Below are 104,613 nucleotides of genomic sequence, written 5' to 3'. Positions count from 1 at the left end.
TACCAAAAGAACAGCAATATGAATTGAAGATCCGACTACAAGACGTTCCGCATGGTTAAACTTCCGACACTGTCAGAAAATTATTCCCCGATATCTCGGTGTCTAAATTAATTTTATTGAAGTTGATCCAATCAGTTGAATGCAGTTTTATCAGCCTCATGCAGATAGTTACTGTTTCGATCTACATTGCAGCGTGCTGTGGTAATGCACCAAACGGCCAGGCAGTGACTATACAATCACCGTCATCTGTTGGACACTAAACTAATGGTAACCATCCGATTGTATGTATAGGTTAAAAATAGCTGATTGTGAATATTACAAGGATAATAAATCTTGTGTGGCGAACTATATTCTACTAGCGAAATAAAATGACGACATGCAACAAAACCCCGTCATTTTGAGTTGAATTCTTCTCAGGCGCTTCATCATTTGATCTGAACGTATAACCAAGCGGAGTCCATCACATATTTCCTGCAGAACTTGATCGTGGGTTAATTTTACACAGGCGCTAAAATGTAAACAAGATTTCACCTTGTAATGCAACCAGAGTTTGGTCGCGACTTATCAATGCAGGGGACAAGTTGGCAAATGTTATGTAGAAGCCAACCTTGCTCGACAGACCGCAATGGAATGTTTCCTTTTTACTCTCGTTTGACTTCCAGTGCTTTGATGCCGAAAGGAAGGTTGGTCTTGCATGGCTGCTCACGTTGCGAGACGTGCCGAAAGAGCTGCAGACAGATTTTGTTTCTCCTGCGACTCGTGCTGACTAATCTTAAATTTGGAAACCCAAGTGTTGCATTTGTGTTTGGTCGCGTGAAGGTCTGTTTGTGCTTCGGGTAAGCTTGCAGCATCTCCAAAATAAATAAAAGAGAAACAATGCTCTTGGTAATAGTAGATGAAAGCCGTTTGCTACATAAGGCGAGAACAAATCTTGTTTTTGCATCGGTGTTGGTCATCCACGAATATACTTTTTATCTTTGGTTATTTGGAGAGCAAGCAAATGAGTAGTTTAGTCAACAGCTAACGTCGTAAACTTTATTGCTTTCAGGGGTGCATTTATCAAGAATAAGTTGGAGATTTGAGATTGCAGTAAACCCAGTGTATATTTAATTATTGCCAACTTCAGTTTGTGAACATGGAGTTGGAAGGACGTCACAAAGACGAGGGGGAGTCCCTGATTGTTGAAAATACTTCCGGAACGAAGCAGGTTACGTTAAAGGTAAAAATCTTGAATATTCATTGCAAAATAGTGACGAAAAAAGACTAGTTTGTGTTAGACTGAAATCTGTTTATTTTCCTACGGCAGCAGGGTTTCATAAATTTTTTTTGCCAAGGGGGAAGTTTGTTCCTAGGGTCGTATGAGGTGAAGTTAATCAATTGTAAGAGCTAAATAAATAGATTATACTACATTTTCGGTGGGGACTTCTAGCCTATAATATATGTCAATGATAAGAATTAAAAAAAAGTTGAAAATCATTTTACTACTGCTGCCACAATTGAGTGAGATAATTAACTGGTTTATAACAATAATAATAAAAATGTTTAGTCGAAGAAGATGAAGTACCCGAAGCACGTGTTCCTGATAATCGGGAATGAGTTCTGCGAGAGATTTTCCTACTATGGAATGAGAAGTAAGTTGAAATATACGAAGTAAACCAGCATCAAGTAGAGAAACAAAAATATATCAATTAAACTTTTGTTAGTTTTTAACTTAAAAGTGTGCCATGTTGCATTCTTAATCCAAACCAACTCATTTGAAATGCGGTTCCACTGGCCAATATTTTGATTCTGTGGACCTTTATATTTCTTTTTAGCGATGAAGTTCATTTTATGCAGGGTCACACTACTAAGGTTATAAAAAATCCTAAAATTTATTAAACTCCATCGCTAAAAACTTCTGAAAGACGTTTGTTTTACCAAGATTGTTTGGCCGTTTGGTCAACAAAGTCGTCTGATAGTCGCACCAGCTGCACTGATGAGACCTTTTAGGTCGAAACAGTGGCCAATATGAATTGTGTAAGTGTCAAACAGAAGGCCACTGTTTCGAACTATGAGTGGCCATCTGTCTGCAGCTTATACACAATTCATATTATAGGCTCCACTTTGCTTATCAAAGATGTTCCTTATACATATATTCCTCCTATGTATGGTCGTTAGAAATGTGGTCGCTGTAAAACGGTGCCATGTTTTTCACAGCGGTGCTCGTCTTGTACGCCCGCAATTTCCTCCAATTCGACGCCGACACTTCGACTGCAATCTTCCACGCGTTCACTTTCTTCGCTTACTTCACCCCGCTGCTGGGAGGCGCCATTGCAGACTCGTATTGGGGGAAGTACCACACCATCCTGTATCTCTCCATTGTCTACGTGTTCGGTCACGTGATCAAGACTCTCGCCGCCATTCCGTACATTCCCACCAACACCGCTCATATGTGAGTGATTCGACGTCTAAAGTCTACAAAGAAAGTTTTAAATACACGGCCAGTTGTGCATCCAAGACGCCACGCTGAATTGTGTTCTGTATAAGTGAACGCAAAACTTTGGTAGACAATTTAAATCGAACTCTTGTCAAGAAACTGTACTCGTTGAATCGGAGCATCGCACACTCTTAGATTGCAAACTTAAAACTTACATTGCTTTTGTGAACAATGCGTTTTTCTAAAGGTTAGGTGTCCACATTCTATAGGGCTACGATGCATGTAATGTACTTACAAATATTAAAGTAAAAAAGTTAAAAGCGACGACGTGTAGAGCAGTTTAAAAGCGACGTGACGTAATCTCCATTTCGCCAATTACTGACTTCTCAAATTTCCAGAGTCCTTTCAATATTAGGTCTCCTGTTTATCGCGATAGGAACGGGCGGAATTAAACCTTGTGTTTCGTCATTCGGAGGAGATCAGTTCCACCCTTCCCAGGTAACGCACACCAAGCAGTTGATCATTTTAACCTTATTGTATAATTGTAATGGATTCGTCGCACCCATGTCTGTGGTCAATCTCTTCAATATGTTTGACAGACAGAGTAAACTGTTGTGTAAGTTACCGGAGGTTCAATCTGTATCTTATTCCTGTTTAAGACCTTGTGGTAATTAATGCGACCAAAGAAAACCACGCTTGATAAATCTGACCATATTTTTTATTGTTAGTTGAAAAAACTTTTTCCAACGCATAGAATTTATCACAAAAAAGTAAAAAAAACATGCTTTCTATGCAGGAAAATCACATCAGCCAGTTCTTCTCCATGTTTTACTTTTCGATAAACGCCGGTGCTTTGCTGTCGAAGTTCATAACTCCGATGTTTCGAGCCGACATGGATTGCTACCCTGGAAAAACCGGTCATCTCTACGACGAATGTTATGCGATGGCCTTCGGTATTCCTGGACTGCTGATGTTGGTGGCTGTTGGTAAGTTTAGGGATGAAGTGTGAGGAAGGTGCTTTTGTTGACAAGCACTTTCAAATAAAACACGCAGCTTTCGCATGACAAGGCGGGGTCGTCCCACTGTACAGGCCCTTTATGTTTGGCGATCTCAGCTCCTGTATTTCGATCATAAGGTTCACTGCGTTGCCCGAGAACCAATTGAAAACACTACACATGTACCTAATAATTTATTTTAGGTGTAGCGCTCAGTTGTGCAAATAATGCTTGTGTTTATCTCGATGTGAAGATGTAGTTTCAAACAATAGGATGTTTGCTTTTGGCTGGTTTCTTCAATGTCTTCGCTTGTTTGTTTTTGTTTTCCCGAGACTTGGTGACATTTGTGTCAAGTGGGATTTCTTTACCGTTCTGCTTTGTTTAAAACTTTTGACAAGAATTAAAATAACAAGAGATGATTTTGTGCGGGAGTGACTGTGCATTCCGTTATTCCTATTTAATAGGTTGAATTATTGGGTCATTTTTTTCAGTGACTGTAACATGGGCGCTTTTGTTATTATCTGAATAACTACGTGAATTAATTTTAATGTAATTTAGACTACTTTTTTTAATATTTTCACTGCGAAACAGTCGCTTACTTGGGCTATTGTTTATGGTAAGCTGTCTATTCGCATAAAAGCCATAATAATTGAGAGCTGCATGGCTGTCTATTCGCAATATTGAAATTTTACAAACAAAACTATTTGACGCGCAAAAATCATTTGTAAACCATCTGAGCCCGGAATAAGTCCGGAGCGACGGTGAAAATAAATTGAAGAATCTGCAGTAATTTTCAGCCGAACTTCATCTCATACGAATTGTTTCTTCCAGTATTTTTCTTGGCCGGGACGAAATACTACACTCGGGTGCCGCTTAGCGGAAGTGTTTTCTGGAAGTTTTGCAAGTGCGTTTGTTCTGCGCTCGCTAACAAGTGGAAAGCTTGGAGAGGGAATGGAGAGAAAAAAGATCACTGGATTGATTACGCAAAAGCTTCGGTAAGTATTATGCTGCTGGTGCTGCCAGGCATAATGCAATTTAAAGTACAGCTGACCTTCTGGAAAAAATAAAGTAGTGTTCGGTAAGTTTCAACAAATGCCGAAACAAAACAAATACGCAGATGAAGAATATACAAACCAATAAAATGACATGGGCAAAACCAAAGGTTGTCGAGTCAGGCGCCCAATCCGACAGTCTGTAGGAAAGACATTGATTCGACAAATTTAATTATAGTCACTGCATGGTCACCACAAAGTGTACTTTGCCTTTAAGATAAAATACAAATAGATAAAAAGAAACTGAAAAAAAAACAATAGTATGATAAATACCAAAGTTAACACGCTGTTATGAAGCTGAAAAACGACAACAAAGGCTTAAAACTGCTTTGTATACTTTGGCATTTATCTCTTGTCTTGCAATAAACGTCCTCTATTGTGTAAAAATTGAAATATTGGGATCTACCCAAATATTGGGATGCCTTTGGGGCGAAATATATATTCCTAATCAAAAGCCAGACTGATCCTGTAGTAAAAAACTATTTGTCCATTCTTGCCTCTGCAAATCATTTTCCGTGATTCAACAGGACACCATGAAGAGAGATTCGAAATACGCCCTCAGAGTTCTGCTTCTCTTCACCCCGCTTCCATTCTTCTGGGCTCTCTTCGATCAACAAGGATCGAGATGGACGCTGCAAGCCCTTGAACTTGACGGTTACTGGGTAGGGGAAACACCTTTTATTAGTTTGACAATGTGATTTAGTAAAAGTGTAAGTTTACTTTGTTATGTTACGTCAGCTGTTTTCATGATTGTCTGAATAAGCAAAAGGTGAAATAGGATACTGAGCAAGCCCACAACAAATCAGCAAACCCAAAAATTTACTTAACTTTGAAGTTTATCTGTTTTACTTAATTGGGCTTTCCTTACTATATAAATTGATGCGATTTTTAATGCAGTTAATTTTCAAAAATAATGCTACAAGGGTCCTTGTGAGAGAGACTTTAGTTAAGTTCATTGTTCTTGACAACCGAGTGAGCAGAGAGTCGAATAACTACTGTACCATCAAAAAGTCTTTCCCTTCTGCTCATGAAGTTGTATGTTTTGTTTCTTCGACTACAGGGAAAGGTTTTAGTGAAGCCGGATCAAATGGATGTCGTGAATCCGCTCCTCATCCTAACTCTCATCCCCATCTGCGAGTTCGGTTTCTACCCATTGTTACGTCACTGCAAAATCAACTTCAACCCGATTCGTCGGATGACCGCAGGGCTTTTCCTCGCCGGGGTTTCGTTTATTTTAACTGCGATCCTCCAGTTCAATATCGACGTGAGTATATTAGGGAAGCGTTGTGTAAAATAGTATCCATCAAATACCCATAGTTCTTGCTGGTCCACTGTTTTGATCAGAGACTGACCGCTAAACATTAATATTAGCACGAGCTTTCGCGAGCTTGATCTCGCTTCATCAGGTGCTGCAAATGACGTGACAAATAATATACGGTAACGGCGATAAAAACACGAAACAAAAAAACGCACGAAGAGGTGAACACCGTTGGTCACTTAGTGCCCGTGGTATCTTAGTGCGTGTACTGACTCATGAAGCCCCAGTCTCTATTAAGACCGTGGTTGATAGAGTCAAACCGTTCGATATAGCGTTGTTCCGACGTCTCTGTGGCTGGTTCTTCTCCTAACCTTCTGTAGCACCAATAAACATTGTTTCTTGAAGTTTTGTAATTTCGGATCGTACCGAAGCGAAACAGTTGGGCCATCGTCACATACACAATAACAAGTGCAATAATGATTTCCCAAGTTTTGAAACCTAAAAAGTTCTATATTCCATCCAATTTAGAGTTCAATGACTTCTCTTCCGGCAAGCAACCAATATTCTGTGCGCGTCATCAACATGGCTCCCTGTGACATCATACTGACGTCATCAAAAATGGAAATTTCGAGCCTTCCCATAAAATCTAAGGAGGTATTCAAATGTTTGTACGACGAAACAGAACTTTGTCCCGAATAATTATTTCTTCACGCAGTGGAGTTCCACAAAAAGTTACCTTTTCGACGGCGAACTTCCTTTGACCTTGAGTTATACCACGTGCTCAGGTCACGTCATCAATCGTACAGTTTCCGGGAGGGGTGAGATGATCGATTTTCTTATTTATGGAAATCAGGGACAACTGGTGTCTCCGGTAAGTCAAGTCCTTGATTAATTTCTCTCCCGTGTCTATAAACAAGGGTATAATGTACAACAGAGGTGAAATCCGTGTATTGTATATGTAAACTCCAAAAGCCTAGAAAGCACCTCGATTGACAAAAAAGTTGTAACATCGTATAAAGATTTTATTTTCATTTAGTCAGAGATTTTAATCACCAAAATCTACCACAAATTTGATTGAAAATTGGCAGAGCTTTATTCCGACTCGTCGTTTGGAAAATGGAAAAGCCACTGTTCGTTTTCTTAACGCGAATGAGGGAACGGAATATTCCATTACTTCTGTCGGGGAAACCGTTTCCGCTTCTCCGGGATTACGTAGCGAAGTAATTCCTGTCCCAAGAGGAACGTAAGTCCAAGTTTTTTATATGTGTACAGAGAAAAACCGAAGCCTCCATATGACACCACTTAGTAACAACAAATACATCATATTCATCATGCGTGCTTTATCACGCCAGTGTCGGAGCCAAAAGGGCTATTTGTTAGTAACGTTTTTGAGGTCGCTTTAGTCACATGTTAGGCCAAGGGGTCAACAGTCCAAAACGTTCAAAGTTCTTTTCTGTATTCGCTCATTGGTTCGACCAACTTGAAGCTGGCTCAATCAGGACAACACCGATCCTACATACCAAAGGCGCAATTTATTAAAGTTTTTAGAGGGAATTGGGAATGCTGGACACCGATTTTTGAACAGTTCTTAATAGTTCAATAAATGTTTTTACAAAAAGTAAGAAATTGGAAATTCACGTCATAATTTGATGACAACATAAATACCATCCTTACATTATCAAATGATTCAAAAGAAAATGTATCCATATTACGCAGATCGTCGTTTTCTGTAACGGACAATTCCACCAATCTAATGGTTCTGAATGCAACATTTGACACCAAACCAGCCGGGGTGTACACAGTTATTCTGGTAAGAAGTTCAACTTTCCAAATCTGTTGGCATTTTATTTGTTGTTATCACGCAATAATTTCAAAAGTGTTTGTTGTAATTGTGAGTTTGTTTGCAACAAATAGGAAATAAGCTGTGTTTTTTTATATAAATGTTTACACCTGACTGACTCGGCAATTGTGTTTATCGGTGCCGTTCCATTTCAATCCCCGGTACTTTTTCTGGTGTATTGTTTCTATGAGCAAAGCAAACTGATTAATTTTAACTATGATTGAATGTGAAAGGACAACGGACGAGTGCATCAAATGACCGACATGAATCCAAATACAATCAACATAGCTTGGATGTTTCCTCAGTATCTCGTGCTGACAATTGCTGAAGTTTTTCTCTCCATTACAGGGTTGGAATTTTCATACACACAGGTAACTTATGTGAAAAGTATTTGCTTTAAAAATGTTGAAATTTGACCTTGATTTGTGTTTTATCAATTAATGTGTCCCAGTGGCACAAGCACACAACCTAATAAACCTTTTTTCCTGTCATACAATGTTGCATGACAATTTATCATTTTTAATGCACACGCAGACATAATAAACACTTTATAGGATATTCATTCCTGGCTCCATTCAAATGCGTTTTTATGTTCAGGCACCCCCCAGCATGAAGGCAGTCATGTCCAGTTTCTGGCTTCTCACTGTTGCTTTCGGCAATCTGATCGTGTTGTTCGTGGCCAAGGTTTCCCTCATTGAACGACAAGCTCACGAGTTCATACTTTTTGCTTGTTTGATTGGAGTCGCTGGGGTCATATTCATGTTTCTAGCAAGAGGGTAAGAGTTTTACAAGCTGTTATCAAGTAGTTTTATATTGGTGTATTTAAGATAAGAGCGTACTGGAATCAGGTCTCTAGCCTTCACATAACCCATTGCTTTGTTATTGAATGTAAGGTTTTGTTAGGCTAGAACGAGATGCGGCAAATCACGTTACCAATAAAGTATGTGACAGATCCCCTCTATCGACTGAGTTACAACTAACACTTACGATTAAGTGTGATGTTACAGAGTTGTAAGTGGACAAGTCCGCACTCCATCATTTTGCGTCGTCATTATACTTTTTTACATATACAAATGTATGTTCTTGCCTTTTATGAAACCGAGTCTTGGTACGTAACACCTGCTTCCAAATTATAAAATTCACACTGAAGCATTTGTTATAGTTTTAATCTTTGGGGTTAGGGCCGAGTCTGGCCTGACTTGCATGGCTCGATTGCAACTCTGTAATGCTAAAAATGCTTTTTGTTTAGTTAAAATAGAGGCTAATTGAAGTGCAGGGCGCGTCCAACTCGTATCGTTAATTCCGACCAGTCACCATTTTCAACTCGCAAATTTTAACAGATACAAAATCGTGAGAGAAGACGAATTTTCTGAAGACAAGGATAAATCGGGAAGGTTGGCTGCAGACACAAACGGAAAAGAGAATCAACCAAACACAGAAATCTAGTTCTCAGTAAACTTTACCGTGATGATGTTGAACAGATGCAACAGCTTACATGCCGAACGTCTACTTGCTTTCTTTGCGTTTTACTCGAAGACAGCATGAAAATTTTACCCTCCACTAAATTTTTGAACCTCTTCGGTTTGCCAAAGCCCCAAAACACTTTGGTTACAAAAATGTTTTTGTCGCGTTTTGAATAACAACTTCGTAATATTTTTTTAACAGAGCGATATAACCTTTTTGAGGATGTGACGGCCTTAATTGCTTATGCCATGTACTAGCAAAATGCTATATTGAAATACCCAAAATTGTGTCAAATATAGTGACATTACTTTAAATAGATCACAGGAAGAGGTATATTTGACAGTCGCCACTTGGCAGTAGGAGCTGATCTCTGTAGTTTTGTGGCATTTTTTGCTGCCAGAAAACGCTAGACGAATTGCGCGGGTTAAAAATTTAAATCAAAATACACACCGATGGTTCCCACACGGCAATTTATTTCTTGGAAGATTCACTTGCCTTTATGTAAGGTTTAAAAATGTGTTCGTGAGCCTATTTGTGTGTCAAATTCTCTTCGTCCCAGCTTGGTCGGTGACCAGCAGCGGCCAAATTCAGACAGAAGACCTATTTCCCAAATTATCTAAGACTAAGTAATGGCACGTTACTGATCGAATCAATTGCATTTAAGAAAAGTGTTATACCTTAAAGAGCAACAATTCCATACCATTCATTGTAAAACAGCCTTACGCTAGTTCCCCAATATAAAAAAAAACACGAAGTTGATTTCTATAGTTATGCTTCATATCGGGGACTTCCCCTAGTAAACTAATGCTTCTAATTTTGTTTTGTACAAAAAAGTATGTGAGAAGCATAACAAGCAGGAAATTGGACAATAACTTTTAATCATTGTTTTACGCATGAACCTTACCTACACTAACCCAAAACGTGATTTGATTAATCCATGAAATATGGAAATTAGCGACGACGAAGCTTCAAAACACCAATCTGGAGTTGTACAATTGCTCAACGAGTTAGTGTTCCAACTTACACAATATTTTTATGTGATATATTCTGCAATGTAATAAATGTGAATAAAATATGTTAATGTTAAAATTTTTGACATCTTTGTGTCCTGCCAGTGTGTGTTTTTACTTCCCTTGTGTTGTGTGCTATATGTTATGATGGCTCAAAATGCAGGGATCGAATTGGAGAACAATTAACTTGTGATTTGACACTGACATCAGAAGAAACAGAATTCAGAGTTCACAAAGCAGTTATGATGGTGACGTGTGAATACTTTAATAGAATGTTCACTGTCGAGGTAAATAAACATTTAATACAGCAAAATGGCCTGTCTATATTTTGATCTCCAATGAAAATAACTTATTAGGTGGGAATAATGCTTTGTTGTTGTGATTTAGATGATAGAGAAACACATGGACAATATTGAAATGAAAAATATTGTGTGTTTTTACTTCCCTTGTGTTGTGTGCTATATGTTATGATGGCTCAAAATGCAGGGATCGAATTGGAGAACAATTAACTTGTGATTTGACACTGACATCAGAAGAAACAGAATTCAGAGTTCACAAAGCAGTTATGATGGTGACGTGTGAATACTTTAATAGAATGTTCACTGTCGAGGTAAATAAACATTTAATACAGCAAAATGGCCTGTCTATATTTTGATCTCCAATGAAAATAACTTATTAGGTGGGAATAATGCTTTGTTGTTGTGATTTAGATGATAGAGAAACACATGGACAATATTGAAATGAAAAATATTATACAAAGTCAACTTTCAAATATTGTGGACTTTATCTACACTGGAAAAATCAAAGTCACTGAAGAAAATGTGATTAGTTTATTGGATGATGCAGAATATCTTCAATTGCCAAGTTAGTCAGCTACAGTATCATTTATTGTTTACTGAGTTTATATGTACAAATTTGGTTATTCGGTATTACCCCAAGTTGCTTTAGAACAGTGGTTTACAACATTCTTAAACTCGCGACCTATGATTTTTGGTGGACCAAAAAAATGACTTTAATTTTAGTAATCTACTGGTTGGGAAACACTGTTCTAGCTTATTGGGTGATAAACAGTCCAAACATGTTAAATTGTAGAATGTTTTTCCGTTCAAAGTAAATTTTTTTTTTGTATTACAGTAAAATTTTACATATTATGTTATAGTAGGTTTCTCACATTTTTTGAAAAAACTACCACTAACATTCCATAAACCAAGTATTCAAAAATTATTACCAAAGCATTGCTTTTGTAATTTATAAATATAAATAACTAAAATTTACTATGTGGACTGATATATGCATGTGTGTGGTAGATTGTGAGTCATCAAGATGTTTTGTTTCTACCAATATTGACATTTCACTATTAATTAAGTTTCTTCAATGTATCTGAATCAGTTCACTTTTGTGATGTATAATTTTTTCTTTCCAGCTTTGAAGGCATGTTGCACAAAATTTTTGTTGCAAACGGTGTCGGCAGAAAATTGTTTGCAGTTCCGTGTTTATGCTCAAAGGTACAATCTTGGTGACGTCTTAGACCGAGTCAATTTGACAATAAGAAACAACTTTGCCAATGTTGTGCAGAGTGATGATTTCTGGCGAATCGACATGAATGATGTCTGTTGCATTTTAAATCAAAGAGACCAAGTATTAAATTAAAGTTAAGCACCTTTTTTATGAATTAAAGAATGTCATTATACAGAGTAGCGAGGAAGCTGCATTTATGGGAATTGTTGAATGGACAAATCATGACTTATGTCATCGTCAAGAAATGTTCCCAATGCTTTTCTCCCAACTTGATTTTATGTTGATGACATCAGATTTTCTCAAACTTGTTGCAAATGAGGTACTTGCTATTTTTTTTCTTCAATGCACCGTGTCGATCTCTGATCTATACCTTTAGTACTTGTTGGTGCACTGTTTTGATGAGAGACAGACTATTAAACAACTTTATTCACATGAGCTATTTTATGAAAGTTAATGATTCACTTTTTAATGATATTTTACCCCACATCTGGTTGTATCTCGCATATCTAAAAAATATAAAAAATGTTCACTGCAGAACTTGGTGAGAACAAACTTGACATGTGCCAATATGCTCATTGACGGCGTTTTGAAAGCTTCGAAAGGTAAGATGTTTTAAAGGCAAATAAATTCAGGCTTTTCATGTATGTTTTGTTTCTTACAGATAACTTTCTCATTATTGGTGGTGATGTCGGTAAAAATATGTGTGTGAACTACAACATAAACGACAGGAAATTCGTTCAAATGCCGGTAAGACGAATATAACTTGAAACTTATCCTTGAGTTTTTAATTTAACTGCTTTCCAAACGATTCGTTTGAATGTTGCTCTTCTATGTGAAGAATCCCATTCGAATTTCCCAAGCTTGTTTAACCAGTTTTTTCTTCCATACCCGATGCTGTGCATGAGGTACAATAATCCGACAAACAATTTAGAATCCTCCGACTCGCCGAGTTGGTGCCACAGCAATAAGAATTAAGAACTTGGTTCATGTAATGGGAGGTGCTGATTCAAGGTTTGCGGGAAATGTTTACAAGTCATGTGAAGTCCTAGATCTCGACCAACCAACAACCAAGTGGAATAAGATGCCTGACATGTTAAAAGCTCGTAAATGGCCAGGATCAGGATTTAATCAAGGTTATTTGATGTGTCAGTTTTATTCATTTGTATCTTGTTCATGTTAACATTGGTCATGTAAATATCAGGGATTAGTTTTGGAGGTGTAAGTTGCATGAACAAACTTGGCAAGTATGACTTGGTTGTGGTTTTCCGTTGTGATTCGTATCAATGGGCCAAAACAAACTAGTTCGTTATTAGTCCTGCGGTTTTCTTGTGCTACATGCAAATGGAGTTAGGCATTCACGTACCGATTTTTCGAGGTTGAATTCGGCAAAACAACTTCTTTCATTGATTGTTACTCACTTGTGCTAAACATTGCCAATTTCTTAATCGGATGCTGTCCATCATTTTAGATATTATTTACGTCACTGGAGGATGGAATGACAAAACTGAAATTAAATCTTCAGAAAAGTTTAACATCCGAAAAAATGCGTGGATGCCAATGAAGGATATGTTGTATGCTAGATGCAGCCATGGAGTTACTGTTTATAATGGTAGAGTTTGGTAAAAATGTTAGTATTTAGCATAAGCGACAGTGTACATTTTAGAAACACCGTTTTAACGGTGATAATACATACGCGCAGTATCCAAAGGAAGGGTGGTTGAATAACGACCGCTACCTTTTAAGGAATATTTTTTCCAGAGGAGTTATTTATTTGAACTTTTTGTCTGGGTGTTTCGCTTAGACTCGCTCTACTGCATTGGAGGATTTATGACCTTCTCGCCGAGCCCCGTTTGTGAACGCTTTGATATGAAAGAGGAAAAGTGGGTGGAGATGGCTTCCCTGAATGAACCAAGATTTGGCCTCGCGTGTGTCGAACTGGGAGGAATGATATATGCTATCGGTGTGTTTTTGTGTTGGACTGACTATCAGCATTTACCACATATGTGTTTACATGCAACAAAACGTTCAGGGATGTTATTTTTCGGCTGTTTCTGTTTTTTGTGTATTCGTAGAGCAAGGTTTTGTACCCCATAGTACAGTAAACGCTTTAACTGTCAAACCTATGTAGGTGGCGAAGCTGGTCGACATGTGTACACGATGAGGACTGTTGAACGATACAGACCCGAAACCCAAAAGTGGAAATATGTTGCACAACTTCAGACAGCGCGGTCCAGACACTCTGCTTGCGTTATTGGAAATAAGATCTACGTAATTGGAGGGTAATACATGACAATATATTTGTTTGGTGTGTAGGTGGCAGGTTTTTCTATAATCAACAATTTAAATATACAGACACGATGGAAAAAAAGATCTTACAACAGTGGAGGTTTACGATCCTGTTTCAGATAAATGGACAGAATGTTTCAAACTGGAGGATCCGGTTTTCGGGGCTTGTGTTGTCGCATTGTAGCGGTTCATGCCAAAGTTAATGTTGAATCAGGGCTTGTATTACGGCAAATTGAGTTACCTTAGCTGAAAGTGCACATAAGTATAGCACGGACCTCAAATGAAGGCAAAAACACCAAGGGCAGATCCGTCAACCTATTTCTTCCTATTGAGGTTGTTAAGGAATAACGTTTTGAACCGTTTGACCTCTTGCATCATGAACTTACCACATATGTTATTTTGGTGGGTTGTATTTTTTGCCGGTTTTTAGGCGTGTCCCTGTTTTCGTGATGGTTAATCTGTACACATCGTGTAAAATAATGCTTACCACCCATGGAAGAACAAGGCAGACTTTTTTTTAAAGTACCTGCCTTACCCCAAAATGTTAATTTGTCGTAAATCAAGACGGACGTCCTACTATGGGGACTATATTTTTTACTATTTTCTATATCATATATATTTTGTATTGTTTTATCATTTTACTGTTTCTTTCGAATATTTTGCGGTGAGAGAGATGTATGTTTAAATAAATTACTTTCAAATCATTTCAAAATAAAGTTGTTGTGCTTTTGGTGTCGGTTCGTTTCATTGATTAATTAAGGAAAATTTGTAAATTGTCGCAAAATGATCTTTTTTTTCTTTCCGAAAGGCATTAGATTTCTATAGAAATACATTGGATTTTATTTCGGGGAATACCCTCAGTAAACAAAAGGATATTTTTAAAACAACTGTAACTGTAATATTTTTTTTAACGTCGAAATTATACTGAAACAAACAAGCTGAAAAGTACGTCTTTCTGAAAACGTTTTCAAAAGCAAGGACCAATGGAGATTAGCGACGAAGATGCCATAAAACATCAAACTGGAGTTACACAATTGTTGAACGAGTTAGTATTCTAATTTATTTCACGTGTTTGTATCCTTTAACTGTAACATTTGTGCTACATTAGATATTTGGTTAAAATTTCAGGGATCGAATCGGTGAAAGAATAGCTTGTGATTTGACATTGACATCAGAAGGAACAGAATTCCGAGTTCACAAATCTGTCATGATGGTGACATGTGAATACTTTAAAAAAATGTTTACTGTTGAGGTAAAGCATTAATTGGAACTTTTGGCCTGTTTGTTTGTTTATCAACCTACATACTTATCTTTCAACTCTAAAGTAAAAACTACGTCGAGTGCAATTTTTTTTATTGTCATCCTCTTAGATAATTTTGTACAATATTATTTAACATTAATCCAGATGGAGGAAAAATACTCTAACACTGTAGAAATAATGAGGATACCACAACTTAGACTTTCAAATGTTGTTGATTTCATCTACACTGGAAAAATTAAAATCACTGAAGAAAATGTAACCAGCCTATTGGATGATGCAGAGTACCTTCAATTACCAAGTTAGTTGTTTTGTATCATAAAATCTACTGACAGGCAATACTAAGAAGCATAAGGTGTTTGGACCATTATATCAATTGTAACCAGGTCACCCTGTTAGTTCATATATATCCTCTGAAAGATTATAATACCCACTGGAAAAGTTTGGCAGCATGTGTTGTAGGCATGAAACCGGCAAATGAATATTTATGCCATTTTCTGTTGTTACTGTTTTATTTTAAATACTTTTTAAGGTTTATTTACAGAACCTATTTACAGACGAAAGGGTAACTATTTTTACCAAATATTGCTGGAACTCACCACACTTACTAGTACTACTCATTACCTTAGATGAGTTTAACATCATTAAAATCAAAGCACTGCTAAAAATATTAGGATTTGACACAAATAGTTGTGTACAGGCCCTTGAAAATATTCAATATGCAGTTAACATCAATCATTGACTTACTATTTATTCAATTCTGTGACTGGAAGTAGCTTTTGACCAAATTTATCTTCATCACATAAATGTTGGCCATTAAGTCTACTTTTGCCCACTGTGTTAAAAAATATCTTTGATAAAGTTATATCTTAAATTAGTCCTGATTCATTTAATTTCAGCATTAAAAACATGCTGCACAACTTTTCTGTTAAACATTGTTTGTGCTGAAAATTTTTTGCAACTACGAGTTTATGGCCAAAGGTACAATCTAGATGCCCTGCTGGTAAAAGTAAACTTGACGATCAAAAGTAAATTTGCCACAGTTGTGCATAGTAATGAATTTAAACAACTTAACCGTGATGAAATGTGTTTCATCTTGAGTCAAAGAGACAAAGTAAGTGAAATTAAATACAGTTTAACTTTGCTAATATTTAAAAGTAACATAAAGTTCAGCGAGGAAGTGGCATTTGAGGGAATCATGGAATGGATTAATTATGATTCTTGTCAGCGTGAAGAATTGTTTGTTGGGCTTTTCTCTTCACTTGACTTCACATTAATGACATCTGACTTTCTCAAGCTTGTTTCAAAAGAGGTAAAAACCATTTTATTCGTGCAAAATTTTATAGTTAAGCCAACAGTTTGTCTGAATTTATTATCTTGAATGTGATGAAGTTTGGTTGCTAATAATTTTAATTTAAACAATTTTCCATTGCAGGATTTGGTGAGAAAAAATGTAACATGTTCAAACATGCTTGTTGATGGAATTTTGAAAACACACTCAACATCAGGTGGTAAGGTTTATATTTTTTACGCTATATGGTCAGCATTTTGTTTCTAGACAAATTTATTGTTGTTGGCGGTGATGGACATTTTGTGTCTAGTGTATATGACATAGTGACAAGAAAGGTCAACCAAGCTCCAGTAAGTGTGCAAAAAACTAATACTGCAAAATGCTATATTGCCAAAAAAAATATTTGTGTTCATGGATTTAAAAATTGATGGTTTAACAATGAAAAACATACCTAGAATCCAATATCTCATCGAATTGGTGCAACGGCAGTAAAAGTTAAGAACATGCTTTATTTGATGGGAGGTGCGGATTCTAGACTTGGAGGAAACGTCTACAAAACCTGCGAGTTTCTTGATATTAATTCTAAAACAAATTGGGAAAGTGCTCCTGACATGATAGAATCTCGTAAATGGTGTGGATCAGGATATTACAAGGGTTCGTTTAATGACATAGGTGTTATGTAAAGGTTTTATGTTTGAATCTGTAGATGCCTAATTCATAAATAAAAATGTGGAATTATTCTTATTATTTACACTTTATCATTCAATGTATAGGATTTATTTATGTTGTGGGTGGATGGGATGGATCTTTTAAAGATTCCTGTGAAAAATTTGACATTAAAAACAACCAGTGGATGCCATTGGGCAGTATGCTGCAAAAGAGATGTTATCATGGAGTTGCAGTGTGTGGTGGTAATTACGTTTTTGATAATGGTGAAGTTTGTACATAAACAATGAATAAATTATTGTTTGAAATAATGTCATTGTTAGTCTTTGTTTTATGTAGGTTTAAATTACCATTGATGTGTTGCAGATTTTCTATATTGTGTTGGTGGCCTAAAGGCCAACAACGTTGGCAAGAGGTCTTCTGAATGCCTGGATTTAAAAGAGGAAAGATGGGTAGAAATTGCTCTCCTTAAACAAGCAAGATGTAGATTTGCATGTGTGGAACTTAATGGGATGATCTATGCAATTGGTATTACTAACTGTTTGTTAAATGTAGGACCTAATCTATTTTTTTTTTATTTGTAACTTTAACTTGCTGTTTTAAAATATTTTTAAGGAAACAATATTATTTCCTGCTATTTTTGCTGCCAGGTATACTAATTAATCAAAATCGTTCTTCTGGCACTTAAGTTTCTGAGGTTATTTATTCGAAACCGACGTTTCACCTACCATCCGGCGAGACTTCCTCAGGGTTATGCCAACATATTGCATCAAGCGCATAAACACTAAAAACGCAAGAAAAAACTTGATTAAATATTAATGATTTTGATTAAATATTATTTCCTCATAGAAAGTAAACTTAAAATGCAAAATAGAAGTTTAAGTTGACTTATATGTACGCGTTTGAAAATGTTCTTGGTTTTTGGATGTTTGCTACGGTAGTTGTATTTAAATTTTATTAAAGGTAGTTTTGCTTTTGAACATTCTAGCTAAAAACCCTGTCCATGAAGTTCATCCTGTTTTTGTATCACAAGTTATTAGAGTGCAACAAATGGCCTTTGATAAAATATTAAATTTGTCAACCTGGCTGTTATAAAATAACTGATTCTGTATGACATGTCACAAAAGACCAAAACTGTTAATAGGTGGCCTCAATAAATCCTCACTGTCAACAGTGGAGAGATACAAACCAGAATGTAATGAATGGAATGATGTTTCTCCTCTCAATGTTCCTCGCTATGGTCATTCTGCCTGTGTTGTGGGAAATAAAATATTTGTTTTGGGCGGGTAAGAAATATTTATAATTTTTACAAAATAAATGTTGTTGCTGTTAAAGAATTGATTTTCTTTCGAAGATAAATAGACCTACAACCCCTAAACCAGTGGCTCTTAATCTTTCTTGCACTTAAAGACATGTCAAGTTTCAAGCAAAGTTTATTGCTCCTTGATGTAATAAAAATGAAATTGTCTGCATCTCATAATCCATTTAATGTGAAAATGATATTTTCGGTTTAAAAAATTCAACAGCAGTAAAGAAATACTGGCTTGATATATTCAAAAAATGGCAGAAGTTATAATAAAAAGGTGTAATTTGTCAGGCATAATCAGAAAAAAGACCTACAGTCCATTGAAGTTTATGATCCAACTTCAGATGTTTGGACACTTTGCTTCGATCTTCAGCAGCCAGTTTTGGGAGCATGTGCCATTGGACTGTAAGTTGCTTTTGTGGTGTGTTTTCTGGCTGTAATTTCAAACAGAAAATTAAGCAAACTACATTAGCCCTGACAACACTAGTTCTATGATGATGGCATTTGTGAAAATTGTTGTAAAAATGCAAAACCGGTGTTATTTGCAGTTTTGCAGCATTTACTTTTTTTCAAATACTGTAGAATATGAATTCAAAAGGTATTTGCAAATGTTCAAGCGTTGTGCATATTTGTGCTTCTTCAATAACAATGCTGCACCCATTTACATGAATTATCAAAAGCGTTTTCCCCTGGCCAGAAAAAGTTAACAACGGGTTGATTTGGTGCAATTTTTTACGCTTGCGTGGCGGAAAATAACACACAATGATACTTTTTTTCACGCTATCTTTGATTATCTGTGTTGTTTATTTCAATCACTTTTTATCACCTATGCCCGCAACGCGCCCAAAAATTTTTTTGTTTTCATCGATTTTCTGCACTCACGTTTTATCCCTGTGTATTTATTTCCACACCGCTGTCTGTTTTCAATATATCCCGTAACGCGCTAGTGGTTTACGTGTTCTTCGTTGACTGGTTAATAGGTCGGTGCGACGGGCTTTGTGCTGTACAGTGGTTGTTAAAGTTTATTTGTACCGATGGGTTTGTTGGTGTGTATTTTTTATCTTAGCTTTTAATGTTAGTACGTTATATTAAAATCAGATGCTCTTTCAGTGCAACCAGTGTGTGGTGTTTTGGCTTAGGGTGGATCGTTAATGCAGGGTCCGAGCAATTTCTGAATCAAACAGGCAGCGTTAGGATAAAAATCTTATTTGAGTCTTTACGGTTGTGTTTGGCGATAAGGGGTCAAGTATGTTACTTCATTAACAGTGATATGAAATCGGCGATAAAAAAAAGTTGAAGCCAATCTCTGTCAAAGGACGTAAAGAAACGCGCCATGATATGAGTGCAGGGCGTTCAAAGGGGGCACTGACCAGGTGCGTACAATTACCCGGTAAGACAGCACGCGAATTCCGTTTCTCCCTAAAGGAACTTGGAAACCTGGCATACAGTAGTGCTTCAGTGGCTGCAGTAAAGAACGAAGTAATGTAGATCACCCTACTGACCGACAACATTGCCACAATAATCAAGTTTCGTTGCACCCGCTGAAGTCGTCCTCGACTCTAACATTCCGGCCACGTTAGAAGTCACCGCAGTACAGTGTAAAAATGCTGGGATGGAAGCGGTGGTGGACGAGCAAAAACACATTGAATTATTATGGACAGAACCTGGCAATGGACTGAGTGCCTTAATAGCAACGATGCATTTCGAAATTAATAAACTCTAACGGAAAAATCTGTCGTTGCGCCAATCAGATTAGATAAACTCTAGTCGCTACGGTTGTGACCGAGTTGGGCATGTACAACGTGTGCGCTCCCTGCGGTGTTGGTAATTATGTCGAGCAGACGTTTAAAGCGCACAGGTTGTAGATTCCGGAGCCGCCATCACTTGCAAGGATTTTGTAAAACGAATTTCCTCTCCAGGGGGCGCTGGGATGACTCCCCAACAGCAGGGGGGTTTTCAAGTTGATCGCCAACCTCGCTGTTCCAAGTTAAAAGGCCTCGTTTCTGCGAAGTGCTTTTCACCAAAAACTGCAATATAGAGGACGCGATTGGTAAAAGACAATCCGTGGAGCGACAGTGACTGGCTTTTACGCAGAAGGCGTAAGGATGCGAACTATTTTGGAAGGTGATACCGCGGATATAGGACTGCCCGCATGTTGTCACGCCAACATGGGAAAAAGGAACAGACCGCCAACCCCACAAGTGTCCTCCAATCAGACGAGCTGTACGAAACGTGGCATCCAAACAGGCGAGGGCAAAAACGTTTGAAGGCGTGGTTTATTCGGGCGACTGAAACGCAGCCAATGCGCAGTGGGACAGTCTTTTAATGTACGTTTGAATAAAAAGCTTTTAAAATCATTTTACGATTAGATGTTGTGTTTTTTCTCGTGCAATGCAAGTATGTTGTAATGACGTTATGCATAAATTATATAAATGAACAGCGACATAATTTTGAGAAACCTTCAAAAATACCATGGTATCAGCCTGTTTACTAACTAAGTATACCAGTGCAACAGAAAAATGAAATAATAATGCAAAGTTACAATTTATACCTATTTCACGAAAATAATTAATCTTGAGTGGCGAACTATATTCTACTAGCGAGATGAAATGGCGACGCGCAATAAAACCGCGTCATTTTGAGTTTTATGCTTTTCAGACGCTTGATCATTTGATTGAACGTTTAACCAAGTGGAGTCCATCACATATTTCCTGAAAAAGTTGATCATGGGTTAATTTTACACAGGCACTAAAATGTAAACAAGATTATTTAAGCTTGTACCGCAACCAGAATTTGGTTGCAAATTATCAATGCAGGGGACAAGTTGGCAAATGTTATGTAGAAGCCAACCTTGCTCAACAGAGAGCAAAGGAATGTCTTTGTTTTACTTTCGTTTGACTTTCAGTGTTTGAAGTGGTTTGATGCCAAAGTGACGCCGAAGTGCAGACAGTTTTTGTTTCTGCTGCGACTCGCGCTGACTGAGCTTAATCTAAAAACCCAGGTGTTGTTTTGCGTTTGGTCGCGTGAACGTCTGTTTGTGCTTTGGGTAAGTTTGCAGCATCTTTAATATAAATAAAAGACAAACAATGCTCTTGGTAATAGTAGATGAATGACGTTTGTTGCATGAGGCGAGAACAAATCTTGTTTTTGCTTCAGCGTTGGTTTTCCACGAATATACTTTTTATCTTTGGTTATTTGGAGAGCAAGCAAATGAGAAGTTTAGGCAATAACACTTTGTGTAATTTGTTACTTTTAGGGGTGTGTTTATCAAGTATAAGTTGGAGATTTGAGATTGCAGTAAACCCAGTGCATATTTAATTATTGCCAACTTCAGTTTGTGAACATGGAGTTGGAAGGACGTCACAAAGAAGAGGGGGAGTCCCTGATTGTTGAAAATACTTCCGGAACGAAGCAGGTTACGTTAAAGTTTGTAACACTGATATTTGTTTATTTTCCTGCGGCAGCAGGGTTTCTTAAAGTAGCAGAATTTACCACTAGAGGCAATTTTTTTGACATTGGGAAATTTTGTTCCAAGGGTCGTATGAGGTTAATCAATTGGAGGACCTAAATAGATTATCTTACATGTTCGGTGGGGGCACTGGCCTAAAATATATCTCAATGATATAGAAATAAAAAGTATAAGAATTATTGTACGACTGCTGCTACAATAAAGTGTTTCAAAATAATAATAATAATAATGATAAAAGTGTCTAAAATTTTAGTCGAAGAAGATCAAGTAACCGAAGCGCGTGTTCCTGATAATAGGGAATGAGTTCTGTGAGAGATTTTCCTTCTATGGAATGAGAAGTGAGTTGAAATATGCGAGGCTTTTGAAGTAAACCAGCATTTAGTAACAAATTAAAAACGTATCTAATAAACTTTTGTTATTTATGTGTTTCACTTTACAATGTGCCATGTTATATTCTTCATCCAAACCAACTCATTTGAAATGCGGTCCCACTGGCCAATTTTTTTGACTCTGTGTACCTTCATATTGCTTTTATTAAACTCCATCGCTAAAAACTTCTGAAAGACGTTTGTTCTACATAAATTACACTTTATATACATATTCCGCCCATGTATGCATGGTCGTTGATTAAAATTGTGGGCGTTATAAAACTGTGCCATGTTTTTCACAGCGGTGCTCGTCTTGTACGCCCGCAATTTCCTCCAATTCGACGCCGACACGTCAACTGCAATCTTCCACGCGTTCACGTTCTTCGCTTACTTCTCCCCATTGGTTGGAGGCGCCATCGCAGACTCGTATTGGGGGAAGTACCACACCATCCTGTATCTCTCCATTGTCTACGTGTTCGGTCACGTGATCAAGACTCTCGCCGCCATTCCGTACATTCCCACCAACACCGCTCATATGTGAGTGATTCGACGTCTAAACTTTATGCTGCTACAAAATTGAATAAAGGCCAGTTGTGCATCCAAGACACCACTTTGAATTGTGTTCTATGTCGTTGAATCGCAGCATCGCGCAATCTTAGATTGCAAACTTAAAACTTATATTGCTTTTGCGAACATTTGGTTTTTCTAAAGGTTATGCATCTATATTCTTTTGGGCTATAATGCATGTCATGTAGTTATAAATATTAAAGTCAAAAAGTTAAAAGCGACGATGTGTAGAGCAGTTTAAAAGCGACGTGACGTAATCTCCATTTCGCCAATTACTGACTTCTCAAATTTCCAGAGTCCTTTCAATATTCGGTCTCCTGTTTATCGCGATAGGAACGGGCGGAATTAAACCTTGTGTTTCGTCATTCGGAGGAGATCAGTTCCACCCTTCCCAGGTAACTCACACCAAGCAGATCATTTTAACATTATTGCGTAATTGTAATGGATTTGTCACACCCAAATCTGACTTGAACTGAACGCGGTTAAAGGTTGTTCGAACTAATATTGTGATCAAAAAATTTTCTTCCATAAGTTTGACAGACAAAGTAAACTATTGCGTAAGTTACCGGGGTTCGGTCTGTATCTTATTCCTGTTTAAGACTTCGTAGCAATTAACGCGACCAAAGGAAACCACGATTGAGGTCTGGCGCTATTTCAAATTACAGTTAAAAAACCTTCTTCCAACGCATAGAATTTATTGCAAAGTAAAGAAACATCCTTTCTTTGCAGGAAAAACACATCAGCCAGTTCTTCGCCATGTTTTATTTTTCGATAAACGCCGGTGCTTTGCTGTCAAAGTTCATAACTCCTATGTTTCGAGCCGACATGGATTGCTACCCTGGAAAAACCGGTCATCTCTACGACGAATGTTACGCGATGGCCTTCGGTATTCCCGGACTGCTGATGTTGTTGGCTGTTGGTAAGTTTACGGTTGAAATGAGAGGCGGGTGCTTTTATTGTGATGCATTTTTAAATAAAACATGAAACCTATATTTAAAAAATGTGTAACTTAGAACTAATTTAATTAAAATTTTACGAACAAAACTATTTGAATCATTTGTAAGCCATCTGAGTCCGAAATAAGTTCGGAGCGACGATGAAAATAAATGGGTTTGGAAGTTGCGAAATCTGCAGTAATTTTCAGCTGAACTTATTCTAACGGTTTCTTCCAGTGTTTTTCTTGGCCGGGACGAAATACTACACTCGGGTGCCACTTAGCGGAAGTGTTTTCTGGAAGTTTTGCATATGTGTTTGTTCTGCGCTCGCAAACAAGTGGAAAGCTTGGAGAGGAAATGGAGAGAAAAAAGATCACTGGATTGATTACGCAAAGGCTTCGGTAAGTATTTTGCTGCTGTCGCTGCCGGGCTAAAGTACAGCTGACCTTCTGGCAAACATAAAGTTTAGTGTTCGGTAAGTTTAAGCGAATGACCGATAGCTGGTAAATAAAAAAACAGCTCACGGTCTTATCTGCAATCCAAATCATATCATGTTTGTTTCGCACAAAAAAACGACTACGCGTATGAAGAACATACAAAGCAATAAAATGACATGGGCAGAACCAAAGGTTATCGAGTCAGGCGCCCAATCGGACAGTCTGTAGGAAAGACATTGATTCGACAAAATTAATTATAGTCACTGCATGGTCACCACAAAGTGTACTTTGCCTTTAGGATAAAATACAAACAGGTACAAAGACATACTGCTATTTTTGCTGCCAGGCATACTTATTAATCAGAATTGTTCTTCTGGCACTCAAGTACAAAGACACTGATGAAAACAATAGTATGATAAATACCAAAGTTAACACGCTGTTACGAAGATAAAAAACACGAAAACAAACGTTTAGAAATTCTTTTGTGCTTTGGAATTTATCTCCCGCCTTGAAATAAACGTCTTCTATTATGTACTATTTATCTATTCTTGCCTCTGCAAATCCCATTCCGTGATTCCACAGGACATCATGAAGAGAGATTCGAAATACGCCCTTAGAGTTTTGCTTCTCTTCACTCCGCTTCCATTCTTCTGGGCTCTCTTCGATCAACAAGGATCGAGATGGACGCTGCAAGCCCTTGAACTTGACGGTTACTGGGTAGGGGAAACACCTTTTATTAGTTTGAAATTATGAATAATATTAAAAGTGTATATTTGCTTTGCAATGTTACGTCAGTTCTATTTGTGATTTTTGGAATAAACAGAAGGTAAAAAAGCCCAAGGCAATCCAGCAAACACAGAAATTTACTTAACTTTTAAGTTTATCTGTTTACTTAATTGGGCCTTCCTTACTATATAAATTGATGCGATTTTTAATGCAGTTAATTTCCAAAAACAATGCTGCATGGGCGCTATAACTACTGTACAATCAAAAAGACGAGTGAGCGGGAACATAAGCCGTACCTGTATACGGTAAACAATTAAAAGTCTTTCTCATTTGCTTATGAAGTTGTATGTTTTGTTTCTTCGACTACAGGGAAACGTTTTAGTGAAGCCGGATCAAATGGATGTCGTGAATCCGCTCCTCATCCTAACTCTCATCCCCATCTGCGAGTTCGGTTTCTACCCATTGTTACGTCACTGCAAAATCAACTTCAACCCGATTCGTCGGATGACCACAGGGCTTTTCCTCGCCGGGGTTTCGTTTATTTTAACTGCGATCCTCCAGTTTAACATCGACGTGAGTATATTTGAAGTGACGTAACAATGGGTAGAAACCGAACTCAAAAAACGTCATGTGGAAATAATATTTTCCGTCAAATAAACAATATTTAAACAAGAGTCATAAGTTCGGATCGTTCCGAAGCGAAATAGTTGGGCCATCGTCACACGCACTAACAAGTGAATCGCAATAATGAATTCCTAAGTTTTAAATTATAAAACGTTCTATATTCCATCCTACTTAGAGTTCAATGACTTCTCTTCCGGCAAGCAACCAATATTCTGTGCGCGTCATCAACATGGCTCCCTGTGACATCATACTGACGTCATCAAAAATGGAAATTTTGAGCCTTCCCATAAAATCTAAGGACGTAATCAAATGTTTGTACCAAGAAACAGAACTTTGTCACGATTAATTATTTTTTCACGCAGTGGAGTTCCACAAAAAGTTACTTTTTCGACGGCGACCTTCCTTTGACCTTGGGTTATACCACGTGCTCAGGTCACGTCATCAATCGTACAGTTTCCGGGAGGGGGGAGATGATCAATTTTCTTATTTATGGAAATCAGGGACAACTGGTGTCTCCGGTAAGTCAAGTCCTTGATTAATTTCTCTCCTGTGTCTAAACAAGGGTATAATGTGCAACAGAGGTAAAATCCGTGTATTGTATGTAAACACCAAAAGACTAGAAAGCACGTCGATTGACAAAAACGTTGTAACATCGTATGAAGAGATTTTATTTTCATTAATTCAGAGATATTAATCACCAAAATCTACCACAAATTTGATTGAAAATTGGTAGAGTTTTATTCCGACTCGTCGTTTGGAAAATGGAAAAGCCACTGTTCGTTTTCTTAACGCGGATGAGGGAACGGAATATTCCATTACTTCTGTCGGGGAATCTGTTTCCGCTTCTCCGGGATTACGTAGCGAAGTAATTCCTGTCCCAAGAGGAAAGTAAGTCCAAGTTTTTATATGTGTACAGAGACAAATCGTTGGTAACGTTTTTGATGTCGCTTTAGTCGTATGTTAGGCCAAGGTGTCAAGAGACCAAAACGTTTAAGTTCTTTTCTGTATTCGCACATTGGTTCGACCAACTTGAAGCTGGCTCAATTTGGGCAACACCGATCCTACATACTAAGGGTGCTTCTTTGTTAGAGTTTTTAGAGGGAATTTGGAATGCTGGACACCGTTTTTAATATTTCAATAAATTTTTCTTTTTTAAAAAAAATGTTTTTACGAAAAGTGAGAAATTGGAAATTCATGTCATAAATTGATGGCAACATAAATACCATCCTTACATTATCAAATGATTTAAAAGAAAATGTATCCATATTACGCAGATCGTCGTTTTCTGTAACGGACAATTCCACCAATCAAATGGTTCTGAATGCAACATTCGACACAAAACCAGCCGGGGTGTACACAGTTATTCTGGTAAGAAGTTCAACTTTCCAAATCTGTTGGCATTTTATTTGTTGTAATCACGCAATGATTTTAAAAATGTTTGCTGGAATCGTGAGTTTTTTTTTAACAAATTAAACTGTGTTTTTTATATAAATGTATATACCTGACTAACTCGCCTATTGTGTTTGTCGTTGCCATTCCATTTCAATTCCCGGTACTTTTTCTGGTGTGTTTCTATGAGCTAAGCAAACGGATTAGTTTTAACTATGATTAAATGTGAAAGGACAACGGGCAAGCGCATCAAATGACCGACATGAATCCAAATACAATCAACATAGCTTGGATGTTTCCTCAGTATCTCGTGCTGACAATTGCTGAAGTTTTTCTCTCCATCACAGGGTTGGAGTTTTCATACACACAGGTAACTTATGTGAAACGTATTTTCATTAAAAATGTTGAAATTTGACCTTGATTTGTGTTTTATCAATTAATGTGTCCCAGTGGCACAAGCACAGAACATTGTAAACTTTTTCCTGTCGTAAAATATTGGATGACGATTTATCATTTTATATGCACACGCACATATTTTCACTTAATAGGATATTTATTCCCAGCTCAATTCAAATGCGTTTTTTGTGTTCAGGCTCCCCCCAGCATGAAGGCAGTCGTGTCCAGTTTCTGGTTCCTCACAGTTGCTTTCGGCTATCTGATCGTGTTGTTCGTGGCCAAGGTTTCCCTCATTGAACGACAAGCTCACGAGTTCATACGTTTTGCTTGTTTGATTGGAGTCGCTGGAGTTATATTCATGTTTCTAGCAAGAGGGTAAGAGTTTTACAAACTGTTATCAGTTCCATGTTGGTGAATTTAAGATAAGAGCGTACAGAAATCAGGTAGCCTTCACATTACCCATTACTTTGTTATTGAAGGTAAGGTTTTGTTAGGCTACAACGAGATGCGGCAAATCACGTTACCAATAAAGTATGCGGCAGATCCCCTCTATCGACTGAGTTACAACTAACACTTTCGATTAGGTGTGATGTTACAGAGTTGTAAGTGGACAAGGCGGGTTCGGACCGAGTTCGCACTTAATCATATTTGCGTCGTTATTATTCTTTCCTAGCACGAATATGTATTTAGTAACGTCTGCAAGGTCATGCCTTCTATTAAAGCCGAGTTTTGGTATCTCAAAATTTTCTAAAAATAAAAAATTGACTTGTGTGCAAAATATCTGGAGTTAATCATTCTGAAAATGAAAACCAAAGCTAAAGGGCCTAACATACAGAACCCGATTACAACTCTGTGATGCTAAAAATGCTTTTTGTTTAGTATATAGGCTAATTGAAGAGCAGGGCGCGTCCAAACCGTATCGTTAGTTCTGGCCTGTCACCATTTTTCAACTAAAAAATTTTCACAGATACAAAATCGTGAAAGAAGACGAATTTTCTGTAGACGAGGATAAAGCGGGAAGGTGGGCTGCAGACACAAACGGAAAAGAGAATCAACCGAACACAGAAATCTAGTTCCCGAAAAACCTTACCTTGATGATGTTGAACGGAAGCAACACCTTGAACTTTACTTTACGTGCCAATACGTCACAAAATATCGTTCTACGCCCATTCATTTGTTACAAACCTCTGAATAAATAATAAAAAAGCGGAGGTGGCCTTGTGTTAACCGAGCAGAAGTTCTCATGCCATTTTAATTTATTTCTGTGGTATTTTTCCGTATTTACTGGCATAATAAATACCAAACATTGCTTGGCTGTTTAGCTGACAAGATCGTTGTAAGACACACCCTAGCCGCTTTAATGAGACACTTTAGGTTGAAACTGAAGGGTCGCATGGACGACGGGTGTAAATGTAAAAGAGTAGAAAGACGGGTGTAAATGTAAAAGAGTAGAAAGCAGTTTCAGAAGACCAAGTTAAAACAAAATATTAAAGTGTTTCGAATCATGACAAGCCGAATTCCCTACAAAACATTGGCTATGTCTGCAACTCACTAAAACATATATTTACTGTATTGGTTGTAGAATGTATAATATAGATGAAAGTTCATGTGTGACGCAAGGGTGAATATGAGACAGAAGTTGAGTCGACGTTGTTTTTTGCCCAGAATATTTTTTCTATGACACCATTTCACACAGCCATTCAGTCTCCAACCAGCTAGCAAACGGGCAACAAAAAACTTTTCCGATAATTGAAAATCCACAGCCTAACATTAAAATAGTTTTTAAATAACATTATGCCGTGGATTTAAAAAATAAATACAATTCTGTTTTTTATCAAATTATGTCACTTGAAACAATTTATAAAACTAACATATTGTGTTGATTGCTGCTTAATTTGCCCCAAAAAGCGTGAGATTTCTATAGCGATACACTTGATTTCCTTTCGGGGAATACCCGTAGTAAACAAATAGGATATTACTGAAACAAATTTCACGTGTAAACTGTATTGACACGAAGAAGCTGAAAAACACGTGTTGTCACAAAAACGTTTTCAAAAGTTAAGAACAGAAATGGAGATTAGCGATGAAGATGCCATAACACATCAAACTGGAGTTACACAATTGCTGAACGAGTTAGTATTCGAACTTATTTCACGTGTTTATTTCCTGTAACATTTGTGCTACATTATGTATTTGCTTTTATTTTTAGGGATCGAATCGGTGAAAGAATAGCTTGTGATTTGATACTGACATCAGAAGGAACAGAATTCCGAGTTCACAAATCTGTTATGATGGTGACATGTGAATACTTCAAAAAAATGTTTACTGTTGAGGTAAAGCATTAATTGGAACTTTTGGCCTGTTTGTTTGTTCATCAACCTACATACTTATATTTCAACTCTAAAGTAAAAATTACGTCGAGAGTAAATGGTTTTATTGTTATTCGTTTAGATAATTTTGTACAATATTATTTAACATTGATCTAGATGGAGGAAAAATACTCTCACACTGTAGAAATAATGAGGATACCACAACTTAGACTTTCAATTGTTATTGATTTCATCTACACTGGAAAAATCAAAATCACTGAAGAAAATGTGGCCGGCCTATTGGATGATGCAGAATACCTTCAATTACCAAGTTAGTTGTTTTGAATCATGAAATCCACTGACAGGTAATACTGAGAAGCATAAGGTGTTTGGACCATTATATCAATTGTAACCAGGTCACCCTGCTAGTTCATATATACCCACTGGAAAAGTTTGGCAGCATGTGTTGTAGGCATAAAACTGGCAAATGAATATTTGTGCCATTTTCTGTTGTAACTGGTTTATTTTAAATACATCTTTAGGTATATATACAGAACCTATTTACAGACGAAAGGGTAACTATTTTTACAAAATATTGCTGGAACTCACCACACTTACTAGTTCTCCTCATTACCTTAGATGAGTTTAACATCATTAAAACTAAAGCATTGCTAAAAATATTAGGATTTGACACAAATAGTTATGTACAGGCCCTTGAAAATATTCAATATGCAGTTAACATCAATCATTGACTTACTATTTATTCAATTCTGTGACTGGAAGTAGCTTTTGACCAAATTAATACTACTGGTCTTCATCACATGAATGTTGGCCATAAAGTCTACTTTTGTCCAATGCGTAAAAAGTATCTTTGATAAAGTTTTATCTTGAATTAGTCCTGATTCGTTTAATTTCAGCATTGAAGAAATGCTGCACAACATTTCTGTTAAACATTGTGTGTGCTGAAAATTGTTTGCAACTACGAGTTTATGCCCAAAGATACAATCTAGATGCCCTACTTACAAAAGTAAACTTGACGGTCAAAAGTAAATTTGCCACAGTTGTGCATAGTAATGAATTTAAACAACTTAAGTATGATGAAATGTGTTTCATTCTGAGTCAAAGGGACAAAGTAAGTGAAATTAAATACAGTTTAACGTTGCTGATATTTAAAAGTAACATAAAGTTTAGCGAGGAAGTGGCATTCGAGGGAATCATGGAATGGATTAATTATGATTCTTGTCAGCGTGAAGAATTGTTTGTTGGGGTTTTCTCCTCACTTGATTTCACATTCATGAGATCTGACTTTCTCAAGCTAGTTTCAAGAGAGGTAAAAACCATTTTATTCGTGCAAAATTTTGTAGTTAAGCCAACAGTTTGTCTGATTTTATTATCTTGAATGTATGATGTTTGGTTGCTAATAATTTTAATTTAAACACTTTTCTATTGCAGGATTTGGTGAGAAAAAATGTAACATGTTTAAACATGCTTGTTGATGGAATTTTGCAAACACACTCAACATCAGGTGGTAATATCTATAATTATTAAGCTTTAAGTTCAACATTTTGTTTCTAGACAAATTTATTGTTGTTGGCGGTGATGGACATGTGTCTAGTATATATGACACAGTGACAAGAAAGGTCAACCAAGCTCCAGTAAGTGTGCAAAATACTAATTTACTAATTTTGAAGCAAAATTTTATGTTGTCTGAAAAAATATTTTGTGGTAATGGATTTTAAAGTTGATGGTTTAACAATAAATAAACCTACTGACTGCCTTGATGGTTTAACTATAAATAATACATACAATAATAAATAACCCTACTGGCTTCCTTGCTTGTGAAAGTTAAAATACTGTTTGAAAGTGAACAACTAGCAATTACTCAGAATCCAATATGTCATCGAATTGGTGCGACGGCAGTAAGAGTGAAGAACATGCTTTATTTGATGGGAGGTGCTAATTCAATAACTGGAGGAAACGTCTACAAAACATGCAAACTACTTGATATTAACTCTAAAACAAATTGGGAAAGTGCACCTGACATGATAGAATCTCGAAAATGGTGTGGATCAGGATATTACAAAGGTTCGTTTAATGAAATAAGTGTTACGTAAATATTTGAATCTGTAGATGCCTTATGTATAAATAAAAATGTGGAATTATTCTTTATTATTTACACATTATCATCCAATGTATAGGATTTATTTATGTTGTGGGGGGATGGGATGGAAATTCTAAAGATTCCTGTGAAAAATTTGACATTAAAAACAACCAGTGGATGGCATTTGGCAATATGCTGCAAAGGAGGTGTTATCATGGAGTTGCAGTGTGTGGTGGTAATTACATTTTTGATGATGATGAAGTTTGTACATAAGCAATGCATGAATTATTGTTTGAAATAATGCCATTATTAATCTTTGCTTGATGGTGGTTCAAAATGCCATTGCTTTGTTGCAGATTTTCTGTATTGTGTTGCGGGGCATATGTCCGACAAAGAGGCCATGAATTCATCTGAACGCCTGGATTTAAAAGTGGAAAAATGGGTAGAAATTGCCCCCCTTAAACAAGCAAGATGTAACGTTGCATGTGTTGAACTGAATGGAATGATCTACGCAATTGGTAATCCTAACTATTTATTCAATTTAGAAACTTATCTATATTTTTATTTTTAGCTTGCTGTTTCAAAATAATTTAAAATAAACAATATTAATTCCTCAGAGAAACTGAATTTAAAATACAAAATAATACAAAATAAGTCAACTTATTTACCCATTTGGAAAAGTTGAGTTCCTGCTTTTTGGGTATTTGCTAGTTGTATTTCAATTTTATTAAAGATAGTCTTGGTTTTGAACAATCTAGCTAAAAGTTCTGTGTATGTTCATTTCATTTTTGTATCACTAGTTATTAAAGTGCAACAAATGGCCTGTTACAAAAAAGTGGTATCATCTTTTTTAAAATAATAAATTTGTCAACCTGCCTGTTATAAACTTACTGTTTCTGTATTACACATCACAAAAGACCAAAACTGTTAACAGGGGGCATCAATGATCACTCACTGTCAACAGTTGAAAGATACAAACCAGAATGGAATGAATGGAATGATGTTTCTCCTCTCAACGTCCCTCGCTCTGGTCATTCTGCCTGTGTTGTGGGAAATAAAATATTTGTTTTGGGCGGGTAAGAAATATTTATATATTTTTTACAAAATAAATGTTTGTGCTATTAAAGAATTGATTTTCTTTGTAAGTTATGTAGGCCTATAGCCCCTAAACCAGGTTCCGAACCTTTCTTGTACTTGAAGACACATAAAGCAAATTTTATGGTCCAGTGTCGTAATAAAAATTTGAGCTGAAATGTAATGAAATTAACATATTAATTTCTGCAATTTAAAATCATTTATAGTGAAAAGGATATTTTTGGATTAAAAAATTCAAGTGCAGTTAAGAAATACTGGCGTGATATATGCAAAAAGCACAGAAGTTATAATATAAAGGTGTAATTTGTTAGGAATAATAAAGGAAAGGACCTAAAGTCCGTTGAAGTTTATGATCCAACTTCAGATGTTTGGACACTTTGCTTTGATATTCAGCAGACAGTTTATGGAGCCTGTGCTGTTGCACTGTAAGTTGCTATTGTGGTGTATTTTCTGACTGTTATATAAAAAAAAGGAAATTAAGCAACAACTTTAAATTAAATTTATTAAAAACCTATATTATCCCTGACATAGTTCTATGATGATGGTGTACTTCAGCCGTTGATAAAGATTGTTGCAGCATTTGCTTTAAAAAGAAATACTATTAAGTATAAAATCAAAAGTTAAGAAGTTGCACATATTTCTTCAATAAGAATACTGCACCCATTTTTTTGATACCTTTATAGCGTTTTCCCTGATCAGCAAAAGTTAACAACGGGTTGATGTGGTGCAATTTTTCCGCTTGTGTAGCAAAAAATGACGCAATGCACTGACCCTTTTTTTCACGCTTTCTTTGATTATCCGTGTTGTTTATTTCAAGCACTTCTTATCACCTATGCCCGCAACGCACCCAACAGTTATTTTATTTTTATCGATTTCCTGCACTCACGTTTCATCCCAGCGAAAGGTAACAAAAAAATTCCCAGTTAACAAAACTTTGGCCGCGTGTAACTCTGCCATCTTATAAGCCAGCGACTTACTTTTTTCACACAAAGACGTGGAAAAGTATGGGGGTATGGTTAATATTCGTCAAATTTGAGAAGCTTTCCGTTTTTTCTCGCGAAAAAGTTTGATATTTTTAGATAGTATGGACGCCAAAGAATATCTAGTTTTAAGGATTTCAGCGGAAATTGATGTTTACTTATGGTTATGACATAGCATACATATCATATTCATATTCGAATATTAATGTATATTTTTTTAAAAATTTTCTATTGTTGGAAAGTTCAGCCTGTGATCTATCTTTGCGTGAAGCGATTTCAGAATCAAACAGGCAGCGTTAGAATAAAAATTGTATTTGAGTCATTTGGGTTTGTGTTTGGCGGTAAGGGGTCAAGTATGTTACTTTATTAACAGTAATATGAAATCGGCCAATCTCTATCAAAGCACTTTAGATCGTCCTCGTGCCTTCGCCTTGATATGAGTACAGGGCGTTCAAAGCGGCGCAGGGCACTGACCAGGTGCGAACAATTACCCGGTAAGACAGCACGCGAATTCCGTTTCTCCCTAAAGGAACTTGGAAACCTGGCATACAGTAGTGCTTCAGTGGCTGCAGTAAAGAACGAGGTAATGTATATTACCCTACTGACCGACAGCATTGCCACAATAATCAAGTTTCGTTGCACCCGCTAAAGTCGTCCTCGACTCTAACATTCCGGCCACTTTAGAAGTCACCGCAGTACAGTGTAAAAATGCTGGGATGGAAGCGGTGGTGGACGAGCAAAAACACATTGAATTATTATGGACAGAACCTGACATTGGACTGAGTGTCTTAATAGCAACGATGCATTTCGAAATTAATAAACTCTAACGGAAAAATCTGTCGTTGCGCCAATCAGATTAGATAAACTCTAGTCGCTACGGTTGTGACCGAGTTGGGCATGTACAACGTGTGCGCCCCCTGCGGTGTTGGTAATTATGTCGAGCAGACGTTTAAAGCGCACGAGCTACAGGTTGTAGATTCCGGAGCCGCCACCTCTTGCAAGGATTTTGTAAAACGAATTCCCTCTCCAGGGGGCGCTGATGACTCCCCAACAGCACGAGACACTTTATTGTGAGATTTTTCAAGTTGATCGCCAACCTCGCTGCTCCAAGTTAAAAGGCCTCGTTTCTGCGAAGTGCTTTTCACCAAAAACTGCAATATAGAGAACGCTATTGGTAAAAGACAATCCGTGGAGCGACAGTGACTGGCTTTTACGCAGAAGGCGTAAGGATGCGAAATGTTTTGGAAGGTGATACTGCGGATATATGACTGCCTGCATGTTGTCACGCCAGCATGAGAAAAAGGAACAGACCGCCAACCCCACAAGTGTCCTCCAATCAGACGAGCTGTATGAAACGTGGCGTCCAAACAGGCCAGGGCGAAAACGTTTGAAGGCGTGGTTTATTCGGGCGACTGAAACGCGGCCAATGCGCAGTGAGACAGTCTTTTAATGTACGTTTGAATAAAAAGCTTTAAAAATCATTTTACGATTAGATGTTGTGTTTTTTCTCGTGCAATGCAAGTATGTTGTAATGACGTCATGCATAATTCACATAAATAAACAGCGACATAATTTTGGGAAACCTTCAAAAATACCATGGTATCAGCCTGTTTACTAACTAAGTATACCAGTGCAACAGAAAAATGAAATAATAATGCAAAGTTACAATTTATACCTATTTCACGAAAATAATTAATCTTGAGTGGCGAACTATATTCTACTAGCGAGATGAAATGGCGACGCGCAATAAAACCGCGTCATTTTATGAGTTTTATGCTTTTCAGACGCTTGATCATTTGATTGAACGTTTAACCAAGGGAAGTCCGTCACATATTTCCTGAAAAAGTTGATCATGGGTTAATTTTAAACAGGCGCTAAAATGTAAACAAGATTATTTAACCTTGTACCGCAGCCAGAGTTTGGTTGCAAATTATCAATGCAGGAGACAACTTGGCAAATGTTATGTAGAAGCCAACCTTGCTCAACAGAGAGCAAAGGAATGTCTTTGTTTTACTTTCGTTTGACTTTCAGTGTTTGAAGTGGTTTGATGCCAAAGTGACGCCGAAGTGCAGACAGTTTTTGTTTCTGCTGCGACTCGCGCTGACTGAGCTTAATCTAAAAACCCAGGTGTTGTTTTGCGTTTGGTCGCGTGAACGTCTGTTTGTGCTTTGGGTAAGTTTGCAGCATCTCTAATATAAATAAAAAACAAACAATGCTCTTGGTAATAGTAGATGAATGACGTTTGTTGCATGAGGCGAGAACAAATCTTGTTTTTGCTTCAGCGTTGGTTTTCCACGAATATACTTTTTATCTTTGGTTATTTGGAGAGCAAGCAAATGAGAAGTTTAGGCAATAACACTTTGTGTACTTTGTTACTTTTAGGGGGGTGTTTATCAAGTATAAGTTGGAGATTTGAGATTGCAGTAAACCCAGTGTATATTTAATTATTGCCAACTTCAGTTTGTGAACATGGAGTTGGAAGGACGTCACAAAGAAGAGGGGGAGTCCCTGATTGTTGAAAATACTTCCGGAACGGAGCAGGTTACGTTAAAGTTTGTAACACTGATATTTGTTTATTTTCCTGCGGCAGCAGGGTTTCTTAAAGTAGCAGAATTTACCACTAGAGGCAATTTTTTTGACATTGGGAAATTTTGTTCCAAGGGTCGTATGAGGTTAATCAATTGGAGGACCGAAATAGATTATACTACATGTTCGGTGGGGGCACTGGCCTAAAATATATCTCAATGATATAGAAATAAAAAGTATAAGAATTACTGTACGACTGCTGCTACAATTAAGTGTTTTACAACAACAATAATAATAAAAGTGTCTAAAATTTTAGTCGAAGAAGATCAAGTACCCGAAACACGTGTTCCTGATAATAGGGAATGAGTTCTGTGAGAGATTTTCCTACTATGGAATGAGAAGTAAGTTGAAATATGCGAGGCTTTTGAAGTAAACCAGCATTAAGTAGCAAATTAAAAACGTATCTAATAAACTTTTGTTATTTATGTGTTTCACTTTACAATGTGCCATGTTATATTCTTCATCCAAACCAACTCATTTGAAATGCGGTCACACTGGCCAATTTTTTTGACTCTGTGAACCTTCATATTGCTTTTATTAAATTCCATCGCTAAAAACTTCTGAAAGACGTTTGTTCTACATAGATTACACTTTATAAATATATTCCGCCCATGTATGCATGGTCGTTGATTAAAATTGTAGTTGTGAAAAACTATGCCATGTTTTTCACAGCGGTGCTCGTCTTGTACGCCCGCAATTTCCTCCAATTCGACGCCGACACTTCGACTACAGTCTTTCACGCATTCACGTTCTTCGCTTACTTCTCCCCATTGGTTGGAGGCGCCATCGCAGACTCGTATTGGGGGAAGTACCACACTATCCTGTATCTCTCCATTGTCTACGTGTTCGGTCACGTGATCAAGACTCTCGCCGCCATTCCGTACATTCCCACCAACACCGCTCATATGTGAGTGATTCGACGTCTAAACTTTATGCTGCTACAAAATTGAATAAAGGTACGGGGCCAGTTGTGCATCCAAGAAACCACGCTGAATTGTGTTTTATGTAAAGTGAAGGCAAAAGTTTGGTAGACAATTTAAATCGAACTCTTGTCAAGAAACTGTACTCGTTGAATCGCAGCATCGCGCACTCCTAGATTGCAAACTTCGAACTTATGTTGCTTTTGCGAACAATGCGTTTTTCTAAAGGTTATGCATCTATATTCTTTTGGGCTACAATGCATGTCATGTAGTTATAAATATTAAAGTCAAAAAGTCAAAAGCGACGACGTGTAGAGCAGTTTAAAAGCGACGTGACGTAATCTCCATTTCGCCAATTACTGACTTCTCAAATTTTCAGAGTCCTTTCAATGTTCGGTCTCCTGTTTATCGCGATAGGAACAGGCGGAATTAAACCTTGTGTTTCGTCATTCGGAGGAGATCAGTTCCACCCTTCCCAGGTAACTCACACCAAGCAGTTGATCATTTTAACATTATTGCGTAATTGTAATGGATTTGTCACACCCAAATCTGACTTGAACTGAACGCGATTAAAGGTTGTTCGAACTAATATTGTGGTCAAAAAATCTCTTCCATAAGTTTGACAGACAAAGTAAACTATTGCGTAAGTTACCGGGGTTCAATCTGTATCTTATTCCTGTTTAAGACTTCGTAGCAATTAACGCGACCAAAGAAAAACACGATTGAGGTCTGGCGCTATTTTAAATTTTTAAACAGTTAAAAAACCTTCTTCCAACGCATGGAATTTATTACAAAGTAAAAAAAAACATCCTTTCTTTGCAGGAAAAACATATCAGCCAATTCTTCGCCATGTTTTACTTTTCGATAAACACCGGTGCTTTGCTGTCAAAGTTCATAACTCCTATGTTTCGAGCCGACATGGATTGCTACCCTGGAAAAACCGGTCATCTCTACGACGAATGTTACGCGATGGCCTTCGGTATTCCCGGACTGCTGATGTTGGTGGCTGTTGGTAAGTTTACGGTTGAAATGAGAGGCGGGTGCTTTTATTGTGACGCATTTTTAAATAAAACATGAAACCTATATTTAAAAAATGTGTAACTTAGAACTAATTTAATTAAAATTTTACGAACAAAACTATTTGAATCATTTGTAAGCCATCTGAGTCCGAAATAAGTTCGGAGCGACGGTGAAAATAAATGGGTTGGAAGTTGCGAAATCTGCAGTAATTTTCAGCTGAACTTATTCTAACGGTTTCTTCCAGTGTTCTTCTTGGCCGGGACGAAATACTACACTCGGGTGCCACTTAGCGGAAGTGTTTTCTGGAAGTTTTGCAAGTGCGTTTGTACTGCGCTCCCAAACAAGTGGAAAGCTTGGAGAGGAAATGGAGAGAAAAAAGATCACTTGATTGATTACGCAAAGGCTTCGGTGAGTATTTTGATGCTGGTGCTGCCGGGCTAAAGTACAGCTGACCTTCCGGCAAACATAACGTATAGTGTTCGGTAAATTTTGGAGAATGCCCGATAGCTGGTAAATAAAAAACAGCTCACGGTCTTATCTGCAATCCAAATCATATCATGTTTGTTTCGCACAAAAAAACGACTACGCGTATGAAGAATATACAAAGAAATAAAATGGCATTGGCACCGATAAAACCATAAAGGTTATCGAGTCAAGTGCCCAATCCGACAGTCTGTAGGAAAGACATTATTTCGACAAAATTAATTATAGTCACCGCATGCTCACCACAAAGTGTACTTTGCATTCAAGATAAAATACAAACAGGTACAAAGACACTGATGAAAACAATAGATATGATAAATACAAAAGTTAACACGCTGTTACGACGCTAAAAACACGAAAACAAACGTTTAGAAATTCGCAGAAGTAATGCCATGCTTACGCATAACAAGGCGGGATCGCCCCACTGCGCAGGCCCTTTATATTTGGCGATCCAGCTTGGCTGCAATGCCTTGGCTGCGAAGCCTGTGAACCTTATGATCAGAATATTAGAGCTGTGATCGCCAAATATAAAGGGCCTGCGCAGTGGGGCGATCCCGCCTTGCTATGCGTAAGCATGGCATTACTTCTGCGTTGTCTGATTACGGTGGTGGAGATCCTCTACGCATGTGAAGGTCGCCTGACAAGTTGTGCGCACCAGTGTACCTTGGCCACAATATACCCCGTGAAGCCACTGAGCTCCTGTAGCTCAGTTGGTAGAGCGTTGGGCCTGGTTAGCCCAGGGTCGTGAGTTCAAACCTCACCGGGAGCTTGATTTTTCCGATCTCGCTCCGACTTGTCAGGAAAAGTGGCTGATCCAGCTTGGCTGCGAAGCCTGTGAACCTTATGTTTAGAAATTCTTTTGTGCTTTGGCATTTATCTCCCGTCTTGCAATAAACGTCTTCTATTATGTACTATTTATCTATTCTTGCCTCTACAAATCCCATTCCGTGATTCAACAGGACATCATGAAGAGAGATTCGAAATACGCCCTTAAAGTTTTGCTTCTCTTCACCCCGCTTCCATTCTTCTGGGCCCTCTTCGATCAACAAGGATCGAGATGGACGCTGCAAGCTCTTGAACTTGATGGTTACTGGGTAGGGGAAACACCTTTTATTAGTTTGAAATTATGAATAATAATAAAAGTGTATATTTGCTTTGCAATGTTACGTCAGTTCTATTTGTGATTTTTGGAATAAACAGAAGGTAAAAAAGCCCAAGGCAATCCAGCAAACACAGAAATTTACTTAACTTTTAAGTTTATCTGTTTACTTAATTGGGCCTTCCTTACTATATAAATGGATGCGATTTTTAATGCAGTTAATTTCCAAAAACAATGCTACATGGGCGCTATAACTACTGTACAATCAAAAAGTCGAGTTAGCGGGAATATAAGCCGTACCTGTATACGGTAAACAATTAAAAGTCTTTCCCTTCTGCTCATGAAGTTGTATGTTTTGTTTCTTCGATCACAGGGCAAGGTTTTAGTGAAGCCGGATCAAATGGATGTCGTGAATCCGCTCCTCATCCTAACTCTCATCCCCATCTGCGAGTTCGGCTTCTACCCATTGTTACGTCACTGCAAAATCAACTTCAACCCGATTCGTCGGATGACCGCAGGGCTTTTCCTCGCCGGGGTTTCGTTTATTTTAACTGCGATCCTCCAGTTTAACATCGACGTGAGTATATTTGAAAACGTCATGTGGAAATAATATTTTCCATTAAATAAACAATATTTAAACAAGAGTCATAAGTTCGGATCGTTCCGAAGCGAAATAGTTGTGCTATCGTCACACGCACTAACAAGTGAATCGCAATGATGAATTAGTGAGTTTTTAATTATAAAACGTTCTATATTCCATCCTACTTAGAGTTCAATGACTTCTCTTCCGGCAAGCAACCAATATTCTGTGCGCGTCATCAACATGGCTCCCTGTGACATCATACTGACGTCATCAAAAATGGAAATTTTGAGCCTTCCCATAAAATCTAAGGAGGTATTCGAATGTTTGTACTAAGAAACAGAACTTTGTCCCGATTAATTATTTCTTCACGCAGTGGAGTTCCACAAAAAGTTACTTTTTCGACGGCGACCTTCCTTTGACCTTGGGTTATACCACGTGCTCAGGTCACGTCATCAATCGTACAGTTTCCGGGAGGGGGGAGATGATCGATTTTCTCATTTATGGAAATCAGGGACGACTGGTGTCTCCGGTAAGACAAGTCCTTGATTAATTTCTCTCCCGTGTCTAAACAAGGGTATAATGTACAACAGAGGTGAAATCCGTGTATTGTATATGTAAACTCTAAAAGCCTAGAAAGCACCTCGATTGACAAAACGTTGTAACATCGTATGAAGAGATTTTATTTTCATTTAGTCAGAGATTTTAATCATCAAAATCTACCACAAATTTGATTGAAAATTGGTAGAGTTTTATACCCACTCGTCGTTTGGAAAATGGAAAAGCCACTGTTCGTTTTCTTAACGCGGATGAGGGAACGGAATATTCCATTACTTCTGTCGGGGAATCTGTTTCCGCTTCTCCGGGATTGCGTAGCGAAGTAATTCCTGTCCCAAGAGGAACGTAAGTTCAAGTTTTTATATGTGTACAGAGTCAAATCGTTGGTAACGTTTTTGAGGTCGCTTTAGTCACATGTTAGGCCAAGGTGTCAAGAGACCAAAACGTTTAAAGTTCTTTTCTGTATTCGCTCATTGGTTCGACCAACTTGAAGCTGGCTCAATTTGGGCAACACCGATCCTACATACCAAGGGTGCTTCTTTGTTAGAGTTTTTAGAGGGAATTTGGAATGCTGTACACCGTTCTTAATATTTCAATAAATTTTTCTTTTTTTAAAAATATGTTTTTACGAAAAGTGAGAAATTGGAAATTCACGTTAAAAATTGATGGAAACATAAATACCATCCCTGCATTATCAAATGATTCAAAAGAAAATGTATCCATATTACGCAGGTCGTCGTTTTCTGTAACGGACAATTCCACCAATCAAATGGTTCTGAATGCAACATTTGACACAAAACCAGCCGGGGTGTACACAGTTATTCTGGTAAGAAGTTCAGCTTTCCAAATCTGTTTGCAATTTACTTGTTGTTATCACGCAATGATTTTGAAAATGTTTGCTGGAATCGTGAGTTTTTTTTAACAAATTAAACTGTGTTTTTTATATAAATGTATATACCTGACTAACTCGCCTATTGTGTTTATCGTTGCCGTTCCATTTCAATCCACGGTACTTTTTCTGGTGTATTGTTTCTATGAGCAAAGCAAACGGATTAGTTTTAACTATGATTAAATGTGAAAGGACAACGGACAAGCGCATCAAATGACCGACATGAATCCAAATACAATCAACATAGCTTGGATGTTTCCTCAGTATCTCGTGTTGACAATTGCTGAAGTTTTTCTCTCCATCACAGGGTTGGAATTTTCATACACACAGGTAACTTATGTGAAACGTATTTGCATTGAAAATGTTGAAATTTGGCCTTGATTTGCGTTTTAGCAATTAATGCGATTCAGTGGCACAAGCACAGAACATTGTAAACTTTTTCCTGTAAAAGATTGGATGACAATTTATCATTTTATATGCACACGCACATATTTTCACTCAATAGGATATTTATTCCCAGCTCAATTCAAATGCGTTTTTTATGTTAAGGCTCCCCGCAGTATGAAGGCAGTCGTGTCCAGTTTCTGGTTCCTCACAGTTGCTTTCGGCAATCTGATCGTGTTGTTCGTGGCCAAGGTTTCCCTCATTGAACGACAAGCTCACGAGTTCATACTGTTTGCTTGTTTGATTGGAGTGGCTGGAGTTATATTCATGTTCCTAGCAAGAGGGTAGGAGTTTTACAAGCTGTTATCAAGTAGTTCCATGTTGGTGAATTTAAGATAAGAGCGTACAGGCATCAGGTCTCTTGTAGCCTTCACATTACCCATTACTTTGTTGTTGAATGTAAGGTTTTGTTAGGCTAGAACGAGATGCGACAAATCACGTCACCAATAAAGTATGCGACAGATCCCCTCTATCGACTGAGTTACAACTAACACTTACGATTGAGTGTGATGTTACAGAGTTGTAAGTGGACAAGGCGGGTTCGGACCGAGTTCGCACTTAATCATATTTGCGTCGTCATTATACTTTCCTAGGACGAATATGTATTTAGTAACGTCTGCAAGGTCATGCCTTTTATTAAAGCCGAATTTTGGTATATCAAAATTTCCTAAAAATAAAAAATTGACTTGGGCGCAAAATAGCTGGAGTTAATCATCCTGAATATGAAAACCAAAGCTAAAGGGCCTAACATACAGGACCCGATTACAACTCTGTGATGCTAAAAATGCTTTTTGTTTAGTATATAGGCTAATTGAAGAGCAGGGCGCGTCCAAACCGTATTGTTAGTTCTGGCCAGTCACCATTTTCAACTCGCAAATTTTAACAGATACAAAATCGTGAGGGAAGACGAATTTTCTGAAGACGAGGATAAATCGGGAAGGTTGGCTGCAGACACAAATGGAAAAGAGAATCAACCGAACACAGAAATCTAGTTCCCATAAAACCTTACCTTGATGATGTTGAACGGAAGCAACACCTTGAACTTTACTTTACGTGCCAATACGTCACAAAATATCGTTCTATGCCCATTTATTTGTTACAAACCTCTGAATAAATAATAAAAAAGCAAGGGTGGCCTTGTGTTATCTGAGCAGAAGTTCTGATGCCATTTTAATTCATTTCTGTGGTATTTTTCCGTATTTACTGGCATAATAAATACCAAACATTGCTTGGCTATTAAGCTGACAAGATTGTTGTAAGACACACCCTTATAGCCGCTTTAATGAGACATTTTAGGTTGAAACAGTGGCTATGTCTGCCACTCACTAAAACATACATTTACTGTATTGGTTGTAGAATGTAAAATATAAATGAAAGTTCATGTGTGACACAAGGGAGAATACAAGACAGAAGTTGAGTCGACGTTGTTTTACCCAGAATATTTTTTCGATGACACCATTTCACACAGCTATTCAGTCTCCAACCAGCTAGAAAACGGGCAACAAAAACTTTTCCGATAATTGAAAATCCACAGCCTAACATTAAAACAGTTTCTAGATAAGATTATGCCGTGGATTTGAAAATAAATACAATTCTGTTTTTATCAAATTCTGTCTCTTGAAACAATTCATAAACTAACATATTGTGTTGTTTGCTGCCTAATTTGCCATATTTATGCGACAAATTAAAAATATGTTGTTTAATTAAGGAAAACTTTCATGTTGTCGTAAAATGATCACGTCAGTTTTTCTTCCTAAAAAGCATGAGATTTCTATAGCGATACACTGGATTTCCGTTCGGGGAATACCCCTAGTAAACAAATAGGATATTTCTATACCATACTGAGCTGACACGAACAAGCTGGGAAATACGTTTTGTCCCAAAAACGTTTTTAAAAGCAAGGAACAATGGAGATTAGCGACAAAGATGCCATAAAACATCAAACTGGAGTTACACAATTGTTGAACGAGTTAGTATTCTGACTTATTTCACGTGTTTGTTTCCTATAACTGTAACATTTGTGCTACATTATATATTTGGTTAAAATTTCAGGGATCGCATTGGTGAAAGAATAGCTTGTGATTTGATACTGACATCAGAAGGAACAGAATTCCGAGTTCACAAATCTGTCATGATGGTGACATGTGAATACTTCAAAAAAATGTTTACTGTTGAGGTAAAGCATTAATTAGAACTTTTGGCCTGTTTGTTTGTTTATCAACCTACATACTTATATTTCAACTCTAAAGTAAAAACTACGTTGAGAGTAAATGTTTTTATTGTTATTCGTTTAGATAATTTTGTACAATATTATTTAACATTGATCTAGATGGAGGAAAAATACTCTCACACTGTAGAAATAATGAGGATACCACAAATTAGACTTTCAAATGTAATTGATTTCATCTACACTGGAAAAATCAAAATCACTGAAGAAAATGTGGCCGGCCTATTGGATGATGCAGAATACCTTCAATTACCAAGTTAGTTGTTTTGAATCATGAAATCCACTGACAGGTAATACTGAGAAGCATAAGGTGTTTGGACCATTATATCAATTGTAACCAGGTCACCCTGCTAGTTCATATATACCCACTGGAAAAGTTTGGCAGCATGTGTTGTAGGCATAAAATTGGCAAATGAATATTTGTGCCATTTTCTGTTGTAACTGGTTTATTTTAAATACATCTTTAGGTATATATACAGAACCTATTTACAGACGAAAGGGTAACTATTTTTACAAAATATTGCTGGAACTCACCACACTTACTAGTTCTCCTCATTACCTTAGATGAGTTTAACATCATTAAAACTAAAGCATTGCTAAAAATATTAGGATTTGACACAAATAGTTATGTACAGGCCCTTGAAAATATTCAATATGCAGTTAACATCAATCATTGACTTACTATTTATTCAATTCTGTGACTGGAAGTAGCTTTTGACCAAATTAATACTACTGGTCTTCATCACATGAATGTTGGCCATAAAGTCTACTTTTGTCCAATGCGTAAAAAGTATCTTTGATAAAGTTTTATCTTAAATTAGTCCTGATTCGTTTAATTTCAGCATTGAAGAAATGCTGCACAACATTTCTGTTAAACATTGTGTGTGCTGAAAATTGTTTGCAACTACGAGTTTATGCCCAAAGATACAATCTAGATGCCCTACTTACAAAAGTAAACTTGACGGTCAAAAGTAAATTTGCCACAGTTGTGCATAGTAATGAATTTAAACAACTTAAGTATGATGAAATGTGTTTCATTCTGAGTCAAAGGGACAAAGTAAGTGAAATTAAATACAGTTTAACGTTGCTGATATTTAAAAGTAACATAAAGTTTAGCGAGGAAGTGGCATTCGAGGGAATCATGGAATGGATTAATTATGATTCTTGTCAGCGTGAAGAATTGTTTGTTGGGGTTTTCTCCTCACTTGATTTCACATTCATGAGATCTGACTTTCTCAAGCTAGTTTCAAGAGAGGTAAAAACCATTTTATTCGTGCAAAATTTTGTAGTTAAGCCAACAGTTTGTCTGATTTTATTATCTTGAATGTATGATGTTTGGTTGCTAATAATTTTAATTTAAACACTTTTCTATTGCAGGATTTGGTGAGAAAAAATGTAACATGTTTAAACATGCTTGTTGATGGAATTTTGCAAACACACTCAACATCAGGTGGTAATATCTATAATTATTAAGCTTTAAGTTCAACATTTTGTTTCTAGACAAATTTATTGTTGTTGGCGGTGATGGACATGTGTCTAGTATATATGACACAGTGACAAGAAAGGTCAACCAAGCTCCAGTAAGTGTGCAAAATACTAATTTACTAATTTTGAAGCAAAATTTTACGTTGTCTGAAAAAATATTTTGTGGTAATGGATTTTAAAGTTGATGGTTTAACAATAAATAAACCTACTGACTGCCTTGATGCTTTAACTATAAATAATACATACAATAATAAATAACCCTACTGGCTTCCTTGCTTGTGAAAGTTAAAATACTGTTTGAAAGTGAACAACTAGCAATTACTCAGAATCCAATATGTCATCGAATTGGTGCGACGGCAGTAAGAGTGAAGAACATGCTTTATTTGATGGGAGGTGCTAATTCAATAACTGGAGGAAACGTCTACAAAACATGCAAACTACTTGATATTAACTCTAAAACAAATTGGGAAAGTGCACCTGACATGATAGAATCTCGAAAATGGTGTGGATCAGGATATTACAAAGGTTCGTTTAATGAAATAAGTGTTACGTAAATATTTGAATCTGTAGATGCCTTATGTATAAATAAAAATGTGGAATTATTCTTTATTATTTACACATTACCATTCAATGTATAGGATTTATTTATGTTGTGGGGGGATGGGATGGAAATTCTAAAGATTCCTGTGAAAAATTTGACATTAAAAACAACCAGTGGATGGCATTTGGCAATATGCTGCAAAGGAGGTGTTATCATGGAGTTGCAGTGTGTGGTGGTAATTACATTTTTGATGATGATGAAGTTTGTACATAAGCAATGCATGAATTATTGTTTGAAATAATGCCATTATTAATCTTTGCTTGATGGTGGTTCAAAATGCCATTGCTTTGTTGCAGATTTTCTGTATTGTGTTGGGGGGCATATGTCCAACAAAGAGGCCATGAATTCATCTGAACGCCTGGATTTAAAAGTGGAAAAATGGGTAGAAATTGCCCCCCTTAAACAAGCAAGATGTAACGTTGCATGTGTTGAACTGAATGGAATGATCTACGCAATTGGTAATCCTAACTATTTATTCAATTTAGAAACTTATCTATATTTTTATTTTTAGCTTGCTGTTTCAAAATAATTTAAAATAAACAATATTAATTCCTCAGAGAAACTGAATTTAAAATACAAAATAATACAAAATAAGTCAACTTATTTACCCATTTGGAAAAGTTGAGTTCCTGCTTTTTGGGTATTTGCTAGTTGTATTTCAATTTTATTAAAGATAGTCTTGGTTTTGAACAATCTAGCTAAAAGTTCTGTGTATGTTCATTTCATTTTTGTATCACTAGTTATTAAAGTGCAACAAATGGCCTGTTACAAAAAAGTGGTATCATCTTTTTTAAAATAATAAATTTGTCAACCTGCCTGTTATAAACTTACTGTTTCTGTATTACACATCACAAAAGACCAAAACTGTTAACAGGGGGCATCAATGATCACTCACTGTCAACAGTTGAAAGATACAAACCAGAATGGAATGAATGGAATGATGTTTCTCCTCTCAACGTCCCTCGCTCTGGTCATTCTGCCTGTGTTGTGGGAAATAAAATATTTGTTTTGGGCGGGTAAGAAATATTTATATATTTTTTACAAAATAAATGTTTGTGCTATTAAAGAATTGATTTTCTTTGTAAGTTATGTAGGCCTATAGCCCCTAAACCAGGTTCCGAACCTTTCTTGTACTTGAAGACACATAAAGCAAATTTTATGGTCCAGTGTCGTAATAAAAATTTGAGCTGAAATGTAATGAAATTAACATATTAATTTCTGCAATTTAAAATCATTTATAGTGAAAAGGATATTTTTGGATTAAAAAATTCAAGTGCAGTTAAGAAATACTGGCGTGATATATGCAAAAAGCACAGAAGGAAAGGACCTAAAGTCCGTTGAAGTTTATGATCCAACTTCAGATGTTTGGACACTTTGCTTTGATATTCAGCAGACAGTTTATGGAGCCTGTGCTGTTGCACTGTAAGTTGCTATTGTGGTGTATTTTCTGACTGTTATATAAAAAAAAGGAAATTAAGCAACAACTTTAAATTAAATTTATTAAAAACCTATATTATCCCTGACATAGTTCTATGATGATGGTGTACTTCAGCCGTTGATAAAGATTGTTGCAGCATTTGCTTTAAAAAGAAATACTATTAAGTATAAAATCAAAAGTTAAGAAGTTGCACATATTTCTTCAATAAGAATACTGCACCCATTTTTTTGATACCTTTATAGCGTTTTCCCTGATCAGCAAAAGTTAACAACGGGTTGATGTGGTGCAATTTTTCCGCTTGTGTAGCAAAAAATGACGCAATGCACTGATACTTTTTTTCACGCTTTCTTTGATTATCCGTGTTGTTTATTTCAAGCACTTCTTATCACCTATGCCCGCAACGCACCCAACAGTTATTTTATTTTTATCGATTTCCTGCACTCACGTTTTATCCCAGCGAAAGGTAACAAAAAAATTCCCAGTTAACAAAACTTTGGCCGCGTGTAACTCTGCCATCTTATAAGCCAGCGACTTACTTTTTTCACACAAAGACGTGGAAAAGTATGGGGGTATGGTTAATATTCGTCAAATTTGAGAAGCTTTCCGTTTTTTCTCGCGAAAAAGTTTGATATTTTTAGATAGTATGGACGCCAAAGAATATCTAGCTTTAAGGATTTCAGCGGAAATTGATGTTTACTTATGGTTATGACATAGCATACATATCATATTCATATTCGAATATTAATGTATATTTTTTTTAAATTTTTCTATTGTTGGAAAGTTCAGCCTGTGATCTATCTTTGCGTGAAGCGATTTCAGAATCAAACAGGCAGCGTTAGGATAAAAATTGTATTTGAGTCATTTGGGTTTGTGTTTGGCGGTAAGGGGTCAAGTATGTTACTTTATTAACAGTAATATGAAATCGGCCAATCTCTATCAAAGCACTTTAGATCGTCCTCGTGCCTTCGCCTTGATATGAGTACAGGGCGTTCAAAGCGGCGCAGGGCACTGACCAGGTGCGAACAATTACCCGGTAAGACAGCACGCGAATTCCGTTTCTCCCTAAAGGAACTTGGAAACCTGGCATACAGTAGTGCTTCAGTGGCTGCAGTAAAGAACGAGGTAATGTATATTACCCTACTGACCGACAGCATTGCCACAATAATCAAGTTTCGTTGCACCCGCTAAAGTCGTCCTCGACTCTAACATTCCGTCCACGTTAGAAGTCATCGCAGTACAGTGTAAAAATGCTGGGATGGAACCGGTGGTGGACGAGCAAAAACACATTGCATTATTATGGACAGAACCTGGAAATGGACTGAGTGCCTTAATAGCAACGATGCATTTCGAAATTAATAAACTCTAACGGAAAAATCTGTCGTTGCGCCAATCAAATTAGATAAACTCTAGTCGCTACGGTTGTGACCGTGTTGGGCATGTACAACATGTGCGCTCCCTGCGGTGTTGGTAATTATGTCGAGCAGACGTTCAAATCGCACGAGCTACAGGTTGTAGATTCCGGAGCCGCCCTCACTTGCAAGGATTTTGTGACTGAAGAGGAAAAGTGTGAGGAAGTTGTGCCAAATTCGAAAAAAAAGAGGAAGAAAGAAGTTCAAAACGAATTTCCTCTCCAGGTGGCGCTGAGTCAATTCCTCAACAACACGAGACACTTTATTGTGAGGGGGGGTTTCAAGTTGACCGCAAACCTCGCTGTTCAAAGTTGAAAGTTTTCCGAAAAAGAAAATTTTGAAAAGCTTTAAAAGACGTCGTTTTTCCCAAAAACTGCAATATAGAGGACGCGGTTACTAAAAGACAAACCGTGGAGCGACCAGGCTATTTCGCAGAAGGCGTAAGGATGCGAACTATTTTGGAAGGTGAGACTGCGGAGATAGGACTGCCCGCATGTTGTCATGCTAACATGGGAGGAAGGAATAGTCCGCCAACCTCACAAGTGCCAATCAGACGAGCTGTTCGAAACTCGGCATTTAAGCAAGTCAGGGAAAAAACGCAGAAAGCGTGGTTTTGTCGGGCGACGGAAACGCAGTCCAAGCGCAGTGGGACAGTCTTTGAATGTACGTTTGAACAAAACTTTTTAAATCATTTTACGGTCAAGTGCGTTGTTTTTTCTCGTTCAATACATATATTTTGTAATGACGTTATGCATTATTCATTTATATAAGCAGCGACATAATTATGAGGAACCTTTAAAACACTATTATATAAGCCCGTTTATTAACTAAGTATACCAGGTTCTTTTGTCGTGTTGTAATACATTTCTTCTAAACTCTGATGTAGCATGTCGATTTGATTTCCATGAGAATTCCTTGGATCTCTCGTCGGGGAATTCCAAATAGTTGAATTGATTCTCATTTCTGATTATCTGTCTAGAACACGCTATTGTTTCGCAACAATGCACTCAGCACCAGGACAAAGCGTTCATTGTGTCTTTAAATTAAGAATGTTGTTGTGGTAAAGCTGTGTCTGATTAAGCGCTCCATTTCGTGCTGAAATAGTTGAAAAAAACAACAACCTCCAAAATGGAGACCAGCGCCAAAGAAGTAATGATTCAGCGAATCAAAATAACAGAGCTGCTGAACAAGTAAGATAAAAAAAAATGTAATGTTTGTGATGTAAAGTAACTAAAGTAGTTTCTTGCTGATCAAACCAACTGAAATGTTGCTGTAAACCCCAATTGCGTATGTAATGTGCCAGTAATAGCATGCTTGGGTGGTTTATGTTCTCTGTAACTTAGGACAATAATAAAATGTGATTTTCAAAGGACACAAAGAGCGTTTTGTCAGCAAATTTTAATAAATAATAACAGGTGTTAGTTGGCAACTATTGACATGCTGGTATTTTAAACCACACCGTAGAGATCGAATTGGAGAAAAGGTTACTTGCGACTTGATCCTCACTTGTGAAGAGGAAGAGTTCCACGTTCACAAAGCTGTTATGATGGTGACATGCGAATACTTCAAGAAAATGTTCACTGTTGAGGTAACCTAATCTGCAATGTATTTTTAAGTAAATAACACGATGGTGGATGCTTTTCAATTTGTTGTAAGTATGTAGATTCTTGTGCCCAGGTAAGTTTTTAATGCAAATAAAAAAAACTATTGGATATTTTTTTGTAATCATCGAATCAAAAATTTCTGGAGTCGACACTGGAACAAAAACACAATACATTTTGAATTTATCAGATGAAGGAGAAATACTTGAAGAAGATTGCTATAAATTACATTCCAAAACAACTGCTTACTGATATCATTGAATTTATATACACCAACAAACTGAATATTACCGATGAAACTGTGGCTGGATTCTTACATCATGCAGATTATCTTCAGTTCGCAGGTTGTTTTTTTTTTGACAATTGACCCCTTCATTAATTTGTGACTATTTAATCCAACATTGGGCTTTACGAAACGTTACTAAAATGAAAAAAATTCTGGGTTATGTTATTCAAGTGTTAAAAAGCGCCTGTGTTGAGTTCTTGTTGAAAACAATGTCTCCCGAAAAATGTTTGAAATTTCGGATTTTGGCCCGGGCATTCAATCTGGAAGACGTCACTGAAAAAGTTAATCTGACGATTAAAAATAGTTTGGGGGAGATTGTACAAAATGATGACTTTGTGAATCTTAATTGTGATGAAATGGAGTCTGTCATTAAGCTGAGAGAGAAAGTATGATCTGGTTACTTAATTGTTTATAAAATATGTTTGTATTTTATAAAAAAAAATCGTGTTCCAGTGCGACGAGGAAGATGCCTTTATGGGAATTGTGAATTGGGTTAAACATGATCTTACCGAACGTGGTTCGTCTTTTGTTAAACTGTTCTCCAAACTTAACATCACGTTGGTATCCGACGAGTTTTTAAAACAAATGACTAAAGAGGTTTGGATTCAGTGTTATGTTACTGCAACATATTCCTTTTGAATTAAAGAATTTTTTCAGGATTTGGTCAGACAAAACGTGGATTGTTTGAAGGTACTTGTTGATAGGTACGCAGAAATCCATTCAAGACCTCTTGGTAAGTGTTTGTTGAAGATTAAAGTTATGGGTGAATTTACTGAAACTCGCAGAAAACTTCTTTGTGATTGGTGGAGACAGAAGTAACACTTCCTGCATCACGTATGACAGCGTCACAAGAGACGCTAAGTTTGTTGGCGTGAGTATTTTTAATGAAACAAAGCTTAGCACTTTTACATAAAACTAAAAAGGTGCATTGATTGCCAGCGTTTTATAGTTTATGTAGTGTTGCCATCACGCGTATTCGGTGTCCAGTTACACAAAGTTTGGAAATACTTTTCAATCGCACTGATTAAAATCAAGCACTGATTTAGTGTTCAGAAACTAACGTTGCAGCTCTCAAGAAAATGCAGATCTTTCCTTCTCCACTAAGCGTTCCCATCTTTTTACCTGATGTTTTTTCAACAATTTTGCCTGTTTTTCAGCACAGAAGTTTTTGGTACATTGCTAATGTGTAATATGTTATAGAACCTAACAACAGCACGAGTTGGCGCAGCATCTTCTGTGTGCGGGGGTAAGGTTTACGTCATGGGAGGCGGACCAGAGAAGTTTGATGTGGAAGCTCTCAACACGTGCGAGGTTTTTGATATCGCAAAGAAATCAGACTGGAGTAAGATTGCGGATATGTCAGAGGCTCGAAAGTGGGCCGGGGCCGGGAGCATTCATGGTATTTACCGTCATTTGCATTTGATTTTGCCCGACTGGGAAATATAAATGCGATTTAAATATAAAGTGCCTGACAGCTTATATAGGTCTAAAATCACATACAATACCTCGTGTTGTTTGCACTGTAACGGATAATGAACAGTATTATTGTTATCATAATTTATTTATTTCTGCTGCAGGTCGTGTTTATGTCACTGGAGGTTTAGAATCCACTCACAAACTTCATACGTGTGAAAAATTTGTCGTCACCCGTAACGAATGGAAAGGATTTGCTGACATGCTTTGCCCGCGACACAGTCACGGAACTGCAGTTCTGGACAGTATGTGTTTTCAGCTTATTCTTTGACTATTACTCAGTTGATATTCAGAAAGCTAGTTGCATTAGCTTTGGTTTTGGGATATATTACTCACACTTTAGGTAAACTTTTACTTGCACTTCAAGATTGTCTTTATTGCGTCGGTGGCCAATCTGATTTCCCAATCAAGTCATGTGAACGTGTAGATGTGCGTGATGAGAAATGGATGAAAATCTCACGGCTTCTCCAACCCAGAAGTTCTTTGGCATGTGTTGAACTTGGAGGGATGATCTACGCAATCGGAAAATATATTTTATTAACTTTTTTTGCTCTTTGTTGGATGTATTACAAATCATGCGAAAATCATTATTCTAATTTTTTTAGGAGGCTGCGCACAATTACATGGATTGATTGGTGCAACATGGAAACCTATCCAAACGGTTGAAAGATACGAACCCAGAGTTGACAAATGGGAAAATGTATCTGCCCTTGTGAACGCTCGATCCGGCCATTCCGCTTGTGTCATGGGCAAGAAAGTATTTGCGATGGGAGGGTAGGAGATAGTATAGTTGTGTCTTAAAGAAAGATAAGCAAGAAGATAATAACCGCGGCTCTCATTATTAAGTGGCCGAAAATTAGGTTTTGAATAAAAAAATATTAGGAAAGGTTTAAATGGGTATAAATAGAGAAGTGATCTCACACTCTCTTTGAACAGTTTCTTGGACTTATTTTGTCTTAGCTGACACCATACGTGACAGGATCCTAATTTTGTGTTGTTTAGCAGTAACTATAACGTATGTATTTCCTAAGGTTCAATGGCGAAGAACTGGCATCTGTTGAAGTTTACGATTCAACATCTGATATTTGGACACATTGCTTTCACTTTGAGGAACCAGTTTATGGTGTTCCAGTCGTTGCCATTTAGATTTCATCCGTAATGTAAATGTCAGTTATCACATCATTAATTTCGATAATTTTCTTCTGGATTCATGCACAGAAATTTGTAAAAAAGTTTATTTTAATTATTGACTTCGTGAATAAAAATAACAAGGAAAATGTGAACAAAAGTGTTCGGTGTGTGTAAATGGATTGCATCAGTGTTTATTATGGTATTTGTTACTGCAGTGCATGTAGTTTATAAATCGTGTACAGATATTCAATGCTTTCTTGCGCCATTGTATATATATTTCCGGTGGTTTAAAGACAGGGTCTATTTCCTGTGTTGTCGGTGTAATGAATAAATACCTTACGTAGGAAACATTCAACTTATCATGGCGGTATGCCTTCCGTACGCCATATAGTCCGTGTTTATGAACTACGGTACGATGACACAGTTAAATAGCAACAAAAACTGCGACTCTTTTGACGTCATTAAACGGGTTCGATAGAATAAAAAGGTTAAGAAACAGCACTGCTTTAAATTCACAACCAAAATAAAAATAAAAAACACTATCGGATACTTTGCAGCCTGGACTGCCAAGCCCGAAAACCTCACTATCGGATACTTTTGCTGTTTCGAAATTTTATTCGCTGTTCAGATTCGCTCTAGTGCATTATTGGATATACTGACACCGAATTGACAAAGTCATGCGAACGTTTGAATCTGAATAATTGCAAGCCGGAGGAAGTTGCTGACCTGGACAAGCAGGAACTTAGCATGTGTTCAGCTAGAAGGAATGATATATGCCATAGTTTTGTATCTATCTGTTGGGCCGGAGGTCATAAAATTTTTACACAACTATTTTTATGTGAGCAGTGACGATCGGGAACCGTTAAACTCAAGGTTATTTTTACCCAAAAGGGCCTCCTTGTACAGGGAATTAAAGTGCAACAGAGTCCAAAAATAGGAATCAGAACAAAAAACAAAATCATCGTAAAATGTATTGAACAGTGCGCCGTAAGCAACTGTTTCTGCTTTTCCTGGCTTAGTTTTTTTGCATTCTGTACAATTTTATTAGACACGAATGCTCCCATGTTACCACACAAAGCGAAAAATTACAACATATTCCAATGCAAAAATAGTAATTAAACCAAAACCTTAGACAAACATGCAATGTTGAAAAATCGAAATAATAAAAACACTAACTTACGGCTATTCACCTTTATCAAAATGACGTTATTGTAAAATATCGATATTGATTTCTATGTGGATACTTTAGATTTCATTACGGGGATCTCCCAGTGTAAATAATTTTTTTTATTTGTTTGAAATCCAAGTAGAAGTTTAACAAGCAGCGCAGCGTGATGAATATGAATTTTGTGGATTCACGTTTCCCTATTGCATAATCAAGCTGTAGATTATTTTTTTTCTTTTATCGTTGTAAGCCATGGAAATGGAGATTAGCGACGAAGATGCTTCAAAACATCAAATTGGAGTTGCACAATTGTTGAACTTGTAAGTGAATTTGCAAGGACTTAATGTAAACAACAACATAAAATAATGTTTTTGAATAATGCCAATTCTGTTATATTTGTGTTTGTCTCCAGCCATGGTGTGTTATCCACTGTGTGCTGTATGTCATAATTGAATTTTACAGGGATCGAATTGGTAAACAAGTAACTTGTGATTTGATATTGTCATCGGAAGGGACAGAATTCCGAGTCCACAAATCTGTCATGATGGTGACATGTGAATACTTTAAAAGAATGTTCACTGTCGAGGTAAAGCATGTTTAAACATAGCAAAGAAACTAGTATATATGCTAATCTTTGTACTAAAATAACTTGTTGGTTTAAAAAATGAGGTTTTTGTGAATTAGAGGAAGGAGAAACATTTAGACAATATTGGAATTGCCATAATGTTAACTCTCAAAAAATATTTCTTGTTGAGGTATTTTCATTAGCAAACTCTAGAATTTCAAGTGCTGCATAATGATTTGTGTTTAAACTTTCAGTGATGACCAATAAAAAATACACAAAAATAAATGCACAAAAAAACAGAGCATAGTTTTTCTATCACATTTGCTAACAGACTTATATCAATAACTTTGTGCCTAATCTTAAATTTGATAACTTTATTTTGATTAGATGAAAGAGAAATATTTAGACAGCATTGAAATAAAAAATATTCCACCAAGTCGTCTTTCATTTGTTATTGATTTTATCTACACTGGAAAAATCACAATCACTGAAGAAAATGTGATTAGTTTATTGGATGATGCAGAATATCTTCAATTGCCAAGTTTGTTTTTTTTGCTTTAATAAATCCATTATCTAACAGATATTCATTCAAGTACTTACGGATATGAAACATTCCAAATTATTTGTTTTTTAACATTACGATTTGTTACATTTATTTTATAGTATGCAATACATGCTAATAACATCAAAAGTTACAAAAAATGTACAAATAGAACCAAATTAAATTGAACAAGCATTTGCAGAACCTGAATCATGACTATATTTGTTTTCTCGCCAGCTTTGAAAACGCAATGCACAACATTTCTATGGCAAACTCTAACTCCTGACAATTGTTTGAAACTGAGAAAGTATGCAAAAAGATACAGTCTCGATCGTGTTATGGAGGAAGTTGACACAACTATAGAAACCAGCTTTTGCAAAGTTGTGGAAAGTAATGATTTTATGCAACTTACATTTGAAGAAATAATTCATGTTTTGAACAAAAAGGGCAAAGTATGTATATCATGGTATTAAAAAAAATCATGTACTTTAATTTTATTTTAAAATGTACAGGCTAATGAGGAAACCGCATTTGGTGGAATTGTTAAATGGGTGAAACATGATACTTGCCAACGTGAAGAGTTATTTTGTAAACTTTTTTCTCAACTAGACCTAACTGCAATGAGTACATCCTTTTTGAAAACTGTGACCAAAGAGGTTTATTCATGTTAAGAATATTTTGATGAAGATGCTTGAATAAAGATTTCAAATGTTTCAGTATTATTTAAATGCATTTTAGTTCACTGTTGAACTCATGCCATGTAGATGTAGAAAAAATTTTTGTACTGTTGCATTTAATTAGTTTCAAAAATCCATTAAATTTTCAGGATTTGGTCAGAAGGAACGGTGCCTGTGCAAAAGATTTGGTTGACGTGCTTTGCACAGTGTGTTTAGTAGATGGTAAGTGTTGATGCCTCACCTTAATAACTCGTCTGGATGTGCTATTTTGTGCAGAAAACCTTCTTGTTATTGGTGGAGATAAAAGAATGAAATCTTGTACTTCTTGTGACATCGGCACAGGCAACCAAACATCACTAACTGTAAGTATTAAAAATTATTGATCAATTTGTACTTTCTTGAAAAAATTGCATCTGATTATATCTAACCATATTTTTGCAGCAATTAGTTTAAAATACTTCTTGTAGGAACCAGGCCAGTACTGCGTGTGGTAATCAATTAATTGTATATAAGGATCTCACAAATGGTCGAATCGGAGCAACAGCAGTAAGAGTGAAAAACCTGGTGTATGTGATGGGAGGTGCTAATTCAATAGTTGGAGGAGAAGTTTACAAAACATGTGAAGTTCTTGATGTCGAACAAACCACCAACTGGAGTAAGATGTCTGATATGTTGGAAGCTCGCAAATGGGCTGGATCAGGATTTAATCAGGGTTAATATTTTATAGAGAATTTTTCTATCAATAGATCATGCAGTTAACTGTGTTTGTTATATTGTTCAGTGATTACCTTTAACTTCATTTTCACTGGATCAAAGCAAAATTAATAACAAACCAATTTAATGAGCTGATGTCAAAGTTATGCTAAGACTTAAAAGTTAAATGATGTGTTGCTATGATATAGTATGTTAAATGGTGCTGATTTGCTAAATGAAACTGTTTTTGGGGCTAGTAGTTTTACTTTTCTCACTAATGGTTTAGTGTTAAATTTTCATAAAAGTCACAGAAACACACATATATGTTGGAGAAGTTATTTTGGCCATCCTGCAAATGCTGTAGCAAACATTTTGCTGATGGATATTTTTTAAGGAGTAAAAAAACGTTGGTAAAGCAGTCATCTAAATGGTTTATAATATTAATGGAAGTTTAAAGTCGATGTTTGTTGATATGTCGCACTCGTGCCGAGCTATACAAATTATCCAAAACAAGGTTTTTTGATTGAATCCACTATTTTAGGATTTATTTACGTTGCTGGAGGATTAATTAACAAAGTTGCACCGAAATCTGCAGAAAAATATGACATCAGGGAGGATGTGTGGATAGCAATAAAGGATATGTTGTATGCAAGATACTTACATGGTGTAGCGGTTTGTAATGGTAAAGTTATAGTTTGTCACACTAGTCAAATAAAAATAACTTGTCCATATTGATATAAGCTTTATTGGATTGAATAATTGTCCCAAATGTTTATTTTGTTTGTTTTTAATCAACGAAAATGTGCAGAGTCGCTCTATTGCATTGGAGGATTTGTGAACAACACAGCAACCGACTCATGTGAACGGTTTGTTATAAGTGAAGACAAGTGGGAAGAAGTTGCTGCCATGAATGAAACTAGATATGGTTTAGCATGTGTGCAACTTGGAGGAATGATATATGCCATAGGTTGTAAAACATAAATCGATATTCGAACGCAAGAAGTATCATTCCGTTAATACTTTTAGGACGCTTTAAGGTTTATATTTACGACAGGTTGTTTTCTTGTAGTACTAGCTTCGTTCACAATTTTAAATTAAGTAGGAGGCTATAACAAAGAAATAAAACACTCGAACACCGTTGAAAGATACAAACCCACAACTAACAAATGGGAATTTGTTGCTCCACTACTGACAACGCGATGTGGACATTCAGCTTGTGTGATTGGGAATAAGATATACGTTGTTGGAGGGTAATGTATATGTGTATAGATTTATCTACCTGTTTACCAGTTTAATGCTTTTCAGAAACAATGGAAAAAGTGACCTTAAAACAATGGAGGTTTACGATCCAGTTTGTGATGAATGGAGAGAATGTTTTGAAATGGAGAAACCAGTTTTTGGGGCATGTGTTGTTGCATTGTAAAAATGATGCTATAATTCATACCATGTTAAAGAACGCTTTGCACCCAACCAAATTGTGTAATCAATTACCATCCAGTTTGGCGGTTTTCTGTTCCTATTGTTTACAAGAACAATATTGTTTATACGGTCCCTGTCGAGTAACCTCCTTCCGGTCATAAATACTCTAACGACATTGCCCTAACAATTAAATTCTCAAACCATATTTTGTTACTTGCCTCCAACCGTTTATCCGTTTACTAACCTTTTTTAACGTGTCGTATGTTGTAAGTTGGGGAAACCTTCAGTCTTGTTCCCAATTCTTTTGTACATAATGTTTTTATTCGTAATCGTGCGAAACCAGTTCCGGTTTGTTGCTTTTTTGTCCTGTGATGTAATTTTCTTCAACACAAATATTTCTTCAAGTGTGCCGTGTTTTTTGCAGCGTTTTGGTTAACCTTTCTCTATATGGCAGTTTCTAAAAATTACTATGACCACTAATCTTGAATTTGGGCGAAAGTCATTTATGTGGCCAACAAAAAACGGTAGTATGCTCAGAAAAGTTAATATTATGACTAAAATTGTGTCTGCCACTGCAGCTTTTTTCTGTGTTTCATTACGTAATATAGGCTCCAAAACCACGTAGCCTACGCGTTATTATTAGTTGCGATATTGCGTCACATATGCAGTCAATTGAAGGCATTTAATTAACAGGTAATATTGATGGTTGTATACGTAAGTGGAACAATTTTAAATACAAAAAGATGACTTATACATGACCCATTATCTTGGTGTGTTTTAATTTGACAGCAGTCAGCAATAAAGCAATGTATAAGGAAGACCGGGGTATACTCGAACAATTTTGTTTTGTAAACTGCTCATATTTTCTGAACTTATGCACCATATTCCTCAATTTCATGTTAATATTTGTAGTAAAACATTGCACATAAAGAAAAGGTGTTTCGTTCGTTTCACCTCACTAAATATGCCTATTAAGTTCGTTTTTGAACAGTTCTTGATTGCCCAGAGTCGCCACGGTACTGTGGTAAAATCCGACGTGATTAGCGATAACACCGACAGACAACCCTGTATGTATCACGCAAAAAAAAAACATTATAGTACGCGCTGTGCATACACCGATTTTTTTAAAGATTCATGGGCGCCATTATTGCAATTGCTTCAAAAATACCGAATGCTGAGAAAAATTTCCATAAGTCACCCTGCCCTAGTACATTTTTTTCGCAAGGGCCCTGGGAATTAAAGGAATACGTTGTAATTCCACTAACAGTTGGCCTCTTCTTGTTTCTGCAAAAAGTGAAAGTCAATAGAACAGGTATTTCTGTCATCAAAATATTTTTTGCAAAATAATGGTTAGTATTTATCTGTATCTATAGATATATGTAGTAATTTATCGATTTTGTTTGAACCAATGTGAAAGTTAAGTGGGGGATTTTTTTTTTACGATTGTGATATCACAAACCAAACAACCATAACAAATAAAAGACTGCAATTAAAAATTGTTCCTCTTTCACTAAAAAGGTTTACTTTTCAAAGGGAAGAGGAGTGGCGGCTGCAGTAGACAACATGTTACTAACACCAGGTTTGTGAAAAACAATTAAGTGTCATGGCTTTGGTCAGAGTCAGCATTCCAAAGTCTGCGATCGAAGAATGTCGCGAGATAGTAAGTATTGTTGGACTTGAATGCATCACCGGTATGTGATATAACAAGCAACAAATTGCACGTATTTTAGTTGGAGGAGTACAGTCCGGAACAAATTCTCTGCGAACTGGATGAAGTTGGTTCTGGGGGATTTGGAACAGTATTACGAGGCAAACACGAAACTCCAGGAGTTGTTGCCGTTAAATGTTTTAAGGTCACAGGAGGTCCAAGACAGCAGACTGCTCTGAAAAAAAAGTATGAATTTGAACTTTTTTTTTTGGATTGAATGTAAATTGTTATTCATAAAATCTAATTCATACCAGATTGGAAAAAATGACTTTTGCGAAAATTTACAGATAATCCGCGCAATATTAATTGGTCAATGCATTAACATAAGATAAAATGTTGTGATTGTCCGCACTATTAACAATCGCCGAAACAAAATCATCCATGCAAAAAACAAACTTTTCAATCTGGAATTCATACATGGATCCCAGATGGGAAAATTTTTAAAACGTGGAGTAGAAATTGTCCGGTGTTTGTTAGTTGCGCGTACAATGTGCAGATTGTTTTTTGTGTTATGTCAATGCATCTGCTAATTTCTTATTATCCAAACTATATTTAACTTTTAATAAAAACATGTCTTTCTTTCTTTTTAGAATAATGCGGGAGTACAATAATATTCTGCAATCAAGACATGAAAATATTGTCATTGTATTTGGCATCACCAAATGGTCTGGATCGATGGGAATTGTCATGCAGTTTTGTGAAGGAGGAAATTTAAAAGTTCTTCTGCTTGATGAGTCAGTTGCCTTGGGTCTCTGTTTAATTCTCAGAATGAATTTAAACATAGTGTCTGGTGTTGCTTACATTCACAACTGTGGAATGGTGAAGAGATTAGTACATGGAGATCTTAAGCCAGAAAATATTCTTTTGACGGCTGGGTTAGTTTGCAAGATTACAGATTTTGGAAGTGCCCAACTTGCCAGTTACACAGGTTCCACAACCATTGGTGCAAGCAGTGAAAAGCAGGCATTAACGCCCTATTATGCAGCTCCAGAAAAATATCTTCGAGGTGCTAGACCGAAGAAAGAACAGGATGCATACAGTTGTGGCATGATCAAACACATGACCCTAGCTCGTGAAGAGCCATACCAGTCAAACGAAGAGTTTAGACAAAAAATACAACAAGGGGATCGACCCAATTGTGAAGCGATACAAGTATTAAAGCAACAGAACATGGGCAACAACAGGGAAATAGTTGAAGTCGTCGAAGGAGCAATGATCAGATGTTGGGATGAAGATCCATCTCAGCGGCCTGACTTGACTACTATTAGAAATGAATTTCAGGAGCTTTTGACAAGGCAAGATCCAGCTCTTCTGGCACAGCAGGTTGCAGATGCTGTTAGGGGAATGGATTTGCATACACAACCATTTAACCCAACGGTTCCTCTAAATCAGTTCTCTACGGAACACAGACAATTTTACAGTTAGTGTTGTTGTTTTTCTTACTTTAATCAAACTTGTTCACTTGGCGTTTTTTTGCAAGCTGGTGGAATTCCAATTGTCAGACCTTTGGTGTCTCATGGGGAATTACATGAGCAAGAACCTCCCACCCATCAAAACCAAGGTAAGCTTTAACATTTTAATTCTCTGTAAGGCTATTTTAGTGTTATGTGTGAATGTAGCTTAGACTTTATGAGTTTATGAGTTTATACCAATTTTGTTACTAAGACCTTGATCATGCACAAACAAGGGATAATGGAAATACTACACAGAACGAAGCCACAGTTGAAAATAGAGGTTAATATATGTCAATTGTTTATGAAGTTAGCATGTTTTCCACATTTTTCTCCATGTATATTTTTCAATTAAAATGGAAATGCCTGCTTCAGCATTTTGTTTGAAACCAAGTATTTATTAAATCATATCAATATTCTGCCAGGACAACGTCGAACTGGTGACCATTTTGATAATGATGATGAAACCCCACCAAAAATTCTGTCAGGTTAACAATTATTATTAAACTAAGTGTTTGTCTTATCAGTAAGTTGTCAAGTGTTATAGTTGTAACTGACCCGAGTAATGTGACATCGTTAAGTAAACAACAAGGTACAATAACTTTAAGTTTAATATGACAAAAGAGCCATAGTGTGCTCCACAGTGGTTCATCTCTGTTTGTTACCCAGTTGGTTACCCGCAAAGCGGAAATTTCTGTACCTGCTATTCAAAATGCCAGTGCTATAGTCACCAGCTACATTGATGAGACATTAGGTCAAACATTGTGCACTTCTGTCTGCTGCTCTCAGATTCTAAATCATGGCACTACATTTGATAATTTTGCTTTATTTGCAGCCTTTGGAGCAGGTGTACGAAACACTCTTCCTACAGAAACTGAAACATCGAGTCTTGAAATAACACAAACAATATCTTCCTACAGCCAGCCCGAACGTGAGTTGAATTGCAAAGTCGCCATTCAGGGCAGAGAATAGGAAAACCAAAAACCACCTAAAAAATTTCCCTTCCTTTGATTTTTTTTCTTCAGGTGTTCGTGACCTTGCCCTTTAAATAGCGCTTTTCTAACTTTTTTATGTCTGTCCCATAGTTTGGTAAGCCCTGCCTTTTCATAACAAAGATGGTTACCTTGTTTCTCATTAGACTTAGGACCAACCTAGATGTAAGCAAGATCATCCAAGATACATAATTTTAAGACATATATTTGCCCTTGGGACATCATCAGTATTCTAAAAACAACAAACAAAGAAAAAATATAAAATAAACCATAAAATGTGTATTTCATATCTTATGAAAGAAAGAGTTTTATGTTTTTTGCTGCATGCAGATCTATCAAGGTTTCTTGTAATCGGTGGCGAAAGCACCATCGAAGATGATTTTGGAACTCGTTGCATGAAATGTGATGCCACAACTCTTAGATTTAGTGATTTTCCAGTAAGTTCACTACCAAACATTTATACCAACAGGGATTAACCTAAAATGTCATGTAAATACAAATGATACATAAAAGCTATGCAGAAGTGTTTCGTGCCACTACGTGATATGCAGGATCGCCCTATGGTGCAGGTTCATATTCACTAATCCTAGCTATTGTATCGCCAACACTGTTTATTGACTTTTCAGTCAAGCTGGTTTAGCCACTTTTTAAATCAGACTTTTGCTAAAATTTGCAGACTTCTGTCAAATCTTGAAGCTTAGTAGAAACTTTAAGAAACTTTCAGGCTTCAAGCATGTAAAATTTGTTTGATACTGCAAACCACATTTACTACATGTTGCCTCAATGATAAAACTCTATTCCTACTGTTGCAGCGACTGCACACGCGAAGAGTTTGTGCTTCTTCTGTGAGGATCAACAACAAGGTGTATGTCATGGGTGGGGTTGATAATTACCGATCGACAAATCCGCACAAAAGTGGAGAGGTTTTGGATTTGTCAGCTGCAACAACATGGATTCCAATGCTTGATATGCTGCACAGCCGGAAGTGGTTTGGTTGTGGACAGATGGGCGGTATGTTCAACACAGAATACTTGCATTTGACTTTTTCTTGTGGCAAGAAATATGTTTTTTCCAAAAATTTAGTTAAAAGATAACCACTTAGTCCAACCGTCTTTTAACCATTTGTTGTGGAAGGGCTTAGTCAAATTGTAAAAATATGGTTTAAAGGCAACATTTATGTCACTGGAGGATTTGGGGAAACTAATGAAACACACAAAAGATGTGAAAGACTGGATATTAGTCGCAATGAGTGGATGAGCATCAGTGACCTCAAGCATGGAAGATATGGCCATGAGACTGCTGTTCTCAATGGTAATTTGTTATTTATAGTGGACTGAAAAACCTTTCTCGTGTTCTGACAGTTTGTTTTGTGTGAAGTAATTTAGTTTAGGTGCGATAAAGTTTAAGGTAATTACATGGAATAGAAAAGCCAAAGCCAATATGCTAATCACTATTAAGCAAATGTTTGAACAGTGATGATGAGCACAGCAGTGTTCAGAACAGTTGGTTGACAATGATTAGCATAATAGTTTTTGGCTTTCCTATTCCGTGTAATTTAGTTCATATGTTCACAATGACTTTTAAATAAAAACTTTTGCAGACTCACTTTACTGCTTTGGAGGTTACGACGATGACAAACAGTTGGATTCTTGTGAGCGTTACAATCCAGAGGAAGGTCAATGGAGAAGTTTTGCAAATCTCAATCAAGCACGAAGTGGTTTTGCGAGTGCTGTGGTGAATGGATATATTTATGCCATCGGTTCGTAACATAGCTAAAACCTGGGTTTTTACTGCTTCAATGTGGTTAAATCATGACTTGCAGCATGAGCCTAAATGTACATAATTTAAATTTGTTCCATTTCATCGTCCAATATCTTGACTTGACCTTTAGGTGCATGGAAAAAATGGTCTTATTAATAGCTAAACCACAGATTCAAACTTGTACGTTCTGTACTTCCATATTGAAGTGTCATAAATTGCAATTCCAAAATCCCTTATCATAATTCAGGAGGATACGATGGCAGAAGCTCCCTTTCCACTGCTGAAAGATACGATCCCACTGCCAACAGATGGGAATATGTTGCCCCACTAAGAATCGATCGAACTGTTACCGCTGCTTGTGCTCTGGGTTTAACCATACAAGTAGTTGGGGGGTAAGGAAAAAAAGCCTTATTTTGTTGTACTTTTTTCTGGCACTGATGATTGTGCGATTGTTTCTTATTTATACATCAATTAGAAGGTTTGTTCAATATGGCTACGATGTGATTTGAAATTACAATCTATGGCTATTAGTAAATAAAAATTAATGGCAAATTCGATCCAAAATAAACATCTGAAAATTTTTCTGTGTATAAAAATATTATATGTGTAATAGAGTGCGCGATCGACAGCCTGTCAAGGGGCCTTTGGTTTAAATTGACCCAGTTTTCCCATTCTATAATCACATATATATGTGTGATGTATATATCATTTTCTGCCCAGATATTCAAGTCTTCAAGGTGGAACTACTGATGTCATCGAAGAATACGAAACAACAACTGACACATGGAGAGACTTTACGACAACAGAAGCACCCATTAGGGGATCAACAGTGGTCGCTTATTAAATCATGTAAATCCTTTTTAATCCCTTTTACATGATTTACATACCATCAAGCTGCAGAAAATGGTGATTTTTGTTGATAAATGCAGGCCACCTAATTAACTTAAAAGGTGTAAGTGCCCCCAATACTAGCATACACAACATATCTGTGAACTTATGCAAATGTGACATAACCTCTTTTCTAAATTGCTACCATGTTCATTTGCTTTAATTTGGAAATTTTCACACTGTAATAAAATGATCATCTGCTTGTAAAATGAAACCAATGTAAAAACAGTTGATTTTGATGCACCTCTGAGTTACTTGACTATAATAAATGCTTGAAGCCAAATGTTTAGAAAAAGGCTAAAATGTATAAATGTTTGCAAAATTTCAAATTGAAAACTTCCCTGCGATTCTATGACAGATGGTGATATTCTGTTAGGAAATCACCTTAACCAAGGGCACCTGACTTGATAACCTTCATGGTTTTATCGGTGCCCATACCATTTTAGTTGTTTTTTTGCACAAAATACACATGATTTGATTTGATTTCCGCAATAATGATGTGCAAAGAATTGAGTTTAAAAATGCCATTTGTACATTGTCATGGTAACAATTTAATTCACCATGTGTTCTATATATTGCTTGTATATTTGTATAGTTGCTGTGTTCATTTGTGCCTTGCTTGAAGCACCAGTTCCTTCATTTTCTAGTTCCTGTTTTCTGCACTGTTTCTTTTGATTGACTATGCTATATTGCAGTTGTACTTGCACGGAATTATGTTCCGAAGTTTCTGATATTTTGTTGAAGCATGCAATGATGCAATATGAAACCACTCCAATTTGTACTTGTGTTTTTTTCCAATAAAAGTCGATCATTTTTATCGTGAAATTGCCAGCAGTAAGATGGATTGCACAAACTGTTTCACTTCACTAGTTATGAGGTTCTGCTGGAAATCTTTGATCTTTATTCAGAGATGGGCATTGTGCTACAGCTTGCTATTCATATACCAGTAATCCAAATGCTCATTTCTGCCATACCTGAATTTAAACCTCATTTTGATATGGGTTTCGCAACAAATGAAATGTAAAAAAAATATGGGTATCCATATGTACTGTGTTTTAAAGAAATTGCATGTCAAAGAAGTCTGAGGTGTGGCTCAATTTGTGAAAGAACCGTAAATTCAACTTGATTTAATACAGGACTTGCAAGAATTCAACTTGATTTAATACAGGACAAGGCAGAAGCGTAAAGGAACATATCAGTAGGCCCACAAACGAGTTATCAAGTAATTTCAATTTGTACACAGGCACAGCAGTGTTGCAGTTGGAACTTAAATGTTTGCATTACTAACAAGCCGCCATTTTAATACAGTGTTTTTTGTCCAAATAAAAGCCATAGCCATACGAATGACATGCTCATAACACTGTACGTGCCCATCAACTGCAAACTAGTGTATATTGCCACTAAAATGTATCTATCAGCAGATTTCGATGTTTTCGTGTGGAATGACAAAACAACATGAATGTTTATGGACAAGGATCCGCAACACGAACACTGTTACCACTATTTTGTTGACTGGTTAAAGGTCTCCCGAGACATATCGCTCGCGACCCCTTAATTCTAACTGGTTAAAACTTTCTGCGGCCCCTCATGTTTGAGAGTAAAAAACTCAAGAGGGGTTTACTTAATGAAATAATTCAATTAAATGTTGTTCTTGCGTGATGTTGACTCTTTGCGTTCCGTAACATTCTGTGTGCGACCTCATTTTGGGTTCGAGACTTCAAGTTTGGAAAGCCCTGGTTTAGTTGAACGCGCACATTGGTTTAGAAATCAAACAGGGTAAAAGTTTGTTAAATCCAGAGATTTCGTTTTCACTTTCAGCAAGAAGTCATGGACGGTAAGAGAGAGTTGTCTTGTGATTTCAAGAGCAAACTTGACGTCAGCATTTCACACCGTTCCGCCTCTGAGCCGTTTCAACGTAGCCTCGCTTTCCAAATGAATTTTTACCACCACCGTTCCGTCGTTCCGCGATTTGAATGAGGCGTCTGATTAAATAAATATATTTGGAATTGAAACACGAAAATGAAGGAATTTAAACAAACAAATGCGTTGTTTTTACGGAACAACGATCTGAATGCCAGTATGATAATCTCTTATTGCAAATACTGTGTGGGATATTGGATTTTCCGAAAGCATTCTACAGATTAACGTAAAAATTTGTAAAATCCTGATTCCAAAAGAAACAACTATTGCCTGATTAAATAATAAAACCAATTGTGTTGAAACCACCCAATAAGGGCTAATCTCGTTTGACCACACCGGGATTCGAACCCACGTTATCCTAACCATAAATCCCGATCAGGTTTAAAGACATATTGCGGATGCCAGTTCTTACTTTTGACATCACCACTGGGAAAGGAATCCTCCGACCTGGCTTGTGTCGCCAAACGTTTCAAAGTTCCTTTCAGAGGTTGCAGTTCCATGTCAGTTGCTTCGTCAACAACGTCGTCTTTGCGTTCGACCTGTGGATGAAATCAAATCGTCTACATTTCACTGAATAAACATCACACATGCCAGAGCTTTCAAAGTATTTTGGCTCGCAATCATATTGAAAAGGTAAAATTTTAATGTTTGACTATGATATTTAGACATTTTATTGTAACAGTTAATTGTAATAAACGACTCCAAATCCCTCAGGAGGGGCGTACTACTAAATATTGTGCTTTCTGTGACATTGAACCTTTGCAACCCATCAAATTCGTCGAGCGACCTCCAGTTTGAAATCTCTGACAATGGCTATAGTTGTTCAAAGATGAAATTAGATTTTTGTCGTGTCGTTTCTCGCTACTAACAGTGAACAAAGTTGTTCAATTGACGTAAAAGCATTCTTTCCACCTACTTGTAACACTATGAGGCGATAGACCTGCAGACACACGACAAGTACGTTTTTCCCGGTAAAGAAGACCATCATCTGGTGAACTTGTCTATACACGATCATCATGTAGAGACGAAACGCCAGAAATGGGACATCCTATAATGAAAAAATCGTTTACAGCTCAGTGAAAACGTTTTAAAACCCAAATGGAAAAGCAAATTGTTCAAAAATGTAACTCCCTGGAAAAGTTTTGATCGTTCGGTTTGAGATTTGTTTTCTTTGCAAAATAATGTCAGTTACGCTGATATCTTGCATTTAAGCAAAGTTAGGGAGCAATTTTCAGACACCACCTTTCTTTTTCAAATAGAAAACGATTGATCAGCGGCCTTTACTTCGCTCAAACATATTTTGTTGCTGCTGATGCTGCCAGACATGTTGTATTTCAATTACTCCGTTCTTCTCGCGCAATTAAAAGTAACCCTGATGAAGCCTGGTTGAATAGCGTCGGTGAATAAAAGTATACGTTTAAGTGTGCCAGAAGAACAGATTAATTGCAACATTTCATTGCAGTGCAAACAGGATTGTGAGTATTTCAGCAATCAACCCTGCAACTACTGGAAGCGAAACTTGTCGTATTGACGTTTTAATTTGTAACTAATTTGATCGTGTGTTATGACTTCGTCGTGCAAATGGACTTTGTCTGTGTTCGCGTATTCTGTGGTCGTGGGCGTTCCTGGATACATGGACTTAGCATCGATTTATCGGCAAACAAGTCAAACACGATCAACCTTACACAGCGGTTGAACGGATGGGATTACATTCGACGATTAAATTGAACCGCATGACCAGCTTGTGTATATGGAGGGATTCGTGTTATGTAAAGACCCAGGACTGGATATCCTTTGCTTGTGTTAATGAAAAGGGAATTGTGCGTTTAGTATTTGGGTTGTACGAACGTCATCCGGTGGATCGGGATATTAATGAAAAGAGCGTTTCTTCCAACGAGACCATGTTATTTCTTGTTGCATTAAACACATTAAAATGAGACTGTGGGTTTTTAACGTTGGCTGTATTCAAAAATCTGGGGTCTGGATTTCTTTTTTACATAACTTTTATTCTGTCATATTGACAACTTTAAGAAAATACAAGATCAAAATTAGCAGAAACTCAAGAAAAAACTGAAGTAGGACCAATGTGGAACAGGAATACGTCATCCCCACGTGCGATAATACTCATATTTTTACCCACTACAAGTTTCACACAAGCAACCTCACCTGAAGTAACATCGTGACCAGAATTCCCCACAAATCAGCGTCATTGAAGACACTTCTCGCACAACAATTGTCTCTGTTCGAAACCATTGTTACGCGGTCGTCGCTTTCGAATCCCACGCGAGTCTTTCGAGATTTGGCGGCGGTCAGGACGAGTGTAAACTGTCAACAACGCCAAAATAAACATGTTGTTACCACTGCAATTAGTAATGACCATTAATACTGAATAAGTGTTGATAAAATCACCATTGGAAACAACGGTTTAAAATTGCTATTTGTTGTTTGTTGACAATTTTACATGTAAAAAACATTACGACCAATTTAAGCCATATTGGTAATAACTCTTGGATGGTTAAAAAATTTGCCACAAGCATTTAAATACAAATATTTCATATCACAAAGACCACGAAGATTACTTCCTTATTATGCAGATTATTTCATGTATTGTTTTGCACATGGATGTTGGTATTCTTTACCTGCAGCAAACTCCACGACCAGACGCCGTAAATGATGAAGTGTAGCAATGGGTCGCATCTCACCGCTATTACGTCATCATCGATTGTTTCTGTTTGAAGTAAAGAGCGGGGTTAGGTTTGAAACATACAGGAGCAATTAAAGTCCAGACATATTGGTTCGTTTTTGTTGGACAATAAAATGTGCAGAAAGATACAGATCATAATCAAACAAGCATTTCCTCTTTAAAAACCTTTCAACAAAACATTGCATTTATGTATTTTACTTCAACCCAAAACTTGTAAAGCAAACCTGACACAAACTCCAGGATGTCGGCTCCCACTCCGATGAAGACGAGGAGGAGCTGAGAGAGCTGATCTCTAGTGATCTCCCCTTTGGGTAGCAACCATCGTCCAATCACAAGCACGAAGAGCAAGACTTGGTGGAGCGCTAGCAACCAGTTTTGGGGATCAAGTTGGTTCAGCTGCAGTAAATATATTTAAATATCGGGTGGCCGTTTAGTTTTACGATGTTTAAACGTGAAACAGGTATGAGAAGTTTTTCAATGCTCTGTTACGAACAACAACGTATGTGGGTGGAGGAACTGTGAGTAATTGTAAACTCCGAGTTGTACAGGACTTTCCACCAAGCACATTCATTTCAAATTCCGCGTTAACAAGGTAAGCCGCCTTGAAATAAATGTAGGCAATCAGAAGCACATTATTCGGTGTGCTCTTTTAGATTATTCACACATTTCAATATCCTCACTTTGAGGGTAAAAAATATCGTGCGAATTGAGAAGTTTAGGTTTTGTTAAGCCTCGCATTGCAAATATATTTGCAAGGCTTCACTATAAGATTTTGCAAGTTTTATTGAATTTAACAATAAACACGAATTGTGGTTTTGTCATGGGGATTTGTAGACAACAATTGTGTTGTTCATACCTGAAACCCGTACACAGTATACGTTTATTAAACCAACTTCAACCAGGCGGATCTAAACAAATATGGAATCGACCTTTCTGCCACGAGATACTTGTTACCTCAATGTCTCATGTCTTGTGGTCAACTCAATTATCTACGCTGTTCTGGCGGGATTTAACTGTTAGTCCATAACTAATTGCCTCAGATCAACAAATCGGCTTAAATGGTGTTCATACATCAAGAATAAACGGCCTATGTTTTTTTTAATTTAGCAACTTTAAAGAAAGTTTTTGTTATGAAAGAGATTTTGCAAAAGTGAAAGGACAAGTAGAAGGCTAGGGTGCATTGCCTGGGCTGCCAAGCCCGAAAACCTCATGAGGACAAGTACAATGTATTTATGTATTGAGGTTTGTTGCTTTAATAACATATAGATACGAACTACAAAATCATTGTAGAAAGTATATATCTTTAATGAAACTTTTATATGGAATTTGAACTGGTTGTGTATGTTCTCATACCCACTTACAAAGCGATTATATCGAAGGAATTTCATTTCTCCTTGTCAAAATGCTGCCTTATATCTGGTGCTTTGTTTAGTATTTGGCGAAAGGAAGTTAGATTATAATGTGATCGCTTAATTTAACCACTGCAAACACCAACACTTACCAACTCGTTCAGTGTCTGACTCGTGTTTTCAATGTAGGAGATCGCGTTTGACCCAAACTCCTTGATTTGGTCCCCGATCTTCTCGATTCCTCCGTGGTGATCAGTCGTCGAAATCGAAACAATTGTGGTCGTCGTCGTCGTTCCCATTATGACGTCACCGTCTTCGGGTCGTGACGTAGAGGTAATTGTTGTGATGCTCGTAGCGGGGAGTTTAAACGTGCTGGGTAGCTCAGTGCTTCTACTTGTGGTCTGGACACCTGTATGGGGAATTACAACGCACACTTGTATGTTAACTGACTGCTGTAATTTGGTTGTACGGGCGCCTTGATTGGATCGCAAGGAGAGGGAGGTAATCACTCCTTAAGTTTATTCAATAAAAAAAAATATTTTCTTTATAGATCTACTGAGCAATTTTACTTAAAAGTTCATAAAACCTCCAAACTTCATAAAGTCAACATAAAGACGCCTACTCATCTTTAATATATATTCACTAATAACAATACCGGTCGAGTATAAAGGGCAAGTTGAGCATTTCGATAGAGCTTAATGACAACCAACACACACACGACTCCACCAACCTTGACTGGGATTTGTGGAAAAGACGACCTTCTGGGTTGTGGTTGTTCCAGGCGTGGAGGAAGCGGTTTGCGTTAGTGTTCGAGTTCCAGACGCTGTCGCTCCAGACGATGACGTACTTTCAGTGACGTCATTTCGTTCAACGAAGCGTGAACTGGCAGCAGTTGTTAAGTTTATGATAAATTTCGAGTAGGGATCGGTGTTGTTTGTAGGTAATATGTCGCCTGTTGGTATTGTTGTTGAATTAGTCTCCGTTGTCGTTTTTTTCACTTGTTCCATTGTCTTATTAGTTGGCTGTGATATTGTTCCTGGCGTTGAAGTTTTGTTTGTCGCTTTTAAACTAGTTGTCGGCAAAGTAGAAGTATAACTTGGTGTCGAATTGCTCTCCGTCGTTTCTCTGCTTGTGTTAGTTGCTCTTGTTTGTGATATATGGGACAACGACGATGTTGTACCGTTTGTGATTGTAGTTGGCGTTTTATCTTCTATTATTTGCAATGTAGCAAGTGTTGCGTTTGTTTTTGTAGTTTGCACAGGCAATGATGTGGTTTTTATTGTTGCAAGTAATAAAGAAGGTATGACTCCTGATGGCGGTGCAGATGATTTTGCTATTGTAGCTGTGTTTGCTGTTTTAGATGACAGCGTCGTTGTTTTCAATGTTGTTGTTGTGCTTAAAAGCGTTGCGCTTGTAAGCTGAGTTGTAGAAGAGGGTGATGGTGAACTGGAGGTTGTGCTCCCCACCTTCTTCCTCGTTCTCTTCTTCTTTCTGTTCTTCTTCATCCCGTTCCTGCTACTGTTTGAAAGTGTCACGTTGGCAAAGTCTTTGTTGTCTCTCACTCCGTTCCTCATCTCCTGTCTCTTCACCCGGGACGAATGGAAATCTGACGTCATCACTGGAAGTCGGTCCTCCGCCTCAAGACTTCTCCGCGACCGCGATGCGTCCGTCAATGTTTCTGTCGCATTCGTGGGAAGCGTCGTCGCCACCGGAGGAGCTAAAGGTATCTGAAGCAAAACTTGGATTAAACTGATGTGAAATTGTCAACATCGGCTAAGCGCCAGACCCATATATAGAAAACCTGATCGGGATTCGTGGCCAGGATATCCTGGGTTCGAATCCCAGTGTGGTCAAAAGCGATATTGGGGCAACAAGCGCCAGTGGCGGTATTGATTAAGGGGATGCACCCATACTATCCTTGGTTCGAACCTCATGTTGACCAAGAAAGGTCGGAAAAGTTCATAAAGGAAACTTTCTACGATTTTGCCATTGAAATACGCAGATTCACTCAACTGTGACGTTGGGAAATGTAGTCTCGATGCAGCCCCCTTCGACCAGGTTAGTGGTGAGATGGGTGTCGAGTTGATGAAGTTCAAGGAGCCAGAGACACGGAACGACGCTCAATAAATAGAAAAACACGCTCGGGCAGAACCTGAAATGCCAAGTGTGGTTTTGTTACTGGTTCACTTTTCAATAAGTTGGGTCTTGTGAATTATGTTGAAGGCGTATTGAATGCACAGAAATAATTTTATCGTTACCTTAACAGGAAAAACATGGCGAAAATTTTAACAAAATGAACGACAAAAAGAATCTCTAAAAGTTTTATCTATCTGCCGTGCAACAGCAAAATGCACACTTCTTGTTGAAATACAGTCACCCAGTATAAAAAACTAAAACGGCAAAAATTAATTTTGTGTTCCTACGCAGCAAACTACTGCGCGATACACCACTGTTGCGACGTAATTGTGCTTCGCGTGTTTGGTAAGGGGGTGCAACCGACTTACGTTCACACACAAACTTAGAATGGCGCCCGACGGCAGACAATGAAGCCGTGGCGTTTTATGACGTTTATTCGCCAATATTGCACTCTTTTATGTGGACATTTCGCATTTCGCGAAGCGCATTTACATGTTTCCCCTTTAGTGACGTAAAAAACATAAAGCAGATACAACCCGCGCATAATGTTATAGGAACAGAAAAAAGGGGGTCAAGCACCAATACTTCAAGGACACACAAACGTGAGTTGAAAGCGTGGTTGGCTGCATATAAACGTGAACTTGATCGTCGTATTACTGTTGAATTGGGACTGAAACGTAATAAGCTTAAGCTTTTGCCAAGACGTTTTTCATAGGTGACATATATGGCAACATCAATCACAACTTGCATGAACATGAATGCGGTGAGCTGCATTAGCTCGCCAATATCATGGCTTTTTTTCCACATATATGAATGCTGTGTTTATCAACATGACCTAGTTGAAACTTACCACTTGTATTCTTTGCCCTGGCGGACGGCAATTGTAAAAACCATCTCCAGGAGGAGGCAACCGACTCCGATGCTGAGGAAGTAAAGGTAATAGTACGGGTAGAGTAGACTCACTCTCCACAAAGCTATGCCAGTGTGGAGGAGGAAGAGGCATCTCGTCAATACAGCCGAAGCTTTCTGGGCGCAACCAACTTTCTCGTCTCGTCTTTTAGGCCGACTGAATTTCTTTTTGGTTTTAGTCTTTTTCACGATTTTCGCCGTACTTCCGTTGCGACTCCTTTGTCCCATGTTGTCGTCGGGAAACCACTGACTCCGTGAGCTTGGCATATAAACACTGGAGGTTCCTACTCGCTGTTTCGACGTAGTTTGGTTGATATTAAACAGATAGGAACCAAGATTCGATTGGGACGTGGTTGCTTCACATCAGTACTGGTCAATCAACTTGCCTAAACCCAATCACCCCTGGTGATAAAACTGTTAATAAAAGCTTGTTCCTAGCTCTTTGCAAATAAATTATTATTCAATTGGACACAGAATAACGTTACACAAAATATATTTCGGCTCAAACCAAACGAACTTGGATATACACAGCATTATTCCTATTAAACAGACAACCTTAGCAAATCTATCCTTGTAAGTTGTCCCATTTCAATAAGATTGAAATGATTACGCAAACATGTTATGCTTTCTCATAATTCAACTGATAAAATCCTTCAAGTAAAGAAGTACAGCTTAGGGCGAATTATCACCGGGACACTGAAAACCTCCAGAGACGAAACCAAAATACCGGTAAATAGTTACCAACCCTTCAGACAGCAAACCTTGATATCGACCGCTATAATCTTTACTTCCGAAAACTGTGGAAAGTTGCTGCAAACTCGTGCGACAAGGCGAAATTTGCTCAGCAAGCAAACGCGTTGTAAGACCGACCTTTCGACCGATTTTATTCCTTCAACAAATCATGCTTTATGTAAAAGAAGGCAGCCGACAAAACCGCCAGACAGTCGGAGGGCAAACATAGTTGGACAACATCCATGTATTACTCAGTGGATTAAGTCAAGTGTAGATTCTACGTCACGGTTTCCTTTGACTGAATTCACTTTTATTGTCTTGAATAAAACCGCTTATTTTAGAGTTGCATTGAGGCAAGTTACACAAAGGGTTATCACTAAACTACTAGTACGACATTAGTTCGCGATGTATATTCGTAAAATAGGTCGAAGCATCAAAGTAAGGATAGGAGATATTAAATATGATTCCGTAAATCAAGCGCAACCTGGCAACACTGACGACAAATTTCATTCTAACACGCAACACGAACAAATGGCCCTGGGTTATACAAACGGCCTTGCCATTTACTCTGGACAAACAATCATTGACGGGACATATTGTGTTTGATCAACATACGAAAAAAGTAAGTGTGTGGACGCAGTGACAAGCTGCAGTTTCACTGTGCAGGACAAACAATTTATTTAAGAAATTATTCACCGTTTGGTTGGAAAGTTGCTCTAAACCAAACACTTTGTTGGAAAATGTGTTGTTAAATTGATAACTTTACTTACAAGCTATACAACGGACGTGATAATACAAGCTGCTACCGTAGAACCGTCCTATATCAGTTTTACGCCACAAAGTTTAGTCGTAATGCTGTGGGAAGTCAAACACAAAGAAAACTTGCTGGAGGGCATCGATATCTCAAACTACATCACACTCTTATCTCAAATAAGGTCGTTTACAAAATCTACACCTGGACCTTACAAAGGCTGCTACGTCTATTACCTGGCAAAACTTCACTACAAATTCTGCTGGTGAATGAATCAACCTCTTATTAAGTATCGAACTGATTTTGGTGCCCGGTTCACATTCAGTCGTTTTAACGCCTGAAAAACGCCGACGTTTGTTGGTACAGAGCGAGAGACGACACGCTCCACTGCCCACAGTGCGCCCATACGTCATCGTGCTAATCTCGGGTTGCACAAGAAAGAGTTATGCAAGGAATTCAGGTGCCGTGTCGTGCGTTTTTAATTCTTTGTGCAAAATAGTTCAAGAAAATAGGCTGGTTTCGATGACGTGGATGCAATCTCGTCATATCCGTCCCAGTGTTTTAACCAATGTGTGTTTTAATAACATTCTTGCATGCTCTGTTCCCGTTGTTACAACGGGGTCTGAAGGTGAATTTGGGTAAAAAATTATTATACAATGCCCATAACGCAATCTAAGACAGTAAGCTTATCCATAATGTTTATCATTAATTTCTATGAGTTTGGTAGCCTTGAACCGTTGCCGTTGCAAGAAATAGAAATGTAAACAATAAATGTTTGACAACCTCAAACGATGAAATAAGGAGCATCAGATCGCCCGACCCATGCACCAAGTACAAAACCTACTCGGGATTGGAGGTCGGGATATCCTGGGTTCGAATCCCAGCGTGGCAAAACATAGAATTTGGAATAATTATCTACGATTTGACTCAACCATTTGACAACGACTCCTGGTGGCAAAAAAAAAGAACATCATTTAAAAGGAATGATTAAAATTAGTGGCCGCCGATTTCCTATTTTCCGTCCATTTTTTCTTATTTTGCAGATGACCTTAAACAACGTAAGAAAATCTTGATTAGACTCCACAGGATCCCCAGCAACCAGGATACTTAACATCCCAAACAACTCTTGTCTAATAATCGATATTATTGAAACAGTTGCGCACCCCGTGGTTTGTACCAGCAGCCGATATCTTCTTTATCTTCTGTTTGTTCACATGGCTGGAATCTTATATCGTACGTCAATAGGTCTTTAACCAACATGAAAAACTTGGGCATTCATTTAAATTATCAAATTATTATTACATCACACAGTAGGGTTATTGGAGCATCTTCTACTTTTGCACGCTTGACGGCAACCTGTGCGCCAAACCAAGTGTGGATTTACTAGCGTAACTTAAATTACAATTCAGGGCGTAACGTGAATTGCTAAGCGACGACGTTAAACAAATCAATCTTTGTTTGCCTGAGCATTTTACAACGTCGCGCGTTGAGGTTGCCACGGTAGGAACAGACAACGGATACTTGCTGTGAAGGTGGTAATTTTTCATCTACTTGCAAATTTAAGTGCACAAGTTAACAAAGTGTCAACGTGCAGGCCGTTAATCTTTGGATCTTTGGATCTTTGGATCAGTTTTTTGTGTGGTGAGTTGTAAGCAAACAGGTCAGATGCGTAGTCTTAACCCAAAATCATAATGTTCCCTTGTTGACAGGCGTTTTTTTAATGGCATATGGTCTTGCATGACAGAATCCAATTATATCGATTAACCTCGCCAGCAATCTGAAAATGAAATTTACTAAATATCACTTTGATGTGAATATTAGGGTCCGTTGCTGGTTTATTTTTCATAATTGCACTTTTTTCGTGTCTAGCTTTTCTCAGATATATCATCCATATAATTTGCATATCCCAATTTATGAATATTGAGACGTATATTTTATTTGTACCCGATCACATTAGTTGTGTCCACATGCAGTATTGGGGTTGTTTGGGTATTTTTAATGGGAAAAAGTGATCCAACCAAATTTAATTTATATAATACTGATGTTTTTCCGTGTGCTTACAAACTCATAACCTTAACGGCAAAAATCTTACAGAACACAAATATTTATTAGCACTGCAACACAGAAGTAAAATTGCAATACTATAACATTTTGACGTCACAATGGGAAAATCTGGTATCGAATATATTAAAAGCAAGGAGGGAATTGTTCGAATTGTTATTTTGGTTCTCGGGATTATCGCGTTTGCGTTGGTTGCTGCAAGTGGGTATGGAGGGGTTGTGGGGTGGATTCTGGCCGCTTACATCATCGCCTGGTGCTTCTCATTTTTTTCGTTCTTTTTCATTGTCACAACTCTCGAGTCACAATTGAAATGCGGCGTTCCGTATGAGGTAAGCGATTAAGTATATAGTTGGTTGTAGCGTGTTTTTTAAAAGAAAGCTTTTTCAAATGTTTTAAATTAAATTTGTATTTTATTTTGATCGAGTCTAAGTCGTCGCGCGGATTTTGCGAAGCTAACTAAACCGTTGTTAAACTGTTTGCCGAAAAGATTATCGATAACGATATATTTCAGTTGCAATGGTCAATCATTTCCTTCACAGAACCACCCACAGAACATTCTACAAAAATGCCGATTTTAACAAGTTACTGTCGTGCCATATATTACAGACAGTCGATCTCTGCCTTACTGTGTTCTCGTTTTTCCACTGCACAATGGCAAGCATCATACTATGCATCTACACTTCATCGAACAACGGAACGAGGATAGCTGCTTGCGTGTTCGGCTTCTTCGTTTCAATAGCTTATGCAGTGGAAGGCTATTTGCTGCAAGAAAACGCACCGGAAAGCCTCAGTAAGTTTCGAAGAAGTGATATTGGAATCCAATGCCTTTAGTAGAATTAAGTATATTTTAGAATGCCAAACCCCCACAACATACGTCGAGCTTTTAATATACTTTTTTAAAGTAAGTTAGAAGTTTAATATGTTTAAATGTTCCATCGGTCAAAACTAAAACGATAAACGAATGTTTGATTGTTATTTACACAATTAAATTCAAAAAAACTTTGTCCGTTATGTAAACAAGATGTTTCGTGTCAAAAGGCAGATATCCCCTCATATTGCCCAGCTGAGGCACACAAGAACGTATTTCGTGATGTTTGTCTGTACTTCGTTTATAAACAATAGAACACAGGTGCCCTATAGCGCATAGGCTAACGTTATGCATACAGGGAAACTTGTCCACAGTGGACTTGTTTATGCAGTTTACCATGTTATTTCTTCAATTGCAACACACGTTGCGAGTTGCGTAACTTGTTACTTACGTTTCAGAATATCTCTGGAGCAAGAACGGAATCGTGAAATCCATCATCTGCATCAGCGGCTGCACAACCTTCGCCTTACTAGACATATCAGGTTACCACCGCGGTGGGAGTAGCGGGTGCCAATCCGGGCGCACTTGGGCCCTCGCGGCTTACATCATCAGTTGGTCCGTCACGCTCATTCTGCTCCTGATCCACGTCACCGGTTTGGGGTCAAAGGTCCCGCATTTTGAAATGATCGAGTTCGTTTGGTCGGCTTTCTCCTTTGTTCATTTCCTTGTGGCCTCCATCGTCCTGTCGTGTTACATCGACTGTGGTTGGTTCTGGTACGACGTGAGCGTCGCCGCCGCCGTGTTCGGTTTCTTCACCGCCATCCTCTATCTCGTCGACGCAATTCTCCTAAAAAGCGGTGCGCAAGGGGTTTCCCCCAAACCGACCGACGTGAAGACGTAACCATGACGACGATTTCGTTGTCGTCTAATTAAACTGGGTCCACTGGTTTTTGATTAATTTTCAACAGCTGTTTGGAATTATTGCCTCTGTGACGCTTTAGTTTGTTTATAGTTCAATTTAGCTTTAGCATCTTAGTGTTAATATCCTAGTGCACTTGTATTATTGTACTTTAGCATCTTGCAAAAATATTTTTTCCCTTTTGTAATTACATTTAATATGTCATGGGTGTTATTAGCTTAATTAATGCAGGCTGTTCGTGACGCAATTGCAAGGCAGGAACTTAAGTTCTCTCCAGTACATTATCTTGTCAAAGACTGCATTGAAACTGTGTCGGTTTTCGTAGCTTGTTATCAGATGTTTTAGAACTTCTCCCAACCTCAGTTTAATATTCTTGTTGATTTCTACATCCAATAAAGTAAAGACAAAACAAGTTTGTTTGCACAAATTGGCCAGTCTGGTAACCAGAGAGTCGAACCAGAACCGATTTAGTCGGTTCGCACAAGTTCATAGAGTTTAATGATCTACGCGAACCGATTGTAAACAACCGTATGTGTAGGTATATGTTTCACTTTGAGCACTGTATTCCCGCGGTTACTATGACATGCTGCTAGTGAGAGAACCGGATGCTAAGTTGAACTGTTTGTTATACGGAATCAGTTTCGGTTCCGTTTTTGAAACTTGGTATTATCCGGTTCGGGATATTTAGATTACAAATTATTGGTCCAAATTTGGCTCCGATTCACAAAAGTAAATCGCTTGAAGAGTTAACGAGTATAGATTCGACTCTGGTTGGACTCTGTACTTGAAACCGGCTGTGGGGATTTGAAATCCTTTTCAAAAGGCACTTTTGCGCGCCAAGACTCATTCAACGACAAGTTATCACCGTTTTCAATTGTTAGTTAGAGAATCTAAAATGTTTCTCAATTTAAGTCGTGGAAAATATGTGTTAATGTAGGGAAAAACACAAAACCCAGCGGGATTAAACGAATTCCAGAAACACGTACGTTCATGCGAACTTATCACTGCTAATAACATCCTGCTTTCCCATTAAACTCCAATACAACAGAACCATTTAAAACCTTTTTTTGTGTTTCAGGTGCCTCTGATATTCCACCCATTGAAAGTCACAAATATTTTACTAGAACGTTTAAATACCGAAATGTCAACTTAATAAAAGAACAAGAGAAAGTTTTACTGAATTAGCTTCAAAGGCCACTTTGATAACGTCACAAACGCACTTGTATGACGTCACAGAGTGAAGTAGCATTGTCCGTTGTTCTCTAATTGCTTCGAATGATACGGAGGGCATTGTGGAGTTGGACAGCTGCTGCCGTTTTTTCAGTTACTCTGCAGGTTTTTAGTTTTAGTGCAGACATGAGTTGATTGGACAACTGACTTAACAAACACAGCATAAGTTATATTATGTTTTGATAGTGGCTACAATTCGAAAAATTAAAATATTTGAAGTTAAGTGTTCAACCATGCATATCCAGCGTTTGCTGCAACATAAAGCCATTTTTACATGTTGTATAATGTTGTGTTCTTTTCCACAAATGTTGCACTGTAGAATGCATAATGGCAGGCTGTGATCTTGATTACCTAAAAAGTAAAGTAGTCATCGTTCGTGTAGTTATATTAGCCCTTGGTTGCCTTACAATTGGGTTGATGGTGATTGGTGGATTTCTGATACACCTCGCTACACCTTACTTTCAATGGGTGCTTTCTGCCTACATAATATCTTGGTGTTTGTCTCTTATTTCGTTTGTTTTGATCGTCAGCCATCTCAGTGACAAGATATCTTGGAAATACTCATTTGAAGTAAGTTATTCAGAAACAGAAAAAGCAACGGACATAAAACGGTCTGCTTTTGTTGATTTTCATGTAGTTTATTTGTAGAAATAATCAGTAGTTAAACATGTTTCTATTATGTTGTCTGAAATAATTTACTTTTACAATTGATAAAAATCGTTTGCTTGCGACTTAATCTAATGAAAAAATTCGAAAAAACCTGTCCAGGAAATTGACTTTGTGGTGACCTTGATCTTGGCGTTGACCTGCCTCACTGCAAGCATAGTTCTAGCAATTCACACCGGTTCGAAAAGTGGCGGGAGAATAGCTGCTTGTTTTTTCGGATTTCTATGGACTTCAGCTTATGCATTGGAGGGATATCTACGCCATGAAAATGCTTCTGAAAAAATAGGCAAGTTTAATATTATCTGTGCTTGGTTAAGATGAATTTTGTTTTAATATAAATGCTCACATTGAGACAACCAATTAAACTTCTTCAAAAAAAAATTTTTTGTACTTTCATTGCAATTTAAACATTAACAATAACAAAAATAGTAAAGAAAGAAGTTTATATTATGTTCTAACAAAACCTTACGTGAACGTAGCATTCTTGTGGTCCCCGAAGGGAATTATCAAAGTTGCGATCTGTTTCTCCGGTTGCTTGACCGTGGCTCTATTGGACGCCGGCGGGTTCCGATGTTGGGACCCTTCTGACAACTGCGACGTCGCGCGCACATGGGCCCTATCGGCTTACGTCATAAGTTGGTCTGTCAGCGTCATAATCCTTCTTTTTCATGTGACCGGTCGTGTAGCCATGATATCGTTTTTTAGCAGTTTGGATTGTTTCTGGTCGATTTTTTCCTTTTTTCATTTCCTTCTTGCTTCGACCGTTGTGTCTTGCTACATGAAATGCGTGGGTTTTGCGCATTTGGACTGCGGTGCCAGACTGGCGTCCGTTATTTTCGGCGTTGCAACAGCGGTGTTGTATCTCTATGAAGCCTACAAGCTCAAAACGGAAGTCACGTGGTTGCAACTGAAACCGGTCGAGGTGGAAGTTTAAGACATCGCGACATGCATTGCTTTCAATCAATAAAAAACAACAATCATTTTCTGTGAGTGTCTCCCCCCCCTCATCCTTACACAAATGACTTCACAAAAGTCGTTCAATAATTCGCATTCACTTCACCATACTTTTTCCCTTTTTGTTGTCTTTTTGTCACTGTAATTACTGTGTTTTTTTATACAATGATCATGTTTTTGACGTTCACATTCCTAACTCCAAGAATAAATTTCAGCGCTCATTTAATCACAATGAAATCAGCCAAGCGTGAAAACAAACAGTGACGTAGTGAAAAGTGCAAGTGAATGAGGGAAGTAAAAAAGAAATCGGTGAAAACTACGACTTGGAACCAAAAGTTACGTCACAATGACATCATCACCAAAACTGATGTAGTCGGAACTTTGCAGTAAAATCGATTAGCTAAAAAATGCTTGTGGTTTAAAATCATGGGACGGAAGGAAAGATAACGTACCAAAGCAGAACAATTAGGTTTGAAGAAGTCGGTAGAACAAGGAACAGCACGGGACACGAAGCGGTAATTATGAGTCGAAATTCGATAACGCAAACACATGTGACGATGACGTCACGACAAAGTGACGTCATACTTTTGTACAGAGATTCGAGTGTGGGGTCACAGTAAGTTCAGGCTGGCAGTGCAGGGGAATACACAGTAGAGGTTGTCCGTGTTTCGACGATCTGATTTTAACACGAGAAGTCATGATCATGCTCGAAATAAATATTATCCTCCTTGTTGCGTCACAAACACAACAAGCGACGTAACCGGAAAATTGAACATGGACGGATATAAACATAAAAAGAACTTTTTCGGAAACACTGGTGCACGTAAAAAATACTTTGGGGAAACACTGCTTGCCAACTTGAAGATCCTGCTGCTTACTGAATAAATGTTCTGTTATCTGGGTGTTAGTTGAAGAAGTAGCGCCTGAGAGTAAATCATGACAATAAAAGGCGAGAGACAAATCCTTTGGCACGGAACGCAAGCAAGTGCAAGAGATGGGCAAACACCCCGAGACGATCCACGCCCCGGAGCGCCCACGTGCGGTGCGCAAAAGCAAGCTCAATTGACCGCTAAGCTTAAGCAGAGATGTCACCACAATAATCACAGGCCTGTACATAGTGCGCAAGCAGAACTACAACTGCCCCTGACAAGCGCCGAAACGACGTTACCCGTTTAAAAACATCACAAATAAATATTATGACGTCACAATTACGATTCATGACGCCGAGTTTACATTGGGCCGTCGGCGTAGACCATCGACATTTGGCTGGGGCAGCGGTCTACGACGTTGAGTTGAAGCATCCCGGTCGAATCGTGACTCCTCATCGAATCAGCATTGGTTATTACGCTGTACGGGGAACCGGGTGGAAGTTCAAGGGCTGAAACAAACAACAATAATAAATATAACAAAATTAATCAATGGATGGAGATATGAAAAATTGACGCTTAGTGAAATTCCACAACAATCAGATTTGGAAAGAGTAAGATTTTGGATAATTTGCTGGCAAATGTTTTCAGGCCCACGTTATATATTTGTGTTCAATGTAAATGTATTTTATCTTTTTTGAAATATGAATTCACAACAAACCACCGTTATGACGAAACAAACAACAGAATCACGTCAAATTTACGAACCTCTCTCCAAATAGTAAAGCTTGGAAGTCAATAACGATAAGTTAGAGAAAAAAAATTGAATAGATTGTTGGCAAAAATTAAGTCAAACAGTATCTAAAGTTATATGTAAACGTGTGTTACGTCATCGGCATTTGAGCTGCCGTAGGGCAATGTTTTGACGTATTTTTCATTACCGTATGAAAACCATGGCAACGTCACGTCGCGCTTGGCTGCCCACCAAATAAAGTGACGTAACGCATAACGTTATGTGACAAATACAAAAGATAGTCACCTCCTCTATCGATGCTGTTGCTTCTTGCGGAGAGAGCTCGCTGAACCGCGTCATACGTCATACCTCCACTCCCATCCGACTCCCCATCAATGAAGTGGATGTTGGGGGTTAGATAGTTGGATCCATTTGAAGAGTAAACTCTGGTGGAGGAGACGTGGTTAGTTTTGGGATCACATACAGTATTGAAAAATTGCTGTTTAAACAGCCTCATAATTAGGCATGTGGAAAAGCAGGACAAATCGACTGAGGTGACAACATTTAAATAAATGTTACCTCAGTCGCCCGGCTTGCAGACTTGGTGTCGCGTGGTGGCGCTGTTGAGCTGACGGTTCTCGGCTTTGTGATGCTGCAAAAAATTAAACAGTCAGCACCGGGCGGGATTCGAACCAGCAAACTCTCATGTTTGCTCTTACTTTGCAAGTTGGGAGTCGCCATCCCTCTTCTCGATGGGGCCCTGGGCGTAGTCGGGGGGTGTGGTGTTAGTCTCTGGCCCCCGTAGCCTCCGAAACCAGCGGGATCGTGCGGGGGCGCCTGGGCCATGACGTCATGTACCTGGATGTGTGGGTTGCGGGAGTGGGGAACCACCGTTTCGTGTCGTGGAGGGGGACGCGGGGGAGGTGGCATCAATTGCTGGAGGTCGGAGGGCTGGGATAAGGGAACAGGGAAGCCCCCTTCGTGGGGGGCGTACTGGCGGGGATTGTCTGGGTACGCTGGGGGGTTATCTGGTGTTTGGAAGTGATGGAAGCTTGATGACGTCATGGGTTCGTTGGATGAAATTGGGGGTAGTTGATGATGGTGGGGTTGGTGGGGAGGATGAGGGGCGTGGAAGTGGGTGGGGGGAGGACCGCGGTGGGGGAGGACCGGGTGTTTGTTGACGTTCATCGGATGCGGCGAAGCCAGGGAGGAGCGGTTGCTTGGCAACAGGTGACTGTTTTTAATGTGACTGACCGGAGTCCCGATGTGAGAACCTGAGTTGGAGAAAAAAGTGTTTGAAAAATGATGGAGAAATTCTCCACATTTCATTGTGTTTTATTTGCGTTGCGTGGTTCGGTTGACGACGAAAATCAGCTGAATCGAAATTGTGCGAATCATTTACCTGGGTGTTCCGGAGAGTCGAATAAGTCTTCAGGAGGAAGCAGGTTGAGAGGTTGGATGGTAAGACAATCTCCCAATCTCTCTCCTCCGCCAACCAAAGGATCGCCTCCTCTCATCTGATAAAAACACAGATGTTAACAAAAGTGATTTCACGATTCGAAAAAGTGTCGCAAGTGAAAAAATTAGAAATGTCAAATTTAGGGAGGATAAGAATTTAGTTTTGCGACATGGAAATTTTTGACCTTGCTACAACGTCCGCAAGTAGGAAATTATTTGTCCGCAGGTTTATGCCTGAATAAAACTACTCAGCAAAAGTCACACTGACCTTTTTCCTGGCTTGCTGTTCCTTTGACATGTGTCCTCCCTTTACATGCTTACGTAATGATGACGGGTCAGTATAACGCTTCGTACATCCGGGATACTGGCACGCATACGGTTTCTGAACAAACAAATCTCATGAGCCACACGTTGCAACAACTGTTACGTCATAATATGAAAGCACAAAATGCGTTTCTTACCGTATCCAGGTGGGTTCGCTGGTGTTTGGCTCGGTCAGAAGAATTACTGAACGCTTTGTTACATCCTGGGTTCTGACACACGTAGGGTCTTTCCCCAGTGTGAGAACGAAGATGGATCTTGAGATTTTCCAGCCGCGAAAACGCCTTGTTGCATCCTTCGAACTGAAACCAACGAAAAGTATAATCAGAAAGTGATATTTTAATCAGAACCCGGACACAGTGGCCGATTGGTGCTTTCTTGAAATTTACAGAAAATGTTCGGCCGGTTTCACACACACGATTTGCACCGGCGGAATCTTTGCAAGTTAGTTTGTGTGTGTGAACATACGGCATCACAAACGAGAGAGAACCACAACAAGGAATTATTTTGAGACGAAAGTTGATTGTTAAAAAACGTCGTTTCCTAAACTTGGATGAGCTGTTCGAATTGGCACTGCACCAAATTGATCTTAAACTTCATGAAACAGCAATAATTTTCTCACGAGCAAAATCTATTCTTCTTCGGGCGCTTTGGGACTGGGAAAGGACCAACAAATTGGCGGATATTTATTGTTCGTTTCTCTTCAAAGCAACAAATGAACCAAATATAGAAAGTTTTTGTATGGGGAAACCACAGGGTGGCGCTATTGTTCGGCTGATGGCGACTGCGAATCTCGAACAAGCATTGTGACGTTGCTAATAATAGAAGGCGAAATTTCCCATTCACTGTTGTTTCGTGGTTGAAAAGAAGATTTCGCATCAATATTAAATGCGGAGATATAGATGAGCATTGTGCATTAAAATGTATTTAACTCTATTGAAGATAAATTTTTAAAATGTCTCTTTCAAAGTAACTTATGAACAAACTTGGTAATATTTGCAAAGGATACATTGACCTAAAATTAGCGATAAACAAAAAACAGAATAGTTTAGTTAAACCATCAACTAATAAGGTCCGAATGTAATTTCTACATTGGCGACATCACTTTTGAATCCGCCACAAAGTCATGCCTAAATAGCCGCAAGCCGCAACAAATTTCCCGGGCTCGGCACTGATAAGCAATCGTGTAGGCGAGCACGTAGCACACAAACATTTATCATTCCAATCCGACAGTTGAGTTCAGAACCCGTTGGGAGTTATTCACATGTGATTGGAGCGGTTTAAAGCCAGGAACACTGAACAGAGACGGGTTCAACTTGGGTACATGGAGCAGGAATACTTTGGTTGGTGGTTTGCCCTGTCCGCGCCCTTTGAAATCACCAACCAGTCGTTGCATCTCCATTTGATATAGATGTAACGTTTTATACGATAAAAAACAAATTTAATGGTTAGAGCTCAACGCAACCCCAAGAAATTGCACCGCATTACCGTTGACATAATAATTATAAAACGAAGGTAGTTAGCGAAATACTCCACCACTGTTGCTTGACTTCAAGAAATAATCCAACATTAAGTTTTAAATCTCTGACAAATACAACCTTAGTCAGCACACGTCAAATGACGTTGACAAAAAGGATAATTTCTAAATCTCCAGCAAAGGAAATTTTGGAGCAACCATTCGAGCATTTGGTTTCGCCAACATTATGACGTCAAGGCACGATAAATAAACAATCTCCTTTTTAACCGGTCGATTTTAGACCTGCAGTAGCCAAGATGTCGATTCAAGTGAACTGTGGATGGCACAAAAAAAACGAAAATTCTGTTTGGCAATGAAATCACCTCAAAGGAATCCTTGATGAAAATGTTTAAACTTTACTTTGTGAACTTAGTCAAAAATGCCACGGTGAACACGAATTTGTCAGCTGCCAGGTACGGAAGTAGTGTTTATATGTGTCATAAACCATCGAAGTTAACTTGAACACAAATAGGCTATAGCTTTAATATCTAAGGACATTTTCAAATGATTGCAACACCGCAGTCATCTTCAACAACTGGTTGGTAAAACATTGTATCTTGTGCGGTTAATGGGTGGATAATTCTTACGATTAAAACAAGTCAACCAGCAATAGAATTTTGCCTACTTAGGAAGACTGTACCGCGCACTCAATACCAGGTCATACAGCGCCACCATTTGGTTTCTTGGTTTTGATCTGAAATCATGTTTTGTGTAAATGCGGTCGTGTATCTAAATGTCGCAAGCAGTCGTCAACCCCAGCAAGGCGTGGGAAGAAGAAGACAAACAAGTAGTTATACAAGTTCGCCGTACACGTGTAGCGATGACACGGTATGTTGCACGGTGAGTCGATGGTGGAGGCAATGACGTTTTATTCAAACCGCGGTTTAAATGACAGCTGGGCTGCTGGTGAATTTCCGTTACGCTTTAAGGGAAAATGTCAACTAGCTGACACGTACAAGGTTGAAGTATTCCAATGATTTTTGGCTAAAAACGTGAACGTACCCAAATCATCATTAAGCAACTTCACCATCCAGTATGAACAATGAAGGCCAGGGAATAGAAAATGTTTCAAAATTAAAAAATGTCACTACGACAACTTTGTCCAAAACAAGAAACGATTACATTACACTATAAAACTATTTTTGTACACAGTTCTTTGTCAAAAGTGTTCTAGGAATGTCTTGACAAAAGTTTCAATCTGTGTTTGCTTAAAAAGTGTGCGGTACAGTTTTTTTTTCAGGAAATTGTCACTGAGGGACTGTGTACACGCAGTTGAACTACTGGAGGGTAGAAGAGTCAACAATCTGATCAACGCAGACCAAGAATTATCAACACCACATCAAAACACATGCGATGATCAGTATCCCACCATCGCGTTCTAAATTCACTCCTATTAGGAAACCATTAAAGCGGTTTCCTGGCATTGGTGTGGTGTCAGTGTTGCACTTTTATTATGTGAGCGTTCAATCAACGTACGCCAGAGAGTCGACTCCGCAAACAACATCATTCGCCGCCGAATTCCTTTGCGATGATGTTGATGATGATGCGACGCTCGTTTTGCGCGCTTGGAATTTTGCTTTGTTGTTCCAAGGAAATACCGAAAGGCCACAGGGACATAACTAAGCTTTACACTTGTTCTAAAACGCTCGGGTGTACGAACGACAGCGTGTTAAGGTGTTTGCGTACCTAATCAAGGGTAAGTTCGATTGATTTTCACTGAAATGTCAAATCAAATATTGGCGTTTTGGAGTTGTTCTGTGAAAAAACGTATTTTGTATCAGCAAGAGAGCCAATAATGTTAATTTTTATATTGAGCTGTAAACAAGACAACTGTTTCGACCTCTTAGAGCTCACTGTAAACACGCATTTTGTGTTCATCGTGTGTCAATGCCATCGCTTTTAGTTCAAGGGTCTGGCTGATATGCTGGGTGCCTTCTGATATATCTGATGTTGTTTTATGGCGTACTTGAGTATAGCACGTAGCTTGATGGCTTGACTTGTAGTGACTGGGATTCCACTGTGCTAATACCATAATCGAAATACTGGATTTGAAAAGCAAAAATTAATTGAAACAAGCGACGAAGGAAATTCGCTTTGATGTGGTTCGCTTATCACCAAGAACGCGCAATGCATGATGGGAATATCAGACCACAATAATCACGTGACCAATCATCTGATTTAATCTACAAGAATCGGTTGTGGCTTTGTTGGATGTTCAAAATACATCTACTCCCAAATTAGTAAAAACGAAATAAAATATCCGCATTTACAAATACTAGACCGCCTTTTTGATTATGAGACGTTTGTTTTTACAAACGAAACACAGGTTCAAAATCTTGGTATCAATAATGGTATCTACATGTGTACAATATGTTGTATATTGGAAGTTATGTTACCTAATACAAGTTTCGACTTCAAACTGCTAAAGTAAAACAGTCAGCCTGTCATTTTTTCTAATGAATGCTTCAGAAACGTAAATATGGCGTCGCACTTTCACGTCACCAAGCGGAGAACCCTTCCAAGGTCAATGAAGACATGAATAGATTTAAGCAAATGCTTGTTGCACTGAAACGAGATATAGATAGCAACAAGATGCCAGAGATAACGACATGTTTTTAGACCGACTGGTACATATATAGAAATATCCCGCTTAACTTTTGTGTAGGTCGTTTTTGAAACACGTGTCCACATACGATATTTGGTCATAGAGATCCTTTCAACGAGAGCAAGATAGATTTCCAGGAAAGTATGTATGGGATACGAGCATCGGTTAATGCTGCAACGTATGCTACACCCTGGCGTTGTTCTGCAACTTTGCAGTTCGCCTATACTTACAACTAAAGCGGGGGTTCTCAAACCGTTTGGGCTCAAGGCACACTCGAATCCTCTCAATTAGTTTGCGGTACACCAAACTTTAAAGTCAGTTCAAGTTATAAAAGGAAACAACAGGTGGTCCTGGTTAGATGAACGAATTGCTTTGATTTGGGACTGATTTTCGTACAGAACGTTGCTTGTTCTTAATTAGTGTCATTGATGAAAACGACAATTCCGGTGGTTATCTATGACATTTTAAATAACTTTTTTAGCGGCAAACCTGAACCCGCTTCGCGGCACAGAGTTTGAGAAACCCTGATTTGGACAAGGGATAGCGCAAATTTTACTCAAAAAGTTACCAGTTTTGCTTGTGGTTCTTTCTTACCGTGCATTTATTGGGTCTTTCCCCAGAGTGGACTCTCATATGGATGAGGAGTTTATATCTTGCATTGAAGGGTTTGTAACTTCGCGGGCAGTTCGCCCAATAACAAGTAAACTCTTCCCCCTTTCTCTGGTCGATGTGACTCTTCTCGATGTGTTTCACAAGATCATCTTGCTCCTGTCAAGACAATCACACTGTTACACTGGAGTCCAGTCAAAAATATTATAAGGGGAGGGACAATTAAACTATTACGCTTATTGAAGTAATTTGCGTTCTGATGGTGCTCAAAATCCATTGGGAAAATCAGTACAAAAGTTTCAGCTTTCACCAGAGACAACGACAGACGAAACGAATTCTCCATTAAATTTGAGGGTTACCTGAAACATGTGGTTGCAATCCACCCAACGACACACCCACATTCCGCCCTCTTTTTGGGCCGCCGACCCATCGGGAATGTTCATGTGACCATGGTGACCAACCGATGCGCGAAGTGGGTGTTCCGCGTAGACGGGGTTACTTTGGGTCATGTGGCCGGTTGACACCGGGTGACCTTCCTGTTTGCCCTGGGGTTGCATGTAGCCGTGGTGTGGGTGATCCAAGTGCAGGTTGTCGTTCTGACGTGTCACGATCAGCTGTGATGACGTATCCCGCCGCTGCTGCTGTGGGAATTCCCCGTGGGACTCCGGAGGTGGGTAATGGTCTTCGTGCGGGTAATCCCCTGCTGTATGCGAGTGTGGCGGATGTGTCATTGACTCGTGGGTGAACACGCTGGCATATGAACCGCCCATGTATTCACCCCTGGTGGAAACTGCTGGGTGTTCCCCCATAGCGCTACCGGGCGTTGCCACAAGCAACTGGCGGGAAAATGCGCCACCCGAAGGACTGTTTCTGGCCGCCAAGTGTCCATAAGTCCCCGTTTCCACGCCGATGGGTGGCAAAGGGGAACCACCGAATGAAGACCTACGCGACGGGGCGAAGAGAAGAGAACTGGGGGATACCCGAATGAGAGAATTGAAGTCGAAGTCCATGGAGAGGGGGGAGATAGAAAGGGCTCTCTTTTTCGCCGCCGTCCCTAACCGACTTCCGGACTTCGCCGAATGTCTCGGGCTCACAAAGTTCGAGTCTCCCGGGGAAAGCATCTGGAAGGGTGAAAGACCGCTGAATCCGCTCAGCGTCGACATCGCGCTTGGTGGAGGGTGAAGCGCGTCGTCGACGTTCAGGTGGTGAACCCCCGTGGGGGTCACAGGGGGAAGTACCTTGTAGGGGTTGAGGGAGTTCGGGGTCAGAGGTTTCAAGAACTGGTGAGAACCGTTCTGTTGTTGTTGCACGTACAGAAAGTTACCACTTGGTGGCGCCCCTTGCGAATACCGTTGTGACGTCACATCCCACTCCCCCTGTCCACCGTGAAGTCGATGTTCGACTTTCGCCACTGGATTTTTTGTGTCGTTATGCTGCAGAAAACTTGCTTCGCTCTCGATGGCCTCGACCTTCACACTCACACCGGGGTTTCCCTGTGACGCCATGGATGACGTTGCGATTGTGTCATAATGGTATGGGGCATGAAAGGTGACGTCACTCGAAGTGTGTTGGGGGTCTGAAAAAAATATTTTTATTAGTATTTCTATTTGAGGAAGTAGACATTGTTAAAAATGAATGCCAAAGCTAATAGCTTGCTTGTTAATGTTATGATAATGCAAACGTTTCAAAGACTAACACTGCGTTCAATGTCTGTTAACATTCTTTTTTCAAAGTTCTTTCAATAATTTGCACTGCTTCGGCACGACAAGATGGCATATAAAACGTACGTTTACTGCATCCATGTTGGATTTCACCGCTCAAAATACTTGATGATCCGAAAATCGTAAATCGCTTAACACAGTGAGGAGAAATTTCTGTGCATCACAAACTCGATCTAAGCGCAAAGTTGAACGCCTACACAAACTCTACAGCATAAGTCAACATCGGAGAGACGACGGGAAAGTGGGGTTGAGATTGCTTTGTGCAACCGCTGACAGCATGAATGGGGTAGAGTTATTCCGCTAATCTGACGTCGAACTTTCAGAGATTAATAACAAAAAAGCCAATGTTGGGAATGTTGTAGACACAAGACAAACGGAGCCAAAATGGGCCCGAATTTGTCGAGCAAACAGGGGAAGCAAAGGAAATAGCGATCTTATCGCGACGGTGAATGAGATGAAAGTGGGGGGAACGGTAGCAGAGGCGAACACAGGTTGTCGAATGTCAATAAACGCGGGATTTCGGTGTCGATCGATCTGCGCGCTTGCAAGAAGGGAATCGCGACTTCGAGCGCTGGTTTTTATGCACTGCACGCGTTAACTACAGTTTCTCGTCACTCATAACAACAGTTTATTGACATACTGGGTTAAACGAAAGAACAAAATCCAAAAGAGATTTTGTAAAACATTATTTCACTAACAACAATTTCTTCCTCAATATTGGTGCAGAAAAGCGATATTGGCGCAAGTTTGCGTTATGTTGCGCAAGGAATACTTACAAAACCCAAAACAAACAAACGGTTTAATTTGTAGTCGCCAAGAGTGGGCACCTGTACCCCCAAAATATTAAAGTTCATTCCAGACCAAAATCATGAATTTGGTTGCGTATTTTTTCGTAATTTTGGTTTTTGTAACCAACTGGTTTATTTGAATTGTTGTAACATTGTTTTGGTTCATCAAACTCATTAGACTTTGATACATAGAAATTTGAGCAAGTAAAGATGTCACAAAACAAAAGCGTGAAAAGAATCCAAATTTCCCGCAACGGCACGTGAAGGTTTCACACAAGAAAGTAAACAAAAATCAGATTCCGTGTCACGTGTTTGTTTGCTTGTTAAAATTCGTGCCGAAGAAAAAAGTTAATGATTTATTTTTGAGGCGGGAAAGTGGACTGGGGCGAGATTGTTTTCAAACTTGTGACGTAACAAACCGACGGAAAGTACCCGGCCAGGGAGGAGATGCAAATTTGTTTGAGATAAAAAGTAACAAGTTAAAACGGCGGGAGTTGGTGGATTCGCGTCACGTTTTGAATTTAATAACGACGAAGCTGGACGTTTCGCTAATAACAAACGTTGGAATGACTGAATACCTTTAGTAACTTTCCATAGTTTTAAGTACACATTTCGCACTTGTTTACTACGAGGAAATTATCCCCTGTGTTTTGTATCACATCCTTAGCGATGCACCTCTTTGACAAATATGTGTGCTCTTTACTGTGTAAAGATTTTGATATTTAAAACAATTGGGTTTTCTTTGTTTCAGCAAAGATATTCATCAAACAAGTGATCCAAGACAAGAAAACTTCAAAAACCTTCGGCGCTTTTGAGTATTTGCGCAACGATTAGAAAGTGACTGCACTGAACGATGGTCGATCACGGAGCCAAGATTATTTGGTTTTCCTCACGTTTCTGCGCAGTCACGATGGTGGAAATTCATCGTTTAACACAACTCACTTGAAATTATCCAAATCCATGCATTTGAAATCGTCTAAATGGCTCCTGGGTTGCGTTGTGTGAAACTACTTGATTGAGAAGGACGATTGCGGATGGGAAAGTAACGAAAAAATGACAAATTCTGTTGAAACTTACAAAGGTCGGTAAGTGATGTTAAAACTGTTTTTCTCTCCATATACAAGGGAAAAATGAGGTGTATATGGATGACGTCAGAAAATATGTTATTTAACCATGTTGTGTTATTTTGAGGGTGTTTGTACTGTGTTCGGAATAGACAGACAGTGTATTGCTGAATTGCGGAAACCAAAAGAGGACGGCACTTTCACTTTAACGCAACAACAAAACGTAAAGTCCCATAAGCGATTTAATCGCAAGCGGAATAAAAGTTTGACAGCTGCGGGATATTTACAGCTACGAGGATTCACGACGAAGTGAACGGGTCGTTGCGAACACGTGCAAATTTATAAACAAGTATGCAACGTGTGTAAACAGCCAATAAAGACATCATAAGCCCTCTGAAACCCCTCCTTGGCACTTCAGCGTACTTGAGGCGTAGCGCAATCCATTAGCAATACGCATCACAGCAACAAGTCTTGCACGGCGGAGTCCGATAATCTCGCCTTAAACTTACGGCAAAGCGCCTCCGCCGAACAGACAATCGAAAATTTCGAGAGCCCGGCGGGCTGCAGAGATTGGGAGGGGGAGGAGGGATAAAGGATGTTATCCTGACCATCGGCGCCCGCGTCGACAATCGCGACGTTCCAGAACCTGTTGCCAGGGCAACGTGGAAAGCCGTCGTTGTGATGTATTTGTGGCGGAGCTTCGCACGCGATTCTTCGGGGTTTCGGGGAGTTGAGGTTCGTGAATCTTCTGAGTCGGTATTTGCGGAAACCTCGAAACTTTACGGCCCGGTTTAACGATCTCTGCTCCACAATTTACATGTGGATTTTGCGGTAAACAAAATTGGAACAGAACCCGCACTCTGGTAGATCTACATTTGTTATTCTGAAAAGTTAAGCTGAAACAAGATAAAGAAATCCATAATTTACCGGAGTAACAAAAATATTTATAGAAAAAGAAGATTTTCAGGTTACTCCCGATCATTAAAAGCTAAAAGCTGAATGGGACTGACCTCTGTAATACAATCTATGACTTATGCAATTTACAACCCGATGAAGGTTCGTTGTCGCATTGGTGGAAAATTAAATATATTATGTCATAATTGATGTGTGTGTCGCCTGTGCAAACTTATGGCTTGGGTATAAGGTTTCGGGTGTATTAAAACACGTTGCTGGGAAACGCTGCCACGTGATGGTGGGTGTATGTCACGTGGTATAACCATCGAATTGTCGCTTGAAACATAAACAGCAAAAATTTTGCATGTTCTAGAGACACCCAACCTTGTTTGAACTGATGTGCATCCAGCTAAAATCAAATAACCATCCTTGCCTTCTTCTTCGACACTTTTCAGACGTCACAATGCGTCATTCACACGCAACAGGCGGAGACAAGTTTTTAAACAAGCTCGAATCGAAACCGAACCCGTGTAGAACGACGAGACATGAGAAATTCAAAACCCATCGTCCGGATGGAAGAGGCTGGGGCACATAATATACACGAGGGCGTTTGTTATTCCCAATATTCCTATAATGATTCATGATGGACTCAACTAAAAGCTTTCCCGCGGTATCTACTTTTGGACAGAGTTTACATTCTCACTCAACCGGTTGTTTACAATGTTTCGATGTTGTTTGTTTCATGTTTCGATGTTGTTTGTTTCATGTTTCGGAAGTCGCGATTTGAATGAATTCAATCACGTGACGGGGTTGATGTTGAACTGCGAGCTGTAGAAATATTCCCCACAAAACTTTAAGTTTCACAACGGTTGAGAATTATATGACGTCACCAACAGAATATTACAAAGCAGGAAAATCCTTGTTACATTTAAGGAAGGTGTGAGCCCCATATATTCGTGTTATTGCACCAACGTCAAAACACAAAACGTTTTAAAAATTCAGCACAAGGCTCGAAGCAGGAGTGACGTCACTACTTCTCACGTCACAGGGCGCAGCGTAGGCCACTTGAGACCTTGGCGGTAATCGGCTCCATGCTGGTGTGGGGATTTGGCGCATGCCCTCGTCCGAGTGAAACATGATTTAATTGGCGTTTCGACAATGCCCGAGTTACATCGGTCGGATTTGTGGATTTATTTATTGTTGCAAAAAAAACACTCCGCATATATGGTTAAAAAATTTAGCGGGAATTTTTTTTGTTATAAAAATTTTCATGCGAAGAAATTCCACGCAAAAGCTGCCTTTCCGAAAAATGTTAAAATACTTGATTTTTAACAAATAAAATTGAAACAGTTGTTTTTCAAATTTGTTCCTTTATTAAACTTAATTAATCCGGTTAAATTTCATCGGTTCGGTATCCGCAATTTAAATAGTGTTTCTAACATCAATCCTCCCAGTTTTATTGATTCATAACAAAAATGTTTCACAAATAGCCAACAATGTTACCCGGTTTCGCCCAACCTTGATTGTAAAAAAACGGCCAAATTTACAACACAGTAAAAGCTCGAAAAAAAGACACGTGAAATTGATGTTGTTCGATAAAACCCTGAGCTCGCCACATGATGAGGTTTCGCAAAACTCGGGTGAGTTATGTGAGTTGTAGATCTCAGTCCTCAGTTCGATGGTTGGTTCAAGCTGCTGCTCACAATGAGCCTGACTTATTTCTCACACGAAATCGCACAGAGATCGTTTCCAACCTCTCCTTGTCTCGGCGACATTTAAACCACTCAAGTTACCCAAGGGAGCGTGGGCATGTCAGATAATCGCTCATTGTCCGTCATCAATAGCCGACACGTGCCAAAGTCACGTGACCCGTAACGTTTATCATTGGGGTCGGGATGAGTCATGTCTCTAACTCCTCACGTTGAATGTGTGAAGATCGTGAACTTCAGCACTTCAGCACTTCAACATTTCAACGATATTTTTTAATCGAATGAAAGAAAAGGTTCGATACAGGCCAACATCATGTTATTCTTTTTACACAAAAACTGATGATGTCATTGGGGAAAGTTAATATATCCGTTTTTCAAAGAAGAAAGATTATATTGACGCTGGTCGTCTGCCACTCTCCTCGGGTTTCTGGATACTATACGTAAAAGACAGATCCAGTGAACTTCAAACATTATCGTTTAGCAAGTCTCCAGTTAAAGTATTTGCGATGTATTCGGTCAAACTGATGAATTGGAAAATGACTGCACAATTTTTTCGGCAATATTGCTCAAACTTATGCCACAAAATTGTTTTGCGATTTTGAGCAGCCAGAAATACGAACGAAGAACCAAAAGTTTTGACGCAAGCTCCCAAGTTAAATGGATTCCCCACGAATTGGAGAGTTGCCAAGCGGTGTAAACACATCGGATAAACAAGAAGAACTCGAGCTAAACGATCTGACTCGCGACTTACATCCGATGGTTGAACAGACGTGAGATCGGGTTACGTGGAAATGTTAGGACCGACGATTGTAGGTAACCAGATACTGCATTGTTGCGCCTCAAACCGGCCCAGCAGCGGGCATTTAACATTCACTGATATAAAGGTCTTTAGGTGCAAAGCATTTTATAGATTTGACACCGCCTTGCTTAACTGCTGGGCTAACAAACACTGTGTTGCACTGAAAGCTTTGGAACTTTTTTTATGCATCAAAATACTGGTAAGGACATGCACTCTGCTGGGCCGTTGGGAAGGGACAACTTCAAAATGATTGTTTGTGAATGAATGTATCATAAATAAACGCAACAGAAACAAATACGCGTTATCCCTTCTTACAGGAGATAAACAATGTTTAGATGATTTTAAGTACCCAAGCACATGCACTGTTAGAATCATTCACAAAATGATCAACGCACGAACAAGTCAAAGTCGGAGATGTGGCGGTGTCGTCTCCATGGGGGGGGGGGCAAAGTGTGGGGGGTTACAATTCAACAAAACAGATCTCGTCGCCAAAGGCTGGCCCGGCTCAGCATTGCAACAACACCTGTTACAAGTTGACACGAATAGAACGACCGGTTCCAAAAATGTGATCGCGCAGCGGGGGGTCGTGTAACCACTCCATTCACTGTATAAGCGATCCTTGTATTGGTGTGAGTGACTGGGATGACTTAATTGTGGAAAGGCACGAGGCAGCGTTTGTTTAAACTCGCTTAGGGCGGGAAACTCTGTGGGGGGGAGTGCATTTCGACCTTTATTTAGTGGCAACAATCCTGTTTGGTGGGGTTGGATTGGGTTAAGGTCTGGAGTGTATTGGTGTTTAACCGCATCGGTTTCCGAAATCAAATGCTCGACACGAATCTCTGCTAATGTTTTTAATTCGTCGTATACTGGCCTGTTGTTAGACTCAATCATCTGGTAGAGGGGAATGCATGTGACCAGACGCCAAACGAGTTGGTTTAAAACCTACTTTATGTAAAACAAACTTCTCCACTATCACGAAATTTGCTCGATGCACACAAAACATCGTTTAGATTTTGCAAAAAAAAAACTTTTACAAAACTCTGAACAGCGAACTTTGTACTGGAGAAAAACGAAAACACGGCTGAATCTCGAGTGCGGATTGGTAACTACACTCAATAAAACGTGCCGATAGGAACTTATAAGAACCCTGCTGGTTCGGATTAAACACGTTCCCACCGCCAAAGGCGTGCTTGTTACAATCAGTGGTAAGACTTCGCACGAATCTCCCGCTCAACCCAACGTTCTACTCGACACAGATGCAAACAAACGTCATAGCGCACTTTGAAACTTCCGGGGCAGGTTGAGGCAAGATTAAAATGTTTCTTGTGAAACCCCAAAACGAGGTTACTTTGCAACAAACACGGAACATAAATTCCAACGTTTCAAACATACGCTCTGAACGGAAAATCGGACATGCATCATTAGTTTTTTTGTTGATAGTTGTGGATACTTAAACTTTTGGTATCAATTTGAGTTTCAGGCAAAAAAAACATGTGTGGTTACCACAGCTAAAGGTCCTGTAACTGACAGAATTTTACTTTGATTTTGATTCTGTTAGTCTTTTAAATGGCAACATGTAATACAACCCTCCCAAACACATCTATCATCTACCAAACAGTGTTTGATCTTAAAATCGAGCAAGCCGCCGGAAATGACGCACGAAAGGAGCCGATACGTCACCAGGTAAACCTCGTGTAACCGACGATGGTTTATTTTATTGATTTAATGTTCCTAAATTTTATTGGCGTGACATTCAATCTCCAACATTACAAGAAAACTGGCCGGGAAGGGTTAAAAAATTCTGGAGCAAACAACAATGTGACGTTTCTAGTGAAAAAAATACGTTACACGTTTTGACAAGAAAACGGGGTTTCATCTACCTTGTAATTCACAGCTGGGAATGTTCTGATAACATTGGATGTATGACTGAGATTTAAAGCATTAAAATTTGGCGATCGAAATTCACAATAACTTGCATCAACATGGTTCAAAAATATGACTCATAAACCCCCGAAATCTACAAATCAGGTGTAGGGTTTTCTAAGAATTGTGGTTGAACGTTCAATTCACGATATTAAATGCCCCGCACATGCAACTACACCTGTCCATGTACATCTGTGACGTACCTATCTCCAGCTGCTTTACTACAAGCAAAGGTCAGAAATCAATAAGGTCCTGGGCACATTTACGTTCCGTAGCACCAGGTGTTTGTTTGAGCAGATGGTACCAAGTCTCGTTATAATTATTTACTCGCGAGGAACAAACAAGGTCATTCATTTTTGTCAGAAACTCCAATTAGTCTGCAGACATTAGTCACACACTCTTTCAAACTGTAAGGTCTCGTCAGTACAGTTGGTGACTGAACCAGCTGGTAAGCTTACCAGCAGCAACACATTCTCCCACTTTGTGGAGGTGCGATCTATTATGGATATTTTCCCTAAATAGAATTAGTCAATTCCGACCAGTTTGTCATGTCGCCAAACGTGATAGTTCCATACTTAATCACCGACAACGCAATCACCCATAGAAATCAACTATAATCATTACTTTGACCTGAGTAAAAATCCCCCTAAAAACATTTGCTTACAAAATGTGAACATGTAAACTCATAAAACGACGTCCCGACGTTAATCAATCAAAACATATTTGAAGACAGGAAATATAAAAATACGACATTCCTAGGACGCGATAAACTCGATATCGCCTCCCTGACATTCCAGCAATACGCTAACCGTGTCTTACAACAGCGGGAACCACGAACATTGACATCTGTAATTCAAATGCGCAAGGAATGCACTTTCGCTCGCACCCCACTGTTATACTTTTACCGATACCCAAACACAACTACAAAACTGCTGTTTAAATAATCATTTAGTTTAACTCAATGGTTGTCGAATAGCCTGATTTTGACCGAACCAACATTTATAAACTTGAAACAAACCCGTCTCAAATGTCATACAAACATGACCTTCAACTGTAATACAATCGGTCGAAGTTTTACGATCATGTCAAGCACACAGAGCAGGGCTAATTGAAAGTGGTAATGTGGAAACAAATGCAAAATGTTACTCAAACCTACAAAGTGAATTAATCATTTGTTGATGCAGGAATGATTGACATTTTGTGGAACCGGATGCGAACAACTTACTGTGGACAGAGGACGTTTGATGAAGTTGTCGCTCAACGTAATTGTTGTTCATTTCGAATCCGCATGGGACGTGGTGGTGTTGGTTGGGTGGAGGACTCACGTAATCCTGTCAATCAAAAAGCAAATAAAATAAAAAAAAGAACGAAACAGATGTTACTTTCAACAAACTTTCTTCTGTTTCATTTAATTTTGCCTCAAAAATTGAAACATTCAATATTATTTTTTGTCAAGTAAAAAATTATAGCCAACATTGCTAATTCGGTTTCTCAGGGTAGACTTCAACCCTCCCTTAAATTGTCTTGTAGGAATTTTCAATGCTGCAACAGGCAGATAATAAATGTGTTGTACATATATTTTTGTGTGTGCCTCTGTACAAGCGGATACACAGATGTGCACCACAACACGTGTGTATTTGCTTGAACGTTCCTTCCAACTGACCAGATGGGCGGGTCAACGACCTTAGATGAACCGTCAGTTACCAAGGTTGCCAGTTCGTGTATTGAACAAACCGGCAAGGAATCGTGTCAACCCAGGACGAGAACTGGACGAGCGCTTTCCTTAACGTCATGACTTTCGCATTTCACAAAGGGTTCCTGCCCGAAATTCGCCCCGCGCTCTATTTGAACAGCAAAGCATTCGCAAATAGGAATTCCGAGCGACTACACCTCCCTCCTTCTCTTGGGACTTAGCGGCGGAGAGAAGTTGTGGTTCGGAACGTCGCGAATTGCCGGTGTTTGGACAGGCACGAGACGAACGATGGCGGAACGGACATAAACCAACAGTTATTATAAGCTCCTTGGAGCGCGGGCCGTTAAACCAACGTCGTCGCTACTTAGGCAAACTACAACAATTGCAAGTTCCACGCCCCAAACGCCGCGATTTTGGTTACGGTTTTCCAGATGATTTTTGCGTGCCTTTTTCCAAACTGCTCCCGTTTGGGTTCTTCTGCCACTTTTAGCTTCCGGGATTGCCCGGCTACAGTGAAAACACCGGTTTATGTTCGCTCTCTGGGTCGGTGTGTACACGGTAAAAGGAGAACGATATTGTTGAATTGCGGAACAATGGACCGGCCCAGCTGAAAGTGACTTGCTGTCACGCAAAGTCGTTTCAAACCGGATAACGAATCGTTCGATTTAATCGTTTTTAAGGAGGTATCGTTTTGAGGATGAACATTTCTCCTCGCGTCGCCACAACAAAGTAATTTGCCACATTTCGAGACACACTTTTCAGCGGAAAAACGTCATTTTTCTTGCGACGACCAATCGTAGAAGAAACCTCTTTAACTGATGATGATCATCATATATTCTCAGCCCTAAACCAGGAGTAGAGTTGAAATATGCCTTCAAGACAACAGCGATCACCGCAAAGAGTAGGGAGTAGGTCGACTGCGGTATGCCTGACACAACTCCGATACAGCATACAGCATGGAATGGATCGTTAAACTATTGCCACAGAATCATGAGTTGAATGCCCACATAATCTATTTGCAGGTTTAGCAGCTAGTACGGCATTTTCTTTAAGGTTTAAATACTTTTAAAACAAACCGGAAATCAATATATTCGTGTGAGATAGGCAAGTGAGCAGTGTACAACACGTCAATTAGAGAACTATGTCAAGTATTTTGACTTCTGTGTTTCTATTCCGCATGAGTCATAGCATTCGTATCACATGTTTCCACAGTTGCACCAATGAACAGAGTTAAAACGTGTTGCGCGTGTTGCGCGTGTAAAAATATCATTTGTTTCCAAGTAATCCCAGCTTACCAAGAAACACAAATCAAGCTTTGCTAAACAAACAAAATACCAGTTAGTATACTGGTGTGATGTCCAGCAGATAAAATAACAGACCATCACTGAGTGTGTGTGGTATTGTCAACACCGGCTCCTTTACTGTGAAAGAACCGCCAGTTGAAGGCAGTCCTCACGACATATAATAATAAACAGCAACTGTATAGAACGCACACACAAGGGAGAGAAGCATCAAATTTTACCTCGGGGTAGTTGCTGCCAGGAGTGGTGCTCTGCTGGACTCTTAACTTGGAGAAACGTTCTGGCAGTTGCCCGCGCGGAGACAGAACATCAGTCTGAGAACAGATTAACGTTTCACAGAGAAGGCGAAAATAAGCGTTGCGGTGCAGACACCCCCAAAGCGCATAATACGACCAAGTATTTACACATATTTAGGACATACACTTTTTTAGTAATCACTAAAACTTGTACATTTCACTGCACGAGGAGAACGAAACACCTTTTCCGATTTAGGATTAAAAAGACATCACAAATGTACCGGTCATTGTTTAATGTTTAACTGAAATAAGCAACTGCTTAGCTATTTCGACACGTCTGTGGAAACTTTTAACATACCGACATTCCAACAGGCACAGACGGACCAGTGAGAGGCCCGGGGGTCCCTGCGTTTGAAGGCGGGCAAGGTGTCTCTGGCTGAACGTGGATCAACGGACAGTTAGGCGTCTTGTCCGGAGAAAAACTGCCCGCTGCTCCGATAGGACTGATACTGCTGGAGCAGAGTGAAGGTGCTGGACTTGCTTCGTGTCCGTTCGACTGGTGGTGAATGGATGTCCTTGTCAACGTTTGTCCATGCATTGAATCGGCCGAGTAATTTAAATTCTGAGTGTTCTGGTGTTGATTTGACAACTGAAACATGCTGTCTGACACAGGCTGCGGGTTGTACATGTTGCTATCCATGCTTGCTTCAATGTTTGAGCCGCTTTCAACACAAGTGATCCATCTCTCATGGAATTTAGGTCACTATATATGCCGAGGACACGTTAAACAACTTGCAACAAATAATGTCATGATATGGTTACGGTTTATAACACGAAGATGTACAACTTTGCTTGCTGGTAATATTGTTTTATTTCTTTATCATAACAATTTATCAAATTGTTAAAAATATCATAAACAGTATATACCGTCTTTTCTGAACTGTACACAGTAGTCCAATTTAATATTTTGGAAAATACATTCAACCAGGACTCGGTGTAACCAACATGTCAAAAGGGTGTTATCAGGCGTTTTTAAAAGCGTTTGGCTGGCAATGTGGCCTAGCCGGTGTTAAACACTTCAAATTTTGTTAGGCAAGCAATCAATTAGGTGTTGTGCATTCGGCTACGCAAGCAATTACATCGGCAAGTGCAAACAAACGGTCAACTCTGGCGCTGCGAAACACATAATATGTCAAAAAGAGGTCTGCAGACAAAAAATATAAACCCTATTCGGGTGAACGTTTGCATCCCAAACTTTAATTTGTATGTTCACAAACTATTTGTTGCTATGACCCCTAGAATATTAGCAATCTAGCCTTCAGTCAGTTACTTGTCTAGAATACACCATTACTCAAAACACTTGCACCAAACACTCAACTGTTTCTAATAGGA

General features: G+C 38.4%; 13 protein-coding genes across 24 annotated transcripts; 11 read left to right on the top strand and 2 right to left on the bottom strand.

Moving 5' to 3' along the window:
• Window positions 1-1,052: 1,052 nt before the first annotated feature.
• LOC145903068 (solute carrier family 15 member 2-like) lies at window positions 1,053-9,610 on the top strand. Its single transcript, XM_082991155.1, has 15 exons — window positions 1,053-1,219; window positions 1,547-1,631; window positions 2,197-2,431; window positions 2,815-2,914; window positions 3,213-3,402; window positions 4,243-4,406; window positions 4,991-5,125; window positions 5,524-5,727; window positions 6,250-6,375; window positions 6,437-6,592; window positions 6,810-6,964; window positions 7,438-7,531; window positions 7,795-7,932; window positions 8,159-8,337; window positions 8,902-9,610. The coding sequence occupies exons 1-15, from the start codon at window positions 1,136-1,138 to the stop codon at window positions 9,005-9,007; spliced, it is 2,151 nt and encodes a 716-aa protein (XP_082847281.1). The 5' UTR covers window positions 1,053-1,135; the 3' UTR covers window positions 9,008-9,610.
• Window positions 9,611-9,857: 247 nt separating this feature from the next.
• Window positions 9,858-14,507, top strand: LOC145903267 (kelch-like protein 3). Of its 2 annotated transcripts, none has more exons than XM_082991336.1 (12): window positions 9,858-10,031; window positions 10,199-10,322; window positions 10,746-10,899; window positions 11,459-11,673; window positions 11,729-11,872; window positions 12,089-12,155; window positions 12,215-12,300; window positions 12,485-12,686; window positions 13,022-13,162; window positions 13,355-13,513; window positions 13,682-13,832; window positions 13,906-14,507. In XM_082991336.1, the coding sequence occupies exons 1-12, from the start codon at window positions 9,970-9,972 to the stop codon at window positions 14,021-14,023; spliced, it is 1,623 nt and encodes a 540-aa protein (XP_082847462.1). In that variant the 5' UTR covers window positions 9,858-9,969; the 3' UTR covers window positions 14,024-14,507. The 2 variants fall into 2 exon arrangements, with proteins under 2 accessions (XP_082847462.1, XP_082847470.1); XM_082991344.1 differs by lacking the exon at window positions 9,858-10,031 and adding an exon at window positions 10,522-10,645 and having other exon boundaries at window positions 10,246-10,322.
• Window positions 14,508-14,719: 212 nt separating this feature from the next.
• Window positions 14,720-19,436, top strand: LOC145903176 (kelch-like protein 25). 4 transcript variants are annotated; one of them, XM_082991262.1, is made up of 12 exons: window positions 14,720-14,884; window positions 14,968-15,091; window positions 15,245-15,398; window positions 15,997-16,211; window positions 16,266-16,409; window positions 16,533-16,608; window positions 16,656-16,738; window positions 16,844-17,042; window positions 17,162-17,299; window positions 17,421-17,582; window positions 18,199-18,340; window positions 18,652-19,436. In XM_082991262.1, the coding sequence occupies exons 1-12, from the start codon at window positions 14,823-14,825 to the stop codon at window positions 18,767-18,769; spliced, it is 1,617 nt and encodes a 538-aa protein (XP_082847388.1). In that variant the 5' UTR covers window positions 14,720-14,822; the 3' UTR covers window positions 18,770-19,436. The 4 variants fall into 4 exon arrangements, with proteins under 4 accessions (XP_082847388.1, XP_082847391.1, XP_082847382.1 ...); XM_082991265.1 differs by having other exon boundaries at window positions 16,090-16,409; XM_082991256.1 differs by having other exon boundaries at window positions 15,997-16,409; window positions 16,533-16,605.
• A 2,666-nt stretch (window positions 19,437-22,102) lies between these two features.
• On the top strand, window positions 22,103-28,344 carry LOC145917843 (solute carrier family 15 member 2-like). Its single transcript, XM_083003139.1, has 14 exons — window positions 22,103-22,167; window positions 22,500-22,734; window positions 23,060-23,159; window positions 23,494-23,683; window positions 23,937-24,100; window positions 24,719-24,853; window positions 25,232-25,435; window positions 25,662-25,787; window positions 25,849-26,004; window positions 26,220-26,374; window positions 26,761-26,854; window positions 27,108-27,245; window positions 27,468-27,646; window positions 28,239-28,344. Exons 1-14 carry the CDS (start codon window positions 22,161-22,163, stop codon window positions 28,342-28,344), a joined length of 1,989 nt encoding a protein of 662 aa, XP_082859265.1. The 5' UTR covers window positions 22,103-22,160.
• A 911-nt stretch (window positions 28,345-29,255) lies between these two features.
• On the top strand, window positions 29,256-34,023 carry LOC145903133 (kelch-like protein 7). 3 transcript variants are annotated; one of them, XM_082991224.1, is made up of 13 exons: window positions 29,256-29,403; window positions 29,481-29,604; window positions 29,758-29,911; window positions 30,498-30,712; window positions 30,767-30,910; window positions 31,033-31,108; window positions 31,156-31,235; window positions 31,467-31,665; window positions 31,779-31,916; window positions 32,038-32,199; window positions 32,616-32,757; window positions 33,088-33,201; window positions 33,594-34,023. In XM_082991224.1, exons 1-13 carry the CDS (start codon window positions 29,342-29,344, stop codon window positions 33,682-33,684), a joined length of 1,701 nt encoding a protein of 566 aa, XP_082847350.1. In that variant the 5' UTR covers window positions 29,256-29,341; the 3' UTR covers window positions 33,685-34,023. The 3 variants fall into 3 exon arrangements, with proteins under 3 accessions (XP_082847350.1, XP_082847343.1, XP_082847337.1); XM_082991217.1 differs by having other exon boundaries at window positions 30,498-30,910; window positions 31,033-31,105; XM_082991211.1 differs by having other exon boundaries at window positions 30,498-30,910.
• Window positions 34,024-36,156: 2,133 nt separating this feature from the next.
• LOC145903078 (solute carrier family 15 member 2-like) lies at window positions 36,157-43,348 on the top strand. The gene is made up of 15 exons (XM_082991164.1): window positions 36,157-36,297; window positions 36,599-36,683; window positions 37,015-37,249; window positions 37,642-37,741; window positions 38,085-38,274; window positions 38,527-38,690; window positions 39,725-39,859; window positions 40,238-40,441; window positions 40,634-40,759; window positions 40,821-40,976; window positions 41,193-41,347; window positions 41,735-41,828; window positions 42,084-42,221; window positions 42,441-42,619; window positions 43,222-43,348. Exons 1-15 carry the CDS (start codon window positions 36,226-36,228, stop codon window positions 43,325-43,327), a joined length of 2,139 nt encoding a protein of 712 aa, XP_082847290.1. The 5' UTR covers window positions 36,157-36,225; the 3' UTR covers window positions 43,328-43,348.
• Window positions 43,349-44,174: 826 nt separating this feature from the next.
• Window positions 44,175-48,740, top strand: LOC145903205 (kelch-like protein 26). Of its 5 annotated transcripts, XM_082991298.1 has the most exons (12): window positions 44,175-44,304; window positions 44,388-44,511; window positions 44,665-44,818; window positions 45,405-45,619; window positions 45,674-45,817; window positions 45,940-46,015; window positions 46,063-46,142; window positions 46,374-46,572; window positions 46,686-46,823; window positions 46,945-47,106; window positions 47,523-47,664; window positions 47,960-48,740. In XM_082991298.1, exons 1-12 carry the CDS (start codon window positions 44,243-44,245, stop codon window positions 48,072-48,074), a joined length of 1,611 nt encoding a protein of 536 aa, XP_082847424.1. In that variant the 5' UTR covers window positions 44,175-44,242; the 3' UTR covers window positions 48,075-48,740. The 5 variants fall into 5 exon arrangements, with proteins under 5 accessions (XP_082847424.1, XP_082847406.1, XP_082847399.1 ...); XM_082991280.1 differs by having other exon boundaries at window positions 45,405-45,817; window positions 45,940-46,012; XM_082991273.1 differs by having other exon boundaries at window positions 45,405-45,817.
• Window positions 48,741-50,554: 1,814 nt separating this feature from the next.
• LOC145903240 (kelch-like protein 26) lies at window positions 50,555-54,278 on the top strand. Its single transcript, XM_082991307.1, has 12 exons — window positions 50,555-50,685; window positions 50,960-51,083; window positions 51,287-51,440; window positions 51,554-51,768; window positions 51,836-51,979; window positions 52,040-52,115; window positions 52,168-52,253; window positions 52,583-52,781; window positions 52,960-53,100; window positions 53,199-53,380; window positions 53,463-53,629; window positions 53,887-54,278. Exons 1-12 carry the CDS (start codon window positions 50,624-50,626, stop codon window positions 53,999-54,001), a joined length of 1,665 nt encoding a protein of 554 aa, XP_082847433.1. The 5' UTR covers window positions 50,555-50,623; the 3' UTR covers window positions 54,002-54,278.
• Window positions 54,279-55,291: 1,013 nt separating this feature from the next.
• Window positions 55,292-59,801, top strand: LOC145903251 (kelch-like protein 12). 2 transcript variants are annotated; one of them, XM_082991325.1, is made up of 12 exons: window positions 55,292-55,471; window positions 55,614-55,737; window positions 56,104-56,257; window positions 56,495-56,709; window positions 56,770-56,913; window positions 57,084-57,156; window positions 57,211-57,296; window positions 57,448-57,646; window positions 58,169-58,291; window positions 58,436-58,594; window positions 58,730-58,877; window positions 58,933-59,801. In XM_082991325.1, exons 1-12 carry the CDS (start codon window positions 55,404-55,406, stop codon window positions 59,048-59,050), a joined length of 1,611 nt encoding a protein of 536 aa, XP_082847451.1. In that variant the 5' UTR covers window positions 55,292-55,403; the 3' UTR covers window positions 59,051-59,801. The 2 variants fall into 2 exon arrangements, with proteins under 2 accessions (XP_082847451.1, XP_082847444.1); XM_082991318.1 differs by having other exon boundaries at window positions 58,169-58,309.
• A 716-nt stretch (window positions 59,802-60,517) lies between these two features.
• Window positions 60,518-66,656, top strand: LOC145903057 (uncharacterized). The gene is made up of 13 exons (XM_082991148.1): window positions 60,518-60,706; window positions 60,777-60,940; window positions 61,345-62,174; window positions 62,235-62,315; window positions 62,420-62,488; window positions 62,631-62,693; window positions 63,041-63,136; window positions 63,528-63,634; window positions 64,010-64,208; window positions 64,365-64,508; window positions 64,798-64,956; window positions 65,206-65,350; window positions 65,679-66,656. Exons 1-13 carry the CDS (start codon window positions 60,650-60,652, stop codon window positions 65,800-65,802), a joined length of 2,238 nt encoding a protein of 745 aa, XP_082847274.1. The 5' UTR covers window positions 60,518-60,649; the 3' UTR covers window positions 65,803-66,656.
• Window positions 66,657-66,866: 210 nt separating this feature from the next.
• Window positions 66,867-75,296, bottom strand: LOC145901046 (uncharacterized). Its single transcript, XM_082988903.1, has 10 exons — window positions 74,806-75,296; window positions 73,833-73,971; window positions 72,550-73,546; window positions 71,972-72,228; window positions 70,695-70,866; window positions 70,406-70,494; window positions 69,933-70,091; window positions 68,683-68,814; window positions 68,179-68,305; window positions 66,867-67,828 (listed from the first exon to the last, which is right to left on the bottom strand). The coding sequence occupies exons 1-10, from the start codon at window positions 75,129-75,131 to the stop codon at window positions 67,731-67,733; spliced, it is 2,496 nt and encodes an 831-aa protein (XP_082845029.1). The 5' UTR covers window positions 75,132-75,296; the 3' UTR covers window positions 66,867-67,730.
• A 3,213-nt stretch (window positions 75,297-78,509) lies between these two features.
• Window positions 78,510-82,965, top strand: LOC145917842 (uncharacterized). Its single transcript, XM_083003138.1, has 6 exons — window positions 78,510-78,737; window positions 79,015-79,198; window positions 79,675-80,113; window positions 81,725-81,935; window positions 82,134-82,317; window positions 82,511-82,965. Exons 1-6 carry the CDS (start codon window positions 78,510-78,512, stop codon window positions 82,963-82,965), a joined length of 1,701 nt encoding a protein of 566 aa, XP_082859264.1.
• Window positions 82,966-83,196: 231 nt separating this feature from the next.
• LOC145895571 (uncharacterized) lies at window positions 83,197-104,009 on the bottom strand. Its single transcript, XM_082984376.1, has 12 exons — window positions 103,580-104,009; window positions 103,207-103,299; window positions 101,217-101,322; window positions 91,453-92,669; window positions 91,079-91,252; window positions 86,504-86,665; window positions 86,311-86,424; window positions 85,987-86,101; window positions 85,304-85,858; window positions 85,164-85,236; window positions 84,891-85,030; window positions 83,197-84,363 (listed from the first exon to the last, which is right to left on the bottom strand). Exons 1-12 carry the CDS (start codon window positions 103,919-103,921, stop codon window positions 84,215-84,217), a joined length of 3,240 nt encoding a protein of 1,079 aa, XP_082840502.1. The 5' UTR covers window positions 103,922-104,009; the 3' UTR covers window positions 83,197-84,214.
• Between the last annotated feature and the right edge of the window lie 604 nt (window positions 104,010-104,613).

This window comes from Ascidia mentula, chromosome 1, assembly GCF_947561715.1.
Source record: "Ascidia mentula chromosome 1, kaAscMent1.1, whole genome shotgun sequence".
NCBI lineage: Eukaryota > Metazoa > Chordata > Ascidiacea > Phlebobranchia > Ascidiidae > Ascidia > Ascidia mentula.
The sequence above is the reverse complement of the archived record's forward strand: the minus strand, read 5'-3'. Positions and strand labels throughout refer to the sequence as shown.

What these genes read in the sequence shown, in the direction of transcription:
- LOC145917842 (XM_083003138.1), top strand. Translation starts at nt 78,510, where the DNA reads ATGGGAAAATCTGGTATCGAATATATTAAAAGCAAGGAGGGAATTGTT. An exon ending in AATGCGGCGTTCCGTATGAG is followed by an intron (nt 78,738 to 79,014) that starts GTAAGCGATTAA and finishes CATATATTACAG; the next exon opens with ACAGTCGATCTCTGCCTTAC. An exon ending in AAACGCACCGGAAAGCCTCA is followed by an intron (nt 79,199 to 79,674) that starts GTAAGTTTCGAA and finishes CTTACGTTTCAG; the next exon opens with AATATCTCTGGAGCAAGAAC.
- LOC145903267 (XM_082991336.1), top strand. Translation starts at nt 9,970, where the DNA reads ATGGAAATTAGCGACGACGAAGCTTCAAAACACCAATCTGGAGTTGTA. An exon ending in GTTGTACAATTGCTCAACGA is followed by an intron (nt 10,032 to 10,198) that starts GTTAGTGTTCCA and finishes CTCAAAATGCAG; the next exon opens with GGATCGAATTGGAGAACAAT. An exon ending in TCAAACTTGTTGCAAATGAG is followed by an intron (nt 11,873 to 12,088) that starts GTACTTGCTATT and finishes TGTTCACTGCAG; the next exon opens with AACTTGGTGAGAACAAACTT.
- LOC145903176 (XM_082991250.1), top strand. Translation starts at nt 14,823, where the DNA reads ATGGAGATTAGCGACGAAGATGCCATAAAACATCAAACTGGAGTTACA. An exon ending in GAAAGGTCAACCAAGCTCCA is followed by an intron (nt 16,739 to 16,843) that starts GTAAGTGTGCAA and finishes AAACATACCTAG; the next exon opens with AATCCAATATCTCATCGAAT. An exon ending in TGGAGTTGCAGTGTGTGGTG is followed by an intron (nt 17,300 to 17,420) that starts GTAATTACGTTT and finishes GATGTGTTGCAG; the next exon opens with ATTTTCTATATTGTGTTGGT.
- LOC145903205 (XM_082991273.1), top strand. Translation starts at nt 44,243, where the DNA reads ATGGAGATTAGCGACAAAGATGCCATAAAACATCAAACTGGAGTTACA. An exon ending in TCAAGCTAGTTTCAAGAGAG is followed by an intron (nt 45,818 to 45,939) that starts GTAAAAACCATT and finishes TTTCTATTGCAG; the next exon opens with GATTTGGTGAGAAAAAATGT. An exon ending in GAAAGGTCAACCAAGCTCCA is followed by an intron (nt 46,143 to 46,373) that starts GTAAGTGTGCAA and finishes GCAATTACTCAG; the next exon opens with AATCCAATATGTCATCGAAT.
- LOC145895571 (XM_082984376.1), bottom strand. Translation starts at nt 103,921, where the DNA reads ATGGATAGCAACATGTACAACCCGCAGCCTGTGTCAGACAGCATGTTT. An exon ending in CTGTGCCTGTTGGAATGTCG is followed by an intron (nt 103,300 to 103,579) that starts GTATGTTAAAAG and finishes ATCTGTTCTCAG; the next exon opens with ACTGATGTTCTGTCTCCGCG. An exon ending in CAACAGCATCGATAGAGGAG is followed by an intron (nt 84,364 to 84,890) that starts GTGACTATCTTT and finishes TGTTTGTTTCAG; the next exon opens with CCCTTGAACTTCCACCCGGT.
- LOC145903251 (XM_082991318.1), top strand. Translation starts at nt 55,404, where the DNA reads ATGGAAATGGAGATTAGCGACGAAGATGCTTCAAAACATCAAATTGGA. An exon ending in AGAATATCTTCAATTGCCAA is followed by an intron (nt 56,258 to 56,494) that starts GTTTGTTTTTTT and finishes TTTTCTCGCCAG; the next exon opens with CTTTGAAAACGCAATGCACA. An exon ending in AAGATATACGTTGTTGGAGG is followed by an intron (nt 58,878 to 58,932) that starts GTAATGTATATG and finishes AATGCTTTTCAG; the next exon opens with AAACAATGGAAAAAGTGACC.
- LOC145917843 (XM_083003139.1), top strand. An exon ending in TTGAACTTGACGGTTACTGG is followed by an intron (nt 24,854 to 25,231) that starts GTAGGGGAAACA and finishes CTTCGACTACAG; the next exon opens with GGAAACGTTTTAGTGAAGCC. An exon ending in ATTCCTGTCCCAAGAGGAAA is followed by an intron (nt 26,375 to 26,760) that starts GTAAGTCCAAGT and finishes CATATTACGCAG; the next exon opens with ATCGTCGTTTTCTGTAACGG.
- LOC145903068 (XM_082991155.1), top strand. Translation starts at nt 1,136, where the DNA reads ATGGAGTTGGAAGGACGTCACAAAGACGAGGGGGAGTCCCTGATTGTT. An exon ending in CGAAGCAGGTTACGTTAAAG is followed by an intron (nt 1,220 to 1,546) that starts GTAAAAATCTTG and finishes AAAAATGTTTAG; the next exon opens with TCGAAGAAGATGAAGTACCC. An exon ending in CCCACCAACACCGCTCATAT is followed by an intron (nt 2,432 to 2,814) that starts GTGAGTGATTCG and finishes TCAAATTTCCAG; the next exon opens with AGTCCTTTCAATATTAGGTC.
- LOC145903133 (XM_082991211.1), top strand. Translation starts at nt 29,342, where the DNA reads ATGGAGATTAGCGATGAAGATGCCATAACACATCAAACTGGAGTTACA. An exon ending in AAAAAATGTTTACTGTTGAG is followed by an intron (nt 29,605 to 29,757) that starts GTAAAGCATTAA and finishes ACATTGATCTAG; the next exon opens with ATGGAGGAAAAATACTCTCA. An exon ending in TCAAGCTAGTTTCAAGAGAG is followed by an intron (nt 30,911 to 31,032) that starts GTAAAAACCATT and finishes TTTCTATTGCAG; the next exon opens with GATTTGGTGAGAAAAAATGT.
- LOC145903240 (XM_082991307.1), top strand. Translation starts at nt 50,624, where the DNA reads ATGGAGACCAGCGCCAAAGAAGTAATGATTCAGCGAATCAAAATAACA. An exon ending in TCATTAAGCTGAGAGAGAAA is followed by an intron (nt 51,769 to 51,835) that starts GTATGATCTGGT and finishes ATCGTGTTCCAG; the next exon opens with TGCGACGAGGAAGATGCCTT. An exon ending in AAAGTATTTGCGATGGGAGG is followed by an intron (nt 53,630 to 53,886) that starts GTAGGAGATAGT and finishes GTATTTCCTAAG; the next exon opens with GTTCAATGGCGAAGAACTGG.
- LOC145903078 (XM_082991164.1), top strand. Translation starts at nt 36,226, where the DNA reads ATGGAGTTGGAAGGACGTCACAAAGAAGAGGGGGAGTCCCTGATTGTT. An exon ending in CCCACCAACACCGCTCATAT is followed by an intron (nt 37,250 to 37,641) that starts GTGAGTGATTCG and finishes TCAAATTTTCAG; the next exon opens with AGTCCTTTCAATGTTCGGTC. An exon ending in TTGAACTTGATGGTTACTGG is followed by an intron (nt 39,860 to 40,237) that starts GTAGGGGAAACA and finishes CTTCGATCACAG; the next exon opens with GGCAAGGTTTTAGTGAAGCC.
- LOC145903057 (XM_082991148.1), top strand. Translation starts at nt 60,650, where the DNA reads ATGGCTTTGGTCAGAGTCAGCATTCCAAAGTCTGCGATCGAAGAATGT. An exon ending in CAGACTGCTCTGAAAAAAAA is followed by an intron (nt 60,941 to 61,344) that starts GTATGAATTTGA and finishes CTTTCTTTTTAG; the next exon opens with AATAATGCGGGAGTACAATA. An exon ending in TGGTTGTGGACAGATGGGCG is followed by an intron (nt 64,209 to 64,364) that starts GTATGTTCAACA and finishes TATGGTTTAAAG; the next exon opens with GCAACATTTATGTCACTGGA.
- LOC145901046 (XM_082988903.1), bottom strand. Translation starts at nt 75,131, where the DNA reads ATGCCAAGCTCACGGAGTCAGTGGTTTCCCGACGACAACATGGGACAA. An exon ending in CATCCTGGAGTTTGTGTCAG is followed by an intron (nt 70,495 to 70,694) that starts GTTTGCTTTACA and finishes TACTTCAAACAG; the next exon opens with AAACAATCGATGATGACGTA. An exon ending in GGTCGTGGAGTTTGCTGCAG is followed by an intron (nt 70,092 to 70,405) that starts GTAAAGAATACC and finishes CGTTGTTGACAG; the next exon opens with TTTACACTCGTCCTGACCGC.